Raw genomic sequence first — 111,396 nt, 5'->3', positions numbered from 1 at the left:
TTTAAAAAATGTTCATAGATACAGAGAACAGATTGGTGGTTGCCAGAGGTGGAGGGTGGGGGGTGGGCGAAATGGGGGAAGGTAGTCAAAAGTATAAACTTCCAGTAAATAAGTCCTAGGAATGTAACATACAACATGGTGACTATAACTAACAGTATTGCATTGCATATTTAAATATTGCTAAGAGAGTAAATTGTAAAATTTCTCATCACAAGAAAGAAATCAGTAATGATGTGTGGAGAAAAGGAAACTCCTGTGCACTATTGGTGGGATTTTAAATTGGTGCAACCACGATGGAAAACAGTATGGAGATTCCTCAAAAAACTAAAAATAGAACTACCATGTGGCCCAGCAGTTTCACTTCTAGATATTTATCTGAAGAAATCCAAAACACTAATTCAAAAATACATATACACCATATGTTCATTGCAGCATTATTTTCATTTGCCAAGATATGGAAGCAACTTAAGTGTCCATCAACAGATGAATGGATAAAGAAGATGTGGTACATATATAAAACAGAATATTACTCAACCATAAAAAGAATGAAATCTTGCCATGTGTCATAACATGGATGAACCTATAGGGTATTACGCTAAATGAAATAAGTCAGACAGAGAAAGACAAATACCATATGATCTCACTTATATGTGGAATCTAAAAAAACAGTAAATGAACAAAATAGAAAAAACTCATAGATTCAGAGAACATTTTGATGGTTTCCAGATGAGAGGGGTCTGGGAGGATGGGTGGAAAGGGGGAAGGGATTGAGATGTATAGATTGCCAGTTACAAAAGCAGACACAGCATAGGGAATATAGTCAATAATATTGTAAGGACTATGTATGGTATCAGATGGGTAGTGGACTTATCAGTGTGATCACTTCATCGGTTGTATACATGTCTAATAACTATGTTGTACACCTGAAACTAATAATATTGTATGTCAACTGTAATTTTAAAATTAAAAAAAAAATTAAAAATATCTCAGCAATTCATTCTAAGTAAGTCACCAAAAAATATAAGATTTAATAACATAATATATTAAAAGACCTAAATCTAACACTATTAGGGCTTTATAAATTTTTTTTGTTTTATTTTAATGGTTTTTAAGGAGGGCACAGCTCACAGTGGCCCATGCAGGGATCAAACCAGCAACCTTGGTGTTAGCACCACGCTCTAACCAACTGAACTAACCGACCACCACTAGAAATTTAATCTGCATTAACTATAATAATAAATTCAAAATGCAGAAAAATACCTATTTTACTACAGAGATTAAATAAATTTTCGAATTCCTTTTCTTGTGTTATGTAAACTTAGAAAAAGCCTAATGATAAGAAATTCCACCTCTTCACCAATATTTACAATAATCTCTGAGGATAGAAGCCATGGCTTGCTTTTGTTCTGCTCTGTTGTCAGAACCTAGCACATCTGTGTACAGTGTATATTCTAATTAACAACCAGAAGTATTGTTCTATGGTTAAATTTATTTAAAATTAATTTGTCCGTAATTCAAGTGTGATGATAATCATTGGCTAGAAATTGAAATTATTTTATGCTTTAAAAGTTGTAGCTGAATGACGTGATCAAAATGGCGGCGTGAGGTGAGCCTCTGTAAAGCTCCCCTGGAATTTACAACTAATCGAACAACAATAACTTCACAAAGGACTCCCTGCACAGCAGACAGGCAAGACGAAGAGGCCCCTACTGAATTCACCTAAAGGTGGGCGAATCGCGTGAGCGGGGGAGGAGGGAAGGGAGAAGTGCGGAGACGGAGCCACGCGTGCAGGTGCAGGACGCAGACCTGGCTCAGTGCTCCGAGCTCGCTGCATCCCGGAACTACTGCAGCTGCGGAAGAAGGAAGACTCGGACTGCTGGGGCTCCACTTATGGCCCACAGGGCTGAGGGGGCAGCATGTAACACGGCTGAACCCAACACTCACGGCAGAGACCTCGGAGAAAAGACTGAGGGAAGAAGGCTGAAAACAGTGGTTTAAGCCCTCACTGCTGAGGAGAGAATGGAAGCCTTAGGCACTGAGACCAGCCGCCGCCTACCTACCCTCCCAGAGCTCACCCCGCCCCCACCTGCCTGGTGCTAGAAGTGGAACAGTAGCAGTGTCAGATCAAAAGAACAGAATATTTGCTGTTCTGAGAACTGTGGACTGCAGACACAGACTCAAAGCCCAACTAGTTCCGGCAAAGTGGAGGGAGCTGTGGAAGCAGGACTGGCTGTGGCAGTGGTCGCAGCCATTGCTCTGGGCCACCTCTCACAACTCACCCCGCCCCTGGCCCCACCTATCTGGGCGGATCCCTGCAGGAGTAAACAGAACTGCTGAAACATACGGGCTCTGAATCTGGTGCAGGAAGAGCTTTGGAACTTCAAAAGCTCTCCGCATACCCACACGGACACTGCGCCCTGTGACCCAGGTGAACTATTAACAGAGGAGAAGCCCGTCTCCCAGGGAATCCCCCCATTGTGTGAGAAGCTGGAATAGTGCAGAGAAAACATAGCACTACCGTGTGAGAGAGAAAAAAAGGCTGAAGTCGGAGAGAAAATAAAACATTCTACCAACAAGTACTGGAAAACAAAAGAAAGACCTCTTCCTTGCAGAAGCCACTCCTGTAGATGTCTAGGAAGAGAAATAATAAATCAGTAATTGCCATGAATAACCAGGGCAACAAGACAGCTCAGAAAGAAAGTGAAAAGTCTCCAGAAAAGAAATTAAAGATATGGAAATATGTGACTTAAATGACAGAGATTCAAGATTGCAGTTCTGAAAAGACTCAACGAGATGCAAGAAAACACAGAAAGGCAGTTTAATGAACTCAGAAACACAATCAATGAACAACATGAGCATTTTACGAAAAGAGATTGAAATTTTAAAAAGAACCAAATAGAATTTCTGGAGATTAAGAACTCAATAGAAGAAATTCAGAATGAAATAACCAGCTTAGGTAGTAGAGTTGACCAGATGGAGGAAAGAATCAGTGACATCGAAGATAGAAACCTGGAAATTACACAGATGAAAGAAGAAAGAGACTTGAGACTTAAAAGACATGAAAGAACTCTACAAGAACTTTCTGACTCCATCAGAAAGAGCAATATAAGAATAATGGGCATACAAGAAAGAGAAGAAAGAGAAAAGAGAACAGAGAATATATTCAAACAAATTGTCGATGAGAACTTCCCAAACTTGTGGACAGAACTGGATCCTCTAATCCAAGAAGCAAATAGAACACCTAATTACCTCAATCCCAACAGGCCTTCTCCAAGGCACATGTATTGAAGCTGTCTAAATCAACGACAAAGGAAGAATCCTCAAGGCAGCCAGGGAAAAGAAGATGGTAACCTACAAAGGAAAGCCCATTAGATTACCATCAGACTTTTCAGCAGAAACTCTACAAGCCAGGAGGGAGTGGACCCAAATATTAAAAACTATTGAAAGAGAGAAATTATGAGCCAAGAATAATATATCCAGCAAAGATGTCCTTTAGATATGAAGGAGGAATAAAGACCAATCCAGACATATAGAAGCCGAGGGAATTTTCTAACACACGACCTGCACTACTAGAAATGCTGAAGGGGGGCTATTCGACCAGCATCAATAGGGATAATTTGTGGCAACCAAAAGATAAAAGGAGGGAAAGTATAAAGAAGTTGTGGTATATATACACAATGGAATTCGATTCAGCGGTAAGAAAAGATGATATAGGAACATTTGTGACAACATGGATGGATCTTGAGAGTATAATGCTAAGCGAAATAAGTCAGACAGAAAAGCAGAGAACCGTATGATTTCACTGATATGTGGTATATAAACCAAAACAACAAAAGAACAAGACAAACAAATGAGAACAAAAACTCATAGACACAGACAATAGTTTAGTGGTTACCAGAAGGTAAGCTGGTAACCGGTGGGGGATGGGAGATGAGGGTAAGGGAGATCAAATATATGGTGATGGAAGGAGAACTGTCTCTGGGTGGTGAACACACAATGGGATTTATAGATGATGTAATACAGAATTGTACACCTGAAATCTATGTAATTTCACTAACAATTGTCACCCCAATAAATTAAAAAAAAATGCTGTAGCTGATAGTCTAGAAGTATACTTAGCAACTCATAATGCTTGAGGGTGGTGTAGTAGATATTATAAAAACTTTTTAGAAGTTAGTAATTTTTATTGTATACTTAAGCTTTACCTGTCAAGAAAGCACCTATTCCTTAGAAAGGAACTTTCTCAAAGAATTTTCATGACTTCATATTTCTTTTTTTCAAATCTAAAAGTGCCTATGATAAACGTCTCTGAAGGATTTTAATCAGAGACAGCATCAAGCACCAGTAGATGGCAGTGAAAAATAAGTAGAGACAGAAGGTATTTCATTACTCTTAGAAAATTCTTTCTCCCTCAGTAGTGAATGAGAATTTACACAGCCTAGTTTGCCTTTGTTTTTCACTAAAATGTTCCTAAATATCAGTCACATACGTTTGACTATGAGTACTTGCAAAGAAACTAACACTGTATTTTGAACTTAAAGTTTATAATCTAGTGTAGCAAATAAGAAATATCCAAATGTGTGAATTATATGAAAGAATAAATTCAGGAAAGTCATATAGGCACATCCACTGCTATAGACATGTAAACATATACATATATTGAGGCTTAACTTTTCAAGAATGATTCGCATTCAGGAAAAGTGCCAGATAACTCAGTGTGCATGGATTGCTGTTAAGAAATCATAAAACATTAACTTTTACTGATAATTCCTTAATATTTCATTCAAAAGTCTCCTCAGGATTTTTTGGTGTTTTTAGAACAGCTTTAATTTATGTAATAAGAGGTCCATTGTTTGGGTAAAAAGAGCTCTCTGGTCTAAGTAATGGGTTTCCTATATTCTAGCCCTGGTTCAGCTACTTACTCTCTGCTTACTTCAGCTCTCTGCACCCTGATCAACTCATTTGCTATATGGTGGAAGTAATTACTCTCTTGAAACTACTTCATCAGGTAATTGTATAGATAAAATGAGATAATGTTAAAAAAAAATACAGGCAACAAAAATAAAGAATGTGAGAAATTTTATAAGGCAATGATATGGTTTCTTAAGGGGAAAAAATGGCAAAGAAAAACAGAAGATTAACCTATAGATTAAAACAGAAATTAAAGAGAGGCTTTTGAGTCATATCCGCCAAAGGCAATGTACAGACTTATTTGGATTTTGATTTGAACAAACTGCAAAAAAATTATGAAACATCTGGGAATATTTAGAACACTGACTGGATATTTGATATTAATCAAGTATTGTTTGGGAATGGGGTGACTAATGGTATTTACAAAGTGATGATAATGTCTGGGATTTGCTTTAAAATAATCCAATGAACAGGACTAGAGGGAGGGAAAGGGGGGAAAGTGGCTGAGAGAGAGAGACAGAGAGAGAGAGAGAGAGAGAGAGAGGTGATAATCCAGGGACTGGAGGGGGTTATTAAATGAAACAAGAATGACTATATCTTGTTAGGTATCAAAGATGAATAATGGATAAACAGGAGTTGATTGTCCTGTTCTATTTTTTCTATTTGAAAATTTCCATAATAAAGTTTTTTAATAACTAATTTTTTAAAAGCAAAATGTTGTCTTTCCAAGATATTAAAATTTTATGCAAAAACCCCAGTGACAAATTTATAATCATCTGTCACAAAAGTTAGTTTAATGAATTAAGAGAGGTAGGAAAATTACAGGATAAAAAATGGAATTGGTTGGCACTAAGTAGGACTACTTTGGAAGAGAATATGTGCAATTCATTTTCCTTTCATTACTCCCTCCAACTTGGAACCTGAGAGCCATTTCACTATTTAGAGTTTATGTAATTGGCTGAAGTTATCAGAATGCTGGAAAATTCTGACCCTGTTTTCTCACTCAGGTCAACAGACTGAATCCTCAAAAAGAAAGAACTGACTAGAGATTGTCTAGTCAAAACAGACTAACTGAACTAGACTGACAATACACAGAACTCTCACCTTCTACAAGGACAATCTAACTGAATCTGCCTGCAGTGGCAGGGTACATCATGTTGCTAAAGTGACCTTCTCTGCTGTTCCCAAAGGGCCACTGGCAGCACCTAGCCGTTGCCTTTGATGGATACCACAGCTTCCAAAAGCCAACTGTCAGTGGTCGCTCCTCTCGGGGTTGCGCTTTCCTGTACTGAATCTCTCTTTCGTACCATGGATAAATCAATCTTTTTCTTTTTCTGCAGCTCAATAGCTTAGTGTTATTCTCTCAGTATGCTGTTTATACCATGTTTCCCCAAAAATAAGACCTAGCCGGACAATCAGCTCTAATGCGTCTTTTGGAACTAAAATTAATATAAGACCCGGTCTTATTTTACTATACATATTCCCCTAAGTACCAATCTTAGCCTAACCCCTTTGTGTTTCCTACAACTGCAAGTCCTACCGTCCGAACCAGTTGCAGCCCAACTGGTCACATGAACACCAGAGGGGATGATCCATACTCCACAGTCACAGGTATCATTACCACTGCTTTCTCTATTGACTTGGGCTCCAGCAAGGGACACATGACCCACTAGTCCTTAGGGCCTCTGCTTCTGAAGGTTCTAGAAATTATAGAAGGAAATAGTGTGGGACTACTTTACCTACTATTTATCTGGTGTTCTGATTTCTGAATAGTTTACAAATTCTGCTCTTCCAGAAGAAGCACTACCAAACAGCCCAGGAGTTCAGACAAAAATGTGCCTACCAAAGCCACAGACTCTAGCTTTACGTCTATCTATGCAAGACCACTACTGAAGGCTTACATGCTTGGTTATGAGCAGTTTCAATTTCAAACCGACAGAAAAAAATCAGAACTAATTTAGTCAAAATAGGTATAGGGATGAAAGTATAGTCATATCATGAGATTTACTAGACAAAGAACGTTTTAGAAGTTAGGTACCTTTAAGTTGAAGGATGATTAGTAGAAAACTAAGAAATACTCTTTAACTATAATGTCAGAAATAAGTGGAACAAATATTTTAAAGAGCCACTATTTAAGAACAAAGAGAAAACTAGAGTAAACATAAAAAAGGATAAATAAGAAGTATTAGAAATTGAAAAATATTTAGAAAGTAAGGATGGAGAGTTGAAATATTATCTCGGAAGGGGAAGTATTAGCAGTGGCTAGTAGTAAGTCCTCCTGCAAGTAATGGTCATTTCTGTGTTCTAGTCTGATCAAGCTTCTCTTGCAGCACAACACCTTCTATTTACCTCAGGAGAAAGACAAGTAACTTTCTTCCTGGAAAAATGGAAGGGTAGCATATTTAGATGTGTTCTAAAATAGACTTCATGTTCTGGGACTTTATGATCACTTACAGTTAGTCATTATTTTTCTCATAGAACACAGAGGTGAGAACTACTGTCAACTATTTTAGCCTTAGAGAGATATCTACTGAATCCATGGCAAGAAGATCAAGTATGTCTAGGTTTTATCCTGGAGGGAGAGAAGGAAGTTTCAAGTTTAATAAAGGGCATTTTGTGTCTTCCTCAGAACTCTTGATTCCTTTTAATTTTTTAAATTATGGTTAAATACATATAAAGTTTATCATCTCAATCATTTTTAATTTATAGGTCAGTAGTGTTAAGTATATTCTCATGGTTGTGCAACCAATCTCTGGAATTTTTTCATCTTGCAAAACTGAAACTCTACCCATTAAGCAACAAGTCCACATTCCCCATACTCCAGACCCTGGCAACCACTATTCTACTTTCCATTTGTATCAGTTTGATTACTCTAGATACCTCATATAAGTGGAATCACACAGTATTTGTCTTTTCATGGCTGGCTTATTTCACTAAGTGTAACGTCTTCAAAGTTCATCCTATAGAACTATTGTGTCAGAAATTTCTTTCTTTTTAAGACTGAATAAAGTTTTATTGCATATATATTTATATATACACACACACACACACACACACACACACACACACACCCCACATTTTGTTTATAACTTTCTGTCAAGGGATACTTAAGTTGCTTCTACTGCTTGGCTATTGTCAATAATACTGCTATGAACACGGGTGTATAAATATTTTTGAAGCCCTGCTTTTAGTTCTTTTGGACATATACCTGAAAATAGAATTGCTGGATCAAGTGGTAGTTCTATTATTAATTTTTTGAGGAATCCCATAATGTTTACCATAGTGGCTACACCATTTTATATTCCCACCATCAGTTCACAAGAGTTCCAATTTCTCTAAATCCTCGCCAAAGCTTGTTATTTTTTATTTGATAGTAGCTATCTTAATGAATGTGAGTTGATACCTTGTGTTGATTTGCACTTTTAGAGTATTGTAATTATTACTTTTTCCATACCAAAATATTTTGTGGGAAGTTATCTAATTTATATTTTCATACCTTGCTTCATAGTATTTTTCCATCTGGATGCCTTTTTCATCCTTGAACTTATCCTTTAAACCCAAACTCCATCTTCCTCTGTGAGGCCTTTGCTGACTTCTTTATTCCACCCACATTGATTTCTCAATTTCTAAAAGTATCTCACTCTCTACCACATAGCTTAGTTTATGCTAATAAGAAAACATAAGCTTTTATTCAGCCTTGTATTAATCTCCAATTATTTCATATTTTGTCTACCAAAGTAGATTGTTAGGTCTTTAAGAACAAAAGAACTTTGTTTTGTACTTATAAACTAAATAGTTGCTGAAGTACTTTAGGGTGCTAAACAGTTGATAGCTTGTTCATTTAGTTTGCATGACTTTTGCATGTGATATCTGAGAAGTTTGCAAAGTAAGTACTTTGATCTTATAAAACTGAACAATACTTAGATGTGTTTAAATCTGCTATGTAAAAAGTCAAAAGTAAAAGCCATTATTTAATGAAGCATGTTTTCCCTTTTCTTAAAGTACAACAGTAATAATTGTACCTTCCAGCACCAAAAATCAAACAATCTTAGTTGTTTAATATATCAGTTACATTGCCTGCTAGGCTGACTTGTTTTTCTGACGTTGTCTTTGTTTTATTCTCTATCTTACTTCTTCCAAGTAACCATATTCCCTTCTCCCCTCCTGTCCAACTATCTTTGTTCTTTCTCCCTTCGTTCACTATACTGGTATTTAAACTTTATAACTTATTTTCAAATAAATATTTTTAACATTCTTAATTTGAGATAAAATATACACTATATAAATCCAGTGGATAAATACCTACACACACATGTCTACCCTACATGAAAAGTATTCTCTCAGAAGTAGGCCAATCTATCCATTATGGGATCAAGCCACAAAAAGTGAATCCAGGCAGTAATTCTCCATTTAAAGAAACTCTGGAGTCTAGTTTTCAGTTCTTCTGAATCATAACAAGTTGGCAACAAAAGCTGGCATGCCTTGGTGTGAATAAGCTTCAATATAAAAACTACTCACCCAACCTCAAGAGTTAGAATTTAGAGGAGAAATATATTCAGGTGGACATTTATACACAGTATTTTTGAATACCATTTTGGCCAAATTAGTATCAAAGGAGTTGCTGTCAAGTAAAATTTTGAAAACATATAAATGTCTTGAACTTTAAAAGCTCAGCCTAGCTAGAAGTCAAGTGTGTCCTGACATCATGCTGAGGAAAATAGATTTGTCCATGATGATTACATAGCTGTTTGGAAAATATTAGCCAAACCTGCTTCAATTCCATGTCTCATCTTCAAGATACTCTTCAAACTGGCCTCCTCTATGAAATTTTCCTTGACAAATGAAACCTGGCTCCAATAATGACTGCTTTATTCTGCCTCTCATTTCTTTTCCAATTAATAAATCCAGCACCCAGGCAAACAAATTATATGTTTCAAGACATTTAAATGTAATGTGGATAAGACACTTCAAAAACAGAAAGTTATTCATTATAATATGCAAGATTTCTGAGTAGAATTGTTAGTATCATGTTTTAATTAATTGCAACATGGCTATAAAATAGATGTTTAAAAGTCAAAATTCATCTCACATTTCAACAAAGGATGTTAAAAGTGTTTGTAAGTTGTACATTTTACAAAGCTTTGAAGATATGAATTTTAAATTAAACTGTAAACAATATTCTAGAGAATCAAAAAATTAGATTCTAACACTCACTTTATAAGCTTCCTCATCTGATTCCCTGCCCTAGATTGTATGAACCTTGAAGACAAGGACCGTATCTTGTTCACTTTTGATCCCATGGATTCAGCATTCAATAGATATTTGGTGAACAAATGAATAAAAGAAACAAATAGGTGCACAAGTCTGTTTATAAGCAATCCTCACAAATAAACATAAACCATCAATGAACAATTGTTATTTAAATTTTATGCTATAATCTTTTAGCGTTTTCATTAGAATTAAATGCATGAGCTGAAGTATATGTTTTTTTGAATCAACTAAGATTACACTAGTGTAGCTGGTTATCTTTGTTAGGGGGTTTTGAGGGTATGGAACAGGATAATATTTTGAAATCCAAAAATAGTGTAAATGATATATGTTAAATTTCTTTTTTCCCCAAAGCTTTTCGTTAGAGCTGATACCCACACTGGTAGAATTAATTGGTTTCTTTTATATCAACCTGTCTGGTCCCTCAAGTTAATAACCAAAAAGTCCCACTCAACTGATTTATTGTTTAACTTGTCTCATTTTTTGAAAGAACAACTCTTTGTACCCCACATATTACAGACCTATTGGTTTGTAGCAGCCCATCTAAAATGCATGCCAGTTTTTTTCTTGATAAATTGCAAGCCTGTACTGTCAAACTGAGTGGATGTTAGTTTCGACTCTTCCATAGTGGAACACTGTGATCACCTTTGTCATTGTTCCTTCGGCCTTCCTGAATAGAAATCATGTGTGACCTAGCTGCGTGAGTTCAACATGAACCCATCTCATTCAATAGAAATTTATCGAGCACTTACAATGTAGTAGGCTTTGTTTTAGGCATTTAAGACAGTAAATTAAATTTCTTGACCTCATGAAGATTTGAGTCTAGCAGGGAGAGATAGACAATAAACACAACATAAGTAAATGTTATAGTATGTTAAAAGGAGATAGGTTATGGAATAAAGAAAAAGGTAGAACAGGGTAAGAAGAGTTGGGAGTACAAAAGCAGCAGCAGGAAGGTTGCAGTATTAAATGGGATAGGTAGGATAGATCATTGTAAAGACTTTAACTTTTACTCTAAGTAAAATTGTCAAATTCCTGAACCCAATAGAAGACCCTAAAGCCTTCCAGAGAAAACACACACACACACACACACACACACACACACACACACACACTCCCTACAGAAGAAGAATCAGACTGTAATTGGAATTCTGGATGTGTGGAAGACTGTGGAGAAAAGCCTTCCAAGTTCTGAGGTGAAAATATTGTCAACCTAGAATTCTATACATAACTACTCAAACCCAAATAGCAGGCAGATAATAAAAATATTTTTTTCTTAGGTGGTTAGTTGATGGTGTGCCTCCACTAAATGATGTCAAAAACAAAATGCATGAGATCCAGGAAACAATAGCTTAAGCCCAAGAAAACAGTGAAGCAAAATTACAGGACAACAGCTGTACAGAAGGACTAAAGATGACCCGTGTCAGATTGTAGTTAGACAGAGAGGCAGTGGGAAAGAGTCTCTGAGGAGGGAGGAAAAGGCAGTAGGACACATCATGTCTCTGGTGGCTTGGAAAACACTTGAGTATACATAAAACAATTGGTGGAATGTAGAAATGAAGAATTCTCCTTTGAGTGATCATAGCATTAAACCATAGCGTAAGAAATATAATTCTAGCCTACTATTTGACTTTTCAGTGAGCTATGTTTTCTCTAAAACAGACATAAAATAAACTTGTTATAAAAATGCAAACACTGTCATTGACTTTCAGCTTAACAACATAAAAATAAACATACACTGACTCAGATAAGGGGAAGGATATGAGCACTAATGTCCTATCTTCCAGAGAGAAGAGAAACTCTGGAGTTCAGAGTTTGCAAAGTCACATAGTCCAGTAGGCAAAGCAAGTGAGGGCAGTTAGCACATAACCTGTACCTAAACAGGGCAGCAGTTTTTCAGTTCCAAAATATCGTTGTCATGAATAAACAGAGACCTAGAGATTCCAACTTAGCAAGAAAAGCCAGAATATGGATTTTTATGAAAAATCTTTCAAAAGTTAACAACTACTTTAAAACATTAAAAAACATTATGGGAGACAAACAGTGCCATATCCAGCCTGTGGTGTCCAGTTTGTCACATTGCTATAGCAGATGGACAAGAAAATGAAGTGTTTGAAGGTACAGAGTTGACCACTGGAGAAGCTGCGCTGGCAGCAGCACTTTAGAAAAAGGGAGGGCCATCTATTGAAGTCGATCTGGGGGACCTGTCTTGAAGATGCACTAGCATTGCATACATACTATTTATGTTTATTTCAGGAGGGGTCTAGGGAAAATTATGGGAGCTAAATTTCCTTTTCCATAGCCACTCCTAGATGCCAGTGCTAAAGAGTAGTGATAAAATTTTACTGGGAAGAAGGAGGAAGAGAAAAGGTATAAGTATGCTAAAGTCTCACCTATCATAATAGAAAATCAAATGCCAATATCTAAATTAATACATTTTTATAAGTATTATAAGCATGTTACTTACATACCGGAGGGAGAAATTTAAACAAAAAAGTTAATAAAAACTGGTTGTTGTAATTGTAACGTATAACAAAACTACTTCTGCCCATATCTTTTGCCCTGCAATCCTATTTCTAGGAAATCTACACTGAAGATATACCTCAACAATATGAAAATACATATGCACAAAGTTTTTCATTGTAGCATTATTTGTAATTGCAGAATACTGTAAATAACCTAAATGCTCATACATAGAAAATAGGTTTTATAAACTATAGTAGATACAATGAATAGAGTACTAGGTAACTGTAAAAAAAAAAATTTTTTTTTTAAGAAGAAGACCTATATAACTAATATGGAGTAATTCTAGGATATATTATTAAGTGAACAATATGAAGTTCAAAAGAACATCTCTAGTATGGTACCTTTGTCTAAGTAAGAAAGAAGTAAGAATATACACGTGTTTACTTATTTTTGCAAAAATAACACAAGAAGGATAAATGAGAAATTAATGAAATTGGAGACCTTCAAGGGGTGTGGTAGAATGGGGTAGATATGATAGAGGAGAGAGAAACACTTCTCTAAGTACACCTTTTTTGTACTTTTGGAGTCATGTTAAAGTTCCACATATTCAAAAAATAAACTTAAGTCAACAAAGATAAGAGTAAAACCCCAAAGTTGAATGCAAACAATTATAAACGAACCTAACTATATTTCAAATGAACGACATAACCAAACTGAAGAGGAAGAGGGATTAATCTAAGAAACTTACAAACTGATTCAACTATACACCCACAATTTAGGGGAAATACAAATAAATCTTGAGTGCTTTTTAATTGGTTTGTTTTGGATAATAAAAAAGGCATAGCAATCCTTACACAATTTTATGTATATTGTAGCAATGAGTGAATGATTTAACATGTTAGTGTTGTTGAAAGCTAGAATTCTCAATACGTAAGAAGGTAGGTAAAAATATGAAATGAGTGAAGTTAAGGAAGAACCCTGTGGGGTTTGATGGGAACTAGATGTGTAGGTAGGTGGGTCGATAAATCAGGAGATAAACTAGCTAGGATAGATTAGCAAGGGTGGTGTGCTGGAGTTGGCTCCTATTGGCTCATGAAAGACAATTATGCATTTCTTTCAAGAGATGGCATTTAGTGACTTCCTAATGACAGCTGAAACCATCCATAGTGGGAATATTTACACCATAGTAACTGGGATATGTTAAAATCAGGGCTTCCTGCCCCTCCCAGCCTCTCCCCACCAGCTAGTTGTTAAAGTTTTCCCGTTCATAGGCAGATGTTAGATAGGTAGATAGATGATAGATAGATAGATAGATAGATAGATAGATAGATAGATAGATAGATAGATGATAGACAAATGATAGATAGATGATAGTTTTTCTAGCTCTATCTATTTAAGAAGCAATTATACTCCAGTAGAAATAAGCACAGGTAATGTTCAGATTTTAGTTTCCAAATTTCACTCCTCACTTGGAAAAATGACTAATTTCAGGACTGCAGCAGGAAAGGTAAAGATGACAGAAAGTAAGAACATGATCAAAAAATGATGAGGGCATATCATAGGGACACGTGAGATAGGTTGAAGGATCATTCTCTGTCCAAATCTGGGATATCAATATAAGGACAGTAATGACTGGTAATGCACTGAGTAAAATAGAATAAAATAGAAATATGCTATTTTATCATGCTAATAATAGTGAAGGGAGAGAGAGCACAAAGAGAGAGAGGGGGAAAGAGGTCAAGTGGGCTCTTACACTAAACTGTGAACTGATAAATGTGGAAGGAGTGGTTAAGTTATATAATCCATGTTTTGCAACAATACTCGGAAAGATTGGTTCAGGAACTAATCATCAAGGGATACTAAATCCCGGGGGTAATTTGATGAGCAGGAGCATTTCCATGGTCTCAGTCTCTCTCCACAGATGGCTTATTAGTTGCAAGGGGAAAACAGTAACTAGGTTACGAATAACCTTAATTTAATAAAAAGAAAACATCGAACACAAATTGAGAAACATTCAAAAATCTCAATGTCAAAGAAAATTTTTGAAAAGACACTCCACCAAAGAAGGTATACATATGACAAATAAACACAAAAAGTCTACTCAAAATCATTAATCATTAGAGAAATGTTTAAAACACAATGAGACACTTCTACACACTAGAATCACTAAAATTAAAAAGACTGCCCATTGTAAATGTTGGCTAGAAATTGGAGTATCTGAAACTCTCCTACAATGCTCTCAGAATATAAAATAGTACTACGACTTTGGAAAAGTTTGGCAGTATCTTAAAAAGTCAAACATATATTTACCACATAATCCTCATATTCCCTTATATATCTTTGCCTAGAAGGCTAATATGTCCATACAAGACTTGTACATGAATGTTCATAACTTCATATATAATTGCCAAAAATTGGAAACAACCCAAATGTCCATCAGTAGGTGAATGGGTAAACAATCTGTAGTATATCCATGTAAATGAATTCTTCTCAACAATAAAAAAAGAATGAAATATTGATACATGCATCAACATGGATGAATCTCAAAATAATTATGCTGAAAGAAAAAATAGTGTATACTTTATCATTCCACTTATATAAAACTCTAAAAATATCAATAATACAATAATAAAAAGCAGATCAGGGGTTTTTTGGGGTGGAAGAGATAATGGGTAGCTGAAGAAAGAAATTACATAACTGGAGAGAGAGCTTACCAAGTGACATGTGGAAATGTATATCTATTTCAACACTTATCAAATTAGCCAATTTACATGTATTTTATTGTGTGGCAATTTTATCTCAATACAGTTTAAAAATAAAAAAATGTAAAAATAATTGTTAACATGAAAGGTAGAGAAAACCTGAGGAATTATTCCAGAATAAAAGATATTGAAAGGATTGACACATAAAAACAATATAATACTTGATCATGAACTGGATCTTTCAGTAAAAGAGATCAAATACTCTAAAGGGCATTATTGGTACAAGTGTTGAAAATGGAGTATGAATTATACATTAACTATTGAACCAATACAATGTTAAGCTTCCTGAATTCAATAGTTGCACTGTGGTTATATAAAAGAATATTCAACTTGTACTTAGAAAGTCTATACTGAAGTATTTAAGGGTAAAGTTCCATGATGTAAGCAAACTACTCTCTAGTGAGTCAAATAATTAATCATATGTCTGTCTGTCTGTATCTCTCTCTATCTATGTATATAGAATGAGAGAATGATAAAGGAAATGTGGCAAAATTTTAGGAATTGGTGCATCTGAGTAAAATGTAAAACCAAAAATATTTTTTAAGTGGTGGCCTCTGGGTGAAACAAGAAAAAAGAGGACTGGTGCAAAAAGATTTATTACTTTTCTGGTTAAGCTTCTTTATATTATTTTAAAATCATCTTTATATATTTATGGCATTAGTTTTATTTTTAAGTTTAAAATTTTTAGGAGTCCTTTATTGAGATATTTTTAATCATCAAGGTAGGTATTTAGTTATACCTGATTTAAGAATTCCAGACTGAAATTCTCTATGGGGAACTTTTTGAACTCCACAGTCATTTTGGCTCCATATATTTTTGCAGTGGTCAAGGATCCAGATTCTATTCCATGGAATATGGTCCTATACAGAGTGGGGAGCCTATGGTTACACAGTACCCTTGTATTTCCTCAACTTTATCAAGAAAATCCAGTCTTCACTCAGCTTAGTTGGCTGCTAAAGCTTAAAACTCCACACTTGGCCTAGAAGAGTGGCACTCCACACTTGGCCTAGAAGAGTGGCCCTGGTTAGGAAATAACCTCAAACTCACTACCACTGAAACTCACTACCACTCAACGTTTTACAAAAGCTCAATTGAGAGGAATAATAATTATGGACAGTGGCCTGCAGCATCTATAGTCCATTCTTCCCTCTAAATAACCTAAAATGTTTTCCTAAATTAAGCCAGACCAGCAGAGATCCACAAACCTAACCACATCTTCTGAAATCCCCACCCCTGCAGAATGGCCTTTTACTGAATTTGGCTTTGGTGCTGGTTATACATTATACACAGTGAAGGAGGTTGTAAGAAACAGCCCTATGAAAATCTGTCAGCCTTACTGGAGAATAGTGTCCTACTTCATTACATAGTGACTTCTTTGTGAGAATTTACAAGAGAATTTTCTTCCTGGTCTCCCAACCAGAAATAATTATGCTGCTCTTGAGCAACGAGCTTGTTTTTATCTCCTAAACACTGTGAATCATATAACTGATCGTTTTTCCTTTTCGATTTTGTCTGCCAAAAATCTTAGAGGTAATTTGTGGTCGGTCTCTAGCAGGACTGCAGGACTTTACAATTTCTGCTTTGTGTATTAACCTTATTTCCAGCTTCATTGTTGAATCAGGAAAGCATCGTGTAGCCAAAGTGCCCAGTTTAAGCCCTATAAGGATGATCTCAATCACTTTTCTGTGCCTCAGTTACCTCATCTGTAAAATGGAGAGAATAATAGTACTGATCTTGTGGGGTTGTCAGGGTTAAATAAATTCATATACGCAAAGTGCTTAGAATAGTATCTACCACCTAGCGAATGATCTATGCATTATTATTCTTATCTCCTATTTCCTACTCTCACTTTTCCGTTATATTGATTTCCTCTTCTGCCAATTTTTAATGTAATTTTGTCTTATTGTTTGCATGTGTATATATATAGCCACCTTAAATGCTTTCTAGAACAAAACTGGGTATAAACGAAAACAAGCACAAAAATGCCAAAATGTATGCAGCAATTGAGAACAAATTAGAAGTAACCAATATGGAAACATTGAATATTTTTACAAAAATAAACTTATACAATACACACTATATAGATTATATTCTAAATAGGCTTTAATCTTGCATCTTTCAGAAGCGACTATGTAGAAGTCTGATCATGCCCTGATTTGTTCCTAAGTACAATTTGTCTTTATGATGAATTTCTATGATAAAAGACTCACCTTTTATACCACATAACTGTTCAAAGATTGCCATTGGGAAAGTACATGAAACTTAATCAATAGACAAGCATTTCTCTGCTTTATCCTTGATTATATGAAGGTCTGGACCTCTAAAAATGTATCCTTCTAATTGCTTGGCTGAAAAGGCAAAGCCTCCTTTCCTGGTGTGTGTGAAAAGCATTTATTCAGATGAAATAAGTCAGATACCTGGCATAAAGAAAGACGTAGGACAGAAAAGGATGCTGTTTAAGAGCACTGAAAAGTTTTATCCTGATATTAAATATATTTCAGCTGAAATAAAATCCTGTGGTTTATTTCTCCACAATTTTAACAGCACTACTGGGGTGTATTATGCAAAGTCAATTTCTCACCCACTTTTCCTCTCTCATTCTCTGTCTCTGTTGATAGCTTTTGGGAGGTCTGGCCTTGGATTTAGGTCAGAGAGTATCAAAATGGTCCCTTGCTATGCAAAAATACTTTCTTCAAATTATTAGTCGCTGTGATTTAGAGCTTTGTTCCTTTGGCTAAATTACAGCAAGTTTTCTCCCATTATAATAAAAATAACCCCCAGAGCAAGTCTTATATTAAGCCTTTTCAACCACTTTGAGATGATTCTATTGGATTTTAACTAAAAGCAGTTTTTAATAAAGGGAGGGAATTAGTCAACAAATATTTACTCAGCACCCACTTTGGGCTGAATAGGCACTGGAAATTCACCAATACAGCAGTCCCTCATGGATCATCTTAATGAAAGGAGCCCAGCCATAAACAATGTGCCAGGTGATAAGGACGAAAAGAATCACAAAGCTGGAGAAGGGGAGAGAATGGTGGGTTAGATATGGTGGAAAGAGGAGAAATTTAAAGAGCCCTGTGGTGAGGGATGGATTACAACTCAGGCGAGGAAGAAAAACCACCCAGAAAAAGGGAGAGGAGGGTTCTGGAGTTAACTTTGCTGGTTGCTGAACAGCAGTGAAGTTCTCAGTCCTGATCTTGGCTCTGACTCCCTGCCCTGCTTAACCTCGTCTTTCAGATGAAGGTAATAATGTTTGCCCTGTCTGTACCTTGGAGCTACTGATGTTTGAGTTAATGTTTAGAAAATATTTTGAGCCCCTCAGGCAAGAAACATTAGGAAAGCACAAGGTACAGTTATGTTTTCCCTGTCCTTTTCTCCTGTTTCTTTCAATTCTGGCAGGTTATTTTTGTTGTTGTTGTTGTTGTTTTTAAGACAAACAAACAGAGCTGGTGGCCTATTCCTCCCTCTCTGTGAGCCAACCTCACAGGTCACTGTCTACATTTTTTTATCTGCCAAGGGCAGTCCTGAGATGGTCCTCTGTGCTCTAGGGTCAGGGTCAACATGAAATTAAAAAAGAAAATCTTTCACCATTTAAGGTAAACAAACTCAGCCAATCATTGCTGGACTCAGTATGTAAGCATTAACCCTTGCCAGAAGGGTTCCCTTAGAGAATTTATTCCAAAAAAGCAAAAGAGCACAGGATGTCGAGTCCTTGAGGTAGGAAGGAGAGCTGTGCAAATAAAAGCTCTGGCAACAGCTTACTTGTTCAATATGTCTTCTGTCCTAGAGAGACAGACAGACCCCTTTAAGACATAATTCACTTTTCCTGGGTCTGTACAATTCAATTAAACTCTTTTCAAAATGCTTAAATTGTATTCACCTTCCTTCCATTTCGTTTACCTACAACAGTAGAATGGGGTAAACCAGGAGGTAAGAGGATACTAGAGAAAGGAAAAAAAATTAGGAAAATTTTGAATCATGTACGATATTGATTGGGAGCAGCAAAAATGCCATGAAAATATTTTCAATTCAAGTCTTTAAACATTTAGAATGGGATTTTTAAAATTAATTTTTTAATCATGGAAAATGCCAAACATGTACAAAAATAGAGAAAATAGTTTAATGAGCCCCCAGACAACCATGAGGTAAGGTAGCTTCACCAATTTTTACCTCATTGCCAATGTATTTCATCTGTGCCCTGACCCAATTCCCTGTCCCTCTCTGAATTATTCTTAGGAAAACCCCAGATATCTCATCACTTCATCAGTAAATACAGTTGATTCTCATTTTTCTCAGTTCTGTTCTATAAAATGATCACCGACCCTGAATTAGCAAATACTGAACCACTGCTTTTAGGGGGAATACAGTGTTAGGTTCCTGCAAGCCTCTGGTCACATTTTTGTCAACCGGTCAATACAAAACCTTATTGTATGTATGTTTCTGTTTAAAGACACCAGATATTATTTATATTGTTGATTTATTACTATTGAACTCACAATCAATATCACTGTAACTCATGCCTGAATGAAGTTTATCTAATGCACATGACTTCTCCATAAGGTACATGACAGCCTTCTGCTGCTTAGGAATACCGGACAGCACTATAGCACGACACCTGCTTATAGTATAAGAACTGAAACAAGAAGGCAGAATGGCACCTTGTTCAGCCTCCGCTGGGAATGTGAGCGTCAGTCACGCAACTCAAACTTCGTGTTACTCTGCACACGTCTGCAGATGACCACGAAAGCATCATGAGTATTGATTTAGGAGTTACCAATACATTTTAGTAAGTAGGCAAATTCATAAATAAAAATCCACAAATAATAAAGAGCAGCTATATTTTGACGTGTACCTCATGTAAGGATTCTTTGTTATTAACATAACCACACTACCATTTTTTCACTTCATATTAGCAAGAAAAATGATTATTTTTAAATGACATTAGTCACTATGATACTTGTTCAAAATGACATTCAAAAATGTCAATAATGAGAATTTAATAATATCACTCATGAATTCAGACATTTATTATGTGCCTACTGCATGCATTAACATTGGATGAGACGAGTTTGTTAAAGACAAACTTAGAGCAGTAATGACATATTAATAATACCCCATTTCAAATATAATAGTAATTTCAAATATATCATAGCAAAAGTTTTCTTGTTTTAATTTTCTAATGTGCTTTTGAGGCAAGATTCCCTGTCAGCATGAGGCTCCATTCACTATAATATTATAATATTATTAGGAAAGTACACCTTAATTCCTCACATCCTTGGGTAGTTGTTAGCTAACCAGCCACTGTACTGTTCACTTTTGTATTTCTGTCCTTTGTATTGCTATATAAAACCACATTATTTAAACTTTTTGGTTGTTTAATGTCTGCTTACTAAATGTCCACTTGTAATGTGGCTGAGATCCTGACATAACAGCAATTATATTTTTCAATGTTGGCAAAATAGAAGAATTCCATCAATATGATTCATCCAGGATATTTATCTAAAATACGGCAGTGAAGCACGTAAGTGGGGAAAAAAAGTAGCCTATTGTCAATCTTGATAGAATTCTTCTTAAAGCACCATGGATCTCATTCTTAGGTGATCAGTATCGGAATGACTAGATCTATACACACTGAAAAAAACGGTAAGTGGCACTCACACCAAGACTGTTTTATATTGTTTCTATTTTCAAATAAATTCCCCTTAGGCCTTTCATCCCCAGAAACACTTCAACAATGTCATGGAACATTCATTTTTTGGATGCTTCAAGTATTGGAAACCAAAAACATGCATTTTTCTAAAAACAGAAAATTACAGTCCTCAATCTAAATTCTCAATTTTAAACAACAATGACTGTTGTAATGAAAAAATATACAATTTTAAGTAATTGCATTTGGCGATTATTCCTACTTAGTCATAGGAAAACTGCACTATGGGACTGCCATATTTGAACATGTTAGTGTTTTTATGTCCTAGACTCAAAAGTACTAGAAATTAAAAAATTAACCAAGTCAGGAAATGTATGTTCAGATGTGAATAATTCTTAGCTGAAACAATAGTAATGGCATTGCTAATGCGATGTTTCCCCAATATGAGCAGCAGATTCTTCCTTGAATCCTTGGCTGCAACATATATTTCAGAAGAACAATTTCAATTGGCTTAAGATACAATAAAACCTCAATTAAGACCCAAACCCACTCAAAATTCTTAGTTTACTAGAAAGTTCCTGCTATTCACCTTTATTTTAAAAAAGTTAAATGAGGGTAAAACTTTCCCGTCTGACATGTAAGAAGCTTAGAAGAATCAATAACTCAGGGGAAGGAGGAGGGAATGAATAGGTGGAGCACAGAGGACTTTTAAGGCAGTAAAAATAGTCTATATGATATTGTAATGATGGATACATGTCATTATACTTTTGTCCAAATCTATAAATGTACAATAGTAAGAGTGAACACTAATGTAAACCATGGCCTTTATAGGGTTATGATGTGTTAATGTAGGTTCATCATTTGTAACAAATTTATCACTTTGGTGGGGGATGCTGGTCGTGGGGGAGGCTGTGCATGTGTGGGAGCAAGGAGTATATGGGAAATCTCTGTAAATTCCTTTCAATTTTGTTATGAATCTAAAACTGCTCCAAAATAAGTAAGTCTTTTTAAAAAAAATCAACAACTCTTCTTAGGTCTGTAAGAGAACTAAGTCACAAGGCCAACCCCAGTCCCCCAAACTAAAGAGAACAACAGGTGAATGTAGAGTATCACAACTTACTAAAGCAAAAACCTCCATGGAAACCAGTTGGGGGGTGGGGAGAGCAGAGTAGAATAACCTGAACTGTAGTGATGAATGGCTGGAGCCTAATGTGAACAAGTCTGAGAGAGAAAATCTCCAAGATGATCCAGTCATCCAAGCCCTGGCACTTCCGTAAGTTTTGCCTCCTGGAGCTCTACCAGGTTCTCTCAGTGATTATCAGAGAAAAAAATCTCCTCATGTTTCCAGCAGAGGAAAGAGAATGCAACCATTTTGAAATATGCCAGAGCATTCTGTTCCTTATAACAAGACCCTCCCTCAAGAGACTAGCTATTTAACCAGAACCTAACTCACTGGGGTATTATTAGGGCCTAATGACTTGGGGAGAAGGGAAACATCCAACTCTAGCCACTGTACCACCTAATGGGGGCAGGGAAATGAGGGAGGAGGAAGTGCAGATAGAGAAGAACTTGTGAGGTGCACAGTCCTGAGGTAGAGGTGTCTTGTGATTTAATTGTAGAACTAGAGAACATTTCCCCTTCCCACCCACACCATACAACACAATACTAAAGGCTTATTTACATCATGTCTGACTATCAAGAAAAAATTACAAGACACATTAAAATGCAAAAAACAGTTTGAGGAGACAGAAAACTTCAGAACCAGATTCAGATATGACAGGGATGTTGGATTATCTGACCAAGAATTTGAAAAAATTATGATTAAGATGCTAAGGGCTCTAATGGACAAAATAAACAGCTTGCAAGGACAGATGGGCAATGTAAGCAGAGAGATGGAAATTCTAAGGAAAAAAGAAAATGCTTGAGACCAAAAACATTGCAAGAGAAATAAAGAAGGTCTTTGATGGGCTTAATGGTAGCCTGAACAGGACTGAGGAAAGAACCTCTGAGCTTAAGAATATAGCAATAGAAACTTCCAAAACAAAAAAGCAAACTGAAAAAACAGAACAGAATACCCAGGAACTATGGGACAATTATAAAAAATGTAATATACATGTAATGGGAATACCAGAAGGAGAGGAAAGAGCTTAAAGAATAGTGGCAATATTTGAAACAATGACTGTGAATTTTCCCCAAATTAATATCAGACACCAAACTACAGATCCTGTAAGTTCAGAGAACATCAAGCAGGAGAAACTACACCGAGGCATATCATTTAAAAAAAAAAGGAGGGGGGGAAATGTCCTGAATGAAACCAGAGGGGTAGGGGGAAAGTTTACTGATAGAGGAGCAAAATTAAGAATTACGTCTGATTTATCTTCAGAAACCATGCAAGTGAGAGTGAAATAAAATGTGTAAAACATTGAGAGAGGAAAAAAACACCAACCTAAAATTCTGTACCTCATGAAATTATCCTTCAAAAATTAAGGAGAAGTACTTTCTCAGACAAACAAAAATTGAGGGACTTTGTTGCCACTAGACCTGCTTTGCAAGTTATGTTAGAAGTTCTTTAGAAAGAAGGAAAATAATATAGATCAGAAACTCTGATCAACATAAATAACCTCAAAAAAAAAATAAAAAAAGATAAAATATTTTTATCTTATTATTTTTTTTATTCTTGAACTAGTGGATAATAATTTGTTCAAAATAACAATACCAACAATGTACTCAATTATATACACTTATGTACATTTATAAGCTTACATGTGATTATGGATAAGTAAAATTCATGAAGGACAGCAATGACACAAGGGATGGGAGATAGAAATTAGGATATTTTTATTATTATAAGTTACTCAATTCCTTGAAAGACTTCCCTTGAAGCACTATAATGTTATTTGAAAATGACTTGGATTCATTGTAAATGTATATTGCAAAATTTAGGGCAACTAAAAATGTAATTTAAAAAGTATGACTATATGTTAAGAAAAGAGAGAAAACGGAATCATATAAAATGCTCAATTAGAACCACAAAAGGCAGAGAAAGGGCAGAAGACAAAAATAGAAACAAAGAACAAAAGCAACAAGTAGAAAACAGTAACATAGGGAACTATGTTAGTTAATTATATCAGTATCAACTATATCTATATTCAATTTTAAATTCAATGATCTAATTGCATCAATTAAAAAATAGATTATCAGAGTAGTTTAAAAAATAAGATGCAACTATATATTGTTGACAAACACCCACTTTATTTATTTATTTTTAACTTGAGACAGTGATTTTATTTCCTTTGGATATATACCCAGAAGTATGTAATTGCTGGGTCACATGGTAATTCTCATTTTAATTTTTGGAAAAACTCTCCATATTGTTTTTCCATGATGGCTGTCCCAATTTACATTCTGATCAACAGTATACAAGAATACCCTTTTCGCCCCATCCTCACCAATACTTATCTTTTGACATTTATTTTCTTTCATTTTTAGTGAGATATAATTGACATATTGCACTATATAAGTTTAAGGTGTGTAGCATGATGACTTGACTTACAAGAAACTCACTTTAAATATAAAGCCTTATATAAATTAAAATTAAAGAGATGAAGAAAAATATAACATGCTAACACCAATCAAAAGAAAGCAGAAGTAGCTATATTAATTTAAGACAGAGCAGACTTCACAGCAAGAATAATTATCAGGGATCAAGAGGGGCATTACATAATGATAAAGGGGTTAATTCTCCAAGAAAACACAATAATCTTTCACATGTATATACCTAACAATAGAGCATAAAAATACATGTGGCAAAAACTGATAGAACTACAAGGTAAAATAGATGAATCCACTATTACAGTTGGAGACTTCAACATTCTCCATATCAAAAATGGACAGATCTAGCAGGCAGAAATGCACATCAATAGAATATTTCATTCAATAGCAGCAGAATACACATTCTTCTCAAGCTCTACATGGAACATTCACCAAGATAGAAGACATCTGGGCCATAAAACACATCTTAACAAATTTAAAACAATAGAAATCATAAAATATTTGCTTTCATATCATAACAGAATTAAACTAAAAATAACAGAAAGATAACTGGAAATTTCTGAAATATGTGGAGATTAAACAGCATACTTCTCAATAGCACATGGGTTAAAGAAGAAGTCTCAAGAGAAATTTAATATTTTGAATTAAATGAAAATGCAAACACAACCGATCAAAATTTGTGGGATGCAGCAAAAACGGTGATTGGGGAATTTGTAGCATTGAATGTATATATTAGAAAAGAAGCTCTAAAATCAGTCATCTAAGCTTCTATTTTAGGAACCTAGAAAAAGAAGAGCGAATTAAATCCAAAGTAAATGGAAGTAAAGAAATAATAAAAATGAGGATAGAAATCAATGAAATTGAAAAACAGGAAATAGAGAAAATTTTAAAACTCAAAAGCTGGTTGTTTGAAAAGATCAATACAATTGATAAGTTTCTAGCTAGGCTAACTAAGAAGACGGGAGGAGATACAAATTAATAATATCAAAAATGAAAGAGGGGCCATCACTACATATCCTATAGACATTAAAACGATAATAAAAGAATACTGTGAACAACTCTATGTCCACAAATTTGATAACCTAGATAAAATGGATCATTCCTTGAAAGACACAATCTGCCAAAACTCACACAAGAGGAAATAGGCCTCAGGAAATAGAAACAGGCTTATATTTATTAAAGGAATTGAATCAATAATTAATAACTTTGTAAAACAGAAAGGAACAGTCCCAGATAAGTTCACTGGTACATTCTACCAAACATTAAGGAAAAAATTAAATCAATTATCTACAATCTCTTTCAGCAGATAGAAGCATAGAAAATATTTTCTAACTCATTCTATGAGGTAAACATTACCAATACTAAAACCAGATAAAGACATTATAAGAAAACAAAACACTACAGACAAACATTTCTCATGAACATAGATACAAATAAAATATCAATAAATCAAATCCAACAATCTATAAAAAGAATTATACACCACAGTCAAGTGTGCTTTAATCCAGGTAGGCTGATTCAACATTCAAAAATTAAAGTAGAAGTAAAATACAAAGTGAAAAGCAAAAGTAAAACATAAAAACTAAAAGTAAAATGTGAAAACTAAAAGTAAAAGGTGAAAACTAAAAGCAAAAGGTGAAAACTAAAAGCAAAAGGTGAAAACTGAAAGCAAAAGGTGAAAACTGAAAGCAAAAGGTGAAAACTGAAAGCAAAAGGTGAAAACTGAAAGTAAAAGGTGAAAACTGAATGTAAAAGGTGAAAACTGAAAGTAAAAGTGAAAACTAAAAGTTAAGTGAAAAGTAAATGTGATCCATCACATCTACAAGCTAAAGAAGAAAATTCACATGTATCGACAGATGCAGAAAAAGAATTTTTTTAAAATCTAACACCCATTCATTATTAAAAAAGAAAAGAAACTCTCAGTAAGCTACGAATAGAGAGAAACTTCCTTAACTTGATAAAAATAATATATACAAAATGTATGGCTGACATTTTAATGGTGAGAAACTTGCAGCTTTCCTCGTATGATTAGGAGCAGAGCAAAGATATCCCCTCACCACTGCTCTTCAACATTGTAATATAAGTCTTAGCTAATGCAAAAAAGGAAGTAAAGATATACAGACTGGGAAGGGAGAAATAAAACTGCCTTTGTTTGCAGATGACATGCTTGTCTGTGTAGAAAATCCTAAAGAATCAACAACACAATAACAGGGGGAAGAAACTCCTTATAGGAAAACTCCTATAAGCAATTATAGCAAGGTCATAGGATGCAAGATTAATGTACAAAAGTCAATCACTTTCTTATATACCAGCAAATGAACAATTGGAATTTGAAATGAAACACAATACCATTTACATCAGTACCCCCCAAAATAAAATACTCAGTTATAAATCTAACAAAATATGTACAAGATATATAGGAGGAAAATGACAAAACTAAAAAACTGCAAAATTTCACTGTTTTTTATCAATACTTGTCCACCTGTTCAATTCTGCCTTCACCCTCTTTGCTCCTCTTCTACCTCCACCCTCCCCCACATACTATACTCTCTGGTCATAGTCAACTAATGCCAGTTCCTGAAAGGTAATACCATTTTCTATGTCTCTATGCCTTTGCATAAGCTATTCTCTCTAATAAGCTTTCAATAATAGTGACTACTACTAGCTTATGTAAAGGACTATAGCAATGTTAATACAGCCATTTGTAAGCTTCATGAAGAACAATACAAGTAAAGTATATCAGGACACATTGAAGCATTCACTCTGAAAGGCAGGTCCGCTCTGAAACTGCTCTTGTCAGAGTCATTGACAACCTTTATCTAAGGACCCTTTTCTGCCTTTCACTTGCTTGACCTCTCAGTAGCACGGATCTCTCTCTAGTAAAGCAAGCTTCTCTCCTGGCTTCAATGACACTACATTCTCCTGGTCTTCCCTTCCTCACTGAACCTGCCTAACTAGTCTACTTATTCTCTCCCACTTGACCTCTAAGCATTAGTGTAACCCAGGACTTCATCCTCAGCCCTCTTGTCCTCTGCTCTTCTTCCATCTACATTCACTTCTTGGACAATCTTTTTCATTCCCATGGCTTCAAATACCATCTATCAATGGCTCCCAAATTTAGGTCTTCAGCTCTGACTTCTCAGCCACTCTCCAGATTCATTTATCCAACTGCCTATTTAACATTTCCTTCTGGGGATCTTAAAAGCATTTCAAACTAAACATCGTCAAAATAAAACTTCCTATCTCCCCACCCCACCGAAATCTGTTCCTCCCCCATTCCACTTCATCTCAATAAAATCACTCCACAGTTGCTATACCAAAAACCTAGAAGTAATCTTTGATACCTTTGTTTGTCTCTTCTTCTATATCCAGTTCATCAACAAGCCATATTAATGCTATTTCCAAAACAGATCCTGACTTTTTTCCCTCCAGCACTCCCTTCATTACTACCCCATTTCCAACTTTCAGCATTTCTTGCCTATATTACTGAAAACTTCCTAGCTGAATACCATGTTGTACTCTTGCTTTTCCACAGTTGTTATTCATTGAAAAGGAGAAGTAATCTTTATAGACTATAAATTAACTGTCACTCTCTGGCTGTAGGATCCCTCAATGGCATCCTATTTTACTTAGAGTAAAATTAAAACTTTTCCATGACCTACGACAATCTTGGTGATGTAATCCCTGCTAATTTCTCAAACTCAGCTGGAACTGCTCTCCCTCTTGCCCTCTACCCTCCAAACACACTGATATTCTTTCTGTCTGTGAACTCCTCAAAATCATTCTCCACCTCTGGGCCTTTGCACTTTCTGTTCCCTCTGCCTAAATATTCTATCCTCCTAATATTTATATGATTGGCTCCTTCCTGTCATTTAAATCTCAATTTGAATTTTACCTATAAAAGCCAGCTCATGAAAATCTTGCTGCTCTTATTTATAACAGCCTAGTCTAGTTTAGGTGATTGTATGTATGGTAGTTTTCTAAAATAAGACAGAAAATACACACAGAAAATAAGACGGAAGAATCCAGGTTTGAAGAAATTGAGTTTAATTTAGAACTTGTTGAATTTGAGGTAGAATGTCACCAGATAGTTGAATACATGGAACTGGTCCTCAGGAAAGTTATATAGTTCAATATGCAGTTACCAGTGCAAAGGTTGCAACTAAATGCATGGAAATTCATAGCTTGTCTCAGGAAATCAGAAAAGAAAGCTTATACAAGGCCTGATGGTAGAATACCATGAGATGCCACCCATTTCATTGATGAGTATAAAAAAATTTAGCAGAAGGGCCTGGGAATAAAAGTAGTAAAAAAAAATCAGTAAAGAATGGGGACACAGAGCAAATGAGAAGAACATTTCCAGGAGAATTAAGTGAAACTCCAATAAGGAATTAAAGGTATAAAAAAAAAAAACTAAAAAGTGTTCATTGCTTTGGGACTGAAATGTCATTGATGGCCTGGGCTAGAATGTCAAGCCCAGTTGCAATGGATTGGAGATAAAGAATTGGAGGCAATGACACTCAGCTATTTATCAAGTGTCTGTCTTCTTCACCTGATTTTAATTCCCATTAGGGCAGAGTCCAATCTCTGGTATAGTCATATTCTCCAGAACTCAGTGTTAGACACATAGTAGGCAACCCCACCCTCAAAATGAATAATGAAAAGGAGATGTCAGCAAAGGGAAAGGGAGAAGGAAGACCTGGAAGGCAAAAAAAAAAAAAAAAGGAGAAAGAAATGGAGAAAGGAAGGGAAAAAGAAAAAGAGAAAGAGAAAACAAAACAAGGAATGACACAGCAATGGGTAGAGAGGACCTAATTGTTTTCAAGACAAGAACATCTTGAGCATATTTATTTATGGAGGCAAAAATAACCCAGGAAGGAAATTTTACGACACAGGAAAAAGATATACAACTAGAAAGGTCTCTGTGAGAAGATAGGAGATAGGATCAGGAACTAACGGAAGGATGAATTTTACACTGGTAATGCAATGAAAGTTAACTTTCAGTAAGACAGGCAAAATGTTATTGATAAGCCATGAATGATTTACAAATGTTGATTTTTAAAAAATGATTTCATAATACTGTTATTTTTTATTAATTTGTTTAATAATGGAATTATCTGAAATAACTGATATTTGCATTCAATTCTATATTCTTGACAAAATCCATAATAACCCAGTTATAATTTGTACTTGTCACATCATAATTTTCATTTTTTTAAAAAACTTTCTACTTTAGCTATAAAGCATTACTTCTGCAGATGAGGTAGAAATAGGACCAAAAATAAGGGAAATATGCTTAATTTTCCTGTAAGATAAATGACTGAATCTCATTTAGAACTCATTCACAGATGGTTGTTAAGACTCAAAAATGAATTCAATAAAAGTTGCAGGATACAAAATCAATATATAAAAATATGTTGCATTTCTTTCCCCCTCGTCCCCCAGGGTTACCAACCCATAGGTCAGAATGTGGGATAGGGGACTGACCACCCTTTGACACTGATTGGACAAGGAGGATTAAGGTTATGTTTTCATGTGTTTGTCTGGGGTAGGATTTATGTAAGCCAACATCAATTACATGCCAACCATGTCAGATTGTGTGGTTCAGTTCTCTGAACATCTGATCAGTATCGTAGCTGCTCACTCATGGATTGTGAAAGATTTTACCAGTCAGGTAGAAATACAGAAGGAAGATTTATTAAAGTAAGAGGAGGGTTGGCTGGGCAGAGTCTGCTAGAGACGACTGCCAATATATACACTATACACATTTCTATACACTAATAACAAGCTATCAGAAAGAAAAAAAGAAAATAATCCCATTTACAATTGCATCAAAAAGAATGAAATGCCTAGAAATACATTTAATCAGGAGGTGAAAGACCTGCATATTGAAAACTATAAGACATTAATGAAACAAATTGAAGATGACAAATAAATGGGAAAATATTCTATGCTCATGGATCAGAACAATCAATATTGTTAAAATTTCCATACTACCCAAAGCAATTTATAGATTCAGTGCAATCCCTATCAGAATTCCATTTTTTCAAAGAAATAGACAAAATAATTCTAAAATTTGTATAGAATCACACACACAAAAAACAAACAAACAAAAAACCAATTAACCAAAGCAATCTTGAGGGAGAAAAAAAGCTGGAGGCATCATACTCCCAGATTTCAAAGTATATTACAAATCCAGAGTAAACAAAACAGTATGGTATTGGCATAAAAACAGACACATAGATCAATGCAACAGAATAGGAACCCCAGAAATAAACCCACTCATATATTTATGAGAAAGGAGCCAAGAATACTCTTATATAATCGAGAAAGGACAGTCTCTTCAATAAATGGTTAGGAAAACTGACAGCCATGTGGAAAAAACCAAACTCAACCACTGTCTCACACCATACATAAAAATTAATTCAAAATGGATGAAAGATTTGAATATAAAACCTGAAACCATAAACTCCTAAAAGAAAACATAGGCAGTAAGCTTCTTGATAGAGATATTGGCAAGATTTTTTGAAAATGACCACAAAAGTAACAAACATAAAAATAAATAAGTGGGACTACATCATACTAAAATGCTTCTGCATAGCAAAGGAAACCATCAACAAAATGAAAAGGCCCAATTTTTTACCCAATTGGAGAAAATATTTGACAATCATGTATCTAATATGGGGCTAATATCCAAAGTATACAAGGAACTCACACAAATCAATAGCAAAAATAATCTGATTAAAAGATGAGCAAAGGACTTGAACAAACATTTTCCCAAAAAGACACACAAATGGCCAACAGGTACATGAAAAGGTGCTCAACATCATTAATCATCAGGGAAACGCAAATCAAAACTACAATGAGATATCACTTCACACCTGTTAGAATGGCTGTCATTAAAAAGACAAAAGAAAAGTGTTGGCAAGGATGTGGATAGGGAACCCTTGTGCTCTGTTGGTAGGACTATAAATTGGTGTAGACGCTACGGAAAACAGTATGTAGCTTCCTCAAAAAATTAAAAATAGAACTACCTTATGAACCAGCAATTCCACTTCTGGGTATGTAATCAAAGAAAACAAAAAAACTAACTTGAGGGACCGGCCCGGTGGCTCAGGCAGTTGAAGCTCCGTGCTCCTAACTCCGAAGGCTGCCGGCTCGATTCCCACATGGACCAGTGGGCTCTCAACCACAAGGTTGCCAGTTCAACTCCTAGAGTCCCGCAAGGGATAGTGGGCTGTGCCCCCTGCAACTAGAAATGGCAACTGGACCTGGAGCTGAGCTGCGCCCTCCACAACTAAGACTTGAAAGGACAACAACTTGACTTGGAAAAAAGGACTGGAATTACATACTGTTCCCCAATAAACTCCTGTTCCCCTTCCCCAATAAAAATTAAAAAAAAAAAAAAAACTAACTTGAAAAGATGTCTCTGTCACATTATTCACAATAGCCAAGATATGGAAAATAACCTAAGCCCACCAATGAATGAATGGATAAAGAGATTGTGTGGACTCTGACAACTCTCCAAGTGCACTTGCCGGTGCCTTGGACACTCACCTTCACCTGAGGTGCCCTGCATTTGCGGGGTCCTTCTGGGCACATCTTCACTCCCACCCCACCCCCCAAACCCACACACAACTGAAATTCAGGGGACTTTTACACTCCATGATTTCTTTTGACCAGTGGAAGACAGGAGCCATTGGATAATCTTTTCCACTTTTCACTCCACCCCCATCATGGACCTGAACACAGGCTCTCCTACACTCAAACAAACCCCTATTTCTTCAAGTCCCAAGAATTCAGTCTTTTGAGTCTTTGAAACCCCATTCCTTCTAATTCTTATCCCTTTAGAAAATAGTTGAAGGTAGGTTGTTGTGGTTCTCCTAGAGAGGAGAATGAAAAAGGAAAAAGAAAGTGGGGAATCAATGCTTATACTCATAAAAACATGACAAACTTCATTCACCCCAGAGAAGGGTGGCCCTGGTGATACGTGACACAACCAAAACCGTCATTTACTTACACATCTTGGCACGCTGCGGGAGAAATACACTCCAACAATACTTGTCTAAAATTTCCTTCAAGTCCCCTTACATCTCTTATAGCCTCCCCTAGTCTTCTCTACTCAAGCTTCTCTGCTAAAACTTCTCTGCCTAACCTGTACTTTTAAAATTCAAAACTTCTTCTCTTCATTTTTAAAAACACATCACCTCAACTGTTTTAAAAGTCCTTTCCCTGTACTTCCTGCCCTTTGGGCACTGACTCCATGCTCCTTCTCCAAATCTCCACCAAAAACAAGAGCACTTGTTGATGTTTTCTAGGAGTGAACATACCTTAGATATGCAGAATGAGTCAGGATTCGTATGGTTCTCAAAGCATAGACCCTGGAGCAGCATCGATGAGAACTGGAACTTGATAGAAATGGAAATTCTCAGGTCCCATCCAGACCTACTCAATCAGAAACTCCGGGAGCAGGGCCCAGCCATCTGTTTCCATAAGCCCTCTAGATGTCTCTAATGTGAGCTAAAGCTGAAGGGTATATATACTAGTAACCGTTGCCACGTGGTCTCATTCAACCAATCCTCACTGTATACCAGAATCACCCGGTAGCATTTCCTGGGACTTACCCTCAGAGATCAGCTTCAATTTGACTGTGATGGGACCCACAGTTTCTAGGTGATTTTACTGTTTGGCCAGGGTGCTGAAACATTGCAGGCAGTATCCTCAAATAAGAACTAAATAGAAAAACAATTTTTTTCTATTGTGGAGAGTTTGGGGGGTGGGAGAGGAAGAGGATGGTGCCAGTTTTCTGATTTAAGTTTGAAATGTTTAGATATCCTTATAACATTAACTCTAAAGTAATCATTAACATGAGTATAGAGCAAGACTACATGTCCAATTCTTAAAAACTTGCTTCAATGAAGTATATAAACAGTCTTTAATATTTCTGAGCACATGTGGTAGAACTGCTTAAGTAAGCAGAACTATTCCCAGCATCATGGACACCTAGGCTGGCGACAGGGCACTTGTGGTTCATTGATGGCTGGCTGGGTGCCTTCCCCCTTCACAAATTTAGCTACCCTTTCAGCTGGTGCCCTGGGCAACTGGCCTTCTCACACTCCTCTCAGCCCCCAATCCTTTGGAACATGACTACAATTCTGCTAATGTCTTCAGACAAAGGCATCATTTTATTCAGCTTTTATTAATAGCAGCAAGTGTTAGAAACTTTGTAGACTGAACCCTGTGGGGAGAAAAGTTAGAGCCCGGGTGTGAATTTAAGCATTATGCCACCTCATCAGGCCATTTTTCCACTTTCATTTCATAAGGACCAAAATAGACAATGAAAAAAACAATTTTCCAAATGAAATGAGACACTGCTTTGGAGTTCACTAGTGAAGTTTATGTTTAGATAAAAATAACACCAATCACACAAATCTCTACCTCTTCTGGCTTAATCTGCTTCTATTACCACCAGCTGATTTGATTTTGGTCTTTTCTTTCAACTTAAGTAATCATATGGCATATAGTTAGAAGTAGTATAACCTTCTTGATTTAAGAAAATTAAGGTTTGACCAATGTGTTCAAGTTGCAGTATTTTCATCTTGGTTGCATGAATTACCTTGATTTTCTCCTAACAATATAGTTAGTAAAATATCCACAGTGTTATCTGGTTACTCCAGGAAGAATTGCCAAGCTGCAGTTCAGGGGAAAATCACCAAAAGACATGTGGTATTTATGAGGAACTTGAGTGCCAGCTTGTCTCTATGCCCAAAAACAATAAAATATTTTTAATATCTGTTTCATGCTTGCAGTAGGCTAAATGAGCAGAAAGGAAATACATGAGAGAGACACTGGTTATCCTCCCAATGAAACACATGTCTGTTCTTTAGCTCCTGATATTCTAAACAGTGTTGGGAATGGATCCTCACTGCAGAAATCCCTCACTGAGAATCCCATAAAATCTTGAATCTTGTCTTTGAAGTTATCTGCAGAACTCAGGGAAAATAAAAGTTGAAGGAAACACTATGGAGGCAACTTGAACACTGGTCCATGTCAGATTCATACTATTGTGTCTTAAAAAGTGTGACTAAGTTGTTAGTGGTTTTAGACATGTAGTGGAGTGCTCAGTGAGGTGGAACTTGAACTTTTCCCCCACAAACTATTGATATGCAGAGCCTAGAAGGAGCTGTGCAAGAAGTGGACCAATTTTTGTGAGGCAATTTTGACACTTTCTGAGCTTTCCAGTGACTGACACCTGTCAGAGGGCCCACAGACTTGAGCAAAGGCCAGTGGCAGGAGATAAGAACATACACTGTAGTGGTAGAGAAACCAGATGAGGCACGTGGCCACTGCACCAACTGGGTCATCAAAGAAACACAGCTTCTAGGGCATGGTAGTGGCAGACCCCAATCCCTGGCCTGACCCAAAGATGTAACCTTTGTGAGGAGCCCTCTTGGCTGAGGTGGCACCAGGGACAGAATCTTCCCTTAGCCCTATAAGAGCAGCCACAGCAGGACAGTTTGCCTCAGCAATATTTCTGAGCCTTCGAAATCCAAGGGAGATGTTTGGTTTGGTTTCTTAAAAGGGACCACATGTACACAACAATTTCAAAGCCGTAGTGCCCCCTACACCCCTTTTGAATCATTATTACTAAATAACTTGTAATTCTAAGGAGCTACAAAATAGTAAAAGTTGGAATTCAAAATATGAAGGGCTTTATAAGAGCCTCTACTGAAGGTAGATAACACTGTCACCCCAGAAAATGAAACATGAACTTCAGCCTCAGCCCTTAGGCATTTTCTGAGTAGTCTGCTGATTAGTCAGATAGATTGAGTCAAAATTAAAACTGAACTTCTTCTGCTTCAAAATTACATGATCATGGAATACAGCAAAATGATTATGTACATTTTGGTCAAATTTAAGGGCAAAAAGCAGAATACAGAAGAGGTAATGCTGGAGCGAATCTTGAAAGATACCGTCTGTGTAAACTAATCTGGTTAACAAAAGGCAGGATTGCTGGACCCAGAGGGGCGGCAAAGGAAATACCTTAGAATCTTCATCAGGGAGAATTAAAAACATTTTGTGCCCACAAAAAAAATCTTTAAAATGTTTTTTACATATAGTATCATTTAAAAAAAAAAAAACCTGCAGATTGTAGTTGATAACTTGAAAAATACAAATGCAGACATTTTGAAACTCATAAAAATAGGTAGCATTTATTGAACTTTTACCAGTGGCCAGGCAGCACATTCATTGTTTTCTGTGCATCAGCTTACTTGTCTACTAGTCCTGCTTGGTAGGCAATGTTATTACTTCCCCTTTATAGATGAGAAAGCTGAAATCTGACAGATGTGATGCCAGATCAACTAGCTCCTGAGCTCACCCTACTGTGTGATTACATGATCTCATTGTCACTGCCTCCTCCAAAGATACTATTGTATTAAGATTGCCAAGAATGTTTATGGCCAAAACTTATGTACTATGGGAATTAATTTCTTGACACAAGTTGTAAAAGTCAATGCCTGGGCTCTCAGCTCCCTCTTTTTTTCACTAGGTTGTTTTTTTGGCTTAGGAGGTTTTCTGGTTTTGGTTCTTCACAATTTTTAATGGATTAGTTTTTTCTCTCTGTCTTTCCCAAATCATATGCAGACTGCCAACCGTGATTTTTGAATCAATACATTTAACTTAATAAAAATGGGAACCAGAAAAAAAGATGTTATGGTATTTGAGCATTTTTTAACCTCAGATTTTTATGCAACAGTAATCGTCACATGTACAACTTTTGAGTCCTGCTTTATTCATTTAAATTATATCAGAAGCATTTTTTATTAACCATTCTTACAAAAATATTTTAATAGTTGGTATTATTCTCTCAAGTGGATAAATCATAGGTCTCTTTACCAATCTTGCATCGTTAACATCAAGCTAAACTTGAAGTATAAAAGTCAACCTAATTCTTACTTTAGCTCTAGAGATCTAGAAACTAATCAGCGGGTACTACTATCATAGTTGGTACCTTGAAGGCTATTGCAATCAGTAAATTATATAGCATGTCACACTCGATCAATTTTTACCGTATTAAGAGTGATTACATGTTTCTCAGGTTTCAGAGGGAAAGCAAATAATTGACCACAGCTGGCAATATTTTGCTTTACATGGAACACCTTAGCTGGAGGAACGCCAGCCTAACCTTGAACAGGGCTTGAATTGACTGCACATTTAGGGGCAATGTCTTGTGCTGGCTGACTTTCTCTCCTTTGCTCGCCTTTCACTTGCTGCCTGAATATTTTCAAAAGTACATGCAGGGCCTTCACTGAGATCCAGGGAGAATCCAGGAGCCCAAGAAGTTTTAGTCCGAGACTGCAAAACAATCCCTGACCATGTATGATAGATCATAGGCACTTCTAAATGTCTATGGATATTGGAAGCTCGTTTGATCTCCTCAGGTTTTCTAGCGGCTTCAAATCAATAAGCAAGAACTGTAACTTCAGAGAATATTTTGTATGCCAGTAATTCTTGGTACAGAATTTTTGTAAGCAAGAATAAAAATGAGAAGAGCAAAAGAAAAAGGAAAATATTTCCGACCACTGAGGTTTACAACCTCTTCCTGGTACTCACCATGCGTTACATAAATCAAATGATTAGACTCAGAAGTGTTCTCTGAGTGTGTGTGTAATGCAGCTTTATTGATATTATGCTTATCCATTTGGAGGGAATGTTACTATGTAGCTGCAATAGTTTTATTAGAAAGAAATGTCAAATCCATGCTACCTGCATGATCTACAGAATTTGAATCAACATGTTGCATGATTTAATTTTCCTAAAGATGATTAGTTTTCACTGAGCACTGTAAGAAAAAGAAAAAAAATGGTCATAGGAAACATTTTCTATGACATAGCCTTGATTTACTAACAGAGAATCCAGTCTTATTACAGCTGCTTTTTACTTGACAGAACAAAGAATGTTGCTGTCTACAAAGTAAAAGCACTTATGGTCCACACTTGAAATAACAAAAATCATCCTTAAAAAATTAAATTACTACAATATGTCATACCCTAATCTTAACATAATTAAGGATCAATTGGAATCAGCTGATGAAAATATTTTCACTTCTAATAGCCATATATTATATATATATATATATATATGTGTGTGTATATATATATATATAGTGTGTGTGTGTGTGTGTGTGTGTGTGTGTGTGTATCAGGGATGCCAAAAAAAATGTGTACGCATTTTAAGAAAGGAAAAAACTATATTAAAATTGTAATACTCAATATATACCGATAAAAAAGATGAATACAAGCCATGTGTATACATTTTTTTGGCACCCCTGGTACCTATTTCCCACAAACTCTGGCATTCTATAATGTAGTGTTAATTTTAAAACTTTGATAAATCAGCATTCTAAAGCTTGTATATATTTTCACTATGTGCATGTCAATATAAGAATGATTGTAAATTATTTACTTTTATTTTAAAATGTAGATTTACAATGTCCGTTTTCATGAGGAATAATTTTCTTAGTTAAAGCATATTCTAGCAACCTTTGAGATTTTACTTTCAGTATTTCAAAATCTTGCTTTTAGAAAATGTTGACTGGCAACTTTACACATGCCTGTAGATTCTATGGTCCATTTTCCGTGGCCTCTCCTGGGTTAACGTGTGCGTCACTGTTACACACACTATATCACCAGGGAACAGCTTTAGGGGTAAAAGAGGTCTCATGGTATTTTATCCCAGGGATTATTTCAATAACACCTCACACTGAGATGTCATTTGGAGCTTAGAACAGTTTATAAATAATTTTAAGTAATAAAATATATGTCAAAATCGTAACCTATTAGTAACAAGAGAATAACTTCACACAATTTTAAAAACTGGTAACTGAAGTTTGTTACCATAACACATCCACTTGCCAGAAAATGCAACCTTTATTTTTTTAACTCAGCCTACACGTCTGCAGCCCCTTCCTTCCATGTGTATCAAATGGAGCTGTTGTGTTGGTACAGTGTCTTTTGTACCATCACATGTGGGAATTTAGTAACCTTTTCACCACCACAATTAGAAATAACAAAGAGGTATGTATTCATTCAGTATAAATTCTTAGCATTAATAGTTGGCCCAGGACTGGTAAAGTTATTAGACTGGTTCATATCTGGTTGATTGTGTTTCCATCTTGATAAAATAAGCATTCAGCTAGGGTTCTCATGCTAAGGCTAGACACCAGTTTATAGGGCAAAAGGCAACAGGGCAATTTAACTTTTAGTTACATGTTTTTCCATTAATTGGACCACACATTCTTACAAGCACCATTGCACTAAGTTTGGTCCTGAGAAGATTTGCAAGCATTTTGTGTGTCTTTTGTTACTTCCAACATACAGCTTACCCTTGATTTAGCAGACTACAGTTATACAAGACTTTTCTTAATTGCTTTTCATGCATAGTTGGGAGAAACAGCAGGCAGCCTTTAAGTGAAGGTTTTGTGGCCCAAAATGGTAGCTTAAAGTGCCTCTTTTCCTGTGTTTATTGTTGACAATTCAATTAGCATGCCAAAGCAGCTGCATACTGTGGAAGGAAAGGTCAACCAAACTGCACACACAACAAATTTTATTAACATACAAAACAAGGGCAAAATTAGTTGCGATGAATTTATCTTGTGCATTTACTAAAGAACACGACGGGAAAGTCTAGCTAGTTTCCCCAAATTTAAGTTAATCTTGTGGAAAGTTACAAATTTAATCTATTTTTTTTCTATCAGTAGCTGGTGAAAAGTTATCCATTTTCTCACTCTTCAAGCTTGGCAGCAATGAGATAAAGACCTCATATTCATTCAAGGTTTTCTATTAATAGTAAAAAGTAATCGTTGTTTAACCAAAGAAAGGCAAACAAAATAAGTATCATATAAGGGTATTTTATGGATAATGCAATCAACAATGATATTTTGGATAGCCACAAGTGTACTGTTTAGTTGCTCGTGGTAGTTGAAATGTAACTGGTGAGAGACAACCCAAACAGTAACCATATAGATAAGCTGAGGAGGACAGAGGCAGAATGGTGGAAGCTCCTGGGGTCGATTCTGGTTTTGTAAGCAGGATCCTGGGGCAGTTCCCAGGCAGAAGCTCCCCATTCTGCTGGTTCAACTATTCTCTAGAGCCTCATGGCACAGGTCTCTTGGATGCCTGTTAGAGCTCTGAGGTGATCGTTGCATTTCCAGGAGTTCCTCCGTGAGATTGGCGACAGCAACACACATGCCCAGCTGACTCTTGGTGTGTCCCAACCGGAAGGAGGGATGGGTCACAGTGAGTTCACATTGCCATTGTTGACTTCTTAATGACTTAGGTTTGACTTTGGACATCACTAATGGGAAATGACTGCAGAAAGTCTGAGTTGGAGGCAGAGAATGAAACCGTGTGAACCTCTCAAGGAAACAGCGTTAGGGTGGTTGTTCTACCTGCCCTATTTAGTTTACATACCAAAAATTTTACAATGGGCAGAATCTGAAATTGCATTACTTGTCTTTCCAGCACTATCGGCAAAGTCTCCTACATCATTCCATTGTAATCCTATCTTAGTCTTTGCCTCCTTTCCTATTTTTTTATAAAATGTTTTTATCTTACCATTATTTGCACTTCTTGAGTGTTTAACACTCTAATGTCAAGTAATTCAAAAAGTATTAGTTTCACCCCTAAAATTCTTGTGCTGGCTTGCCTTTTGTGCATCATTTTCTGCTGCCTTGCCTATGCCTACCTTTTTTCTCCCCTAGATTAGAGCTCTAGTCAAACACTACTAGGCTTCAAAATAAATATTTCAGGAATTGTGTGTGTGCAGGTAGTAGAGGACAGAAATCTCATAAAGATAAAAACTCCTAGATCACCATTTCTCATCAAAAAACAGAGAATAATTTGAGGAAAGAGGTTCTGAAATAAGAAATTCATTCAGACAAAATTCATTCATGGAAAATTTTATATAGAGTTGAATGCCAAGTTGATTCTGGCATTCTTCATAGTGCATAAAGATGTCATTCCCTAAGAAACTTACTTTGCAGCCTAATGATCTCCTTCCTGAATTCCAAAGTTATTTCAATACCTGTGTATTTTCTAAAAGTCTAATGAATGAATGAAATTGTTTAAGAATACAACTTTTACTGTACTTGCAACTACTGAATATGTATACTAATCTATATTCCCCAAAGAAATGGTAAGAATTTTGTGGAAGACCTGCACAACAAATTACTTTCCCCTTAAAGTGCAATATCTCCATTTCATAGCTCTTCGAAATTGTCTCCCATGCTACAGACACCATCCATAATTACGGATTTGTCAGGATCCTAAACACTCATAGTGGTTCATTATAGTTGACACTTAGAACTTTCAGTTACACTTGGAAGAAATTAGAGATTCAAATTAGTCAATACTTGTCCTCCTTGATTACTTGCAAAAAAAAAAAAAAAATGTGTATTTAACTCGGAGGAAACATCTCCTAACTGAAACCTCCGAATGTAATGGCCTTAATCCACAAGCAAACACAATGTTGGCCATATTTCGTGTATGTTTTAAAAGCCTGGTCAGTTCACTGATTGGAAGGATTCAGTGGTGGTCATATAATTGTTTCTCACAGCCCACTAAGAAATGGAAACTAACCGATAACAAAGTTAAAGTCGGATTTATTAAGATGGTATACATATTTCGCATACCTAATTCATTCCCGCACACTGGAATGGGATTAAATAATGAAGAATCATGTCTCACTTCATAATCCTGCTTTATATCACCTTCAAAGGGATGTCAGCATTGACATATTTATACACATAAAGCCATATCCATTATAATATTAATAAATGCCTTCCTAGATATTCCTAATACAACTTTTTGTGATTATTGCAACCTTCTGTAGTACTTCTGCCCTAATACCAACATCTTTTTATTTATTAAGAATCTTATAGTTCCACATGAAAGTAACTCTTCAATGGACCATTTCTGCTTAATCCAGTATAGAGGCTATGTCCTGTATCACTTAATTAAATTATTGAATGGAAAACCAGTAGAAAGAACAGAAATAGGAACCTTAGAAATATGTTACATTTACCAAATAATGTTGGTGACTGTCAAGTTTTTACTTATAGCTTCTTCTAAGTCCCAGACTCATATCTGACTGCCTATTCAATATCTTCCTGTTGAGTAAAAAATAAATATCTTAAACTTAATACAACCAAGTTAGAACTCTTTATTCCCTCACAACCCATCCAGCCAATTTCCCCCCTAGTAAGTAGCACTATCGTCAATCCACTGGCTCAAGTCAGAAAATTACTGGAGTCATCTTTGACTTTTTACTCTTCCCAGATCCCTACATCTAACACATCAGCTAGTGCTATGATTTCAAAATCTAACATGTATCTTAAATCTGTTTACTTCCCTCCATAACCACGCCATCACTCTAATCCAAAGCACCATCAGTCATCTCTCACCTGCAATATTGCAACAGCCTCCTGTCTCTAATCATGTCCCCAACCCCATATTAATTCTTCTTATAGAGCCTGAGTAATCTTTTAAAAATTTAAATCTGATCATGTCACTCCTGCTTAGAATATGCAAACGATTTTACATATCACTTTGACACAAACCAAGTTCCATAATATGGTTCCTCCTAACTTCTCTAACTTTATCTCCTATCTCTCTCTCCATTCTCCCTTCTGCTCCCTGTATAGTTCCTCCAAGTGGCTAGGTAATTTCCAGTTTCAAGATTTTCAAATCACCTTTCAACCTACCTGGACCACTTTCCTACATCAAGCATAACAGGCTCCTTCTTATCCTATTGGAATCAACCAAAATATCTCACCCTCACAGAAATCTTCCCTAACCACCAATCATGAATCTAGATTTTGTGAGCCCTAAAGATTATACAATTTGGGGAAAACTTTTTAATGGAAAAGTTAATTTTTTTTTAATCTTAAATTTGCAAATTTTACAAAAACACATGATCGTGGCACTCCTCGGGACCTTGGAAGAGGCTGGGTCAAGTGAAGTTTCCTGAAGCTCAGCCTCACTGACTTCACAGTGATTCTACCTGGATGACTACCCTTTATCAGCAGGTCCTCTCCGCCTCCGCCTCCACCCCTGACAGTCACCATTCCTGCATCCTATGTATCCTTCTTAGCACTTGTCTTGTCTGTCCCCCGCATCAGGTTGTACATTGCAGCAGGGCAGGTACCATGCAGGAACACCCACCACCAAACATAGCATTGGGCACAGTTGCACTCAGTAAAGACTTGCCTGTGGGTGACAAAGAGTCCTTTGAGGTTAACAGTATTAGATAAATGTAAAGACCTCTTTTACAATTTAAATTTGCATGTCATTAAAGCAGGCTTGTTTTTCTTCCCTTTTTCCTATGGTGAGAAGTTTATAGCACAATTCCTGGTGCGGTGGAAAGGATTGTAATGCCCTCTCTAACTACTCCAAGCCTCAGGAATTTTTAAGGCCACAGCCTAATTTCAGAGACAAAAAAACAGTTGTCTGTGAGGGCTGGGCCTGGTTACTTGGGTCAAAATCATCATCCTCTCTGTTTTGGAAGAACTTCTACATGGCTTCTCAGTTATGGTGACACAAGACAGGGGTTCGGGTGCCAGCAAGCTCTGTGGAGCTTTCGACTCTTTCTGGGCTCAGGTCTATCCTCTCTGGATACATTTGTGTACCTGTTGCCTCATTTCTTCATATTTTTGTTACTCAGTCTGGCTTCATCACTACAAGACATTTCCCCCTCTCTGGGCTGTGGCTCTGAGAAGAGGATCAGGGAACAGACCTGGAAGTTTGTCTCCAAGGAGAGCTAACATGTAAATCCAGATATATTTGGAGCTAACACACTTCTTCCTGAGCTTGAAGGAGAAAAGTAGGACTTGAAATTTTACTGACTTACTAACATAATATTCATCCTAGTCTGAAATACTTTCAAATTTGGCTAAGTCTAAAGTATTGAATAAATACTTGGGGGAAAAAGCATAACTTTTATAATTGCAGCTAATTAGTTCATGTAATTTGACATTTTGTCGTGCTAAAACCTATAGTGTAACTTGCTAATCGCAGGAATAATGATTAAGCTCTAGAATTACCTACAAATGGATATCCTTCAGTGTCTTCCAGCATACTCTTTTTGAATGGGATAGATGATAGACAAGCCACTGTCTTAGGTTATATTTGGTTTTACTTGGACTAGGTAAGAGTTAGTGGAGTTGCTTTCAGTTCTCGAATGAGTCAAAAATCTTGTCTATGTTCCACTGAAAATCTCTCAACGTCCTCAAAAAAGAATAAGCTGCACCAATCCAGAAATGAACTCAAAGTTCTTTTGTATGTTTGTGAACAAACTGCATTCCACAGCTGAGTGGCTCGGGATCTACACCATTCATTTATTTGTGACAGGTTAAACAGTCAGCTGGAGTGTATGTTTGATGGTTAACTTAACCTGAGCTAGGTTAATTATGGTGGCGATTGAACCTCAATCCTATACTTTACAGATTGAACCTTAGTGGGACCATATTTAACTCTAAGCACAGTGTATCAAACACAAACTTCTGACTGGAAGCAGTTTCAGAATCAATTTACATTCAAATAAAAAGGCACTCCAGTGAGAGGCGCATTAAGATGTTTAAATTATAGGGCGTGTGGGATTCATCAAGCAAGGAAAGCAGTTGTAAATCAAGCTTATGGTGAATGGGTTCAACACACAGAGGGTTTTAGGGCACGAGCAACACTTCCTAGTATCTTTTTTTTTCTTTTTAGATTTAGCAACTCAAATGGAAATGTTAAGAAAACAGCAAAGAGTAAATAGGTTTTAAAAATTACCGACCATATTTATAGTTTTTCACTATCACTGGAGTGCCAGCTTTAAAAATAAGGCGTAACTAGCAGTAGGAGCACATTTCAGTACGCTGAACTATAATGAATGGGAGGGAGCACAACAGACAGCTGCAGTTTGCATGGCTGTTTTGGAAAAGAATTACCTTTGTTCTTGCTCTTTGGTAGATTCTACCATCTTGTATCATATGTGGATTTTCCCTGCTGGATTTCCTATTCCACTTCTTACCTTCAATTCCTAGCACTGAGCCTTGCAACAAAATAGGTGTTTGTTGAATGAGTGTGCAATGAACGAATGGTACTCTCTATGTGGATATTGGAGCACTCATTCACGCAGGACTTTACTAAAGAATGTGCCTTTGTAAAATATTATCGGGGGGTCAAATGGATTCTATGACTAATTGGTTCAATAGGGAGACTAATGCCTCCCTTTTACGGGTTTCCCCTTTCAAATCCCTCTTTCTCTCCTCTAAAGCACTATGTACTCTTGTGCTACTTACTTAATTGATACTAAGGAAATGGTGACTTGATGTATTCCTTAAGGTCTTGCATTTTAAGCAGATTCCTGAAGATGACAATGTCTGACCCAAAAGATTAAATCTCTAATGTAAATTTTCAAGCAAAGTCCTATTTAAGCACAAGCCTAACCTTTCTTAGTAAAGTCTCTAAACCACCAAAACTACCTATTTCATTAAGTCCTACAAATGATAAAATAATTCAAACTAGTTATTGAGCATTGATTAGATCCACAAAGGCAGGCAAACTACAGTCCGAGGGCCAATACAGTACACCTCTGTTTTTGCAAATAAAGCATTATTGGAACACCACCATCATGCTCACTCATGTATGTATTGTCAATGTTTGCTTTTGAGCCTCAGTGGCAGAATTTGCAACAGATTGTATGACCCACAAAGCCTTAAATATTTACTGTGTAACCATTCACAGAAAAGTTTACCAAACCCTGGATTAGGTTGCTCCATTTTTCAGCTGGCTTTTTGGTTATCTTCTATTTTTCCATTATGTACTAATCCAAGCCCTTATGAGTTATTCTTATTTCCCAACTTTCAGTAAAAGCTGCCTCTGTTTTGAGAACCCTCAGTGTGTAGCTTGGAATGCAGAGCCTGCACTTCTAAAACATAAACATTTTGTCTCAATATAATTTTAGTACTTCTGGAACTCCCTAGGAAATGAAAAACACCAAGAAGCTCCTCTGACAAAATTTGGCTTATAATGAGAACACATATCTTTGCAAATCGTCTGTCCTTGTTCACCTGAACCATGAACAATAACCTTTTGGAGAAGCCAAACTTTTACCAATAACATTAAGAGAATATTTCTTTACTTGCTTTGCTCCTTTATGTGAAATACTCTATTACTTACAGTATATAATATAGTAACATATAAAAGCCCAATTCCACTGAAAAGTTCAAAGATTAAGTGACTCAGTCTGGAAGCTGACGTTTCCATAGAGATAAACAGCATAAAGATATTAAGTTTTCTATAGGCTTACTATCCTTGGCATTTAAAAGTCGTTGGAGAAATATTTTGGTTGTGATTTCCAACATATATTATAATATTTGGAATATGGAAAATAAATTTGTATCAGTGATATATATTTTGTAGAATTGAGTACTACATAGTTTTTCCAGAATCTTACCATTTGAAAAACCAAATGAGTATTCATCTCGTCTCCTGATCATGCTTCCTTCTAAACACATCTGCCTTGCTGGAGGAGGAAAAGGAAAAAAATTTTAGTCTGCAACTTGAGGGTGGTTTTAGGGGTTTTTTGGGTCTGGCAACTTAAAAATGGAGGAGAGAGAACAGTACAGAGAGTAGGATGTCTTGAACAATACTTTCTCTTCCTGGGTTGGTAAGCATTCACTAGAGCCTTGTTTGAGAACTGTTACCTCACAGAGGTATTCAAGAGGAAAAAGTAGACTTATTCTGATACTCAGTAAGCTCCTACCATGCTCCATGCCCTGCTAAACAGGGTCTGTCCACTTCAACATATCTGATCTTAAAACTCAGAGAGTAAGCTAAGCAACAAATAAGTTGTAAAGTGAGAATTTGAATCCAGGTATTTTAACTTCAAAGCTCATTGCAAAGTGTTGTAAGGAAGCCATAATGAAAGATCAAATATCTCAAAAGGGCTGTCTCTAAGAGAAAAGAAGCGTGGGCAGACGTAGTTCCAGGCTGATGGTATCGTATGTGCTAAAGAAGCTCAGGATATCAAATATATGGTAATAGAAGGAGAACTGACTGTGGATGATGAACACACAATGTGATATATAGATGATGTATTAAAGAATTGAACACCTGAAATCTATGTAACTTTACTAACAATTGTCACCCCAATAAACTTTAATTAAAAAAAAAAAAAGCAACTCAGGACAAAATGGCCCAAACTGATGATCTGAAAGAAATCTAGATGTGCTTCATAGATATTGGTCAATGAATCTAAAGAATATCAAGCAATTTCTTATACTTGCTTAATGTTTGATTTTCTAGCCATTCTGAATATACTTACTGCAGGCTTATGTTTGAGTTAATTGGTCAAGCAATATGAGGAGAAGCAGAATAGATAAGAATGGCCAAGAGGGAAAGAAATGAATGTGTGCAGACAGGACAATGAAGTCTTTGTATGTATGATATTTCTGAACTTCATGGTTCTTTTTAAAGCTTTAATATATCACTTGAGTTATAGATCATAGCAAAAGAATCTTTCAGTATGGATTTTGTTCATATTCATCTATTCATTTGTCCAAAGAAGTTATAACTATTCACCTCAAATTCTGTTCTTCAATGCTTGTACCGGTATCCCATCTCTAGAAAGCCCTGATACCCCCAGTCACCAAAACATTGTAGAAATAAAGGCATTAGAGTGAACCTGATCAATTTTATTTATTAGCTTTATTTACCATCCAGTATAAATAGGCAATACTTTGTTCCCAGTTTCACAGATTATTTACTATCTCAGGGCTCTCCTAAGTATGATTGATCACCCTAACCCATCCTTGCTGATGCCCCAAAGTTTTCTAAAATCCAACCCTACAATCATAACCTCAATCCCATTTCAGGATGTTAAGGGTGGTGGCTGTTTGGAGGGGCGGCTCCAGCACTACTACTATGTAACAAGTGATGTCATCCCGCTCAACATCCTTGTGGAGAAGTTCTTTTCTTCATTTCCTTTCATTGCTGAGTCAGCATACTCAACAATCCATAAATGTGTCCCTCTGGGCCTGGAAAAGCTTCCCTGAGAACATCCTTTCGTTCTTCATTGCTCCTTGTGTTCTCAAAACCCACCATTCGAAGTAGAAACCATGAACGATGTCTGCAATTTACCCAGAGAAAAACAGCTTTAGTTGTCTTTCAACATACTAAATCCCTGTCATAATAAAAATGTTTAATAAAAGAAAAGCAGGGGGCATTAGGTCATATAGAATAGTTTTCTTTCTAGACTGGAGCACTGTGGTGGGAGGATAAAGAATGAGAAATGAGAGTTCCCGATGGAAAGAAGCTGTTCTGGTTTTATGGTAACCATCAACTTTTTTTATTATTAGTTTCAGGTGTACAAAACAACATAATGAGTAGACATTTACACCTCTCACAAAGTGATAACCCCAACAAGTTTATTACCCATCTGACACCGTACGTAGATATTACAAAACCATTGACCATATTCCCTACGCTGTACTTTACATCTTGTGACTATATGTATATATATTTTAATTATCGTTGACATTCAATATTGTTTTATATTACTTTCAGGTGTACAGCACAGTGGTTAGGCATTTATATAATTTATGAAGTGATCCCCCCGATCAGTCTACTACCCATTTGACACTGTACATAGTTTTTACAACATTATTGACTATATTCCCCATACTGTGTTTCATATCCCTGTGACTATTTTGTGACTACCAATTTGTATTTGCTTAATCCCTTCACCTTTCTGACCCATCCCAAGTAACCATCAAATTTTAATTTCAACTTTCGTGAATACTATTAACTCCATAGTTTTCTCCAAATTCAAGGAATAATGGAAACTTTGTGGGGAGATACCATTTTTTTTCTACTGAGAATCATGTATCTTTAAATTATTAATACCAAAAGCATCACTTTCATTGTCCATTCACCTCATCCTGTATGAAATTCCATTGAAACTTTGATTTCATAAGCAAGGACAACTAAAGAATGGAAGTGACAGTACTTGGGGTCATATTTGGGACTTACACTGACATGCAGTCAGCAGATCTCAGTAGACCTTAGTAGCTGCTCTATGCCTGACATTATACTTTTTAAAAATGTCAGGATACATTTTTCTTTTTATCAGCAATTGCAATGGTGGGAAACTTATAACTTAGGAAATAAGAATAAAAGGATGTTACTTACATAACTCTGAAGTTCTGAATCCTTGATTTCTTCATCTGTAAAATGCAAATAATACTTCATAGACATTCAAGGATTATGAGGTAATACACATCCAAGTGTTTTTAATAGAGTTCTAGTCACTATTAGACATTACTGCCCCAGAGAGATAATTGCCAAAGGCATGACTATACTGTTTTTTGTTAATATTAATACAGCTGGAAACAATATTTAAAATTCTATCAGTTGGATTGTAATATTAGGAATATCTGCTTTACCTCATTGTCACTGTGTTCTTGAATGCCTGTATTATTTACATATTAAAATTCGCAGCCTAAATAAACACTGATCTTGAAATACTTGTTAGTCATTTTCCTTGCTGAAAAATAATAGCAAATACTTTCTTGCAGAAGGCAATAAGTACTATTTACTCAGTGATTGTAATTTTTGTACTTGCTTTGCTAATATGTAACAGATGTGGAAAAACATGGATTTGTCCCACCCCACCCCCAAATGTTCAGTGCAACATATGGCACTGAATCAGATTACACTCTGTATGTGACACAGTAAAATATTTATATGTCCATGAAGAGAATCCAAAGTTGCTGTTATTTTAATTTTTACTAGTTTATTCAGCATGCATCTAACATTTTGTTATTTGGCTAGAAAGATTAAAATCTGAAAATGAACATAATTTGCCAAAAAATTTTTTAAATTAATTTTAATAGATTTCAAGGTTATTGACAAATATGCATATATATTAAAATTGTAGTGGCTTTGAAAGTTAGTATCTGGCAGATAAGCCTGTAGAGGGGCACTAATGAGATCTATTTTTATTATAGCAATTAGAGTAGAAATGGATTTGCAGTTTTAGAAATGTGACCATCATGATAAAAATCATGCCATTCCCCAAAAGCAGCCTGCACATAATTTATTAATGAAGATGTTGCAACTGTCAAACTGTAAAACCAAATATACTTTATCCATGGACCTTACACCATGGGAGGCTTTAAAATAACAGCACCTCATATAGATGAGCAAAATCAAGCATTGCTGGTATAGATCATTAAAATGGAAGGTGGAAAAAAACAAAACCACTGCTGAATCTTAGAACCTGGTCCTCTTGCTTATAAATACCATAATTCTATATGTACTGAGCATAAATTGTGTCAAATCTTTACACAAAAATTATTCACACACACACACACACACAAAAAAACAAACTGCAGGAACTGGAAATACCTGTGGCTTTCAGTGTACATCAAAATATTTCATCACTTAAAATTCTTACTATGCTTTGGAAGAGTTGATGACATTTTTTTGGACTTGAGAAACCAATTCCTTTAAATCTCCTGCAGTCAATTCTTGCCCTTTCCAGTTACCCTGAAAAAAGCACGAGAAAGAGAAGACGATGCAGAAGCACTATTTTCCAGTCCTCCGTCCTTGAAACTCAAGTTGAGGCATAAATACCAGGATGAGAAATCATGAGGTGCAGTTCTTCCATTGTGGCACTTACTATCCAGTGACCCCCAAACTCACCTTCTCAAGGCTATGTTAGCAGCATCCAGAAAGAGATGCCCTGCCCCAGCCATCTGAGAATAAAGCCCAAAGGGCAGACAGCAAAATTATCTGAAAGCAACCAACAGGCAGCGCAAAAGACCATGCTGTCCTCATGCAGACAATGGTGGGAACTCTTTATTCTAAGACTGAGGAAATTGTTGGGATTTGGGGGTCAGTCGGAAGTCAAGAATTCTTATTTCAAGTTTTCTTATTTCCAAAAGAGAATTTAGATGCATTATTTATCATTTTAGGGAAGTTTTGTTCATTAATAAATTTCATTCTTGCATAACTGTCCTTGTAGAAGGAAACACAACACCATTTTGCTTCATAAGTGTTTTATTTTCAGCATACCATAGCTTAGAAATTTGGTTCTACTAATATCAAACATGAAAATGGAAGGGAATGAGACTTGCAAATGATTGGCACAGGCTCCAAAGTATCCCACTGAAGGAAGTAAAAGCATCATTTGTTCCCCGTGGTCCCTGGGAATTGCACAGCAGCTTGGGGAATGCAAATGTGCATTTGGTTCAAAAGTCAGAGTAGCCTCTCTACTAAAAACTATAATTCCTTTTATTAGATATATTTGACTGAGCATTAAACAGCATAAATCCTAATGATAAAATACAGGCCAATGCATAGGCCTGTAATTCAGTCCAGCTTGAGTGTGAGTGCACAAACACACTCATACACAAGCACACACACACACACACACACACACACACCCAAAAAAACTTTGCACATTTTACCATCCTGCAAACTACAGCAAACTATATACGTTTTAAAAATAATAGCCTAGTACACATACATACTTTCTTTCCCTGGCCAATGCAACAAGTCATATTTATTTTAAAAGAAGAAAAAAAAGACTCATACTAATGGATTTATTTAAAAGGAAGCAAACAAAACAGAGCTATGCTGGTAACAGCAGATGTCTAGTTGTAATTCACTTCCCTAATGCTGATTAATATATTCATAAACAAATAAAATGTATTACCAAAAGATAAATGCTACTGTTAACATCCCAACAGCTACTAGTTTCAGTTGTGTTTCTCAATTTGGCATAATGTTCATTCCCCAACTCCTAACACTATTTATTTTGCTTCCTACCAATCTTGCAAATAATTCATCCTGTGTGTCTTTTTCTCATAAATGCTTCCTGGTGCTTGATTGCTTCGCCTGTGTGGCATTTGATTTCAACTGCTATTTTACCTTTATAAACATGTGGAACTTCCTAAGTATGAGGAGAATGCCCAAAAGGCATGAGAAAATGAGGCTGTAATTACATCAGCCAAGTATGCTGTACAGCATATTTAGCTTTCTCTCTTTGTGTCCAATACTGCATTTCCAATCCAGGTATAGAACAGTAAATTAACATTTATTCCAGAAAAGAGGCTCTGGTATCAACATGTTTAATTTATTATTATTGCAAAGAACAGTTTTCCCATGATTAGTGAAATAGAATACATATAATATATTTAAGGATCTGCACCCAGACCACAAAAAAAGGGGGTGGAGGGAGGGAAGAGAAAAGCAGAAAACAAGAGAAAATAAAAGTAATATCAGTTACCACATGACTTTTGTGGTAAAAACAATAGAATGTGACGTGCAATAGTGCAATTTTCCTTTGCTAGTCCAGCAATGCAATTTTAATAGGAAGTCCACTAATGTTCTTTCTGCATTTCAGGATTTAGTTGCGTGCTTGCCGGGAGTTAGAGTTCCTGCCAGACTTCTGACTCTGAGTGGAATCACTATGGCTAGAATCACTTTTATTCAGTCCAAGATGACGGAGCTTCATATCCCAGCGCTGTGAAATTTAAAACAGAAAATGGTCACATGCACATATCACCAGGGTCGTCGTTTCTATTATTCTAACAACTGAGTGAGACTGCAAAGTCAGATCTTGAAACCATTTTACTACTTTCCAAAAGTATAACATCTATATTCCAGGATAACAATGAAATTGATGCTACATGAACATAATTCTCAGATTTTAAAAAGCACAAAACTGGCCACCTATATCAATAATGTTTTCATATCAAACCTTAAAATTCCCATGTGAGTAAGTGGTGATACAAATGTAAATCAATATTTGTAGTTATTTCCTGAGACAACATACACAAGTCTGGCACCGCATACGTGATCAACAAATAGAAGATTTACACAGAGAATTTAACAGAAGGGCCTATTTGTCATTTTCCTCTCTTATGACACATAAAAATGGAGCCTTTTTAAATCTATGTGATTTGAGAAATAAAAATTAAAATTTGGGGTGGGAATGGAGTCTCTTAAAAGTACTTTTTAAAATAATACCTACGAAGGGCAACAAACAGAACAGATAAGTTTCTGCCCTCTTTCTTAGTTTTATAAAGCAGACATTACCAACATTTTTAATAACCACAATCAAGTTTACTAATATTTCATATTAACAATGCCCATTATGTTTACATGTCATATAATAAATTAAAAAGGAGTTATATTATGGACATTATATGTAGTGAATAAGGACTAAATCAATATTCTCAAATTTCAATGATTATAGAAATAACCTGGCGGTCTTGTTAAATTGCACATTCTCATTCAGTGGGCCTGGGACAGGGCCCTTCATAATTAACAAGCTCCCAGGTGATGTCAATGTTTATGGACTAGAAACCACATTTTCAGTAGCGAGGAGCTAATGTCAGATTGCCCAAGTTCAATTTTTAACCTCAAAGCTTCTTGAATTTACTAAACCTCTTTTTCATCATTAACACATTGGAATTAATGATAGAATCTGCTTATAAGACTGTTCTGAAGATTAACAGATAAAAGTACATAAAGTGTTTAGTATATAATAAATGATTTTTCAATTACTAAAAGTAATTCTTCATTTTAATACCATTTATTCCACACTCTTATTGTTTTTCATATTTAAAAAAAAAGTCTAATTCTCAACTCCCCAAGGCAGGCCAAATACCTTGATTTGAACAAACTGCTATAACAGAGACATAGGTAAACAACTATTTGCATGGCAAAACCATAAAAAGATCTTTATTTAATTCTTGATCGATTCACCAAGAACAAAAAAATCAGTAAAAAGGGCAACTGATTTTTTAAAAAGTATCCTCCATAAAACTTTTTTCACATCCTCAAACTGACTGGAAAACTAAAGCAAGGATCTCCATAATTCTAGCCAAAAGAGATTTTCCATCCAAGGCCTTTAGTCCTGAGTATCTGCATATGAATTAAAAATTGTTCGAGTTATTGGTTTAATCCTTCCTTTAGCATGTTTAAATCTAGACTGAGAATATAAATGATTTCATAGTAATAACTCTGTGAGTCCCCTGTAGAAAACGATAGAAAGTATGTTAGCCTTACTAAGAAACAGAAGAAACAAGCCATGCATCCTGGGTCTTTACATGATGATAATTGTTTTGGTACCAAAAGAGAAGCCTTGTTACATGCTTTGCAGCAAGGATGTTGAAAGCTCTTTCAACTGGTACAGGAATTTAGGACACATTCCTGTTCTGCATTAGCAAGCAGAAAACCAAATTAAAAGGACAGTAAGACATTCCAACATGCTGAAGAAGAGCCACTTTGTAACAAACACCAAACTAATTGGAAAAAGATACAAATAGAGAATTCTCACAAGAACGAACCTGAAATACATCTTACTTTTGACAAATATCTGGAGCGGGGGTGGGGAGAGTGGGGGTGGGGAGAGTGGGGGGTGAGGAGAGTGGGGGCAGGGAAGAACTTAGTAGAAGAGAGTTTATCCTTGCAAAATAATGCCCTCTACATTTTTGTAGGTCACTTAAACTCAAATGTATCTGCTGTGTCAAGTGCCAGATGTAATATAAGATAAACTGCCCAGAGGTATTTAACTTACTCTCTAAACATTTCCCAAGTCTTTAAATTCACAGAAGGAAGAGGATGTATTATGTTTGATAGAATTACCACTCTCCCCTCCCACCTCTACACCCACTACACACACACACACACACACACACACACACACACACACACCCTTTTCAATTCTTTGCCACTTGATGAATACTCTCCTACATTCCTTTCTTTGAAACAGATTTGCTTAGTATAGTAAAAAGAAATGGAACCTTCTATAATAAGGTAATTTACTGGGATTTTTTTCTAAATGTATCACTTCTAGAATCTAAGTCACTGGATTAAAAATAAAGCTACACTACTGCTCTAAGGACCTAATTTGGTCATATCTCTTATATACAGATGAATGTGGCTGCACCTGTACATAGGAATTGATGTCTGTGCACTGGACAACAATGGTAATTTCCTACCTATCTTTTATTCTCCCCTTTGACTCACAGAACTGCATTTTGTTCAAGGAAGCAATATGCCCAGCTAAAAAACTACATTTTCCAGCCTCTCTTGCATCTAGGGATGGACATGAGACCCAATCCTAAGTAAAAGTTGCTATATGGGGTACTTGGAAACCCCCTTTACCTCCTTTTCTTTCTCCTGGAAATGTAGGTGTGAAGCTGAAGGTGAGGCAGCCATCTTGTGACCTCCAGGTAAACGTGAGCATGGAAGCAATTCTCTTAAAAATGGCAGAGCAGAACATGGATCCAAGATAGTGGAATAGGTAAATGCTGTGCCTGCTGCCACCCATGATCATATTAAAATTACAACTAAATTATAGAACAATCAACCTTGAGAATCATCTGAACACTAGCTGAACAGAACCCCCATAATTAAGGATATAAAGAAAAGGCCACATTGAGACTGGTAGGAGGGGCAGGGATATAAAATAGGCTCATCTCAAACCTACAGGTAGTGGTTGAGCAGCAGGAGGGACATCTCGGTGGCAGAGGTCCCCCCTGAAGTGTGAGGAGTCCCAGCCCCACAAGAGGCTCCCCAGCTCAGGGGTCCTGGGCTGGGAAGAAAAGTCCCCACAACTGGTGCAGAAAATCAGTGAGGATGCCAGCCATTCCTGTGAGATGGAAGGCAGCTAGAAACCCAGACATCTTCTTAAAGGGCCCACAGACAGACTCAGTCACTTGCAAGTACTCACCCTGGGCTCCGGCAGAGGGGCGGCAACTCAAGAGGTGCCAGAGACATACAGGGAAAGACTGAGTTGCGTGTGATCAGGTAGACTGTGCCACTGGACCACATAGGACACACACTACATAAGGCCACCTGGCAAAGACTGAAAGACATAGCAGATCTACCTAATACATAGAAGCAAACACAGGAGGCAGCCAAAATGAGGAAATAAAGAAACATGTCCCAAATAAAAGAACAGGAGAAAACTCCAGAAAACGAACCAAATGAAGTGCAGGCAATCAACTTAACAGAGTTCAAAACACTGGTTACAAGAATTCTTAAGGAACTTAGTGAGAACTTCAACAAAGAGATAGTTAGTATAAAAAAGGACATAGAAACCGTAAAAAAACACTCAGAAATCAAGAACACAATAACTGAAAAGAATACACTGGAATGAATCACCAGCAGATTAGATGAAGCAGAGGACTGAATCAGTGATTTAGAAGACAAGGTAGCAGAATACACCCAATCAGAACAGCAAAAAGAAAAAAGAAATAAGAAACGAAGATAGTTTAAGGGACCTCTGGGACAACATCAAGCATAACAACATTTACATCATAGGAGTACCAGAAGGAGAAGAGAGGAAGCAGGGATAAAGAACCCATTTGAAGAAATAATAACTGAAAACTTCCCTAACCTGGCAAAGGAAACAGACATACAAGCTCAGGAAGCACAGAGAGTCTCAAACAAGATGAACCCAAAGAGGCCCACACCAAGACACATTATAAATAAAATGGCAAAGGTTAAAAAAAAAGAGAAAATAGCTACAACAATCTTGAAAAAAGAACAAAATTGGAGATATCATAATACCTAATATCAAACTATACTACACGGCTATAGTAAAGAAAACAGCATGTTACTGGTATAAAAATCGACACATAGATCAATGGAACAGAATAGAGAGCCCAGAAAAAAAATCCATGCCTATATAGTCATTTAATGTATGACAAAGCAATAATATACATTGGGGTAAAAACAGTTTATTCAATAAATGATGCTGGGAAAACCGGACAGATACATGCAAAAAAAAAAAAAAGAAAGAAACTGGACCACCTTCTTACTCCATGTACAAAAATAAACTCAATCTGGATTAAAGACTTAAATGGAAGGCCCAAAACCATAAAACTCCTAAAAGAAAACACAGACAGTAAACTCTCAGACATCACCCTTAGTAATATTTTTACTGATGCATCTCCATGGACAAGGGAAATGAAAGAAAAACTAAACAAATATAACTACATCAAACTAAAAAGTTTCTGCACAGCAAAGGAAACGATCGACAAAACGGAGAACATATTCTACTAAATAGAACATATTCGTCAATGATACATCTGACAAGGAGTTAATATCCAAAATTTATTTAAAAAACTCATATAACTCAACACCAAAAAGCAAACAATCCAATTAAAAAATGGGCAGATGCCATGAACAGACATTTCTCCAAAAAGGACATACAGATGACCAACAGACATATGAAAAGATGCTCAACATCAAATTAAAACCACAATGAGATATCACCTCACACCTGTCAGAAAGGCTCTCATCAATAAATAAACAAACAACAAGTGTTGGTGAGGATGTGGAGAAAATGGAACCCTCGTGCACTGCTTGTGGGACTGAAAAAATTCCATAGTGCAGCCACTATGGAAAACAGAATAGAGGTTCGTCAAAAAATTAAAAATAGAACTACCTTATGACCCAGCAATTCCATTCCTGGGTATTTATCCATAAATATCCAAAACACTAATTCAAAAAGATATATGTACCCCTATGTTCACAGCAGCGCTCTTTTCAATAGCTGAGATATGGAAGCAACTGAAATGCCCATCAACAGATGATTGGATAAAGACATTGTGGTGTAAATATACAATAGACTATTACTCTGCCATAAAAAAGAATGAAATCTTACCAGTTGCAACAACATGGATGAACCTAGAGAGTATTATGCTAAGTAAAATAAATCAGACCGAGAAAAGACAAATACCATATGATCTCACTTATATGTTGACTATAAAAAACAAAATAAACAAATAACACAGAAACAGACTCATAGATACAAGAGAACAAATTGATGGTCACTAGATGGGAGGGGGCCTGAAAGGCTGGGTGAGAAAGGTGAAGGGACTGGAAAGTACAAATTGGTAGTTACAAAATAGTCATAGGGATATAAAGTACACTATGGGGAATATAGTAAAAAATACTGTAAAAACTATGTATAGCGTCAGGTGGGTACTAGACTTAGGGAGATCACAAACCATATAAACGTCTAACCACTACACTGTAAACCTGAAACTAATATAAAATAATATTAATGTCAACTATAATTTTTTTGAAAATTACAGGAATGCAAAGCACAGCATAGGGAATATAGTCAATAATATTGTAATAACTATATACAGTGTCAAATGGGTCAAAAACTAATTAGGGTTCTCATTTTGTGAAGTATATAAATGTCTAACCACTATGTTGCTTTGTACACCTGAAATTAATATAATATAGTATGTCAACAATAATTGAAAAATAAATATCTAAAAAATTTGAAAAATACATTAGCAAAGAACAAGGAATTATGTAATAATTTGGCAAAACCTTGTTAATTGTTGATAGGAATATTGGGGGTCCATTAATTTTGTACTCGTATATATTTGAAAGTTTTCATAATACAAAATTTGTTAAAGAATCTGCTAATTTTTTTTTTCTGCTAATTATTTTTAAAAAATGGCAGAGCTGTAAGCTGGAGGGAGCCTGGATATCTAGTAATAATGTGGAGTCACCCTACCAGGACTGGACTAATTATAGCTAGACTTCTCACTGTGAAAAGTTAGGCAACTGCAGTTAGATCTCTGATACACATACAGAGAATTCCTTAAATGAAATAGACATTAAAGACAAACTCAGTCTTGGAATTTTAAATAGATGTATATATCGGGTTTTAATATTTCTCGTGTAGTTGAGGGCAGCTGTTTTGTGTAAATGACAAGTGGCTGGTTTCCCACTTTTATTTTTTATGTATCACTTTGAACATAAAATATCGACTTACCTTAACCTTTTTACCAAGTCGATCCTTCCATTTCTCAGCAATAGAACCTTCCACCAACAGTAATCTGTATTTTTTAAAGAAGCAACCATTTTTGAAAAGTTAAAACATATCACTGAAAATACAAAGAATTATTGCCAAGAAAGACTTATCTATTCATTCTAGAACCACATAGCCAAATTTAGAACAGTAATTCTTAACTATTTGGGAATCAGGGACCCCTTTAAGAATTAAGATTTTATCCTTGTCTCCAGGAAAATGCACACCCGCAAATTGCACACGTACACATTTCTATGCAATACATGAAATTGAGGGACCCAACTAAAACTTATCTTTAATCCCCTAGAATATAGACAGATCCCAAGGTAAGAACCGCAGAGTAAGATCTGTAGAAAAATGCCATAGAATAGGCATAGAATAGAACAGGCATAGAAGTTATTCCGAATCTTTAAGGAGTGAATTACCTGGAGCGTTCCTCATCTTCATAGCCCATGATGATATATTCCTCGTTAACATTAAGTGGAGGGCACAGGCAGCCAGAGCTGGTATAAAGGTTAACGGTGTCCCTTGGAATGTTTACCAGAGAAGCCTTTAGAATCTCCTTCACCTCAACTACTGCAGTCACATCATGGCACTTGGTCTTTACCTCTTTAACTTTAGCCCGAATGACTGGATAAAAGACAATAATGCTGATATGATTAATATGATACACAATAGGTGCCACATTCAAAACAGACATGTAGGCTTCTTTCTAGTCAATTCTTCTCCACTTGATGCTCAATGAATAGAGAGGAAAAGTCAACCAGATATTTTTGTCTTAGATGGTAGAGAGTGACACACTACACAACACACTTGTCCCCTTAATGTTCAGCCCTGATCCCCTTCCAATTTGTGTACATATGCATTTGTGTGTATGAGAAAACTTCATTTAGATAATCAAAGGTTAGGTGAATCTGATGTAATTTTCCTCCAAAATGAAATTTTGGAGGGGTATGTGTGTGTGTGTGTGTGGGGGGGTGTGTGTGTGTGTGTATTGTTTCAATTGCTGCCAACAGAAATTTAAACTTTATTAATTTCACTATATGTAAAGACGGAGTACTTAAATATGCTTTCTTTCCTTGTCAGCATTCTTTCATCAAGTCTATTAATGGATTTTCTAAAGGAGTTGGGAGTCTCTTTCATGATATAAAGTCGTCCTGTTCTACTATGTTCCCAAACTGGTTCTGTGATCTTTTCACCTTCTTTATCTTAGCTCACTGTTCAGACATCAGTTCCTTTCTTCCTTTGTTTCAGTGCAGATTATCTCTTATACTCTCCTATAGGTATTCTACATTTTTTTTAATTAAACTGTCACCAGTAGATCTTGTTTCCTCCATCTGCTTTGAAGTCAGATACTCCAACATTCCTTCCCATTACGGGCTATGGAATATGGTCTAATAAGTTAAATGCATTCACCTACCTCTCTCAGTGGTTATACTGGCACCCAATTTATCTTACAATTGTTAGCTTCACTTCTCAACATAAAGACAAACTGCCTTAAAAATAATCGATTCAGATATAAAGTAAAAAAGTATTTGACGCATAATCTAGCAAGTACAGTTCTGCTTCTTTTCTGTATTTCTCTTCATCAGAAGAGCCAAATTCTTTAGATTCCTGCTGCTGGTAAATGAGTTTTTTGTTTGCTTGTTTTTTTAAGGGGAGTTTGAAAAAGCCTAAAACAAAGTAAAAATGTCAATTAGTAAGAAGCCAATGGCTTTTGCCCAGGCACCCTCATTGCTCTAGGTCAATATCCATAGATGTTAAACGGAGGAAAACAGAATGGATCTAAATGAATCCACTTTTGAAAGCCTGTTAGGCACGTATGAGCAAACCACTTTCATCTGAGTTCCTTCCCACATATTTTAGGTGTTATGGACTACAAAGCAATGGAAGAAGGTAGTCCATGAAAATATCGAGCCAGCTAATAGACCATTCCCACCATTAATACCCCAACTCCATACAGAAACTTATTCAATAACATTCCACCAGTACAACACACCATACCACAGAAATTAAGTTACTAATTCTTAAAACTTTAGGATATAACCTCATTTTTGCTTCACACACATATCAATCTTCAGAAAATTAGTTGTCTCAAGTATGAGAACTTACAACAAACAAAATTTTAGGTTGGTGCAAAAGTAATGGTGATTTTTGCAATTATTTTTAACCTTTAAACCACAATTACTTCTGTACCAACATAATATAACTGCCTGCTGTCCCGGCTTGATGCAATTCGTGAGCAAAGGAATTCCTTTCTATCAGTGTTCTTTCAAGTCTGTATTTTAAAAAAAGATAAGACTGCCCTTTTTGAAATGTCATTTGGGAGAATCAGATGATAAATTCACAACCCCAGCTAGCAGACATTTTTTTGTGTCCTGGTTTATGTGACTGTGCTTCATAGCCTCCATCAACCATTAGAGATTAGTGAACTGTGCAAATGTTCTCAAACTAATGATTTATTTACCCAGTGTGTCTACTATTTTCATTAGAAATTTTTAGTACATGTAGCCACTCCAAAATAAATATCTTTCTACAAGACTTACCTTATTATTCAACTAATTTTGTTAAAGCTCAAGAGATTTTACCTGAATTAATCTGAATGAAGCAGAAGGTTTTTTATGAATTATCATTTGTTCCCACTCCCACTTTGTTTTCTCAGTAACATATGTAGATATTTAAGAAAAATCAACATATTTTGGAATTTAAAATGCAGTTTCTTTTCAGAAACTTTTCTTTTTGCCTTCTATTTAATCATTTGAGGGCCTGCCTTCCCCCAAGGTAGAGCTAAGTAAGCCCCAAACAAGTGAAAAATCCTTAAACTATAGACAACCTGGTTATTGTTTGGCTACAAGAAAGAAATGATCTCCTTTCTATTAATTGTGATCTGTATCCCATTTTATGTTATAATATTCACACAGCAACCTTATCAAAGATAGTCTCTTTCCATGTCTTGAAAACACTAGTAGTTTGACTTTTAACTAAAATAATAACACCAACCATTGCAGCACTAAGTTGGATAAAGTAAAGATTGACAAGTAAAATAAACACAAACTCAACTAAATTTCCCTGACATGACCTTTTTATTATACTTTCGTTTTTCATATAACTGTACTTAAAAGTTCATATAGTGGTTTTTAATCTTAAAAACTAATCTAAAAATTAAGACCTTCTTTTCCCTGTGACTTTTCATATCAATTTGTAGAGGAGTGGGTCCATAGATGAGCAGTCAGGTGCTTGACTTCTTAGATAAACATGCCCTTTTAACCTTGGAAAGAAAGTGCATCCACCAATGACTAAGAGAAACTAGATCTCTCTTAAGATGAGTAGTAAGCAAAAAATAAAAATTGAATCCATTGAAGAAACACTGGGAAACTACGTGCATTTATTTTAAAGAGCTTTCCCTACATTGAGAATTTTCTACTTTAGACCTTTAAACATGCAGTATTTTCAGAGACATCAAAGACTACTCTTACAAAGTATTTGCCATTTCTCTCCTTCCAATTTCCAAAAGTATAAAAGTAGAAATAAATCTACTGCATATGTCCTATAGCCTCTAAAATAAGGCATGTAAATTCAATAATAAAACTCATTTTAATAATAAAGTTCCCTTCCAAAACCTATTTAATTGCTGTTTATTCATTGACTCAGTATCAACAGTCTTCTATAGAGTAGAAACACCACTTTCATTAATCTCATAGATGCTAGAAAAAAAGTCACAAAGAATGCTGATGGAATACAGCAAATATTTATTTGTTCCTTATTTTATCAACTGGAAAACTATTAACTGACCCTTCTAAATAAATAGTAATTGAAATTTCTGACTCTGAAGCATGCCAGTACCCAAAAGTACATTCTGCATAATCAAAGAAAGGACAACTTAGTTTCAATACTCACTAATAAAATAAGGATAATATATGTCATAGGGCAGTTGAGAAAATTACATGAGCATATATGGAAATCACCTAGCATGTTATCTGGCACAGAGACAGCAGGCTTTTCCTGTTTCAGTTAAGTTTGTCAGCTACATTTGAATTGGTAGCTCTTCAATTAATATTTTATCAGAATGTCACATTTCTAGTTCAAGCTGGATAATAAAATATTTTCTTAATTGAATACTAACAGATTTTATAAGTGTTACTTTCCAACTCTGTCACTGTTTCCCATGAGATAGAGTGATTGAAGAAACTAAATTTAACTCTATTAACCAACCATCCCTTATGCATCGAAATGCTCCTTTGTTCACCACAGTGAAGCTGAACTTAAAGCACAACCGATGATCTATGCAGCTCCAAACATTCGTGCTCATATTCTCCTCAGCCTCGCAGGGAAGGAAGAGTCCCTCTCATCTCTGTATACTTAATGACATGGCTCTAAGATGCCACCAATGCTGCCTGATATGCTTCAAAATCAAGCATTTGTTAAGAATTTTGCCCACATGAGATATTTTATTTGGGACAGGTATGCTCTTAAAATTATCCTTGTTTATTCATTTTTAAGACTTATTCTTAAACTGCTCTACTAATGCACACACAAACACACACACACTCCTTTCTTAACATAGCAGTTTATAGGTCAACCATGAAGTTATCCTTACCATAGTTGTAATTGTTTCGGAAATAGGTCTTCTGCGTAGCTCTAATAGGCTTACATTTGCAGCGTTCTGAAAAACACAACATTTTATCTATAAGCAAAATTTCAACATTATCTTCCTTTGGTTTGTTCCCTTTTTTTTTGTAAGACTAGATCCAATTTGGTGGTGAGTCTATGTGTCTGATCTTTCTCTAGAATTATTCATGTTTATTCTATCCACATAGACTTTTTTTCAGTGCCTGTAGGTTCATAAATTCCCACTCTTTAACAAACCACCCAATCACCCTAATCCTGAGAAAACACTGTTCACCACTGAAGAGAGAGCATGATCCCTGAATCCTGAAAGATAATGCTTATGGAAGTAGAATCAATGCCTACCTAGAGACAATTTTCTACTTATGCTCAGGTACCTAGTTTGCCCCTGTGGAATACCACCTTCATTCATATACATTTTATAGATTAAACAGCACTCCTGCAAATATTAGTTCCTGGATCTAAAAGCAATTCAACAAGATATGCAGGTATTATTACAACACAACTAACTTAGTGAAGTTTTTAAGAAGAGAGACCATGAGCCCCTTCTATAGGCAGAATAACTGCTACTATTTAATTCAATGGCATTTTTATGCTTAGTGGAGGAAATTACTATATGCATATTTTGAAATAAGAAGTTCCATGTGTTTTTTTAAGTATCTGGTGAGTAGTGACCACAGCACATTTTACATGTAATACAGGTATATGTAATAAAAGTTCTGAATATCTGAAAATGTGTCATATATAGGACATATAATTTGACATCTTGGAAAGTGGATTGCTGTATTATTTATAGGTTACTTAGCTAAGAAATACATGTCTTATATACATCATAACCATTGTAGGTTGTTAAAGTCAATATAAAAATAGAAAATAATACACACTCATTTTAGAGGACATTTTTTTGGGGGGGGGGGAATATTGGGGAACAGTGTGTTTTTCCAAGGCCCATCAGCTCCAAGTCAAGTCATTGTCCTTCAATCTAGTTGTGGAGGGCGCAGCTCAGCTCCAAGTCCAGGCGCCATTTTCAATCTTTAGTTGCAGGGGGCACAGCCCACCATCCCATGCAGGAATTGAACAAGCAACCTTGTTGTTAAGAGCTCACATTCTAACCAACTGAGCCATGTGGCCACCCCAGAAGACATTTTAGTTTGTGTAAAGATTTCCTTAAAATAGTGCCTCTGAGAAACCTTCATTAAAAATGAAATGGCCTCCCCTATTTTGCCAGAAGAAAAGATGAAATAGTGCCATTTGTGACAACACGGCTGGATCTTGAGATTATTATGCTAAGTGAAATAAATCAGACAGAAAAAGTCAATAACCATATCTCACTGATATGTGGGATATAAAACTGAAAACAACAAAGGAATAAGACAAACAAAGAAACAAAAACTCATAGACACAGGCAATAGTTTAGTGGTTACCAGAGGGTTAGCAGGGAGGAGTGTGGTAGACGAGGGTAAACAGGATCAGATATATGGTGGTGGAAGGAGAAGTGACCCTGGATGGTGACTACACGATGTGATATATAGATGATGTATTACAAAATCGAACATCTGAAACCTATGCAACTTTACTAACCATGTCACCCCAATAAACTTTAATTTAAAAAAGAAAAAACAATGAAATGGCCTGTGTTTCATCTATTTTGACCCAGAAAAAGAAAAAAAAGAACATAGGAATTACAGAAAGAAAGCCAACAAAAATATTTTGTTTAAAAAGTGTTTTATGTTAGCATGGAGACCAATAAAAAACAGAAGCTTTTGTTGACCACTTGACACTGTGTTTTTAAATCAAAATAAATTTTATTTTTTGTTGAACTTATAGATTACGTGCTTTAAAGTAGCAGACCCAAGGAGAGTAGTATGCTTACTACCAGCTTTGACGTTCTAGAAATAAGCACTTCTGTTAGGGACAGGTGCTGTTCTACAAAGCTGTGGCAGTAACAACTGTTGTTGTTGCTCACAAGAGAGGCGAGAATTTCTTATTGCTACACGTAACACTTCCTATGTTCTGCAGATGATTTTTCACACACAATTTCTGTGGAATAAAGCTCTCAGGCCAATAAGTAATTGGTAATATCCAAGCTGGTTGCTATTTTGAAGATGATTCCTCCAATAATAATTTTCTTATTAGCAAAACATCTGCATACCCATTTAAAAGAAAACGCAACATTATCTAGTTCTACTGTATAGTTTTATTTTGTACAGAAATGTTACACATTTTGAAAGGGAAATATTCTTATGATGAGGATATTCCTGAAGAAATCAGTACTATGGTCTTTGATGTACAAATTAACCCTACCCATACATAGATAAGGGCTTGTGCTTTTCTGCCATTTAAAAACAGATATTTATTCATCAAAAATAATGCATGTAGCTGAGCTCCCAGATGGCTCAGTTTATTGGAGCGCGTCCTCTCAACCACAAGGTTGCCGGTTCGACTCCCACAAGGGATGGTGGGCTGTGCCCCCTGCAACTAACAACGGCCACTGGACCTGGAGTTGAGCTACGCCCTCCACAACTAAGATTGAAAGGACAACAACTTGACTTGGAAAAAGTCCTGGAAGTACATACTGTTCCACAATAAATCCTGTTCCTCTTCCCCAATAAAATCTTTAAAAAAGAAAACAAATCACTCTTTTAAAAAAAAAAATACATGTAGATAAATTATCTACATATTTGTCATTCTTTAGAAATTTGCACATGCTCTAATAAACTCTTTGCAAAAATGTGCTGTCACAGGACTGAGTCTAATATGATATCATTACCATATAACTTTGCTTGAAGCAAATTGATTCCATAAAACTTTCCCAGCAGAGATTTTTCAAAAATTGTATCATAAAGTGATTTAGGAAGATTTCAAGTAAGTATTTATATAACTATTAATATATATACATCAGTACATATACATAATTAGATCATTTCCTAATAGCTAATGAGCTAAGAAGTTATACTTTTAGGACAAAATTTTGTTCATCCTCAATGCACTTATTTCTGCTGGCTCCAGAAGTGTCAGTGCCATACCCTGTATGTGGCCCTTTCCAAACTCTAATCCCTAGCTCTTGCTGTAAGCCATTGTCTGTCTAGTTGAAAGAAACAGCAGCTCAATGAAATATAGAGTAATAAGGGGGACTGGAATATCCCATCTACAAGGTTCAAATATGGAAGAATATCCTTTTACTTATTTATGCTACTCAACCCAAACGTATTCATATCTGAGGGTATTCATAAAGAGTGTATTTTAGATTAATAGATCTGGAGGATTATCCTTCTTCTAATGTTTACTCACATCTAAATGTATATATTCCCCAAAAGCCCAAGAACTGAGAAATTGCAAAGAATCATAGAATTGCATGCATTATTTATTACATTTTTTGTACCTGCCACCCTAAATCAGACGGTAGCAGCTTCTTTTTCTTTACTAACGATAGGTAATTTCTCAGACATTTTATTGGACCACTAGTAATTATCATTATTTCTACTTTAATTCACTAATAATTTTGCTAATAGTCTTCCTCTCCAGCTTCCCAATGGCACAAGGTTTTTAAATTTCATAGTGGCAAAATAAAATCTGTTTACTGATATTTGCACAAAAAACATTAGATATTGATTTGTTTCCACTGTTGAGAAGAAAAGCTTATAAAGGTGTTTCTTTGAGGTCCTTATCTAAGGGGAAAAAAATACGAAAAGTTAAATAGGGCAGCAACAAAAAATGTTAAGGGACAAAGAGTATTTCAAATGAGGGGAAGGTTTTAACATTAGCAACTCATTCACCTCAAAGTCTAGGATTAAAACAAAACACTCTGAATTGTGGAACAGCGTGCCATCCTATATCCCACAAGCATCCATGGGCCATGACCAGGAAACTGTCTTCGGCAGCTCTCCCTCACACCCTCTCGGACATTGTCCTCAAATCAATGACCTTCTGCTTCTCTGCCAGTGAAACTGAAGACTGTTTATCTTCCTAGGACAAACATGAGTTTTCAGAATTAACATGCTCAGAGCTCCATAGAACTTGGTCTGCACGTCAGGGGAGATGTACTGCAGGAGATATCCTGCATTGCGGTACCTGAGCCATATAAACATAGTTCAGAGAGGAAAGTGGAAAGTGATCACATCCTTCTTTATTCAGTTTATTGCTCATAAAAATAGGCTCATTTAGGGGCAGCTGGATGGCTCAGTTGGTTACAGCATGAGCTCTATACAACAGGGTTGCCAGTTCGATTCCCACATGGACCAGTGAGCTGCACCCTCCACAACTAGACTGAAGACAATGAGCTGCCACTGAGCTGCTGGAGGAGCGGCTGGATGGCTCAGTTGGTTAGAGCGTGAGCTCTCAACAACAAGGTTGCAGGTTCAATTCCCACATGGGATGGTGGCTGTGCCCCCTGAAACTTAGATTGCAAATGGCAACTGGACTTGGAGCTGAGCTGAGCCCTCCACAACTAGATTGAAGGACAACGACTTGGATCTGATGGGCTCTGGAAAAAACACACTGTTCCCCAATTGAAAAAATAAAATTATATATATATATATATATATATATATATATATATATATATATATATACACATATATATATATATGTACATATATATATATATACACAGACACACACACACACATATATATATATATATTCCCCCCCCAAATAGGCTCATTTATTGAAAACACATAAAGATAATAGTATTTTAAAAGGTTGTATGGCTTTACAAGATCTAAAGAATTAGAAGTACCTAAAACAATAATAAAATGTGATTTTCACTGGATCGTCGCTATTTAATAATGCAAACTTGAGTTCAAGCTGAAGTATGATATGATTTTCAAACTAATCCTGACCTTTGTTTGAAATTGACTTCTCTTGGGTGTCATCCAGAGCTGTAAGGTTCAAAAGTCTTATAACCTTTCATGTACCATGACTTTGGAATACTGCTAACTATGAATGAGTATGCTTCTGCTTTTTCTAGGAAAAGACCATAGATCTGTGCTCAGGATTACTTATCAAAGCGGGGGGGGCGGGGAGGGGAGGCAGAGAAGAAAATACAATTCTGTTTGTGTTACAATTTCCACTATAATTCTTTCAAGACTGACTCAATTCTGATCAGAGTTTAAATAACTTTAATTCGTACCAAATGCACTCACTATATGTTTTGTATCTGGCATTTGACCCGAGAAGCCCCCTTGTCCTCTTTCCCTCCATTTTAAGACACATTAGAACAGACCACACATTTTAAAACAGATGTAAAACCAAAATTTTTTATGATTTTAAAATCTATATCATTAACTATGACTTCTTTACTGAGATCCAGATCTATATTTTTAACTGCCTAGAAGTGTCCATAAGCATGCCCTTAATTAATTTTAAATATATGTCAATGTCCATCATACCAGGAACTTGTCTTTCTTCTGTAGAAAGTCTTTTATGACTCTATAACCCTGGGATATCCATAAGTCTCTAAATATGAGACAGGAAAGAAAAAGAAAACTAACATTTGTTGAGCCCTTTCAGTCACTTACATGTTCATTAATTCATTCTACCAATATTTATCGAATATCTGCTAATATGCCAAGCTCTGTGCTAGGCACGTAGAATACCTGATGGGTAATAGAGACAATGCAGAATAAGATACAGATATTGAATAAATAATTACACCCAAAGTCACTTGTTTTCATATGTGATGAATGCTATGAAAGAAAAGTACAATGTGCAATGAGAACATGTAACTTGATGATCTAAACTAGTCTGGTCTTCCAAATTTTCTGAGGAAATGACATTGAAATTTAAAACCTGAAAGATGAGTTGCAACCATCTAGGCAGGAACTACATCTTTATATGTAAGATAGCAAAGAAGATGATAAAGGAGACTGAGAAGAAGCATCCAATGATGGAGAAGAAGTATAGGAGAGCATGGAGTCAAAAAGCTGAAAGAAGAGGGGGTTCCAAGAGAAAAGGAGAGTGGTCCTCTGTGTCAAAAGACCCTCCAAGCTCAAATAAGACAGAACATTATCTGTTGAATGCAATCAGCAAGGGGAGTCTGAAGGAAAGGGAGAAGAAGACTTTGAAGCCAGAAGAACACATCATACACTACACAAGAAGAAAAAGGAGAGAGGGGTCCAGATGTTGACAGGCTTACACAATTGTTGGTGAGATGATGAGAGTTCCTTCCAATGGGTTTTACTTTCTCATTGGAGGATGAAGTGAAGTCATTCATTCAGCTGTGGGGAATAAGGTACCAAAAGAGGAAGGGCATGGAAGTTCAAGGAGAGAAGAAAAGGTATAAAACAGTTATTTTACTGAGTTGTAAGGCAAACTTTCTAGAGGAAAAAAGGTAGGCTTGCTAGGCAATAATATCGATTGTGCATTTGAATTTTATCTTGAACTTAAAGTGAAACCAGTCACCCCAATTGAGTTATTTTCTCCAGCAACTAGAGTTGGGATTTTGACAGGTGAATATGGCATAAGAAGGAAGGCAAGGGAATTGAGGGTATTTTCAAGAGAATTATTGTCACAATAGACCACGAAATCTCAGGTAGACAAGGAGGTTAGGGTTGAACAGATAAATAGACAGTCTCAATGGAGTAAACTTTTTAGCAGGGATGGTACTAGAGAAAATCTGCTAGGATGAAAAGAAACAGCAGGAAAAGAGTGGGATGCTTGAAATTAAGATTAGAGTGCTGGCTCCACAGCTAGAAAGCAAGGTCCAGAATATCGCCATGGAAGTGGATGGCTGCGGTAGAACAGACAAACAGGTAAGTGAACTGAAGTATAGTCAACATACTAGATGGATGATCTATTTTATAATCAACATCATTAAAATGGCAACAAGGATGGGTGCCATTGTGGAACTTATTCAGATAGCCCTTAATGGAAGGTGGGCAATATGTATTTGGCCTTCCAAAAGGTCAGTTCCACTACCCTTCTAGAAACAGAGAGATGGTGAGACATGCCTACATTCTACCCCCAGGACCACCTTCCCTCTTTCCAAAATTGCAAGTCACAAAATGAACACTTTATTGAAATCTAGAGGATCTCAGTATTTCTAGGGCATAAAAAAAAAAAACAAAAAACACAGAACCCTAGTGTCCTGATCTCAAAGATGAAATAAAATTTTAAAAAACAAATGCATCAGAAACCAAGGACATTTATACTACTAAGTAGATCATTACTACTGTAAGGACTCCAGAAAACACCATGGTTAGAAGGATGGACTTTTTTTGTCAGACACAGCTGGGTTTGAGTCCAGGGTACATTCCTTACTATTTGTGTGACTTTTAATATCTAAAAAATTGTATCTTGTAGAGTTACTCAGAGAATTAAATGAGATAATACACATAAAATAGTTATCACAGTATCTGGCGTACCATGCACCGTAAATGTTAGACCTAATTATGCTCAACATTCACCAGGATTCCAAACCCATCATTTATAAAGAATATCTAATGAGTAACAGAAGTAATATTTTTCCAAGGCTCCTTGCCACCTACAGAGCTGTGGTACCTACCAAAAGTAAACAAGGCAATCAGAGATTTTCAGTGTCGGATTCTGCCATTTGATTCAGGTAGGCTATGCTAATTTCCTGATGGAGGGAGTACATTTGAACTATCACGTACATATCCAAAACTTGAATAATCAAGCTTAGCAAGCCAAAATGACCATATATCTGACCATTCTGATGAATATTATAGTGCTGGAGAATACGGCAAATGATTAAGGGCACACGGGTTTGAATTCTAGCTTCATTCCTTCCTAGTCGTGTGTCCTTGGGCAAGTTACAAAACTTATTTCTAAACTAATGCTGTATGTCTCATAGGGTTATTGTTAAGAATTTAGAGTAATTCACATAAAGAATTTAGCACAGAGCCCAATACTTAGTAATCACTCATTGAATTGAATGTTAGCTATTAATAGTAGTAATATATAAATAAACCAAAAAGAGCTGAAGATATTTTATGCAAATTCAAGAGCAGTTTATGAAACAGAAGGGACAATTTTCTAACAAAAATCTATAAGCTTGAAAATAAAAAGTTGCTAACTGTTTTCCTAGATATAGAAACTTTTAATTTATATGTATTACATTTAGTTTTGGGGAAACTATATCAAAAAAGGATAGAATTTAGAAATTATATTGGTATTATGCTCACACAAGGGTGTACTATTACACAATAAAAAAAGAAATACATAGAACTACACGAATAAATCTCAAAAACATTTAGCAAAAACAAAAGCAGCCAGTCACAAAAGAATATGTACTATATGATTCTTCTTACATGAATCTGAAGAAAAGAAAACATTTATCTATGGTAGTAAAAATCAGAACTGTGCTTGCCTCATGGAGCAGGGGCATGACGGACAGGGTGCAAGGGAATTACCAAGGGTGATGGAAATCTTTATCTTGATCTGAATGATAGCTACTACATGGGTGTATTCATTTGTCAAAATTCAATGCATCATACAAGAACTGTGCACTTTACTATAAGTAAATTATACTTCAATAAAGTACCATTAACATAAAATTCATATGAGATATTCATTTCTTTTTTAAATGGAAACGTGTCATCACTTGGCAGCTGTTCATTATGTGTTTAAAGTAATATTTATTTCCTAAACATAGACACAAGACGAAGAATACCCTATTAAATTTTACTTTGGATTAGAGCAGTATGTGGAAATGCAATGAAGTTGACTGGTGAACCTAGGTAATATAATAAGGCTTTAAAAAGCAAAACTAACATTTGCTCAATTTAGCTGAAAAAACAAATCTCAAATATTGTAATAAAGATCTCAATTCATAGTTATTTGTACTTTGTAAAAGGGAATTGCTTAAAATTGAAAGGACTAACACTACATTAATAAGAAAAGGAAATTTAGTTTATTCCTTTAGGATTTATGTCTTTGGAAAATTTTAAATAAACTGCCTTTCAAAAGGTGACTGGATCCAAGAGTCATTCAGGATAAATATAAAAAATATAGAGTCAATGAAATTTACCCATTTTCTCTTGTGAGGTCTGAAGTATAGTGTTTTTGTGATGTAGTCTAAAGAGTACAATTAACAAAAAAATAAAGTGGGCTTCAGAGTCTTTCAGAATATGTTTCTACTCAATCCCAGTTATATAGAAAAGAGGTGGAAGAAATAGGAAGGGCACTCAGTCAACTGCTCACTCTTTCATCCCATGTCCTTGGTGTAGAGTGTGCCTGGTACGAGGAGGTGGTCATTAAATTTTTGATGAATGGTAGGGGTGGATAGACTAATAAACTGATTATATACATACACACATATATTCGTATATATGTAAGCCACTGTAAAATGATAAACATACTATTTTTTAATCTATCCTACTTTTTCTCTCAAATAAAGGGTAGAAGCTTTCCCAAGTCAATTCAGCCTCTATAGTTGGTAAACATTTGCACTGAAGGAGGAAAAAAAAAAAAATTGGGCTCCTCTCCAAAATTAGTAGGAAGCCAAAAGGGCAGAAGGAGGTTTGGAGAAGAAAAAAGTGAACAGGTCTATGCTACCCTGGCTAGACATAGTTCATCGCACTAAAAGAGAGGGTACTGAGGCAGGCCCGACAGGTGCAGGCAATCAGGAATCTTCAGTTGCTCAGCAGCTACCACTCCACTGCCCAGAGAAGTGTCTCTGAGGTACCTTTGAAACAGGGCCAGGAAGAGGCTAGTGATAACCCTGGGAGAGTACCCAACTTACACTAAGGGATACTGCTAGTGGTTCCCTAACATGAAAATATATCATAAGGGAACACAGAGATCAATATAATCTGATTTTATATGAGACTCAGAGAAGTTATGTAATTTGATCACACCCCTATAATTAATTAGTGTTGGAAATTACCAACAATTTCACCTCTCTGGAAAAAAATTGTTTTTCAAATATGAAAGCTCATAAATTGGTTGCGGTCAAAGTAGAAAACTGAGGGATTCTTTTTCAGAATTATTTTAATAAAAATATATCTTTTCAGTGCATCATTTGAATAATTTTCTGTTAATTTAACACATCAAGTGACTCAGTGGAATAGAACGAAAGTTATTTTTCTCCATATTCCTAGTTTATGGAAACTAGAGCAGATGTACTCCTTATAATGATAATGGGTTTACAACAGTCAACACACTCACAAATTGGAAGCTGCTCAGACAGTGTTATTATCTCCCAAAAAACAAAAAGAAAATTGTTAAGCTTTGAGGCAAAGGAGATAAAGTAACTGGAGTGAAAGAATTTCTTTTCCAAATTCCAGACAGAAACAGCTTGACACTTTTGAAAGAGGGGTTACATGGGTTACAATGCTTTTATGTCTTCCTCATTTCCTGTTTTATCATAATCAACCTCAGCTGTTACATTATTCCAAAGTATAGAATTTTGAGTGTGAACAAATTATACTTTCTTTTCAGAACTTGTGAATATGTTTTCACCAGCAGACTGACCTTCATTTTGTCTATTAGTTTGTTTTTCATCACTCTCACTATACCAGGGAACAGGAAAACATGTATAAAATAGGAAGAGTAAACACTGAACCCAGGAACACTACATTCATTCTAGGTAGTTTTATACACTGAACTATTTTTGTATATTATTTATAGTGTTGTTGATGTCTTCTCTGTTTCATACAATGAAGTGCTATATTATTCTAACCATAACTTCAGGACAAATTGATAGCACATACTCACACTTGGCCAGAAGGTTTGACTTACCAATTTTACTCTTATACAAATTAGGTTTTTGGTTTATTTTGACCAAACATAACAGTTGGAGTGAGCCTTCAAATAGAACCATTGTTGGACACCAATGACTTTTTAAAAAATAAATATTTATTGGGGTGCCTTTTGTGGACATTGCCTTGGATCAAACACCTGTCACTCTGATAAGTCAGTGGAAATCAACAGAAAAAACTGTTTCGATATAATGAAAATTGACGTTTCAAACCTATTTAAAACTTAATAAAATTAATTTATGAATTTTATAAACTTTATTTTCTGCTTCCACATATAGGACGTATTAAAGGCAGGATATACAGGCCCAAATCAAAGCAAATTACTGCAGGAAAGTGAATAGAAGTATGTAGTAACTAATTATAGTTATAATGTTTTTGTAACAAAAACTAAACAACCTAAATATCCAGGAATAGTGTTGTATATTAATATGACAGAATGATAGAATACAATGAAAATTTAAAACTACTGCAATACACAGTATAATAAAGAATAAAGGAAAGGAAGACACACACACACACTCACACACACACAAATACATACTGTATGTGCTATAGGATTCCATTTATAAAAGTTGAAAATCAGGCAAAATTAATATACGCTGTTAGAATTCCTGCTGGTAGTTATCTTTGAAAACAAAGGTGAAAGCAGTGATTTGAAAGAAGCACAGGGAGGCTTCTGGAGTGCTGGTTAATATTATATATCTTGATCTGTGTGGTGGTTACATAAGAGTGTTTAGTTTGTGAAAAGGCACTAAGCTGCATGGTTATGATCTGTGCTCTTTTCTGCTCGTATGTCATACTTCATGTAAAAGTTTGTTTTATAGTAAGATGGATTGAGTAGACACCATCATGTCTTTCCTACTGAATACAATTATAAAACCTGAACAGAAGGCATGAAGCAGACACTTAAGGACTCTGAAAAGTAAATAGTAGCAAGAAGGTTGGGAAAGAAGACCAGTATGGTAATGGCTCCATCATTCTTCCCTTCTGGTATCCCTCAGCCAGGTTTCAAGACAGCTCATAACCTGGAAGTGGGCATGATGCAGACAGAGTACTCTGGGAGAAACCGTCTAATTCTGACTCAAGAAGTAGGAAAAGGGTCTCCTAACACTCCTCTTATACCCCATTCCTCAAGCATTCCTGGGACAGTGGTAACAGCAACAGCTGCAGCAAAATAGGCCCTCGGAAGCTTAAAATGTTGATGTAGCTGAACTTTCCTTTCTGATTGGACATGTGGTATCGAGAAATAAGGGCAAACCCCTATTGCTTTGTCCTCCCACCACTTGGCCTCAGATGCAGGAGCAGTCACAGAAATTACATCACAGAGTGGAATAAAGAAAGCCCAGCTTTCTGGCCAAAGGACCAAAAAGGGTAGCCCCCAAAGAACTAAAAAGTACTAAGGGAGATCACAGAGAGGGAGGAGATGGGAAATAATCCCAAAAAATGGTTTATGAACTGCTGAGCTCACCCCAGTATTTCTGAATCTAACACTAAACAGTACATCATAGGCACTGAAAACTGAACTATGGCATAGATCACTGCCCTGATCTCATACTAGCCACTGGGTAGTAAACAAATGGGGTAGATTGAAAAGGCATTGAAAAGGCTTTGGAAATGGAACTGATATTGAAATCACAACCCTCAGAAGACTAGTCAGAATTTGCAGCTAAACTGAATTCTGCTAAAACAAAAAAATCCATTCTCCATAGGACTTTAAATAAAACCCAAAATCTTAGAACATAATATTCAAAATGTCCAGGATGCAAAAAAAAAAAAAAAAAAAAATACTCTGCATATGAAGAATCAGGAAAATCTCAATTTGTATGGGAAAAAACAACTAGATGATACAAATGTTGAAGTTATCCAACAACGACTTTAAGGCAGCTTTTATAAATATTCTCTATAAAATAATGGTGAACACCCTTGAAATGAATGGAAAGATAGAAAGTCTTAACAAATAAATACAAGACAGGGGCCTGCCCGGTGGCTCTGGCGGTTGGAGCTCCGTGCTCCTAATGCTGAAGGCTGCTGATTTGATTCCCACATGGGCCAGTGGGCTCTCAACCACAAGATTGCCAGTTCGACTCGACTCCTGCAGGGTATGGTGGGCTGCACCCCCTGCAACTAACAGCGGCAACTGGACCTGGAGCTGAGCTGCGCCCTCCACAACTAAGATGGAAAGGACAACTTGTCTTGGAAAAAGCCCTGGAAGTACACACTGTTCACTGTTCCCCAATAAAGTCCTGTTCCCCTTCCCCAATAAAATCTTTAAAAAATAATAAAAAAAGAAAAGAAAAAGAAAATATAATGAAGAACCTGATGTAAATTTTAATTGTGAAAACTGCAATAACTGAAATTAAAAAGTCAATGGAGGGGTTCGATAGATAGCAGAAAGGAAATGACCAAGAAAAGAGTCAATGTACTTGAAGACAGACCAATAGAAATCATCTAATTTAAAGAATAAAAAACATTGGCAGCGGAGGGAATGAACAGAGCCTCTAGGACCTGTGTGACAATACCAAAAGCTGTAACATTTATATCATAGACTCAGAAATTAAATATTTAAAGAAATAATTGCTGAAAGCTTCCCAAATTTGACAAAAGTTATAAACTTATAAATTTAATAATCTCAGTTAACCCTAAATAGGATAAACCCAAATAAGTCAACATCCAGACATATCATAATCAAACTTCTAAAACTAAAGACTCTCTCTCTCTCTCTCTCTCTCTATATATATATATATAGATATATATATATATATACACTATACACATATATATACAGAAAGAGAGAGAGAGAGAGAAAGAGAGAGAGAGAGAAAACAGTCAGAGAAAACTGATGCATTACATATAAGAAACAATGATCTCAATGACTACCGATTTCCCATAAGCAAAACTGAAGACACAAATAAGTGGAATAACATTATTTAAACACTGAATGAACTACCAACATAGAATTCCATATCTAGTGAAAATATCCTTCAGGAATAAAGGTTAAATAAAGACATTTTCAGAAGGAAAACTGAGCATTTGTTGCCACTAGAACTGCTCTAAAAGAAGTGCTAAAGGAAGTTCTTCAGACAGAAGGGAAATGATACCAGAAGGAAGCCTGGAACATTAGAAAAGAACATAGAAATTATAAACACCTGTGTAAATATAGTAGGCTATTCTTTTCCTCTTGAGTTGTTTAAAATATATTTAATGCATGAAAGACATATTAATGGTTCAAAGAAAAAAATATATAACATTATCTCATGGGAATGTATATACATGTGTGTATAAGAGAGAGAGAAAAGAGGGGGAGGAGAACGGGGAAGGATTCAAATAATCCAAAAGGAAGCAGGAAATGAAAACAGGAATGAGAAAGGGAACAAACAGAAAACAAATAATAAAATTGTAGGTCTAAATACAAACACATCATTAATTACATTAGATGTAAATGGTCTAAACATACCAATCAAAAGACAAAGATCGGCAAAATACATTAAAAAACCAACACCAACTAAAAAATATGACCCAGATATATGATGTCTGCAAATTTATTTAAAACATAATGATATAGGTATGTTAAAAGTAAAAGGATAGAAAAAGATACACCTTGCAAACACTAACCAAAAGAAACCTGGAGGGGTTATATTAATATCAAAGAAAATATCTTTATAGCAGAGAAAATTACCAGAGATAAAGAGGGACATTATATCATGACGGGTCAATTCAACAATAAGACATGAAAATATTAAATATGTATGCACCAAAATTAAAAAGTTTCAAAATACATGCAACAAAGCTGACAGAACTAAAAACGAAAATAAAAGAATCCACAATATTTGGAGATTTAAACATTCCTATCACAGTGATCAATAGATCTAGTAGACAGAAAATGGGCAAGAATATAAAACAATATAAACAACAGTATCAATCAACTAATCTAATGGACATTTAAAGAACATTCTACCCAACAACTGCAGAATACATTTTTCCCCCAAATGCAAATGGAACATTCACCAAAACAGATCACATCCTGTGTCGTAGAATAAACCTTAACAAATTTAAAAAAATTAAAATTACACAAAATATGTTCTCTGACCATAATGGAATTAGAATAAAAATTAATAACACAAAGCAAACACAAAAATCTCCAAATAGCAGCACAATCCTAACTAATGTATGAGTCAAAGAGGTAGTCTCAAATTATAAAACATATAATTTGAATTTATAAAATATTTTGAGCTAAAGAAAAATAAAAGTAAATCCTACCAAAATTTGTGGGCTGGGGGTGGGGGGTGGGAGATGAGGGTAAGGGGGATCAAATATACGGTGATGGAAGGAAAACTGACTCCGGGTGGTGAACACACAATGGGATTTATAGATGATGTAACACAGAATTGTACACCTGAAATCCATGTAATTTTACTAACAATTGTCACCTGAATAAATTAAAAAAAAAAAATTTTGTGGGCTACAACTAAATCCATTCTTAGATGGATGCTTATATCATTAACTTATTATATTAGGAAGGAAGGAAGATCTCAAATCATAATCTAAGCTTTTACTTTACGGGGGAAAAAAGCAGCAAAATAAATCCAAAGGAAGCAGAAGGAAAGAAATACTAAAGAGCAGAAATCTGTAAAATTGAAAACAGAAAAATAGAGAATACCGATGAAACCAAAAATGGTTCTTTATATCCACAATATGTAAAGAACTCTCAAAACTCAATAGTAAGAAAACAACCCATTTTAAAATGGCCAAAAGACTTGAACAGCCACTGCACCAAAAAGGATATATATGGATGACAAATAAGCCCATGAAAAGATGTTCAACATCATTACCCGTTAGGGAAACACCGATTAAAACCATGATGAGCTATCTACACAATTGTTAAAATGGCTAAAATTTAAAGAGAAACTAACAATGTCAAGTGTGAGCAATGATATGGAGCAACTGGAACTCTTACATGTTGCTACTATAAAACTGAACAGCTTTTTTGGAAATAGTTTGGCAGTTTTTCACAAATTTAAACACACCTTTACCATATAACACAGCAATCCTACTCCTAGATATTTAATCTAAAGAAATGAAAATATGTTCATACAAAAACCTGTACACAAATGTTTATCATAGCTCGATCCAAAATTGACAAAAACTGGAAACAACTCAAATATCCTTCAAGGTGTGAATAGATAAACAAATGGTAGCACATCCAAGTAATAAAATATTCATGAATGGACTACTGATACAACAGCTTGGATGAATCAAAAGCATTATACTGAGTGAAAGAAGCCAATCTCAAAAGGGTATATACTCTATCATTCCATTTATATGACTATAAAACTATAAAACTATAGTGATGGGGAATAGATCAGTGATCACCACTGTTTAGGGAGAGAGAAACTTATAATTATAAAGAGATAGCATGAGGAAGTTTTTTTGAGGTGATGGAACCGTTCTGTATCCTGATTGTAGTGGTGGTTACTACACAAGTCTATACATGCATTAAAATTCACAGAATCAAAGGGTCAATTTTATTATATACAAATAAATTATACATGCTAATTATACAAATAAAATACAAATTTACAAATATTTATAAGTTTACTTTTAAAATGTGAGGCCCACGAAACTGTTGTCTGTGTCTGTGAGTTTTTGTTTCTTTGTTTGGCTTGTTCCTTCGTTGCTTTCAGGGTGAACACACAAGGTGATACACAGATGATATATTAAAGAACTGTACACTTGAAACCTATGCAATTTTACTAACCATTGTCACCCCAATAAATTAATTTAAAAAAGGAAAAAAATGTAAGGCCCCAAAGTCCCCAAATAAGACTTCAGTATCCAGGTTACATCAAAGACTGATTTGATCACAAACCCAGGAAGATAGTGATATACTCACCACTGCTTGCCCCTCTACAGTTTCCATTACTAGAATCCATAGGAAAATCTGAAAGGTGATAGAATAAAGTAAGAATCATAACATATTTGTTATTATTTCAAGAATTCCCATATAAAAAATCTAATTCAGTCACAAGCTGATTCGAGTAAGAACCCAGGTGTCTCAAGGAAATGGATTCTTATCAGTGTAGTAAGGTTGGCACACTTATCATTTATTAAGTCAAATAAGGACAAGATCTACTCTTTCATGTGATGGAAAGGTAATATACTCTTATGAATCCTCATGAACTGTGCATAAAATTTCAGGATTTAGTAAATAAAGTTTTAGAGCGTCACTAAATGTGTGAATTATCAGCATCCTATCACAGTAAAGCCGGTACACATATTAGGCATATGCCCAACACGTGTCTCTTGATGACTAAAAGATGTATAAATAAATAGATGTATCACACTGTAATGGCATACATTTAAAATTTTAGTGCCTAAGGAAAACATTCAGAAAGTACTCTTGTGCTCTTTGTTAATTGTAGACTAAACAGTTCTTCGGCAGAAAGGAAATCTACCATTCAGGGACTACTCAAGCCAGTGCAATTAACAGACGTGGTAATAAGTGAAAACTGCCATTGACTTTTCATGATCTCATACTCCCAGAAAAAGATAATAAGTGATGATAAAGGTAATGATATAAAGTTCTTCTGTATTCTAGTTAAGAAAGCAGCCTCTAATGAGTAACACTGAATGCCGCCTAAAGTCCCATGATGAGATGCTATATATTCCTAGGTAGATATTCTTAGTGACACTTCAGCTCAGTACTTTTATACGAGTTTTATATCTGTATCAACACCTCATGTTAAATGAGTTTAACGCCTGTTTATACTAGAAAATAACAGAAAATAATGTTTTTTCTCTGTTCTTTTTCTTCATAGGTCATATCAAGAAAGGGTTAGTACCATTTTAGGAGAACAGCACCCAAAATTACAATTAATGAATTAGCAATCATCAGCTAGTACTTAAAAAGCCATATCCAAGGAAATATAGCAGTCACAAAATAAATAAATAAGCAGGCAACAACTACTTGATTCTAAAACATTTGGTTCAGTTCAGTCATACACTGTTAATTTAATGACTTTTATTCTATTGAAAGGCTTTATTCATGATAAATGTATTCCAATATTAAAGTAATGTACCAATGGTTTTTCTATTCCTGAATAAGTCCACTAATCATGCGATATGATTTATACAAAAATGATCTCTCTGTAAATGAGGAAATTATATTGATCTACATTCAAAATAATTGTTTATTATTAAAAGATTGAAATAAAAATGAAAAATAAAACTCTTCTCTCTTGGAAAAGAAAACCCCTTTGATACAGCTGAATCTAGGAGAAGGGTTTTCTTCTTTCATTCTTATTTACAGGAGAATGTTTCTACATTTTTTTGAAGTGCTTAAAAGTTTTCTGATCATAAATAATAAAAATATTGTTTTCAGAAAGTTAAATTTAGGAATTCTAACAAAATCATCCTAAATTAAAATAGATATTATTCGTAGGTTTTATGAACCAGAGATTTCTAGTAGGGGTCATAGAGGTTTCCAGAAGAGTCCTAAAGGAGCTGGGGAATGTGGGGAGGTTTTTCTAGAGAATAGCACATGCAAAGGTTTGGGGGTAAGAACTGCACTACTCATCAAGGGACCTGCATATTTTCCACTGTGGTCTAAATATAGAGTGGTATCAGCACAGAGAAATGATGCTGGAGAAGCAAGAAAGGACGAGATTATGAAGGCTAGAGGCAGATAACAAAGGATTTTACCAACAAATTTGTATTTCAGAAAGATCACCCTGTTGGAATATAAAGGGGCAACACTAGGGAGGTAAGCAAGCCAATTACCATCCTCTGGCCATAATTCACGTGAGAAATGGTGAGATCCAAACTAAGAAAGTAGCACTAGAGAAGGAGGGGAGGGAATTGGATTCAGAGTAGACTCAATAGCACTTGATCCCTCCTGAATGTGGGGAATAAGGAAGATGGAACCAAGGCTGACGGCCAGGCTTGAAGTATGGGTGTGGTGATGCCTCAAAACAATACAGAAAATACTAGAAGCGCATAGGGCTGTGATGGTAAGGAAATTATGAGTTCACTCTGGGCCGTGTTGAGACTGAGGGACTCAAGGTTAGATGTGAAAATCTGGAATGCATGTTTTCTGAAATTTCAAAAGAAGTAGTTACAGCTTATCTCTTGGAACCCCTTGTCCAGGGCAGTCTTTTATTCTCTTAAACTATACAGATGGCCCCCAACTTATGATGGTTCAACTTTACGACGATGTGAAAGCAATATGCATCCAGTAGAAACTGTACATCGAATTTTGCATTTTAATCTTTCTCTGGACTCGTAATATGCTGGGTAGGGGTCGAGAGCAACAGCTCCCACTCAGCCACCTGATCATGAGGGTAAACAACCAATACTCTTCAGTGTACTGTGTTTCCAGTGTTCTTTGGATATTGTGTTCCGAGCACGTGTAAGGTAGGCTAGCCTGAGCCATGATGTCCAAGAAGTTAAGTGTATCAAATACATTTTCAACTTACTATGAGTTTATCAGGATAGAACCCCATGGTAAATTGAGTAGCCTCTCTATAAATGTGCTTTCAAAATACAATGGGGAAAAAAAAAGAAAGAATCCTTTAACTACAATCTTGATGGTCAAAAGACAGAGTCAGTCCCCTTAAGTAAGGAATCACCTCTTTCTTCATAAGAGAAGTATAGTGTAGAATGGGTTCTGCTTTGAATCTTCTTTCTCTTAATAGCTTTATGAACTTGGACAAGTCACTTAACTTCTCTATATGCCTCAGCTTCCTTTTCTGCAAAATGGAAATAACAGTACCCACCATGTAGTTAAAATAATTAAATAAATTAATATGCATAACACATTTAACACCACACCTAGAACAGGTGAAGTGTTACTAGTTCTAATTCTGTTGCTACTAATGATCCCTCTCCTGAGGATGATACGTCCTCTCCCCAATCATATTATTGTTAAAGACATATTGTGCTTTATCATTTATCAATCACTTCACATGAATATTTCTTTTGTTCTTCACAATCCCCAATGTTAATGCCAAATGACTTGCTCAAGGCACAACATTAATGGCAAATCTGGAATTCCAACTAAGGGCCTATAACACTAGAGCTGTGATTTTTTTTTTTTAATTGAGGGAAATAGCCAATTCTTAATTATTCTGAGCTATATGTCTATATGGTGGCTCTTGATCACCTCTTTTTATACATTTAATAGAAAGAGAAAGGCCAAATAAACTTAGTTAATTTTGCTATTTATAGTGACAACTATTTGGAAGTTTGTTGGGAAGGAAATAAATGAATTATTAAAATAAGATTTGGGGGCTACATAAGAGTTTATTCCCACTGATAATTGGGCTTGATGTAAATTAAATACTATTACACTCTGAGATATTCTTCTCTACTCCATCCAGAGTGCCTTGCAATATTGTACGTGATGAAGTATCCTTAGAATCATGTTTTCTCTCTAGTTTTAATCTAAAATTTCCATTTCTCCTTTCCACTCCATTTTCCTCCTATCACACTAAATAAGTCTTCCTTCTTGGTATTTGGCCCCTCAAATATTTGTAGACCAAGGCTAAAGAAAAGGCTGCCTGTTCCTCAGAGAGTGGAGAAATGATTAAACAGCAGTTCATGCATGTGAAAGTTGGCCGGCTCTGCCAGGCGAGAGAGGGCTTGGAGAAATGTGTTGAGCAAGAGCTGGGGTGACAAGTTAACACTGCCTCGGAGACCAGCAAATGACTGAGGAGTGATTATAAAGCCCTTGGCATGGCAAGCCATGGGAGTTGTATAAATAGCTGTTAAATATCATACCATAAATTTTCTTAAATACATGATTTCTACATTTCTGAGATAAAGTATTTGCAACTAACAGAAATCCATCAGACTCATTCATTCTTTTTTCTTGTTGCTCCCAAAAGGATTTGTTCTTGAGCCTGAAGTCCAGGTCGATTTGAATAAAATGAAATATTAAGCTTATATATTCAGAAGTAAGATGTGCTTTTCCAATTAGGTCCCACTGTGAAGCTTGTTTTGTGGAGCTGAACTGATAAAAGTTCTAGGCTGTATCTGCAGTGACCAACATACCATGTCAAAAACCAAACAAACAAAAAAGAAAATGTCAATTTGCTATAACAATGATAATCACAGTAAAATAGCTATAGCAGCAGCAAAACTTTGTTAAGGGCCATGTATCACGTAGTACATACGCTATTTAATTTCACCTTCACCATGCCTGTGGAATGTGGATGCATTGTCTCCAAGTTACAGGTCAAAAAACTTTCAATCAAAGAGGTTCTGTAATTTCCCTACAATAACAATTGATATGAGGCAGAGTCAAGATTCAACAACTGCTCTCCCCAACTCCTAGCTCATACTCTTTACTCACCATACAATATTAAAGATTTGACTAAATGTCTTAATTAACTGGCTGAATGACTAAATTGAACTGAATTCTCAGATAAAGCAGTTCTGCATGTAGCCACAATTCTACAGTAAATATAAAATGTGGAAAAAGAATAAATTTAATGTGAATTTATTAGTAATGGTCAGGATATGATGTTTTCCTTATAATTATATGTTTACCCTCAGTATTTAAAAAGCAAAACGTAGTTTGCAGCAACACTCCATTTCAATAAGACTTTGCTTTGTAAAATGTCCTAGACTTGTTTGTGGAGTCATAATATACCGTGAGGGAACAGATCCATGTGAATGGTAGGATTTGAAAAATACTCTTGGCATTGAAGAAATGTGAAGGATGGTCCCATTTTATTCAGGAAGACCTCTTTTTTACAGTCTGCTGGATTCTAGTCATAAGACTTAGGGACTCTGCTTATACCTGGAGGAACGGAAAAAAAACAAAAACAAAAACAAAAAAAACCCTGCTTCGTGAACTGTCATATCCCACTGAACCAAGAAGTATATTTGCATCATAAATTCAACTGGCCACATGTGGTAGTTCCTAAGTAATTCCAGGTGCCTGACAGTTTGACCCAGGATAGGGAATGTAATTTTCATCAAGCTGGCCTTAGAAACCAAGGGGGACCCTTCAGGCTAAAATACACTCACCCCCCCCCCCATTCCCCATTCCCACCTCCTTTTCAGCTCCCTCCTGCCACTACAGTCCGATTCACACTGACGGTTATGGTAAAGGAAGTGGGGGAAGGGAGACCATTACTAAAACATAGTTCCTACTACCATCTACCCCTACTTATTTTTCTAGCAAGGGTGCTGTCAGCAAAGCAGATATTGTGGCATTTTAAAGCAGCTCAGAAATCAGGTCCCATGGACTGACAAATTGTTTCCATGCATGTCCTATTTGAGTGCTTCAATGAGGCAATTGTTCTGCCTTTGGTCCACGATGATAGGTAACTCAGGGACACTTAAGGAAACTGCTTCCCATCCATACTGAATATGGCCTTTGAGAGCCATTAACCTTGCCAAACCTCTCTCAGTTGAGGTCCATCTCTGACAGATTTCAGAGTAAGTCTTCTCCTTTAACAGGAGGAATGCATTTCTGCGTGAACCATGGGCACCTCATTCCTAGCCCTTGGCCTGAGAGGAGCGCCAGCATTTAACTGATTCTAAGTACCTGGCAGAGCAAGTCAAAAATTGACGGAACTCTTCCAGAGTCTGCACAGCCTGTGACAGTAGTGAGCGCAAAGACTCAAGAGTGCTCTTTTAGTCCAAGGACTAATAACAAGTACGTTTCTTTCTGATTCTTTTATACAACCAGTTCTTGGCTCTTGATTAAAATCAAGAAGACAATAGAGATTAATAAACTAAGTGAGGTGACCACCAAAAAGCTCTTGAAACCTTTCTGTTACGTTTTGGTTTTGCAGCTATTTGTACAAGTACTTTTCTCCTCCCCATTCACTTTAAGTTAAGCGGGTCCGTGTGCAAAAAAAAAAGCAGCTTTTTTCAAATTAGTTCCCTGACAACCAAGAAGCATTACCTAGAAATGGGCTACAGACATGAACTTAGGCTGAGCAAGCTGAGAGGCAGAAGAAAAAGTTGATGCCCGAGAAATGAACAGAGAAGGAGGCAATCAAGTTCTCACATTTAAGAACAGAGGTGACTTAGGAAGGGAATGAAAGAGGACTGATCATAAAAGATTGAGTTTATTTTTAAAGTATATGAAGGGTGAAATTTGAGCATGGGTTAATTGGTAGGAGTGGTACTGAGTAAGAATTAAATGGACCATTAACGAACTAGGTTTAGTTAGGGTCTTAAGAGTTATGACTGTCATAATTAGACCGAACACTAGTCAGAAAACAACTTGTGGTTGATTCCATTAAAGGTAGAACTGCAATAAAGTTTTACAGTAGGGAAAGATTAAAATGAATGTGTGGTTGATGGACACAAAGAAAGAGCACGGAATAAAGTACTAGAGGCAAATTATTTGCAAAGCTTAAGAGTAGGATAAGAGGTAAGATTAAAAATAACATTACATGAGTATGTGATGATAACACATCTTAAATATAACTCCTTTCATCCATCTGTCATTTACAAAATGACTTGAAGGCATGTGGGAATGTGAAAAGAGCCCAGCAATTTCAGTCCACCAGCTCTGTGGCTGGAGCAAGTCACAGGAGCTAATTAGCACAGCAATGTTTCACAGCTGTTTCAGTCTGGAATGGAAGAACAATCTATCTTATTGAAAGGAGGGGGAAATTTAAGGTGAAAGTAATTGCTCAAATTGGATTTTGAGCAAACACATACCACTAACATCTGTGGGTCGGAGTAAGGTTACTGAAATTATCTTGGCATTTTTTAATGATGAGAGGAAAATGGTACTTCAGTTTTGTGTTTTCACCATATAGTCTTGACAAGCAGCTAGAACACCACAGCTATAGAAAACTGATGACGGAGAAAGCAAGAGAGTCAGGCAAGAAAGCTCAGTAGTTGTAAATCAATTAAGAAAGTAAGAAAACAGCATCACTACACAAGCTGTGGTTACTTGCCAAGAGCAGAAAGTGAAGGAACAGTGTTGAGCAGAAATGTTATGGGAGTGGAATGAATGGTGTTTTAGAAAAACAGGTCACCTATTGGAATAGAGCTGCATCAGTTTGGAAAGGCGATGGGGTGAAAGAAAAAAGGAATGGTGCTCCATGGAGGAGTGCTTACGAGAGAGATTAAGTGATCCGAAGAGAAAAGACAGAATGAGAGAGTAAAGGCGAGTAACAAGGACTCCAAAAAGTGAACGGGCTGAAGGGCAGGGGAAGAGGCTCGGCAGTGGCCGGACTCACCCGCTCCGTCCGCAGTGACAATCGCCTCGGGAGAGATGCACACGCCGCGGTCATAAACCGGCAGCTCCTCGCAGGCGAGACTCTCGGGCCACGAGTGGCGGTACTTGATGAGGATGGGCTCACAACCCTGCCGGGCCCGCTCGCACACAGACTTGCAAGGCTTGATGGGCTCGTGCTGGAAGTCAATGGTGCAGATGGGAGCGTACATGGCACAGAGGAAGAACAGCAGGTCCGGGCTGCAGTGGGTACCCAGCAGACCTTCGAACTGCTCGATGGCCAGGATGGCGTTGGCCTGGGTGCTGTGGTGCAGGTGGTTGGGCATCTTGGTCATGTTCCAGGGCAGGGACTTGCACAGGGGGATGCGGACGGGCTCACAGGCTGCAGCCCGGGCTCCGGGCACGCGGAGCAGGCAGAGCGCAGCCAGGGCGAGCAGCCCGGCCCGCGGCAACAGCATCCCTCCCGGGCTGCCGCGCACCATGATGCCAGCAGGATGGGGCAGGGTGCAACAGTGCTGAGGACGCCGAGAGGCCCGCTCCGCGGTCTCCTCCTCCCCCCTGGAAGCGGATACAATGATCTGGGAGCTTCTCCTCCCCCGGCAATCTCACAGCTTCCTTGGATCAAATTCCCCCAATGGGGTCCCACGAGCTCCGCCGAGCTCCAGCCGCCGCCGCCCCTGCAGCTAATGCCGCTCTGGCCGCTCTGTCCCGACGTCTAAGCCTTCTGGGGCAGTAGCATCTATTTATTCCTCGCCTCCTCTGGCAGAAGCATGAGACTTCGCCGATGAATCAGATGAGAGGAAAACAAGAGGAAGCAAGGGAGAAATAAAAACAAAGGTGGAATTCAGCTGAGGTAGTTGCAGCTCTGGGGTGTCACGTCTCTTGGATTACAAAAAGGTGCTAAAAGAAGCATTTAAATTTTCCAGAGTGGGGAGGCTGGGGGCGGAGGGAGCATGGGGTGAGAGGAAGGAAAGGAAACCAGAGGGAAAAGTCTCCTAACCGGGGAGGAGAGTGCAGTAAGAGTTTGCAACTCTTGTAGGCTGAGCCAAAAGATTCAATTTTTGCTGTGAGCTCCCGTGCTGTAGCGACCGCCGCTGGCAGGAGAGACCGCAGGACGAACCTCGACGGGAGGTCTGCGCCTCGGACCCGCTGCTCTTCCCTTTCCTACCTCCACGCCTGAGAGGCAGCTCCTCCCCCCGGTGAAGACCCAGCCCTCCAAAGCCTGCCCATCTTCCCAGGAAGTGGGGAATCTGGGGAGAGAAGGTCTGTGGGCTGGAGGCGGAGGGAGGGAAAGCTTTGAAAAGCAGTAAGGACGCAAAAACCCTAGACTGCTCTGCCTAGAGATCTGCAGCTCTTTCCCAGCCCCACAGTGGGAACCCACGCAGGCCCCTCTCTCCCTCGAGATATTTCCTGTAAGCAAACACAGCTTTACCTCTATGATCACCAGCTCTGCAGAGAGTCACACAAGAAGGGGAAAGACTTAAGCATGTCACTGTAAGTGTCCAAGTGGCAGAAAACATGGACCTTTGTGGCAATGGTGGAGCCTTAACACAGAGCGCCTGACTACAGAGGTCTGCATTTTGTAAAACTAGATAGGGGGAAATTGCCTTTCATTAAAAAAGAAAAAAATGTTGTACGTAATTACACATAGACCACCAAAAAAGCAAGAAAATTTTTTTCTTTGCCCTGCAGACTTAGAACTTTTGAGATCTGCTTTTTTCAGCCCAAGCGTGAAAACTAACTGCTTTAACCTACTTGGACATTTTTTCTTTCTGATTTTACTCACTAAAATAAAATGGAACTTACTATTTAACTCTTCTCACCAACAATTTCACCTAAAACGAGACAAATTCGGGGGTAGGAAAATTACACCACACATGATGATGATGATGATGATGATGATGATAGAACCCTTTACATCCGAATGAATTCAATCTAGAGAGGAAAATAGAAAACAGACCTCCTCCTGCTTTGCTCCTGCCACCAATGAGTTGCTTGTCCCCCTTCAGTCCCCCTTTCCAGGGCATATTGTAAATGGAATGACCTTCAGAGGCCCTCCCACCCTGCCCTTCAAAGGGAAATCACTGAGCAAAAGGATTGCAGAATGTTAGAAAACACAGCCTTCATTGAGAAGCGAAGGAAACAAAACCTAAAACAAAACAGGAAGTCACCTTTGCTCTGCATCTTTGAAATACTTTGCTGCTTTAATCCACCCATTTCTCAGTGGATAATAAGCAGGAAAGTTTGCCCCCACTTTAGAGCACACAGAGATGTCAGTTTCATTCCCCTAGCAATGACCAGACAGCACTTACAAAATGTCAGTGCTAACTAAATGTCAGTGAGATTATGGAATTTTATCTCTAAAATGATCATAAACAGCAATTTGTAACTGCAGTAAAATTTCTCAGAAGGAAGTTTGTTCCACTTAGAAGGAAAAAAAACAACAGATGGTACATAGGGAGTGATTTAGTTTGTATACAAACTTTGCCTGGGCTACAATTATTTACTGTCATTTTTTTTTAAAGCCAAAAATTACATAAATGACTTAGATGAAAAATGATTTATCAAGTAAAATTTACAGGGAAAAACAAATTTTAACACAGTCAATATTATTAGAGCCTTGGGGATATTCTGTATAAGGTAAATGTAAGGGGGGTTTTAAATAAATTAGAAAGAAGAAGTGAGGGATAGATATAATAGATTGTTTGCTAAATACATGTTCCTGCTTAAATCTTAACAGTGTAAGAAGAAATGAGCCAATTGTTTTAATGGTTCTCCAACTATCTGCAATAAAATCTGTTTTCCTTCCCCTGCACAAAAGTGTTATTCCCTTTGTTTAACATATCCCCTCACAACTTTTCTCTAATCCAAAATTGTCTTTATCAAAACCCAAAATAAGTTTCACTGCCTTCCAGAAGCCTTTTTTGAGTACACTGCCTGGTTCTTTTCATTTTTCTAGTTAGTTCCCCCTTTAACGTTGTTCATTTTTGCAAATTATTCTTTAGCACCTGCCAACTTATTGCTTCAAAAAATTTTATTTTCATTTTTTTCATCTGAGTGTGCTCTGCCTTCCTTAATAGCACATATAATTTTTTAAAGAAGAGAATCCATCTTCTATGTCTTTTGAAACAGTCATTTGAGAAATGTTGGCTGATGGAATGTGGAATGCAATATTTTAAATGTTAACTATACATGTCTTAAAAAGACGTAAAATCAAATTGAGTAAATAGTGATAGCTAAGTTTGAAAAATAAGCTATATGATCATGAAGGAAACAAATTAGATATGTCATACATTTACCACTAGTAGATGAGCTATACGCCCAAAAATGAGTGCCTTCAATAAAACAGGCCAATATTTAGAGAAAATTAATGGAAGGATAAGACCTGGTACTGCCACAAAGGAAATGGATCATAGATAATTTGTTTCTCTGATGTTCTATTTTACACAGTTTTGTGTAACTGACAGAACACTGATACTTGTGTAAAACTGCACCTAGGCTACACAAAACCAGCTGACTGCTTTAGATACTTCCCCATATCTGGTGAAGAAATTTCAAAGCAGATGCTCTGCAGGCAACACACAAGAGAATTCGAGTTTTTAAATGACATTTTGATGGGCATAGTAATAGCGATCTTTTAAAACTAAGGAGGAAAATCAAAGAGTTTTATGCAATGGATTTGTATTTGAGAAACTTGTCAAGGTGGCAAATGCAAATTATTAATATTCCAATACCCTGCTGAAGAAAAATTTTATGGAGACTAGATTCCAGGACCTTGAAGGGCTCCCCAAGGCATATCTAGTGGCCCTCTTCCAGGCACTTTAGAATAACCGCATGGTATCTAGCTCTCAGTGAGCTGTGGAACGGCACCCCACTAGTACCTAGTTAAAACTGGGGGTCAATTCTAGGTGCAACAGCTGCTTAGGAAGTGCCGCCTGGCCCAGTCTTCTTAGAATGCATCATGGCACCGTGGTCAGTGGCAGTTCATTTAACTTCCTGACAAGGGTTCCTGTGACAGTATCAAAAAAATTAATCTTGCTAGACGTTACCATTATGAAATGTCATATTTCCAAAATTTAAAATTGATCAATTTCAAAGTGAAAAACTTGCAAGGTCTTATTCTGTCAATAATTTAATATTAACATTATTTTTCATCTGTTTAAATACATTTACGCTTACCCCAGGTTTATGCTTATAAGACTATCCACATCTGTCCTGTAAGAAAAATGTGCTTACATTCCTACAAGCAAGGCTGGTAAGTGGAATAACAACTAGCCCAGTATAGACATCAATCAGTCAGAATGACTGTAGCCAGCCCATTCTGTAACAACTGAGGATCAGCCTTATATACCCAGAGAGCAAGGGAACTAGTATTTATTGAGTAGCTACTATCTGTGAGTCACATAGATCACACAATGCTTTGCCAGAGATATTCGTTCCAAAGATAAAGAAACAGAAGCTCAGAGGAATAAAATAATTTTCCAAAGCTCTCACACTTAAATAAGGGCCTGTTAGAAGTGGGACTTGTATCCATCCTATTTTCACAGTTCCAACGATCATGCTTCTTCTTGGGCAGAAAGGAACTGGGAACGGGAAAAACCGGCGCTCTCCAGGAGTCTGGGTCTCAGCCTGAACCCCAACCACACTGATGGTCAGGCACTGGCACTCCCTGCCCAGAAATACAATGCAGAACCTTGCACTTCAAATGGGGAGACTTCCTGTTGCAGGCCCTCTACCTGAGCTACTCTGCAGACCTAGTAATTCCCCGAGTTGCACTTCAGGAAGATTTTACCTTTCCAGTCTCCAAGCAACCCAATAACAACGTCCCTCCTGTTAGCTGTATCAACATTAGGGCAATGACTCTCAAACTGCAGTGTGCCACAGAATCCTCTGCAGGGCTTCTGAAAACACAGATTGCTAGGCCCCATTTAGAGTTTCTGGTACAGTGGGTCTGGGGTGGAGCCTGAGAATTTGCATTTCTAATAAATTCCCACATGATGCTGATACCGCTGTCCTGGGCAATACTTTGAGAATCACCCTTTTGAATTAGATATCAAGCCCTGAATTACCCTAAGTAAACTCCGTGCTATAAAGATTTCATTATTTTATCTCTTAGTTATCTTTTCTTACAAGGAATTTAGAAACAAAATTTTAATAAAGCAGCCTAAAAACTAAATGACACTCTGAAGAATGGGGGGAGAGGACTAGATCTCCTATTAGTTACTCAAAGGCCATCCTCAGAGCTCCAGTGAGATGTGACAATAAGATGAATTGGCTCTCTGACCCTAACGTACTGCGCTAAAGGACAATAGCACCACTCCACTCCCATCACAACAAACGAACAATAGAGCCAGCTTCAAAGAAGTTCCAGAAGGAACCATAGTATCTCAGCAATGGAGGGAACCTTAGCAATCTAGCCCACCCACCTATTCCCTCTCTCCAACCGCCCAGACCGCCATATGTTAATTTGAAAAGAAAACTCTGAGATAATTACAAAAGTAAAGTCATGAAGTCAGTTAATGGCACTTAACGGTGCCCAGTTCAATGTTCTTTCTTATACACCATCCATCTTCTCTTTTGGAAGTGTGTAATTTTCTTATATTTTGAAGCACCAAGTGCCTGTATAAAATATATATCATAATTAAACATAATGGTTTTCCGTTTCCATAATCCCTTAAAATCATTCATCCTTCCAAACAGCCCCAAAGGATTTGGGAATTTGGAAGGAGAGGTGTGGGACACATGTAAGAGGACCCCACACTGTACACGCCTTGTGTCTATTGTCAGCTGAAACTCAGATGATCCTGAATTTCTAACCTCCCTTTGACAAGATTTAATGACAAGTGATTTCTAGAATACTCTCTCTATCATCTCCACTCTGGAATAGACCTACATGTTTTGTTACATCTTTCATCTTATATCTTGGAAAGTCTTGACTTATTCCTCAGTTCCTTCTCTTATGGTGACAGAGAAGTCAAGTGACACACAGGTCATTCCAACATGAGCTTTAGGCATGAATTATGACGTAAATGACTGAGCAACTGATTTTGAGCATCAAGGCCAAGTTAGAAAATGGTCTTAAAATGATCCCCACAAGATTAGAAATCCTGTTAAAAAAAAAAAATCAATAAGAAGCAATAACCCAGCTAGTCCCATCATCTGTGATTTGTTAAATGTGAGTCGTACATCTCACATTTAACCTGAAAGATGAATCAGTCTCTTCCATGGATATGTAAATAATGAGTCTGTCAACTTGGCAACTATATATATCAACTACTAAAGCCAATGAATTTTTGTATTTTTAAAGTCAACATTTTTTCCCCTCTGTTTTGAAGAATAAATGTTCATCACAATATCAGAAATAGCTATTGAAAAATGTTTAGGGTCAAAGTGATATACTTCAAAATAAATTAGCCTAATTGTTACCATGGATCCTCCTAGTGCTAACAGAACCTTTCCTGGGACTAGGCTTATTACCCCTATAACACCAATCACCTAATTCTCCACATATGGGAATCCTGACCTTCTGACCCTCTTGCTCACCGAGAACATCAATCATCCTGATCACATTTCCCCCAGGATCCTTTCTAATTGAGGCCCTTGACCCTCAAGTTGGCCCTCAGCTATCTCACTCTTTCCATCACTGGTAATAACTCCACATCTGGCTAATACTCTTTCCGTCTTTCTTTCCACCCTTTCATCATAAAAAAACTGGATCATTATAGTACAACTCAGACCAGTATTGTGGGAGCCACTCACTGTTAACAACCTTGGTGACTCAAGAGTTGAGTTAGTCGTTAGAGAATTTCCTAATTACAACTCTCAAAAGGTAAAAGCAGACCGACATCTTGCCTCTTTCTTGGGATATATTTAATCACATTTCACAGACACAAGATATTATTTCTTAGAATGCAGCCATAAGAGGAGGCAAATGCAGACGTTTAATTCTCCCTCTGTATTTTGTTTTGTTATTATGTCTGAAATCTGTTCCTTAGAAATCATGACAGTCTTTGGAATAATTCTAGGGGAGAATTATACCTTCTACCTGTAAATAAAATTTTATTTTTACTTATTTCCTTCATGAGAAACAGATTTCAAAGCTGTTTAGAAAACGATATTTATAGTTACGTTATAATAAATAATCTTTGGTTTGATCCTGAATATTGGCTGTTAGTCTGATCATGTACATCATTAAAATGAAGGAGAAGTGAGATTCTCTCCAATTCCTTGCTTGCCCTGATGAGATTTATGATTCGATAGGACTTTGCACATAGGTCTTCTGGGAAACCACTCCCTCCCAGCTGGTTACAGGTCTTGTGAAAGGTAGCACAGTACATGGGAAGGAGTCCCTGAAAGACAACTAGGGAAAGATATTGTATGTGACATCACTCAATTATTCCATCTGTGGTGGAAAGGAAGACAGGGACAGAAAATTAGCCATCGTTTTTCTTGGCCTGACAAAGATAAAAATCTGGCAATTACAAAAGCAACAACAAACATGAAGATCAGTTCAGGCCATCCAGATACTTTCTAAACACAAAATTCCTATAAATCCTTCATCTCCTCTCTTGATGGAAGTTCAGAGTAAGAAACAGCATTTCTTTTTTTAGGTTTTCTTGCTTCCTAATTTTGAAACTAAAATGATTTTAATTTGTAAACAAAATATAATCTGCTTTGAAAAAAACAGATTATAGGAATTCAAGAGGCCTTGAAATGGAGTGTCCATTGGAGTACATTTATACTGCTTTATAAACAATAAATATTTTAATGCTTTGATGATGATGATGATGACGATGATGGTAACACAATAGCAACAGAGCTATAAAGTTCTAGAATACTCTGTATAATAGGACCAAACTGGACAGGATATAGAATAAACAATGGAACTTCTTTTGGGGTGGAATATAATCTCTGAAGAAAATTTAAAATAATATTGTTATCCTGGAAAAGAGAATTCATCCATTCATTTCTTGAACACTTACTTATCTCTGGCCTTCTAAGTGCTGACAGTTTTAGGTTGTGGAGATAACAATAAACAAAGCAAAGTCTAGGCCATCATAGAACTTATATTCTAATAAGTTTTTCTGCAAAATGGAAAGAACTGTATAATGGTTTATCTTCTATCTTCACTGAGGAAAGACTAAGTTACAACATTAGGTTATAGCAAAGAAGATTTACACCAAAGAAGATTTACACTAGATCTGGAGAAGGTTTTAGGCAGAGGTTGGTAAAGTCTTGAAATTGATTCCTTAAAATTGTTACTGTAGAAAAAGGGAACAACTTTCTCCTCATCTAGTTCAGATGACACTAACTTGCAAGCCAAGCCATAAACATCACTGTTTTCTTCAGACAGGCCCTAAACTTAATGTGGAAGGAGAAGGTCCTGACATTTCCCTGACATAGTTTCATGTGGATATCTATTTATTTAGTCACTTTTCATTAACAATAGCCTAAATGTATATATTTGAAATGATTCTGTCTTGCAGGTGACATATTTAATGTTTCATTTCACCAAATTATAGGTTCAAATTTTCCTTTTATTTTTGTTTATTTTCCCACATCATCCCTGGACATGCTTTTTGCAGAAAATTGCATTTCCTCTTCTAGGTATAAAAAAATTTAACTAGAAGTATCTGTAAGACCATAATTGCCAGGTTTGTGCAGGCCTCAAGGGACTCTCTGTCAGTCAGTACCACATCAACTCAGTGGGTGCTGCCTCGTGTTAAAAATATCACTTATGGTGAAAGGTTCGGTGGGGAACTTTGCAGTGCTTTACATCTGCTACGCATTTTGTTTTAGAGTTTGTTTTTCTCTGAAGAATGTGGTCAAGGCAACAACAGGCTAAGATTTTCCCTAAAGTATTTAAGAAGAACCAAATAGAAAACCATAAAATTAGAACACTCAATTCACAGTAAGACTATGACAAAGGAACCAAAGGCGGTCAAGAAACTGCTTTACATAAAAAAGAGGTCGATCACATTTAGGAAACAAAAAATTATTCAAATAGAAAGCCAGTCAAATGTTTCTGTCGAGCTATTGCTACCTCCAAGGAAACATAAATTTCTAGGTTTTATGAATGAACATATTCTATATTTTTAACAAACACAACATTCTTTAGGTATTCACACATTCCATATTTTCAACCTAAGTACAAATTTGCTTTTTTCCCCTCAATATAGAGAAGTAACATTTGCATCATATGTATATAGATCTTACAATATATAAAGTATCTATTTTTATTTTTGCATTTGTAAATGGGTATGACTAACATTATTATTATATCCCTAAGGCTACTACTATATGTGATCAAAATAAATGATTAAGAGAAAAAGCAGAGAAAAATGTTTGTTGGCCGCCCATGATCAACACAGCATGACACCCTGCTCCCTACCACCCTAGACAGGGAGAGAGAACAAAGGAAAGAACAAAAGAAATAAAAAGAGATTCAGCAAAAACAGGTTGGAAGGATGATAGGGATGAACTTAATGCTAGTAGAGAAACAAGAAGGTATTTCCACAGAGAGGAGGAGATGTCCACTCCTCCCCAGGACTAAAAACATGGGGGGGGACCTGAGTGGAGGAGCAACTTTTCTGACCTGTGAATTTGAACAAAGAAAACCTCAGGCCTTGGAGCCCTCTCTTGTGCCCCGTGTGGTCACGTGGAGGAGTAGCTCAGTCATGTAGGTGAGTCCCGCAACCGTCCAGCACTCCTGGGACTGGGTGCTTAATTCTCATTAATCCTGGGGTCAAAAATTAGCACTGTTAGCCATATATCTGAAGCCACATTCTCCAGTCAACTTTGTTAGTAATAATATCCATCAGTCTGCTATAACTTATTTTCCAAATGGTGCCTAATTTGGATTGGTGAGAGACAGCTATGTTTATGAAACTCCTTCAAGATTTACCAGGAGTCTAATTTCATCTCATACGCCTCAGGGACAACTGTCTGTTCCTGGGTACTAGTTCCCCTACAACACGGATACCAACAAAACCGCTGTGCAGTGCCTCAGTAATACATCACCACGAAGGACACAATTCCAAAACGATGCTTGGATGCCAAAGTACTGTTCTTATTAATAATAGTGTTTATTATTTTTTTAATAAATAGGATTACAAAGAACAAATCGGTCAGAGATGACAAAAACAAAATACTCCTTACCAGGGCTTCGGCTCTCACCACTTTTATTTTTCTCATGTGTGCCATGACCCTCCAACCAATTTTCCTCTTATATTGCCTGTTCTTTGCCTATCTATAAACAAAAATGCCCTGGAGGATTAAGCACTACATAAATATAAAACAGAACAGATGGTGTGCTGAATAACCTTTTTTCCCCCCAGAAAACCCAGGACTGAAGGTGCTTTTGACATACTGTATGTTTTCATAAGGCTAAAATGTGTTACACCTTTTTATAATGAGTACTATTTGGGAATCTGATCTGTACTGTGGCTACAGCCATAAAATACTAGGGTGGTGCAAAAGCCATTGCGGTTTAAAAGGTTAACAATAATTGCAAAAACCGCAATACTTTTGCACCAACCTGTTAGCATCAGATTCTGAGGCACAATCCATGAAAACTGCTAAGCTTATGTGTGAATCTGCTTGTCATTGAACATGTATTTTACCAGGTTTGTCATTTACTGTCAGTAAAACTCTCCTGCTTGTTTGGTTTGCAACACACCACTGATAAAAGTAATAAAGTCTGAGCATGTTCACGTCGGCCTGTGAACCAAGATTCAAGGTAGGATGTAAATATGTTCCCCCATGATATGGAATGGTTACAAAATACTGATGCCTTAGGGGTAAAAATTCCTAGACATTTCCATTATTAATTAGTTTATAAATTGTTTATAAAAATGCACATCTGATCTCTCCTGATTGCTTAACTGATCTCTCCCGATTGCTTTTTTTTTTAAGGCTCTCCACACATAAATACCTATTTATTAGATAACAATAGCAATGAAATTCCAAAGGGAGTGGTGATTAGCCTGAAGATATTTTAAAATCCTTTCTTGTTCGGGAGGATTATTTGATTGTTTAATTATCAGCATTAGACTGTGTTAGGTTAAATGTGTCCTTCCAATTGTCTAAGGTAACCACTACCAAAAAGTCAAAAGAGCATGTAACTTTCAAACTCATAAAGGGGAAAACACAAGGGGAGCAGAGAACAAAAACGCAACGAAAAACTTCAGAATGTATCTCTGGACTTGAGAGCCAGCATGGTCTGAAAATGATTTACATTTGCAAATATTCCAGAGGACAAATAACTCCTCTGCCTTGTGATCTCAAGCCACACGCACTCTGTCACCAAACTCCCTCTTCTCGTTCCTCTGTCTCTCCTCCTTTCTCTCTCACTAGACACACACATATATATATACACACCTACTTGTATATCTATATACTTCATTCTTTTTATGTTTCCTACTTATTTTTAGATCAATGTTATGTTTACATTTTAAGCACTTAGATAACAGAAACAATTTACCCACCCCTATGACTGGATCTATATATTAACAAACAAATTTGACTAATTAAGGACAAAACGCCAGGTTGAATATCACTGAATTTTGACTTAACTGGGTGTTGGTGGTGTGAGGACTTTTTAAACCTATTTTCAATGGTAAGCCAATGCTCAAATTTATGTAGCTTAAATCATTCTATGCATCAGATTTATATATTAATTTTTCATTGATAATGATAATTTAAGGGAGAAAGAGGAAGGAGGGAAAAAACAGGTCACTGAGACATGTAGAGAAATCCCCTGGGTGTGGGAATCAGCTTGCAGTGACAGCAGAGCTAAGAAACTTCCCAGCCAATTTCATCAGCTATTTATCAACACCACCTCTTTCCCTCTTTCCAGTTCTGATTAGATGGCCCTGATTTGACAAATGAAACACCATAAGGTTAGAATTAGATTTTCAGTGTCTGATTATTCTGGCCCCTAGGATAGACAAGACCATCTATACTTGTGAATAACGCCATCAATTGTAGCTAAGATCAGCCCACAGCCTTTACAAATGCAGCACAGCTTGATATGAAGAGAAGACAGGAGGCTTTGAAATTGCTTTTAAAACAAAGCAAAATACAACTCTATAGAAAGGCATTCCGTTCTATTCTAAAGAATAGGATTTTTGCAAAACAAAACAAAAACAGACTAATAGTAACAGAGATCAAACTGGTGGTTGCCACAGGGAAGGAAGGTGGGGGACTGGGTGGAAAAGTACAGGGGGATTCAGTCAATAATATTGTGATAAGTTTGCACGGTGACAGATGATTACCAAATTTAGTGTGGTGATCACATTGCAAAGCATATAAATTTCGAGACATTATATTGTTCACCTGAAACTAATATTTTATACTAACTATACATCAATTTTTTAAAATAATAAATAAAAATAGGATTTTAATGTTTAATTCATAGAGCCCTTCAAACTTTATGAATATCCAACAAATTTTAAATCTATTTGATTTAAAGTAAACTAATTAGAAAAACAATAAAGTATTAAACTTTTCATTAGTTTAATTCATATACCAACCTAAAATTGAAGCTTCTATAAGAACTTATTCACATTTAATATTTCCTAGAAACCTATAAAATGTTACACTGATTTGAAAATTCTCCTAGACTGTCATTTCATTTCAAGATGGCATATTGAACTACAAATTCATTCTCTTTTGTGTATTTGACACTCTTTGGTAGACGCATACTGGGCAGTTTTTTTCAGACAAACATGTGATGATGGAAAAGGGGCCACGAGGTAAACCTGACAAGGTCAGGAGACTGAAAATAACCACGTAAGATGGCGTGAACATAAAAAAATTCATAACTAAGGCAGGCAATGGTGGGAAGTCACATCTTTAGCCTGAAGCTTCCTTCATAGTCAATCTTCACCTTAAATGAGCTGTGTATTGTTTTTTTTGCACCTAAGATGACATCCTTGGAATGGCAGTAATCCCTTTTTCTGGACCAGAGCAGGAAACTACAGAATTCCTCATTATTATTCTTGTCCCTTGATTAACATCTCTATGTAAACTATTAACTGTCCTGTACCCACCTATGTGAAAGAAGTACCTGTCCCTCCAATTTATTTTTATCCAATCCCAGAAATTGCCCCACTTTGCTTTCTCCACCCCTTAATCTACCACCAATGGATTTCATGTAAACCTCTTCCTTTGATTCTATGTATAAAATAAGCAGCAAGCCGCCATTTTGTGGAGCATTTTCTCAATCCCTTGAGATTTTGCTTCCTGGCAATTGTCAGTTTGGCTCAAATAAAGTCTTATAAGCTTTCTCTTAGGCTGGATGTTTTTTCATCGACACATGAAATATCAAACGGTTAAGCTTAAACAAAACCCTGTTGCTACCAATTAAAGGTTCCTTACTGTTGTCCATATAAGAAACATCCAAACTTGTAAAGCATTTTTATGAGTTTATTTGAGCCAAACTGACAATTGCTGGGAAGCAAAATCTCAATGGATTGAGAAAATGCTCAGGAGAATGGCAGTTTTGCATCTTATTTTATACATTACAATTAAAGGAGGAGACGTAAGGAGGGTTATATGAAATACACAGATAGTAGATTAAGGGGACTGGAGAAAGCAAAGAAGGGAAATCTCTGGGATTGATAAAAAATAAAATGGAGAGACACATGTTAATACTTCTTTTACACTGGTGGTGTGGACATAAAAGGGGCCAAGTGTTAAACCTGACAAGCTCAAGAGACTGAAAATAACCACATAGAATGGCGAGAACATAAAAAAATTCCTAACTAAAGTGGGCCATGGTGGGAAGTCACATTTTTAGTCTGTAGCTTCCTTGACAAAGGTCAATCTTTACCTTAAGTGAGCCTGTCTATTGTCTTTTTGCGTCTAGGATAACATACCCTTAGAATGAGAGCAATCCCTTTTTCTGGACCAAAGCAGGAAACTATAGAATCCCTCATTATTATTCTTGTCCCCTGTTTACCATCTCTATGTGCTGTAAAAAGTGAACTATTAACTGTCCTATACCCACCTATGGAAAATCAGTACCTGTATCTCCAATTTACTTTTATCCAATCCCAGAGATTTCTCCCCCTTTGCTTTCTCACACCCTCTTAATCTACCGCCAATGGATTTCATGTAACCACACAGGATGGTCTGAATATAAAAATTCCTAACTAAAACCAAGTCATAGCAGGTAGTCAGATCCTAGTCCTCCACCTTCTTTGACAAAGGTCGATCTTTACCTTATGTGAGCCTATCTATTGTCTTTTTGCATCTAAGATACATACCTTTGAAATGTCAGAGTCTCAGAGTTTGTAGGTCTTGCTGTGCTGGCCTCCCCTGAGCTTGTCAGGTTTAGTATGTGGCTCCTTTTTCGTCCACACTATAATGTTGTAAAAATGTTTCAGAAATTTCAATTTCTTTAAAAGAGGTTTTGCCAAAGTCACTGTCGCCACATTTGTTCAGTCCTAAATGGCTAATACAGGAATTACAGCCTTACCCATTAAGGAGGCAAACAAACAGAAAACATTTTAGATGAACTATTCCGAAAGCTATGGATTTCACTTACTCCCTTTTGGTTTTGTTGGGTGGCAAAGACATGAAGTGAATACTGAAAGTTATGAAAATGGTTACAGTGTTTATCTTTTATTAGAGCATAGTTCTTTATGATTTTTTCAGGAACAATAGGTTTGCACAACGAAAACTCATCCATAAAAACTATAGAAAAAGGTAAATTATCTTAAATTAAGCCCTGCTTTTATAAGGACATTTGTTGCTGGGTAGTTTGTAGCAGAAAGTTGAAAATAATATAAATGGTGTTGATAGAGGCCTGATTCAGTAAATGACAGTAGCTACCTGAAAGTGACACTGGATAGCACTGAAAATGAGGTACATTTATATATTGTGAACTTAAAATAAATCCATGATATATGAAATGGAAAAAAAATGCAAACAAATATACATAGCACTGCTTCATTTTGTGGGGAGAAATACTTAAATATATCACCATGTCTCTGTAGGAACAAGTTGGAAGAGATAAGCAAAAAATGAATGGGAGGTAAGGTGGGGGGGGATTTCCCTTAGAAGGTGGGATTAAATGTGTGTGAAAGAAAGAGAGGGGGCATGTATCCACTTACTTTATATCATAACAATAAAAAGATGGGATAAATGGTTTTTATGTTACTGTATTTCCATCATTTTTTCAAAATTAAAATTTTAATTAAAAAAAAATTTACTTTTTTTTTAGAGATTTCTCCCCCTTTGCTTTCTCACACCCTCTTAATCTACCACCAATGGATTTCATGCTCTTGTTTCCAGAGCTCTTCCAGCACTTTTAGCAACGATTCAGAAGCAAGCATGGGAAGCAGCCGACTCTGTTAGGCTAAACCAGCTCCGTCTGGACTGGTTTTGATGAGGAGTGGTTGGGTGGGTAGAGTGTTAGATGCTGTGGCCACAAGACAGGAAACCACACCTTCTTTTAGAGATAACAAAAACACAGATCTAGAAAACTAAATCCTAGCAGTTTCCAAAATCTAAACCCCTTCAGGAAAGCATATTTCACAACCTCCCTCAGTGATATCTTGAGTCTGCTTTCACTATTTACATAGCCTGCATTTTCTGGAATTATCTGCTCATCTCCAAGGCCTCTTTACATGCCTATGCCCTGTGGTTTCCTTTTTTCCACAGACTGCAGGGACCCAGCCACCATCCCGACCTGTCTCTTGGTCCCAACCTCAATTCTCTTTACTGCCCCGAGAGAGAAGCACTCAAGTTCTTTTCACTTAGAATGTAAAGCAAATTTTGATGGGGAAATTGAGAGGAATGACAAAGAGAGCCAACACTTTGTCATTCTCAAGAGTCATGCTCCCAGGTTTACACCTCCCACTTACCTCTAGCATGGAAGTAGAAGCCTACTAGAATTTTAGCCCTCCATTTTTACTTTTCCAGGGTTGGGGCTCACCAAATTGTCTTCATTTCTCCTGTTCATTAGAGAAGGCCACCAACTCTCTGTGTAACCTTGAGTGTCTTAATCCTTCTCAGCTTTGGTTCCTCCTCTATAAAATAGCATAACAGTATTTGATCTCATGAAGTGGTTGTAAGGATTAAAAGAGATAATAAGTGTGAACACTAAGAATAGTGCCTGCCATGTAAGAAGGTCTAATAATGTTAACTGTTGTTGTTTTGGGGGGATAGTGGGTGTCTTATTTTTCTTTTCTTCCCTTGAAAGCATCTCATCCCATCCTACAAATCCTCCATCCCTCTGTCAGGTGGGCACTTTGCCTATCCAAGAATCTCCAGGTTTCATGGAATGCGCTCTGCCCCGACATAACCTGCATATTTCCTCCACCTGCTCCATTCTGAACTCACTACCTATATTTTCTCATAAAAGGAAAAGGTAATTCATAATTGCCCATCCTCCTCTGTGTAAGAGATCCTTATCTCCATTAGAAACACAGGAAACTACAGATTTTTTTTTTCCACGTAACAATAGTTCTGGTGCCTGTCAAGAGGGAATTTCTGGCTTTGGATGAGACAATTTGCCCAATGGCACCCTTTGTGGCTAAGGAGATCATCTTCATGGTTTCTACAAAGTGTGTGTAGAGGGATTTGCACAGCTACATTGGAAATTCTCACTCTGGGACTTTTTGCTGTTTGCTTCTCCTAGACTGGAAAATGTAGCAAGATCTGTGATCCATGCCCCAGTTAGGTGGAGCTCAAGCTGGTTCCAGCTATCTTCCCAGCTTGGGATTCCCATAAAGCTGGGTCAGCTCAGTCCTTGCTGTGGAACTTACAGTAAGCATGCTACATGAAGAGAATTTTTCATCTATTTTAAACTATGAAAAACAGAGAGAAAATGATCTGTCATTATGAAAATAAAGTTTGTTCAACAAATATTTATGAAACATCTGTTCTGTTCTAGGCACTGTTCTAGGCCCCGAGTTTACAGTGATGTAGACACGCATGACACCTACCTTGTGGTCCTTTGAGACCAGTGACTCAATGTCGTAATTAGAGAGTGACCAGATACCTGAACCCTCTCCATTCCCAGGCCCTACTGACTCTACAGTGAATACTGAAGAAACCCTTAGTAGACCCTAGAATTCCCCACACAACATACCTCTTTCTCTTTCTTCTTCCCTGTCTTCCTTCTTTTCTCTTTCTCTCCCTTTTTTCCTTCCTTCCATTGCATCTCCTGGACTTCCCTCCTCATCAGCACTGTTTATCACTCTACTATCTTACTAACCACTACACTAAGAACTCGCCCCTCGTTTTGCTTTTTTTACTAGCCAGTTCAAAATGGAATGGTCTTTCTTAGCTCTCATATAAATAACTGAACTGCTGAGCTCTGCAAGGTAGGATTCAGGTGGCAGGGAGTGGGGCTGTCCTGGCTGCTTCCTAGAGATGTTGGTTTTCAATAAATATTAATAGGTTACAGATCAAGTTAATAAATACCATTCATTTTTCTTCCTTTTAAGGAAGGTGAAATACAGGAATATCTCAGTTATCAGGAAAATGACACCAGGAAAAGCAAGGTAGGTGTTTAATCCATGGGTTTGTAGATGGTGAAGACTGATCTTTGAGTTCTAAGAATTACATAAATGTCCTGTTTTGTATAAAATGTCCTAAACTGTATTATGCGTGAGGCTAGTAAGATACCTAGAAGACATTTAAAATGCCAAATGCATCCAAAGGTGTTGAAAAAGTCTCAGCTAGATGCAAAGAGGAAAAGAGCACCACCCCCATATACACGGTGCATACCCCATACAGATACACACACATGTACACACTCACACGAGCAGACTCGTACACACATGCACACACACTGCAAACCTCCAGACCACCTGCTCCCATGCAGATCCCTTCAGTACTCGGCTTGCTGGGAGCTGAGCCATACTGCAGCATTCCCAGAATGCCCCTCTGTCAGTGGACTCAGCTGAGTGGGCAGGTGGTCTCTCCCTGTAACTGTTCTCACCTCTTCTACCCTTCTGTGACGGAGTGAATGGACAACACTTTCCATAATACCTTAAAAAGACTGCTGGCTCTTTTTAAAAACACTTTCCTCCTTGGAACTGAATATACTCAATATTGTTCAAGCTATTCATTCAATCAGCTATTTTTTCCCAGACAAAAAGTTTCATATATTTATTATTGAACCAATCTACTAGTGCAAAAGCATAAAAAAAAATATTTTCCCAAAACATGACCACTGTCCTGATAGTGGCAGTTTTTCAGCTTGATAGAGTAAAATGCTAGTGAGCCATCGGATGTGTAATTCCTTATAAACCCGGCTTGGTTCTTCTCCAATTCTCTCCTCTTGGAGTTGTACCTGATTTTATTATGACCTTTCTTTTGAATTCATTGGAGAATGAAATGATTCTGCTTTTGTTTCTTGGCCAGAAATCACTTGGTCCTGAAAGCCTTGTAGAAGACATGACAAGAGGAGTCAACCGCACACACCACAATGGTGGAGAAAGGGAGAGAGTACGTCGGTTATTATTTGTTACATCCATCAACAAGTAAGTCTCTGTGTCCAACTAGAATGTATTAGACACAGCCTTGCCGTCAAGGCTTGTAACAAAGGCTTGTAACAAAGATAAGAAACACACTAGTTGGTCAATGAGTAAACTGGGTCGTTAGTAGGTACTGATTGTTTATCACAGGGGGATAAAGCTGATCTGAATCCAGGATATATCTGGAACTTGTCTTCTTAAATAAATTCATTTTATAAGCTTGAAATATGTGAGCAGTAGAGCAAAACAAAAAACATTTTATATTAACAGCTGGCCCCAGGATTCTTAGAAAGGAAATATCTCAGTTTAGAAAATGTTTTCATAAACACCTCAGACGAATGACAGAGCTGAAGGTCAGCAGCTGTCAAGACAACAAACAGGAATGTGGTGGCAGAAGACAGCAGAGATAAAGAAGAGAGAGGAGGGCCAGGCCACGTGGTGGCAGGCCAGATAACAACAATAGTGATAATACTAGTAAAAGTAATGGCACGTAATGCCAGGGATTGTTCTGCTTTTCATGGTTTATCTCATTTAATCCTCACAACAACTCCATTACTTAGGTATCATTATTCATCATCATTTTACAGAAACTAGAGCCCCCTTTTTAGAACTAGCCAAGGCACTATTAGCTATTTGCCAGATGATAGGGTGGATGGGAGGGATGAGTGAAAAAGGAGAAGGGATTAAGAAATACAAATTGCCAGTTATAAAAACAGTCATGGGGATGTAAAGTACAGCATAGGGAATATAGTCAATAATACTGTAACAACTGTGTATGGTGTCAGATGAGTACTAGATTATTGGGGTGATCACTTCGTAAGTTATACAAATGTCTAACCACTATGCTGCACATCTGAAACTAATGCAATATTGTGTATCAACTGTAATTGAAAAAATTTTTTAAGAAAATCAATTATATCCAACATTTAATTTGTAAGTTAATGTGTCTGTGATATAAATCCCTCTACCTGAAAACTCAGTCAAATATCTTTTGTGAGTAATTTTTAAGTGTGTAGGGACATCAAAGAAAATCTCTGGGTGACATGTCAGGATTAAAGTGGCACAAAAAACATGGACATATTCATGGCATGGTGAGACAATCTCTTAAGAAATGATTTGGCAGAAGTGGGAGATTGGAGCCATAGGTAACCATGACCATAAGCCCCTCAGGAATTCATGGAAGTTTGTTAGGAAGGCATTGGATTTTCTGAAGTTAGTGGAATGACGTTTGACTCAAAGGGGGCAAAATAACCACCAGTAACACCTAGTGGAGTCGACACACTTAATGCAGTCCCAAACAATTGTCTATTTTTCTTCCTAAAAATATTTTGTGGGCCAAGCTAAAAAAACTTTTTTCTGTATGCCAAACTCTGTGCTAATTGCTTGAGATACATTATTTAATCCTCACTAAAACACTGTGAGTTTTAAGTCAGCCCATTAACAAAGAGATGGTAAGTAGCAGAGCTGGATTTGAACCCACTTCATTCCATATCACCACCTCCAGGGGTACTATAGTCCTTTGAACACCTACAGCTGAAGGATGATGCTGCAGGCTAAATGGTACCACGTTCTCTTCTATTACAAGTTTCCCTGTTTAGAGAAACAGCAATGCTCCACTGTAGATAAAGTGAGTCAATGTAAGGAATCACAATTAGAAGGAGATCCCCTCTTTCTCCTCCACTGGATAAGGCTATAGAAACCTCAGTGAACCTAAAATAAAGGGAGACGATCAAAGAGCAATAAAAGATTCAGCATAAAGGTCTTACAGAAGGAGATTCTCTTTTATTCTTTAATTTTCTTCAATTTGGTTTGTGGGTTTCCCCCCCACTTTTTTGAAGCTCTCCCTAATTCATTCATAATGCTGTAGCCACGAGGTAGCATTTCCTTCCACACTCAGGGGAACGGTGTCTCACTGAAGCCTGAACCCTCCAGTGAATAGTCCTGCAGCTTCTGGTGTTTGTAGTCTGTTCTCTGATTCACAGAATGCCTCCCTATGATTATTGCCACATCACAACATCCAAAGCGAGGACCATGAGCGAAATAGAGGCAGACTGGTAAAAGGTGGTTTCTGAGCTCCTTCTGCATGCATTTGACCCTGAAATCCTGACTTTCCACTTGCACTTCTCTTTTCAGACGAATGGGTGCTACAACAGAATTAGTCTTCCGTTTGTATGAAGAAATGTCTCTTTTCCTTCCAGAGACAATGCTTTGGTTGCAGCGAGACTGATGATGGCTATTGTCACATACGAAAACCTTACACTGGAGATATACGAAGCCCACACTTCTCAATCATTTAAGGTATAAACTGGAATCTCCCTAGTGTCCAGATAAGGGATATACCTGACAAGTCTCATCTCAATTCCATCCACTCTTGATTAAGTCATAAATAGGAGATGCAAAGTCAGACGTGGGACAGGCCCCACAGATATGGAGAAACACCACCAAATTTGGATCTGAGGTCTGTAGACTGACTTGAACAGAAAGAATTTGGTACAAATCCACATAATATAGTAACTCCAGTATACGCTTTTCAAATAAATTGGATTCAGAAGAATAAGGTTGTTTCTTCTTTCTTTTTTAAAAGTTTCCTAATTAAAGGATAACTTTGTTGAATTTCTCTTGAATGAGTTAAAAGAAAGACAGGGTGTGGGTATCATCCAAATCCTTGAATATCTCTCCCTCATCCCCAGACTCATAAATTATAGACTCCTTGAAAAAAACATTGAGCCAATAAGCCATATTCCTACAATATTAACTAGTTATTAAGTCACCTAACATTTCTCTATTCAAACTAATGAAATACAGTATCTCATCGTTGGTCTAATTTGCTCATGGGCAATCCCATTACATACCACCTTTCACAAACTCAGTGGCAAGTGCCCCTTTTCTCTTCATTTCAATAGCACAGTTGATTATGTGCTACTTACAGAGCAGACACAATCTACTGTTACAAAGAGGTGGCAAATATACAAAACAGGTTATTATTCAACAGTGACTATTTAGTTATACATAATTTACAATGCAATTTACCTGTTTCACCCACAAAGTTACATGACTGTTGCAGACATCACAAACTATGTTCACTTCCAGTAATTCAGAGGGGGATTTATTGTATATACTCTGTTTCAGCTCAGATCTTATAACTCTCACAGGTAGACAAAACACAAGAGAATTTTAACTCTCCTTAATAACTGCTAAAACTTGAATGTAGCTAACATAGAAGGAAATCGGAACAGGTTGTAAGTATACTGTACCCTCTGGGTGTTTGGGTATCTCTGGTTTGTATTTCTAAGGTGATATTTAATCATTTTGTCTTTTTAAAAAATATGTTAATTATGAAGTTTCTTTTCCTAAAGAAAAAAGTCAACTAACTTGTTAAATTTTACATCATATGCTGCACTATGTCATCAAAGCTGGATTTCCTAAGCCAAGTTTTCGGACCTTTTCTTAGCAATATACACTTGCTTCTTAAAAATAATAAAAAAAATCATTTCCCAAGCACCTCAATCTAAAGTTACAGCTGTATTTTGTTACTTTTTGGATGGGAAAGAGGCCGGTTGCTTTTCTTCTTGGCTTCCAAACCCTGCCTCTGAATCCTTTCCACACACACAACTCTTATTTCAAAGAGAAACCCCACCGGGAGGCTGGAAGACCTGACTGTGAGAGAAGGAAGTTATGCTAATTTCCCACCCCCAAAGACACCAGTGGGCATACAAAATTTGCAGCTGAGGAGGAAAAAAAGTCTTCATTCTAGAACAATTCGAAGCTCGGTTATCACCCTTGCAAGAGTTTGGGCCCTGCCATCTCATCCCTCTTTTCCTCGCTCCCGTGCCAAAGAAATGGTGTTGCTGCTTGAAGAGCAGAGCCAGGCTGAATGTGACATGTAATGTCCCCGTGGGAACCTGGCCTCGTGGTAACTGAAGACATGGACAGTTGTAGCAGCACAAGGACTTCACGTTGGAGGGTACAATTGACCTCTGAAGTGTTTGGGCCACAAGTCATCTGTGTAGCTTCTCCTACATTCAGGAGTGCTTCGCCTCTCAAACTTGGAAGAGTCCAGAGAAAGGGAGCAGGGAGCTCTGGGAAAGCTAACAGTTTTTTTTTTTAAATGTTTACACATTTGCTGATGGTAAAATAACAGACTTTTACCTTTGTTAGTTGAGAAGATTTTAATGGAGAAATCTTTTAAGAAGAAATGGTACATGTTAAAAGAAATACCATACAATGCAAGCATTCACTCAACAGATACTTTACATATGCTTACAGTGCAATAATTCTTAATCTTTCCCCCACCATCTTTGAAAATCTGATGAACAATATGAATTATTTCCCCAGGAAAAAGCATACGCATAAATAAATACAGAGGCTATGTCACAAATACAGAGCCTATGTCACAAATCTCCTGAAATACAATTAAGAGCACAATGAGATATCACCTCACACCTGTCAGAATGGCTCTCCTCAATCAATCAACAAATAACAAGGGTTGGTTAGGATGTGGAGAAGAGCAAACCCTCGTGTATTGTTGGTGGGACAGCAAATTGGTGCAGGCACTATGGAAAACAGTTTGAAATAGAGCCCCATTGGGTCCCCAGTCTCCCCCCACCCCCGGTTGAGAGCCCTAGTTTCAGTGCTGGGGTTCATGTTTAGTCTGTGTTCCTCACCACTGCACAGATCAGCTTTCACAGTGTGAAAAGAGAACCAGTAAGGCTCACAGCCCTGTAGGTACAATTGCCAAGCAATATTATGGAGAAGTATCTTGCACATCCTTTTGGGCTGACCCAGGAAAATGTGAGAATGAAGTGTGTTTTTTTGGAATAAAAACCATATGCTGCACTGGGAGTCAGGAGTTCTGACAGATTCTTAAAGTTGCATCTCCCACTCATGTAACGTCTCTAGGTCTCAGTTCTTCTTATGTAACATGAAGGAAATGACAAAGTATGAAAGGAAAGCTCTCCTCTAGTCATGGATTCAGTGAACAGATTAGCTATTTGGATCATTGCCACCCAGTAGCTGAGGGCGCTGTGACACTGGGCAACTGAAACTCTCTGAACCTGCTTCTTCACCTGTTTGCTTTATAGATTCAATTATGACAAATGGAAGGTAATTAGCATAGTACTTCATAAAGTGTTTAATGCATAACTATTATTTTTATAAAAGAGCCAAGTTTCTTCTCCTCAATCCTTATATCAAAATAATAACTCAAAGATTTAAGACTAAAGAATGAAACCATAAAAACAGCATGGTACTAACATAAAAAATAGACACACAGATCAATGGAACAGAATTGAATCCAGAAATAAACCTAATGCTTATATGGTCAATTAATCTATAATAAATGTGGCAAGACTATACAATAAATGGTGTTGGGAAAACTGGACAGATAAATGCAAAATAATGAAACTAGAACACCTTCTTACTCCTGATAAAAGTGAACTGGCATCTTAAGATGATTAACCACAGAGCTGGGAGGAAGAGGGATAGAGCTGGGCCCCTTGTTAACTCTCTAGACCTGACTTCCTGTTAAACTTTGTGGTAACTTCTGGGGGAGGGATGCTAATAGAGAAGCCGTCTAAGAATGGGGGCCTTCTTCATATGGGTGGCTGGTTGGAACACCGGCCAGCAAGTGTGCATTCACACACTTCTTGGTGGCTTTGTTTCTTTTTTGTTTCCTGAATAAACTGCTCTTTTGGTGGACTACCTGGAGAATTATTTGGCCAGTCGACACTCCATATATGAGAATAAACTAAAAATGTATTCAAGACTTAAATGTAAGACCCGAAACCATAAGATGCCTAGAAGAAAACATAGGCAGGGGGCGGCCGGTTAGCTCAGTTGG

At 36.7% G+C, this 111,396-nt stretch overlaps 1 protein-coding gene across 1 annotated transcript; it reads right to left on the bottom strand.

Moving 5' to 3' along the window:
* Nucleotides 1-51,245: 51,245 nt before the first annotated feature.
* FRZB (frizzled related protein) lies at nucleotides 51,246-88,242 on the bottom strand. Its single transcript, XM_033112981.1, has 7 exons — nucleotides 88,064-88,242; nucleotides 87,068-87,839; nucleotides 79,750-79,797; nucleotides 63,110-63,175; nucleotides 58,938-59,142; nucleotides 58,477-58,540; nucleotides 51,246-52,185 (listed from the first exon to the last, which is right to left on the bottom strand). Exons 2-7 carry the CDS (start codon nucleotides 87,543-87,545, stop codon nucleotides 52,069-52,071), a joined length of 978 nt encoding a protein of 325 aa, XP_032968872.1. The 5' UTR covers nucleotides 87,546-87,839; nucleotides 88,064-88,242; the 3' UTR covers nucleotides 51,246-52,068.
* Nucleotides 88,243-111,396: the final 23,154 nt, after the last annotated feature.

The sequence above is a fragment of the Rhinolophus ferrumequinum genome, chromosome 8 (assembly GCF_004115265.2).
Source record: "Rhinolophus ferrumequinum isolate MPI-CBG mRhiFer1 chromosome 8, mRhiFer1_v1.p, whole genome shotgun sequence".
Taxonomy (NCBI): domain Eukaryota; kingdom Metazoa; phylum Chordata; class Mammalia; order Chiroptera; family Rhinolophidae; genus Rhinolophus; species Rhinolophus ferrumequinum.
The sequence above is the reverse complement of the archived record's forward strand: the minus strand, read 5'-3'. Positions and strand labels throughout refer to the sequence as shown.

Coding starts and splice junctions, on each gene's coding strand:
- FRZB (XM_033112981.1), bottom strand. CDS start 87,545: ATGGTGCGCGGCAGCCCGGGAGGGATGCTGTTGCCGCGGGCCGGGCTG. Junction 79,798..87,067: donor TGTCACTGCGGACGGAGCGG/GTGAGTCCGGCC, acceptor ATCACCTTTCAG/ATTTTCCTATGGATTCTAGT. Junction 59,143..63,109: donor CCGAAACAATTACAACTATG/GTAAGGATAACT, acceptor TCTTTTATCCAG/TCATTCGGGCTAAAGTTAAA.